Here is a 143,691-nt window from a genome sequence, read left to right on the forward strand (position 1 = left end):
ACCACAGAAAGAGAATGGACTCCATACAGATGCTGAAAACCATAAGCTGCCCAGTTTCTGAGCAAAGAAATCATATTGTCATTTACCTGGAGAAAAAATAGTGAGGGGGCAGTGTACTTTCTTGCAGAAGGTCTAATTCCAACCATCCAACTGAGATAGGTTAATTGCTAGTTCCTCAGAGGTGGTCCTGTGGGGTTTGGATCATGCACCCACAGAAACAGAGGTTGGACATTACACCAGTCCTGATACTGAAGCCTTCTCAGACATGGCCTTGGAAGAGCTCTGTGGGCATACAGTGCAGTAGGAAATTGTCAGCAGGTGCAGATATGGCATATCTGGCCAAAATACTCAGCTTTACTGTAAAACAGGCAGCTGAGAGCCATACATGGTTCTTGAGCCAGGGTATGGTTTCAGACCAGATCTGAAAGGGTTAGCAGAGTTGAAAAATCAGGTTTTCCCCACTACAGCCTAATTCTCAGCTCATCTCTGCAATGACACTGAGGGCTAGGGAGACATCTCTATGGCCTTCTGCATCTCCTCCTTGGAGATTGCTTAATCATCACCCCAGATATTGTATTTTTCTCTTATGAAGTTGCAGGGGTGAGTTGGCCTCACATTTTTGCCATCTCACTGAGATGCTCAGTTTGCTTTCCCAATATTGGCAAAACCTTTCTAACAATGGGTGGATCCTTAACTGTTAATAACCTTATTTTAGTTATGTAGTTTAATTTGGACGAGGCAAATCTTGGCCTTGGTTTGTTCATTGTTAAGGAATGCTTGCAGTGTGTGTAGAGTGCAAAAACATCTACAAACTCTACTAGTGGTTGTATCCTTAATGCACAAGTTACTACACTATGGTTGCTAAAAAGGCTGTGTTGTTTTGCATAACATTGGCTACTCAGCACTAAAATCTCATTCCTGTAGAGGGGTAACTTGGTTGAGTGAAACAACTAAACTTCAACTAATGATTCTTCTAATTACTTCATATGCCACAGAATTAAAAATTTGATGATTATCTGGCTCATAAAGGATTAGACTTGCAGGAGGGAAAAATTTTATATCTGATCTTTGTTAATAGCTACGTAACATTTGATTTTGTTTTCCAGAGGAAACAAAGTAAGAAGTTGCAAAGGATAAAAAGATCTGGGCAAAAGACAGTTGAGGGGAAAGACAAGAGTGTAATAAACTAAAGCTTAATGAAAAAGCATTCTTAGAGGGTAGACAGAAAAAACACTTGAATAGTAGATTATGAAAGTTTGGGGAAGATGATCAGCCCAGCAAAACACTGCTACAAGGTGGTTTTTCTGAATTACAGCTGTTTAAGTGCTTTCATCCATCCTCAAAGTAAGAATAATGTAAACCTCTTTCATACTCTCAGGGCAAAATGTACTGCTTTATTTTTTCCTTCAATGGAGACATTATGGAAGGTTATGAAGCAGAAAACCTTGCCATGTTACTGCAGGAGAATTGAGTTTCTCTCCCTCTAATGACAGTTTTGTGCTGTAATACATCTATGTTTTTATACTAGCCTAGTGCTTTTTTTATTTAGCTTGTGACATAAGGCAGGATACAGATTGTGTATTTCAATGACTGTAGTACTATTTAAGGGGGTAACAAAAGCCAAAGTAGTTGAGAGTAAAATACTCAACCTTATTTTTAAGGGAAAACTTGCAAAGCAAGCGTGCTACAAGGAAAGGCAGTTGTATAGTCTCAGAAAGTAGGTTAGGGTACCCCAGAGACAATTTAAATGAGCTAGTAAGGAAAAACAGATCTGGGACTATTTTGAGATATTCCTCCGATAATATTGTAGAAATGAGTAAATCCAAGGGAAAAAAAATCACATTTCTTATATACTGTTTCATGTTGTGCTGATTTCTCAAGACCTCAGTGAATTATTGGGATGTGAACTGTGGGAAGAGAGGATGCCAGGAGCAGACTAACATCTGTGACCCAGTGTAACAATGTTATAGCAAAATTTACAAGGAAAGACCAGGGTTTGTTTCTTATGATTGAATGTAGGAGAACATTTTGGGGTCTTTTTCTTGCCGTGCACAGTGTGTATCCGTGCTAAACAGTTATTGTTTTATCAAGGTTCAAGAATAAAAGCCTGCCCTGACTGGGATGTCACAGTTTAGCAAGATACACAAGAGGACTTAATACAATTTCTTGGGAGGGTGCTGGAGAAGGAATGAATCATGGCACAACTGAGATGAGGAACATGAATTGTGGCATGTGGGCTGGGAGAGGCTCTTGCTAAGGCTGCTCTGAGCACTGTACCTGCAGCTTCAGCAGCAGCATCTTGATATAGAAACTCACATGGTTCAAATAGCAGGGGAAAAGTGAAGCACTGCAAAATACAAGCCATCAGTTTAGGGTCTTGCTAGCCAAAGGCAAGCCTTTATGCCTGAGGCTGCTAATGGAGGGGGCTGTAAGCGGTCCCTGCTGCAGTCTCTATGGCTCTGGGCACCTCTGGGGGTCTGGTGCTCTGGATGCTCTCATTTGGCCAGCACAGGAGAAGTTCACAGTACAGCCAAGCCTCAAATCTTTCAGCTTGGCAAGCTGGTAATCTTTTCTCTTAATGTAGAACAGATCCTTCATTTCAAGCACACCAAATTATTGACAGGCAGAATATCCAGTGGTCCTGGAGCAGCTTTTATGCCTTTGTTCAGTTATGCTCTAGTTGTTCCATCAGCTGAGAACCTGCCACAGGGGAAAACATCACTTACGCCCTGTCCTTATTCCTTTGTAGCATCCCTAGGTGAACAACACAGTTTAAAAAAGCCCTCAGTATGACCTTCTATCTTCTTTATGACGCGGCTCACTCACCTGAAAAAAATATTGTATCTCTTGGTAAAATTAGAAACCTTTGTGTGAAGTCAATTTTATTTCTACAACAGTTTGTAACAACATTTATTTCATTTGGAATTAAATTCTTTGATTTACAAATCAGTAACTGTGAATACTGCTGTACCTTATATAGCAGAACTGCAATTCTAAGTCCATTACAGACTATGATAAAATTTCCAAATCAGCTGGAGCTAGGTTTACAACATGGGAACAGGAAAAACATACAGATTTTCATCCAGATGTTACTGGTTTTAACCATTTGGTCACATAACTATAGCAAAAAAAAGGGTGTGTGTATGCAAGTTTGCTTGCAAATGTTGATACTGATACAGGAAACAGAATTCAAAAATTTGAATAAAAATCTTGAGGAAAAGCAGGGGTTAAAAACAGAGGAGAAACTCTGTCCAGCAGTATGTGACAATCAGACTGATCTTTCATCTCTCAGGATTTCCAGAATCAAGTACTATTTATATTTCTACCTACTGGATGATAAGAAGGAACAAGCAATTTTGTGTGCACAGGTACTGATGAAGCCTAGTTTCCAGTGTACTTGTTTGCCAGTTGCCTGCTGGCCCAGTGGATGTCTTGTACTTAGGGAGCAGACGGACCTCATAAAAAGGCTCATGCAGCTGTCATTGAGTTGTGGGCTTTGACTGCAGCTTTTCCATTTGTCAAGGCACTTACAGCATGCTTTCTCTCTCCACTACTTGCTCAGCCCTGGTGCTTATGATACTTGAGAAAATCTGCATTTTTTCTCTTTTTCTGTCAACTTCTGGCTGGGATGTGCCAAAGGGTTCAGAAGTTATTAGAAAGAGACAAGAAGAAAGTGTGGAAGCATTAAGCCTTGTTCCCATAGAAACCTGTTTAAAAAGCATTTTTATAATCAGATGGCAGGCAGGGAGATCTGGCTTGCTGCTCCTGAGAGCTCGGCCACAGGCAGGGGAATATGCAGGTGCTCTCTGATTTGTATCTTTATGTGCTCAATTCTGTGTGCTGTCAGCAGGGCAAAAATAGACACCAGAAATATTCCCCCCGGTTGCCTTCTTCTGGCTGCTGATCCTGGGTGGGGTGGGGACCTTACTTTGAAAAAGGACTGCATGCCTGCAGCCAGGGAAAGAAAGCTTATTTTCAGTACAGAGAGAGCCAGGAGTGGCCAATGAGAGCAGGTAACTACTGAGATAAGCATGCTTCCAACTGGATTCAGAGAAGAGAGACAGAGTTTTCCTTAGGGCTCAGAGGGACTGCACAGGATGTGCTGCAAATTAAGAGCCTTGCCGAGGAGACCAAAGTTTAGCCCAGAGGCTGGGATAGAATCACAGAAACAAAGAATGGCCTGGATTGGAAGATCACCCATTTTCAACCCCCCTACCATGGACAAGGACACCTTTCACTAGACAAGGTTGCTCTAAGCCCCATCCAACCTGGTCTTGAACTTGTCCAGGAATGGGGCATCCACAACTTTTCTGGGCAACCTGTTCCAGTGAATCATCACCCTCACAGTAAAAATTTCTTCCCAACATCCAACCTAAACCTATTCTCTTTCAGCCTGAAGCTGTTCCCTCTTGTCCTATCACCGCATGCCCTTGTAAAAAGACCTTCTCCAATTCTCTCGTAGGCCCCCTTTGAGTTCTGGAAGGCTGCAATAAGTTTACACCAGGAACTTCTCTCCAGGCTGAACAATCACAATTTTTTCAGTCTTTCTTTATAGGAGAGGTACTCCATTCCTCTAATCATCTGCCCTGCAAGGTCATGGATGGCAAGGAAAATACTGCCTGACATCTTACCTGAAAGTTGATTTTTGCTACATACAGTCTTACATAGCATGTGAAACAAAGTCTCAGAGCTGACACTCTCATTTGTTTTGAGATCCACCTTATAGTTTGTACTGTTTTGTGGTGAACCAGAGCTTTGCCACTGCAGGGTTTCACTCCACGTGCCACTTAGCTGCAGCATAAACACGCACAACAGCAGAGCATGGCTCCTTTGAGCTGAGAGAGGGAATGGTTTCACTGTGCTTTGGTGAAAAGGACTCTGTTCCTAGTGTACACATTCTGCATGAGTGCCCTGTGGTCATCATGCTCTGTGGCTGGGAATGTGGCACATTTTTCACTGTTAATTGGGGTACACCAAGTGGAAGTTGGCCAGAATGAACAGTTTCTAAAAATTCAGGCCAAATTCATATATTTTGTCATTGTGTCTTTTAGAAAATTATATTCCAGTGTCCAACTTTTCATGTTGTATCAGGCAGCATGCAATGGCATTATGGAGAAACATTTTCCCTCTAGGTCCTTCCACATTATTTCTCTATGCCAGGTACAATATGCCCTAAAGTGTCTCAAGTTGTTCAGCACACTAAGGGTATCCTTTGCACTCCTGACCACTGTATGTGCTGGGTCACTAAGCAGGGCAAAAAGGATTATCTATCGAAGATGCAGGTTGTCAGCTCAGTGGACAAGATTCTACTTAGGTCTGCATGAAGGGTGTTTTCTGAAAAATCTATGTAGGGTCTTCTCTGAACCATTTAATAATGAGGAAAGAAACGGAAACAAAGCCCAGACAAAATCTCCCAGAGGAACACCACATTTTGGGCTCTCTCCACTTCTTTTGCTGAATATCCATTTCCATATATTACTAAAACCTTCTGGGACCACATCTTGCTCAGTAAAGCTCCTCGTTTTGCCATCTTCAGCAGGATTTCAGCTCTTAAATGTACTGCACTTAATATAAGTTGGCATTCTTGTACAAATCTGAGCTGACATTCCTGTATATGAGTGGTTACTGTGGTCATCTGGGCTCCTTTTGAAAACATTGTTCTTAAAGAACAGAGCAGCTGCTGTCTTGGAAATACGGAAAAGAGATGTGGAAGAATAATTAAAATGGTAATTGGAAATCGTAACAAACCCAGTTCATGGCTTGAGGTGACTCCTGTTTCAATTTTGACAGTGTGTTTCTGTTATAAATGTTCCTTTCTCTTTCCTTGCTGGGATGATGTTACAGTCTGGTGCTGATCTGAGCTGGCAGGGTTGAAATGCCAGGCATTTCTGTCTTCCTTGCTTGCAATACTGCATCAAAGAAGATGAAAAGTCTTCTGTATATGTATATGTAGCTGTGGCTGAGGGGTGAGCAGTTAGCATTCTGCTAAAGGCCCCAAAATGCTGAGCCAATTAAAGATAATTCAGGATATCTAGGTTTTGATTCAGTTACTGCAGGCCGACTACAGTTTTTGCAGAAAAGAAATAAATTTTCTTTCTTAACTATTTGAAGTTGTTGAGGAATTTGAAATTATTTTTAAAACAAGTTCTTTAAGCATTGATAATTTTTTCCATCCATGTCAGTTGAATATGATAGCTGCAGATCTATGTCAGACAAACTCTTGCTTCTTTACATTAAAGTTCTTGTAATATGTTCTCTTGGTCTCTTTGAAATCCTGAGGTTTTTTGTAACCTGCCTAAACTTGAGACACTGATGAAGACAGCGAATTTAAATTTGCTTAGAAAAAAACTGGGTCAAAAGTTTTCATCTAAAATATGCTGCTCCTTTTTAAACTAATTTTTCCTTCATTAAATTTTCTGAAGCAGTGAAATGGAAATCTTCAGACTTCCAGAATGACATTTTAAAGGCACAAATCTTTCTTAATGTCAACAGTTGTTTGTGGGTGTAGCTTGCAGGTTTTGGAAAACTAGTTCACTCTCTTCCACAAGAAAATGTCTTCAATTTCCTCATGTAATGAAATGTGAGGCAAATACTGGAGAGGAAAGTCTTGCGCAAAGAGATGAAGTGAGTCACTTGTGGTTGTGCTGTCAGTCGGTTGCAGAGCTGGCATGGGTGCTCAGCTCTGGAGGGTCCCACCAGTGCAGCTCATTCAGTTCCCAGCTTGAATGGATGGATTTAAACTATAACTTCCAGCTGGAAAAAAGATGATCAGCTGTATCCTGTTGTGCCTCTGCGGATGCTTTGGCTGGTGGCCACTGGGCAGGGCTGAGGGCAGTGTTGCTCTAATGCAAACTTTGGGGTGTCATCCTTTGGAGGTTTACAATTGTTTTCCTGTTAAGGGATATGCTGTGACTGAATATTGCTGCAGAGACCCGTCTTATCAACATTTCTACCCACCTCATCTTTATTCTTTACTCAGAAATGGGAGCTATTTTAAAAACAGCCTATGAATACAGATTCAATGATGTTGTTGTAATTACTGTACTAGACAAGATGGCTCATTTCAGGAAGGGGAAAGTAGTTACAAATGCAGCATTTCATAAAAAAAGACTTTAATTAAGTTGAGAGGCAAAATATAATAACAGTTTTCTTAATGTAGACATGCTGTTTCAAAGATCCTCCGACTCACAGGAAGATTAAACTGGTTAAGGTTTCTACATCAGTATAACTCTTGAATTCAACAATTGCCAAAATAAATAGGATCATAAAACAGGCAGGTTCTTATATAGCAAACTATGGAATGTTTATAGATTTTTTTTTTTTTAATTTGTAATTTGGATGAAAAAGGTTTTATTCACAGTGAATGGTTTACTAGTGCATGCATCAGTATAATGAGAGATAGCAGATCCCTGAATTAATGACAGTTACCCAGGTTCTATCTCACTTCTTCCCAATAGAGCTAAATCCTGGCCATAACTTTTCATTTATACAGTGCTATTCATACATGCACTGTTCCCACTAAAGCTCTGCCAGTCATGATAGCAACTTCAATGGCCTTTCCCATGTCCAGTGGGAGTTCTTCAGTGGTGGTCCTGTGATGTTCCACACTAAAAATCTCACTCAACTTTCCAAAGTTCTCCAGCTCTTGTGCCTCCCTGGAGGTGTCTTTACATCCTACCCCAGCTTATACATGTTGAGCTCTTTCCTCTATCTATCTGTTTTTATTTATTCTATATCCTTGCAAAGTGACAGGGCTTCTCTTTGGGACTTGGGATACAGAAATAATCTCAGTGGAAACAAATAAATTTTTTTCCAAATTTTTATTCCACATAAGCAACAGATTCCTTGTGTTATTTAGAAAGCCAGGCTGTGTTGGCTTGATCCCTAGGACTGCCTTTGGAATGAATGGTCAACCTGGGCCAGCTCCTGGGTGTCCCTTCTGCTTCTATGATATTGTTAAAGCCCCTGGGCTTGGCTGCTTTAGCAGCAGATGGAAACATCTGGGACTAATACAGGAGCTTCTACCCCAGGAAGGAAAGAGTGACCTTTTCTGATCAAATAAGCACCGTCTCTTGCACTGTGGACTTGTGCTGCCAAGTCCTTAAAACCTTGGACTTGAATCAGAGACGTCAGTTCCTATCTCTGACACAGACTTCTTTTTGTAAGTCAGGTAGGTCTATGTCACTAAAGATAACTTTATATGCCTGACTCCACTTGCAATGATAATTTCCGGTTAACTTTAGTGTGATTTAGTCATTTGGATCTAAATTTTCTCTGTTTATGAGATGTGGATCCTTTGTTTCCTATTCGCCAAAGCTGGTGAGTGTGTTATTCTGTGCATGTGAAATAATTTGTATAATAGGACACTGCTGCAGTAATATTATTAATTATTAGTGAAATTCTGGCACAGATTAGTAAATGAGGGTTGTGAATCACTATTTCCTTCAGGAACTTCATTGGGGCTTTAAAGTGAGGAGGAAACCCACTAGCTAGTCTATAGGCTAGACTGTAATTTCATGATAATTTTAATTACAATGGCCTTTTTTGATGAAAAATATTTTGTGAATCAAAATATCATTTGTAATCATTCAATATTTCAAAGCTACCCTGCTATTGCTGACTGTTACATTACTGGGAAGAAGCAGACCTTTTGGAATTCAAATTATATACAGAGAGCATCATTCGCTGGGATGACTCCACTTTTGTTGGCAGTCTATCAAATACACTGTCAGTGGGAGTCCAATTCTGCAAGATGAAGAACAGTCAAATCCGCTGGCTCCACTGCATCTCACGCTGGTTTTCAGACAGGTATGAAGATGGGTTCCCAAACATCCATTCTCAGCCACGGCTGGTGGTGGGGTTGATCATGGCTGCTTGAAATTCTTTCAAAGGTGGGAATGTTTCTGGCAACAGGAAAGATGTTGAAGACTCCCAGACAAGGGTCTTGTTGCTACAGCATCAACATTTTCAAAAGTATCCACAGAAAAGCCTTTTCTCTACCTGTAATGTTTTCGTTGTTTTTTTGCTCATGATGTTTGTTGATAATGATCAGGTTTTTAATAATAATGTAAATAGCACCTGTTTTCACTATAGTATGTGCACAGCACTCTTGGAAGATAAGTGAATTTTGTCTGGTTAGGGGTTTGGTTTGATGGATTCTGCCATCTACATTTAACTAAGAAATTATAGGGGGCATTGTCTTGGTCTGGAGCCAGGAAGCAGTTTCCCTGGGCTGGGGTTACCCGTCTGCATGTTTGGATCACCACCTCTGGCATGGTCACAGATGGGTTTCATGCAAAGGCTTCTCTAAATGACTCTTTGCTGGGCTACCTGGGAAATCCCTCCTCAATCTGGCTGCTCTGCAGCTTTCAGAGGTATCATTCAGCTGCTTGACTTCTGTTCTGGGACTGGGTATGCCATGAACATCCCTTTTCTACTCTCCTTGCAGGGCCACATACACCAGCTCAATCACATCCCAACTGTCAAAGGGTCCCCTTTCCCAAACTGCCAGGGAAACGAGGTCATGACAAAGAAGGGAGAGGAAATGTTTTTCTTCCCATCTGTCAACCCCCACATTATTAACATCTGAACTGTGTCCAGTGGTGGACAGTCTAGTTCATCTGAATTGGTTTCAGGCAAATGCTTCTAGTTTTTCAGACCAAAGTGCAGAGATCAGTGCTCAGTTGTCTGTTTCCCTGACAGCAAAACACTAATTTTGTGGGGAGGGAAATGCTTGGGAAGTTTTAAATTGGGAACCTTTTGACTCTTGAAACCTGCTGGATAAACACTGGTTTTGTTCCCGGCAGATGTTCTTAGCACAAGTCTTTAAGAAAACGAAGTTGGGCTGTCACTGAATGCCTGGGTGGTGCAGGGTGGTGCAATGCACTGGCAGAAAATGGGCTGGAGGAGACGTGGCTCTGCCTCTCTACACAAAATGCTTGAGAATTGATGAAGCAAAAGGCTAAATATGAGCCTGCTGATATAGTTAACATTGTGAATGAGATGTAGTACCAGAAAGAATTGAGACACCGGGGCACTCTTTTTTGTCCCTTACTCTCTTTCTTTGCCATCTTTAGCTGGCCTCTGTTGATCATGCCCTCCTGTCACATCCTGCCTGTGGCAGGCTTCCCAGCCCTCCTCCACAGTCCAGGCAGTGCAGCTGGAGACAGCAAGGGCTGCTGCTGGCCACACTACCCCAAGAGGCTGGATGAAGACACTTTCATCAGTCAAGACTAGGTCTTAACATTCTTTAAAAATAATGAGACCTAGATATGAAAGATCTTCTTGTGTCTCCAGCTGCACTTACACCTCTACAAATCCTTAAGCAGCAAAGTGTCTCAGTGCTTGCTGTGGTAAGGTGTAGAAATAGCTCACTAATTTGAAAATGCAAACCCATGGTAATATTTCTGGGTTATGTTTCTATGGCTAAAATCTCTTCTTATACACTGCTGTTGTCCATTTGGTTAATATTAATGCCTGAGTAGGTGAAAGGCAGTGTTGGGTTTCTGTTGTTTTAAGTTCCTTCTAAGTTGCTGTCAGTTTGGAAATTTAAATACCATATGTGGGTAGAGTTCCAGTCAAGCTGTAGAGGCCCCATTTGGATGATAAGTATCAGGGTTATTTTCTGTTCCATGGAGATACTAAAATGTGCTTTGTGCGAGGGAGGCAGCCAGTGGTCAAGGATACTTGAATCTTTTATGACTTATTTGATAACAGAATCTTTTCTTCCTATTGCAGCCATCAGAATAATATATTCAGTTTTCTGATTACTTTCTGAAACCATTAAGCAATTGCAAATGCTTAAGCACCTTCACAGATTTTGTTATGTGCAATACCAGAATTAAACATATTAAATACAAATGAAAATTAAACATTGCTTGCTTCTCCATTAGAAGTATTTCCTATTTAATTTCTGGTATGTCACCAGTATCTGCATGATGCTCGTATCAAACTTAAAGAATGGATTTGCCTGGTAAAACTTGACAAATAATAGCCCAATATAGGTTACAGTTTCAAGCACAAGGAATTGCTCAAGTGCATAAACCTACCTAGGTGATGATCCATCCCTTCCCAGAAATGTGGTTATTTTCTAAGTTATAGAAGAGTGAAGCAAGAGAGTGAGCATGTGGTAACATGTTCACACCTTCTTTCCATCTGCACCTCCCATCTGTTTAGAGATACAAGGTGGTATTTCTCCAGGTTGATACTCTTCAGTGGGCTCCTGTCCTCCTCCAGATTTGTGTAACTGTTTTTTGCACCCACAAGCTTTTTGTAACCTGTGGCAAGGAGCTCTAGAGATGTTGTGTAATCAGGTACTTTCTGCACTCTCAAAATTTTGTCCACTTGGAGAGCATTAAATAAAACTGATAGGAGACAGGTTGAGAAATTATCATCCTGCTTGTCTTCTCTGTCCCACCTGAACTTTGGAGCTCTCTGTGGTGCCTTTGATCTATTGTCTCACTGACTGGAAGATGACTGGGGTCTTGAACCTTCCTTGCCCTGCCCTGTGTCCCTCCCAGCTCATCAATGCTCCTGGAGGTGGATTCATATGGTCATTCATACCTGACCCATAGACCATGACCTGGAGATGTTCTCTGCACAGCTCCAGCCCCACTAGGACAATTTCTTTACTGTTCTTTGTTTCTCTCCTTATTTTTATGATCACTACTTCTAACTGCAACTGTGCTGCATTTTTCAAAAGCTATCTCATCTGTTAACTACATGGAAAAAATAATTTAAAATTCATCTTAGGCAGGATTAGAATTTTTCCATGTGTGTCACTATGTATTTTTTCATTAATTACCTGCCAGCTTGCTGCCCAAGTACAGCTCAATGAGGTCCTTCTTCTGAAATTCTTCTTCTTCTTTTTTTTTTTTTCTTTTTTTTTATTTTAAAAGAACTCTGTGTCAGCTGCAACATTTTTTGATATCATTATTCAAGCTCTTTACAGCTCATTACATCTATTATAACTTCAGCATCCTTATCCTAGTAGTAATGGATTGTTCAGGAACCACTATCATGGAAGCAAGGCAAGAGCTGTTCTTCTCTTGTCTATTTATCTACCGTGTATTTAATTTGCCATTATAGAAAATTGTGTTGATTTAAAAAAACAGAAAATAGTTATTTAAACCAGATGTTTTAAAGAAGCGAATAATGAAACAAGTCTGTTTTGAGATATGAAATTATGACAAATTATGTATTAGGGCAGAACTTGTATAACAGCTGAGAAATTAAGTTGATGTAAATTAAATAGGTTATTTAAGAATGACATTGCTGATTTTCAAAGCTAGAAAAAGAAAGATCATAAAGCTCATAAAAGTCATCACACAAGCATCTAAAACAAGGGTATTTTTTTGTCAAAATAAGATAGTTTTACAGCTATTTCATCTCAGCTGGAATTCAGTGGGGTTTTTGTTTCAGCATGTTCATCTAGTTGAACTCAAAGACAAATAAATTGAAAGTTGAAAACTGTTTCAAAATAGGAAAAAAACAAGTGTGATTTTTCTGCATTCTTATAGAAGTGGGATGTGAGGAGAGCAGTTTTAATGGTTTCAATGTCTTGACAGACCCTGTGGTTACTGATGGCCAGTTCAACTAATTTACCATAGAAAATACCCATGTTAATAAATAAGAAACTTTTTCAAAAGCGATCATGTTTCGTTAAGGATTTAAGGAGTGTACTACCAACGTAATTGTTGTTTGTTTTTTAGTTTCTATTGTGCTTTGGATCTGTATTTTTAGACAAAAAAAAATTGATCCCAATTATCTAAGGAAAAAAGTCACATCCAAAGAGCGAATCTTCAGCTTATATTTTAAAATAGGAAATTATGAGCTACAATAAAATTTTGGAAGCCAGATGTACAGAAAAAATTTATCCACCAGTCCTTAGATAGTACCTCATGTATCACAATCTTTAATTAAGTTTTAAAATGTTGTATCCTGGTGAGTGCTAGAAAAGAAGAATGATTTTTTAAAAGTAACTTATACAAGATATGAATAAAATTAATTGGTTTCAATCTTTAGTTGTCAGATCCTATTGAAACCGATGAAAATGGCAAGTGGTCAGAATCCACCCTTTAGGAGAGAGCTGCCACTGTAGGTGTCCTAATCTCGTAATTTTGCTTCTGTGAGCAAGATACCACTAGAGCCAGAGTATCGGTTTATGGCAATAGGTTAAAATAAAGGCAAATGGCTGGGGACTTGGGTATGTTCTGGCTAAATCTTGATGCAATTTAGCAGCTATTCCAGCCAAACTTTGTCATTGATGACAGAGGTCTCCTGATTTGGAACAAACCAGATAGTCCCTCCTTGGTAATGCCTCTGACACCCTGAACTTGGGCAAGTTTTGATTTTTAGGGACCTTGGTAGTGACATGCAAATGGCCATCAAATGCTGCAGCTTCTGCCAGGTGAGGTCTGGCACTAAGAGCTTCCTTTAATTTCCATGGGCTCCTCCTGGACTCTTTCAGCACTGATCTGATTCTCAGCCAGCACAAATCCACATAATCCCATTGACTGCAAAGGAGGCCCATTGACGACAGCCATGGACTGAGCCTTGTTTATACGTGTGTGTTTTACCTCTAATATAAAAGAAACGTGGTAATTGTTCATGTTGGTAATTGTTCATGTTGGTAATTGTTCGTTTTGGTAATGGCTGCCCTTTTTCATCTACCCCCTCTGAGGTATTAATTAGCTTTCTTGCTTCTTCTCTGATGAGCTAAACAGGGTGGCCTTCCTGGAGGAGGATTCAATTAACATGCAAATATCAGATTGTATGGAGAATAGATGACACCTCTGTCTCAACCTTTGTGAACTTAATTCATAAAGCATTGTAAGCAAAATAATTGCTTCTTTTCTGAGTCTGTAATTGCCAAGTACACTATATTTGGTGTTCAGGAAGAAATTATCACTGTGCTATCAGATAAAAATCTGGAACTAATAGGAAACACAAAAATTCATGTCAGGGAAATACAAAACAAGGTCATGTAATTTCTGCACATAATTGTGATAATGTAAAGACTAATTCTGCGAGACCATGAAATTCATCCACTGAACAAAATCCTGATCAGACAGACAATTCTAGGAGTGGGTTCCTATTAAAATAACAATTGTGAATAACATTCCTAACTAGATTTAAGTTGAGATAACAAGGCACTGTGGTAAGCATTCAGATAAGATGCGTTAGGTTTGATTACAAGATGAGTATGTAGATAATAATTTAAAAGTTTCAGGGAGTCAGCTGACTTGTTTTTGTCACATATAGCTTTTTGAAGCAAAATATAACAGACTGCCTGATTAGGGAGATAGTATCTCAGCTGCTGATTTGAGGCAGAACTTCAGATGTTCAGAGAGCAGATGTTCTCGCCCCAAATCAGTGATGTAGTACAATCAGGCAGATTTCTTTTGACTGTGGTATTTTTGTGGATGGACCAGATCAAGGAGATGGAGCTTCTCTTAAAAAGCAGATTAAACATGTAAAAGCAAAACAAAAAAGCCCCAACAAAAACCACCTTTTAAGCAAACAAAATATGACTAGAACTACAATGTAGGGAGAGGTGTTAAATGCTGAAATTTCATGCAATAAACTTGCCAAAGCAAAATACCTGTAATGGTGTTACCAGCTTCAAAACAAACCTTGTGTTGGTAGCATTGCTCCCTGAGTTAATGCAGTGCTCCTGCAATAGCTCAGGCAGCAGAACACTGACAAAGCTGATTTTTAAAAAATATGAAATAAGGAGGGGAAAAAAAAATCTCTTAATGCAAAACAGGAACAGGTAGTGGCATGGGATAAAATGAGAGGTAAGGACTAAACTTCTGCCTAGGTTCTGCCAGGCTGGGTGGCCTGGAGCAGTTCAGAAAGGACCATGCCCCTCCCTGGAGGCAACCCCCACCAGATAAGAGGAAGGAATAATTACAAGTGCATGAGGATGTGTGAATGAATGTGGCTGCAGAAGGAATCAGCTGTGGTGGGAGCACTTCTGGAAACACTTCTCATGCCCAGCTCTCCCAGCCCTGGCTGTTGGTGGTAGGGAGGGGACAGCTGCAAGCAAAGAGACCAGGCTGGGGACATTGCACATGGCTTGGCCCTTCGGGATGACAAGTTGAAGTGCTTAGCAAGGGTGGATAAAGGCCTCAGGTGTTTGTCCACACCAAAGGAGACAGTCTGACACAGCAGCTGGGAGCCAGTAACTAAGGCAACTTGGTGCCCAGTACTGAGTTCACCTGTCTCAGTGCAGAAACATGCTCTGTCTTTCCACGTATGATGCCCTGATGTGCCATAGTTGCAGTCCTTTTGACAGGAGGCAGAAGCAGCTAATTTACTCTGCTTTTATTGCCACTTGATACAGTTCATGGAAATGAGCATGATTTTGCTTTGGACTAGGTGAGGGAGTAAGCAAGCTCTGCCACAAATCCTACCAATTGAGAGGTAAGATTATCCCTTGGAGAGAGATAAATCTAGTTAGGTTTCCTTGTGCTTGCATTTATGAGTATCTTTGAATGAAGAAAAGACATGCTCCTTTTTCAGGATTCTCTTTCTGCCTAGGTGCTGTGTGTCTCTGCCTGCCCTTCACCCACATGTTGGTACCTGCTGGGAGCAGTCACAGCCTTTGCCGGCTGAACCTGCAGCTTCTCACACAACAGGACCCCAAGTCAGGGCAGCTGGGTGCCACCATAGGGTCAACAGCACCATATGGGTGGAATTGCATACACAATATAAAATTTGAGAAGAAGAGATGTTAATATGGGACATCTACTATTGCACTCCTGAATTTCAGAAACCGGTACCTTCTATATACACACGCTCCTCTGTAACTGGGATTATTGACAGGATTGACAATGCTCTCATGGTATTGCAGTGACATTGCAGTAATCTTCATCTCTTTCATTACCAACTCCAGAAAAAAAGGATATCTTATGTTGGCATCTGCATTATTTGTAAGATGTTCTCACTATTCATCACAATAATTTTGTTTCTTTCCTTCCTCTTCTCTCCTGTTTTATAAATGCAGCATATTAGCTGGGTTCCCTGATTTTTTTTTTCTCTTACTGTTTCTCAGAATTGTATTTCTCTTCCACATAAGACTGACCATGCAGTCTGATATTGCTTCCTTTCTGAGAGTATTAGATTTCTCAACAGATGAAATATGGACACTATTAGATGGCATTGACTTTTTTAAAGCTGTAAGTAGTGGCTGATAAAATCAGTAACACAGATCATTTTAAGTGACCTTTCATCCTAATAATTCTTCGGCTTTGTCTGATACGGAAATTAATTTTACATAATGTGGGAAGATATATGTATGGAGTCTTGAAAGAGCATATTTTCTTCCAAGTTACTGAAACCTGCAGCTGTATTTTCTCTTTGAAGTTTGTGTCATTCTTTGTGGTAAATGACTGAAGATGCTCTCTGGCTCTCTGTGTTAAAATTTTGTGCAGTGGAAGATGTGGCTAATGTGCTGTACAGGTATTGCAGTCACGCTGTGTGTTTTATAACTCTGTGAGGGTCTGCGAGAGGCCACGTGTAGCTGACCCTGCTTGGCTGTTTGAAGGTGGGTGTTCACAAGGGTTTATTGTCAGAGACAGTAACTCCTCCACTCGCCACATTGATGTCAGTAAGGATGAAGTCGTGAAGGCAAAGGTGCCTCTGCAGTGCTGGAGTCCTCTCCAAGGCTGTGACAGGAGCTGGAGAAAGCTGAGGATGTGGCTGAGGATGAGGGTGGTGGGATGAAGCCGCTTGCCCAGGGGCTGTGCTGTGCAAAGAGGTTCAGAGCAAACTCAGGCACATTTGGGGATGGTCCAGCAACTTGTGATCTGCAAAGAGAATGGTTTTCATACAGAGCTGAAACACGGTCCAGCAGATCCCTAACCCAGAGATGTTGGGTTTTCTTCATTCACCATAGCCAGGTGGGTAGAGTAGATCTGCAATTCCAGAAAAGCCAGCTTCATGCCCCAGCCTCCTTTGGAAAGGAGCTGCAGGATCTCACCAAGTGGATGACAGAGCTCCCACTCTTGTTCAGAGATCCTTGTCCATGTGAATGAGGACTGGGTTGGGAAAAGCATCTTGCACCATTGGGGTGGGAATGGAGCCAGACAGTGCAGCTATTGCTGCTGCTGGAGAGACACTAATGGCACCTGCTTTATATGAACCATGGAGATGGAAAGGGTGAGCTGGGGGAAAGCTGTGCTGGTGACAGAGCATTGATACTGTTTATTCATACTGTTGTAACAACCAGAGGGCAACTTTTGGATGTCTGCCGTTGAATGCTGGGTAAACATGCAATGGCCATTAACAAATGAGAACAAACATCAGCTTTGCTTTGAGGTGAGAACTCCCTTCTAAATGAGAGTAAACCAAAGCCATGAAAGACCCAAATTACTTGAAAATGTCATGCTCTGCAGTATGGTGCAGGGTAATACAGAGAAGCACCTTTTGTGGGTAACTGAGCATGGGATCCTGGAATTCTAACACATGACCATGGAAGGTCTTCCATCAGCTACTAACTCAATCTTGCAGTTTTTGTCTTTCAGAAACTGTAACTGGGCATTAAGGAGGGGCTAAAGGTGAGTGCTGCCACCAAAATTTTACTTTTTTTATGGCAACTGAGATAAACCTTGTTTATTTTACTAAATCTTTTATTTTACTAAATATAAAGATTATTACTAGTAACTTGTGTTTCAGTACCTTTTCCCTGTGCTTCCAAACTCTTGGAGGAGGAAAACATTTAAATTTTCATAGCTGTGTGAATTTAGAATTACTAAACTATTTCCATTCTCAAATCCTGTTGATTCTGCCTTGATTTCAGTTGAATCTGCCTGGTCAAATAAGATTGAATCCAAATGAATTACATATTATACTACCTATCCCAGAGTGTGATGGCTTTGCAAGCTTCAGCAAATTTGATCCATCAAATTTGGAAAAAGTCTGACACAAACCAGTTTAATTTCCTTAAGTCAGAATTCTTGGAGCTCTTTAGCCTGAACTGCAGTGCCTCATTTTGAAGCAGGAAATGAAGCTCAGTAGGAGGGTTTGATTTGCAACTGGATCAGTTTTCATTTTTCCCTCTCCTCAAACCTGGCCAAGACATAAACCTCTGAAAAAAAAAAAATCACTATTTCATTTGCACTTTAGATATATGGTGCTGCAGGTAAGTTCTCAGATGATTTCATCTCTGGACTTAAGGCTCCAGCCCAACATAGTCTCAGGAACTCTTCCTCTGTAACTGGGAACTGGAGCCAAGGATGAAAGATTGCCACACTTGCAGTTCAAGCATATGGATGCATAAGGCAAAGCTGTGAAAAGCAGGTGGGGACAGACTAGTGAGTGGAGAACAGATGTAGAGATAGACAGGGTAATCTGGATGGTAGGAATAGGAGCAGGGCAAAAAAGCACAGTAAGGAGCTGGGATACAAAGCAAGACAGGATGGTGGGGAGGCAGGTGGGTTTGTAATCAGTGGAATATATGATCCTGCTAAGATCAAATTCAGGGTAGGTGAGTTTCTTCAGCATCTTCCCCAACAAACGAACTGGAAATAACATCAAGTAAAATGTGAATGTCCTTCTACATAGGAGGCAAGGGTTTGCTGTCAGCTCCATGAGCTGAGTTTGGAGGGATTCACAGATCAAAGCAGCCCAGTGGGGTAAGGACTGCTTTGGGGTGGAGCACATAGGCGAGTGAGGTACCTCATACACATAAGAGATGATGGGCTAGTGCATTGGAGGGAGGCAGAAGAACACTGAGACATTTCAGTACAAGGCCTCCTCAGTCATTGTATGGGACAAGTCACCACAGAGGAACGCTGCTGCCACATTAAGCAGACTCATCTCTAGTGATAGCATTTGAACAATACCATCAAAATGCTGGCAGACATGTTTCAGAACACTCTAATATCTTGTATAATATCAGCTAAGGAATGAATTGCTTTCCCAAGCTTCATCAAGAGAACTGGGACAGATTGGCAGAGCACATCATACTGCAGGATGTGTGACACTTTGAAGGAGAGAACTACAGGAGACAGGATATACTGAATTTAATACCTTTTGTATTAACCTTAATAGCAGAAGATGGAGCTCTGTGCGTTTCTAAGCTAAACCTGAAGTGATCTGTTCACCATGTATGGTGAACTCAAGCACTTATTGCCATCTGGGTTAGGGGTCTGCTTTTCTCCTTGAGGAAAGGACTGTGAAAGGTTGACAGCATTTGAGCAAGGTTGATGCAGAGACATAATTAAAGGACAAGGCAGGTATTAAAATTAGTGGGTAGCCACAGGGCATTGATCACAGGAAAGCGATAGTCTTGCAGCTGGAGCACAGACTGAGTGTGATACCTTGGCTGGGAGAAGAAGTGAAAAGCTAGCAAAGAAATGAGAGATATAGCTGACTCATGAAGGAAGGAGGATGGAGGGAGGGTGTGTGTGTGGGGAGTGCTTTGTGCTTCCATTCAGTGTCAGGGAGATGTGAGCAGCAGTATTTCAGTTGTGAATGATCGATGCAGCCTTGGTTTGAAGAAGTAGCCTTGAATCTCTACAAAGTATTTTCTGGAGGTAACATTTGCACAAGCAATATGTTTCCAATACAAGATCAGTGCTCTCGAATCCAATTGAGGAGATTTTTGTGGAAGATGATTCACCTTGCAGGGGGACCAGGTGCACCCTTGTTGGGGAATGAGGGCCAGGAGACCACTGGACAGTGTCAGCAGGCCCCCAGAGCATTAGCTGAGGGGCTGTTGGCTCTCAGACCTTTTCTTGAGTGCAGTTATGACATTTGTTCAGGGAAGGAACCTCCACTGTGCTGCCAGTTGCATCCTGAGTTTGACCACATTGATGGGATGCAATACGAACCATCCAAGAGTCACTGAATGGTTGTTTGTAGACTGATATAAAAATAATAAAAAAAAGGATTTGGAAGAACAAACTCAGTTAATTGAACTTACTCATTTGGAAATTTTTCCTGAAGCCTTGTTTGAGATCTGCATGCATTTAGCATATGCATGTTTTCTAAGTGCCAGAAGAGATTGAATATGCAGGTCATGAAACAGACCTTTGGATGGCCTCTCAGGGAAATTAAGAGATATTTCAAGCAAGACTGAAAATTTTCTCTCCAGGGCAAAGCTTTTCTGGAAGAGATGGCCTAAACTGCCCTTTTTGATCACCATATCAATACAAAGTTATGTTGTGTTGGGGGTCTTACTTTTAAAAGTGGGCAGGCTTCAAACACCTCAAATACTGGATTAACAGAAATGTATAATTTAGCAATTTAATGTTAACGATATATCAATGTAAATTTCATATTGAGTGCTGCCTCACCTGCACTTGGACTGAGACTAAAATGGAGTAGTTCCTGGGCCCTGTCCTCTTCAGTCTCAGTCCCAGGCTGGGACCAGGCTCAGGGTTTCCTTCCTGCAGAGTGAAAGGAGAAGTTGGCATGAACCTGAGTTCTAACATGGACCTGGGCAATGTCTTGGTCCCTCTACACCCAACAGAGCCTTACAGATATTGTGCATAGCACAATAGACTTTATCTTGCCTTGCCGAGGTCCGCACTAGAGAAACCAGCCTCAAGACACATTTTCAGTGGAGAAATAATGTGTTTAACATACCCAAAGAACTTGGGGTTCATCCCTAAGTAACACTTTCCTGAAGATAGTTTCCATGGGACAGACTTTTCTTTGAGTACTAATGATCTACCTTGGAAATATGATTCTACAACTTTACTCATGTTCTTCATATAAGAATGTAAGTTATGAGCTTCAGAGTCTGAGTCAGGGCAGATAGGTAACACTTAACCACTTGCAAACTGTTCTCCTGGGGGCTGCATCATATTCCTATAAATGCTAGTTTCAGTGCATACCATCAACATAGGCCTAATGAAGCAACATCGCGTCTAGAGAAGAGAAAAAAAGCTAGAAGGAAAAAAAGCCTCAGTTTGGAGATGAAATTTACTTTTCTTTCTTCTTCTAGACTCATTGTTTTTGTATTACTCATTTAATTCTGTGGTCACTTTTCAAGACCTCCTGCAGGGGATTTTGCCTCCTCCTCTTCCCTGGGAAGAAGGTTATGCAGGAATTTTCCAGCTGTGTTCAAGTGCTGAGCAAATATGAAATTTAAAAATGAAAAATCTGTCTTTTTAAAAGGCGAGAGCCAGACATCTTTGCATGGGGTTGCAGGAAATGATGGATGAAGTTTGGAAGGTTGTTATGAATATGAGTGGTGCTGCTGCCTGATCTATTTGTTGTGTGCTTAATTTGTGGCTTAGCTTTAAATGAAGCTAAATGCCAGAGCTGTCAATCTAGCTCAGAAATGGTACAAAATCTGAGATTCTGGCTGCAAAACTTGTGTTGCTCAAGGCAACCTGCCTTAGCAGGTTTAATAGTCTAAGGTAGCCCATCTTGCTTTTCCTACAACACACAGTCAGCCATTTGGGTGATGTATATGCTACTGTCTACTGTAAGTGTTGGTGATACTTTCCATGTAGAAAATGCCATCAGTGTGACAGATATTCACTGCCAACACATCAAAATGGAAAGCCTGCTGCAATTCAAATAGAAATATCCTGGGAGGTTCTCAGCTATGTTGAATTAAGGCAGGAAGAATAGATCAAATGTTTTTTTCTAAGCTCAGTTAACTCCATGAGAACAGGACACAGCTGTGAGTCCCTTCAAGGCAGTACAATTGTCTGCCAAGTTAGAAGGCAATTATTCTTCATAAATCTGTCTTTTTAAATTCAAGCAGATCGATTATCTCGTCCATCCTTTGCCTATGCAAGCACCCGGAGAGGCTCTTTTAGCACCACCTACGACCAAGCACCCCTCTTTTCAGGGGAGCACACCATGGAGGCGATGGAAGCCCTGGCAGCCCTGCATATTCCTTTACAATGGTGGATGTAAAGGTATGTTCATTTCCCTCACATTTTTAGTGCTTTAACCAAGAAGTCTCTGTGCCGGTTTTAAACATTATCTTGGCTTTAGATATCTGACCTCTGTGCAAAGAAATAAAATATTTCTAAAAATTTATTGCTTAGCTAATAGGCAGAAAACTGTTGCAAGAAGACAGTGGTTTCCTTACATATACTGTCATGGTTGCATCAGTGTAGAGCTTCCAGAGCTGCAATAAAATTGGCTTGGTTACAAGACAATCATCTCCTAATAGCCCTATTTTGCCAAATCACCCAGGCTCTGAAAGTCAAAATGGCTTCTGCCCTTCCTGGTGACCTGTAATGATGGGTAGACATCCAGTAGATCTAGTGAAAGGAAAAAGTCTTTGGTGCAGTTGTAAGCAAAGGCTACATAAAAATATGTGCTCATTTTGATCTGAGTAACACACTGGTGATTTTCTTTTTTTTTTTTTTTTTCTTCTTTCAGATAGGGAGAATGCTTTTCAGTATTTGCAAAGTGCATTATGAGATTGTTCTGATTACAGTCATTGCTGCTATGGTGTGTCTTCTCTGGCTGACATTTGGCCCTAAAACCCCAACAAATACTATGAGAAAGTGAGAGTAGTTGGCATAAATTGTTCTCTCCCATGCTGCAGTGGTGCAGCAATGGAAGAAAGGATGTTCATTTTTCTTTTCTTTAAATTTTATTTTAAAGAACATAATGATATATGTATCTATTTTGTTATCATTAAACACAGCAAGGAAATGAGATGTTTGTCCTTATTAACAAGCTTCCAGACAGAATCCAGCAGGAGAAGTGAGCCAAGGAGAGATGAGGGGTGGGATGTGGTGTGGAACAGATTCAGCAGCAAGCCCTAGGCCAGCTGCTCAGTGGCACTGGGTACAACTGAGGCAGCCTGGAGACACACCCTAACAATTTGCAATCTAAATACAGGAGAAAAGTATGTTCTAGGTATGAAAAAGGATGGGAAATTCTGCTGGTGCTTAGGAAGTTTCTGGTTTAACTCAGTTGGCATCATAGAACAGTCTTCTGGGGTCTTAGTCCCACCTCTGATCACAGTATGACCAACTTAAAAGTTAGTTGATGTTGTCCACACCCTCAATCCACTGAACTTTGAAACTCTAGGATCTGGAAAACACTGATTTCCTGGGTAACATGTCCCATGCTGGACTATTCACCCTCGTGATGAAAAGATCTTGCTTGATTCCCATGCTGCATGTCTGACTGCTCTCCCTTGTCCTTTTGAGGTGTGTATCTGTGAAGAGGTGAAGACCTTTTGAGATGCTTTGTCCTTCCCTGTAACCCATCACACTATTAAGCAGCAGGAGGCTGCTTCCCTCCAAAAAAGCAAATGAAGAAATTAGATCTGAGCCAATATAATCATAATAGCTTCTGGGAGACTGAAAGACCACATGAATCTCAATTTGTGAATCATTTCTGCTGCAAAAGTAGAACAAATTCACAAAGGTGAAAGCTTGGCATTGGTACTTTCACAACAGGAATTTGAGGGGGTTTTCTTTAATCTTGCCTTTGAAGAGACTTAGAGATTGACAAGGAATGATGGAAGAAAGAAGAGTTAAACAATCTGGAAGCTGAACAGAAACACTACTCTTATTTTGACCTATCTGTAATTTGTTGTTTATATTTTGGCTCTGCAAAAAAACAGAGAAAAGCTATGAGCATTACTTTCTCATCTCCAGAGGAGACCAGAGCAAAGCCTGCTGGTGACTTCATGGGGACTTTGCTCCAAAAGTGGTGAGGTGTCCTTGGGCTTACACAAGAGGGCTTCCACTTTCTCTTGGCATCTCCACTGTGGTGTTGGACAGTGGAACTACATTTTTAAACCATGAAAATGTGGAATCCTATGATAAGCCACAGAAAAATAGGGCTAGAAAAAAAATCACAAGGGCTGATTTAATTTTTTCTCCAGCCTCAAGGCAGGTTTATCATTTCTAACCATCTCTTGTCTGACCTGTATGTAGGATGATGGAAATTTCAATCTCCCTAACTGCTGTCCTCACCTGCAGGATTTTTTTCCCCATGCATGCTCTGAATTTTTGCTTGCTTTAATTCAAGCTCCTTGCTCCTGCGTATGGTAGACATCCGTTTATGGCAACATTTTAGGTAGATGGAGGATTATGTTTCCCTTCAGGCATCACATAATTAGGCTAAACCCTATTCACTCAGCCTCTGCTCCAGGGGTGTTTTCCCTTCCTGCTTGGCAGCTGGGCTCTCTACAAACTCCATTCCTCAAGACACAGCACATCACTCTATCTTGTGTGGAAGGGTAATTTCCCATTGTAAGGGCTCTTCTCCTACTATATCCACAGTAGAACATCTATGTTCTGCACAACAACATAACATTGTTAAATCATGTTCACTCTGCAATCTACAACCACTCTCTCATCTCTTTTTGGCAGCTGAACCTAGGCTGTGTTTGCACAGCTGATTGTTCCTGCCTACCTCACACGCGTCTCTAGTGAACCGCATCCTTTTCCCAGGCCTTTTCCCATCTTTTTGTCTTTGTCTTGAATTTTCATTCTGCCCTTTTCCTGTCCACAGCTCCCACTAGCTTTGCTTTATCCATAAGCTGACAGGCATATTCTCCATTTCTCCATTATCTGAATCCTCAGCAGATGCTCTTTTCTTCAATTGACCCTAATATTTTTGGACACAAGGGAGAAATATGTGATGCTTTACCTGCCACCCACTTTAGAGCTCTAAAAAGCTGAGTGTCAGAGAAATTGATTTTGTTCTCTTTGGAGCAGGAACTCCACAGCAGGGCTGTATATATTTTTGACTGATACAGTAATTCTTGCTTCCTCTCTCCAGTTGTTTCATGTCGTGTCAAGTAATTCCTGCACTTGCAAACGAAGGAGAGGATATCTGCTTATAATACATACCCCTCTCGTGCACATTGAATGGCAATAGAATATAGGAGAGCCTTTTGCTTTGGAACACACCAGCACTCTTAGTAAATGAAGTCTTCTCTAGAAAATCATAGCTCAGCACTATGAAAAGAGCCCTTGTTTGGTGTGCTAAGGCAGTGCCCAGTAACTTCATGCTGGTAATGAATAATGCTGTAACAGGCAACTTGTGAAAACAGGAGCTGACACAGGACAGACCCCTCTGCCAATTCACATATGTCTTCAGTCAGGAGGTAAGACTGGAAGTGCCTGGTCCTGTGCCAAACGGGACACTGGACATTGAAACTACTCCTCTGAAGCAGTGATAATCTCATTGTTGGTCTGTGAGTAGCCTGCCACTTCTGGCTTGAATAAAACTGAATTCTCAGGTTATATGCTGCTGTTACTAAGAAAAAGCAATAAACTCCTGCCTCTCTGTGGATATGCTCTTTTAGCCAGAAAACAACATGTAAAGGCAGAGTTGGTCTGGGGGATCCTGTGCAGAGTCTTCTGGAGCCCTCTGAGATGCTGAGGACTCTGGGATTGCATGATGTCAGCCATAAACCAGTCACCCAACACTGCCTCCTCCAGCATTTAATTAGAACATGCCCAGTACACAGCCTGACTACATGTGTTAGCACATAAACCATAAAAGTCCCACATCTCCCTACCTGAGAGGGGTGAATGGGCAGTCCCAAAGGTTCAACATCTAACTGGGCACAGTAATGACTGGCTTTAAACTTAGGAAAATGAAAAGAAACTTCTGTGTTTGCTTCCTGGTGGCTCAAGGCTCAGGGTTAATATTTTCAAACTTGCCATGAAAAATATGGACTAGAAATATAACTGGTTAGGAAATTGAAGGTCTGTGTCTGCAAGCAACACATGAATTCCAGCATCTAGGGCTTTGAAAAAAGCCTATATGTGATACGGTCTGCAAACAAACTGGGATTTTATGAACCAATGATAACACAGTAGACATGGCAGTGGAAGCAATGTAGAAGTGAAACAGGTTAAGCTAGCATATAACAAAATAGTTTGGTAAATATCACTCCCTGTTTACACCTGGGGTATGAATACTAACCTGAAACAATTGCACTCCTTTCTTTTATGCCTTCCCTAACACTATCCCATAACACTAAGAAGTGTTATTTTAAATTTCTACTCACTTCATCAAGTTATCTGTAGGGGCTACTTTCTCTCCCTGGGCTGAATCCACCCCAGGAGGAGCTGTCTATAAGACTATACAATTCTGCCGAGTCTGAATTTGATCCACTGTGCTCTGTTGTCCTACTAATGCATCTGTCTTGGGTCCAACTGCTCTCCTGGTTTGAACTATAATTATCCTAAAACTAGATTTTTCTAAATTCCATTCCCTTGCAGCTTTTTATAGTTCTGTGAATTAATTATTCAGAGCTGTAGAAGTTCTCAGCAGTGCTTTTCCATAGCTTTTATGGACGTGGATGCATTTCACTCATGTAGAGCAGAGCATGCACCAGAACTTCAGATGGGGACACGGGAAAGACTTTGTCCAAATGTTAAACAAGCTGAGTTCAGCATGTCCTCCTCTGACACTTCTTGAATTTTTTGAGGCATAGATAATCTCTGAGGTTAAAGTGTCTATATTTCTTCCCTGGGTTTTTTTTAGGCTTTAAAGTCTCCCTTTTCCTGTTACAGGTTGATGCCACCTGTAGCACGGTGAGGCAGGTGGGGCTGCTGTGAGCATGAGGACCAGTGTGGCTGCAGAGCTGAGCACTGCCAAAAATACCACCACATTTGGGCTGGGATGGGAGTGAGGTGCAGCTGGGGTGCAGTGGAGACTGGCAGACACAGACTTCTAGCCTGGAACCAGAAGCTGAGAAGTCAGCGATATCATTTTCCTGCTGAGAGTGAGTGGATGTGTGTTTGGAGATGGCTGGGCTCTTGGGGACATGTGAGAGGGGTGTCTCTGGGATGCAGGCTGGGGAAGATGTGTCCAAATAAAGCATAAAGCTTTGTTTGAATTTCACTTGAGCAGGAAGTTAGCATGAATATTTGAAGGTCATGGAAGCATCAAATCACAGACCTATGGGGCTGCTACTGGCACAGTTCTTCTGGCTTGCTCAGCGAGCCCTGAACAGTCCCCAAAGTAGGTGTGTGGGGAGATGTGCCCACATTGAGGTGTTGCTCCTGCCCTCACCAGGCTCACCCCATCTTCCCAGAGATTCACAACCCCTTCTTTCACTGGGCCCTTTTCCCTGGAAGGGCCACTTGCACACTGGGGATTTCCATTACACAGAGCAGCGAAGGGAAAGATTTGTGCTGCAGCTGCCAGGCTCTGAGCAGGACCCTGGTTTCCCTGCATTTGGCTCTGCAGAGACAATACAGCAGCACCAGCAAATGAGATTGAGCCTCTTCTGCCTCCCACATCCTCCTTTGGGTAAATGCAGAGTGTGTACTTTAATTAGTGATGATACATGAGGGAGACAGGAGATGAAGCAACATTCAAATTAAGTATCTGCAGAGATGGTAAGAAGGTAAATATGAGCTCCAGACTTGGAGAATTTATTTTTTAGTCCCTTCTTTTGCTGTAAAAGTTTGAGTTTTAATTCAAAAAGCAAATGAACTGATGTTGCAACATTTTTCCCACCAAACCCCACCTTTGAGGTCCACCTTCACAGGCCTCTGAGCTTTATGGCACTGCAAAGCCCAGGGTGGGTTAGTGGGGCTCTCACTGCAGCTGGGGGCCAGGACACTCCCAAGCACAGCATTCCATCAGGCAAAGGGCTTTTGCTTCCATGCTGCAAACCCGCAGTGAGGGTGGTGGATTGACACCTGAACAATACCACCAACCCTCCTGCAGCAGATCACCCTTTGGGCAGAGGCAAACCACAGCGGGTTTGGAGCTTTTCCTCAGGAGTAGAGGCTTCAGTGACCCTCTAACTAGCCTGACTCCTGTCTCCCATCCCTTTGTTCTGTCGGGGAGGGGGCTGTAAGGACACCTCTGCCCCCATCTCTGCATGTATTTCTGCTCTCATGATCAGGAATCACTGCTCACAGTTGTGTACTTCGTACCACTGCTTATCCTGGGACATTTGAACAGCTCATACTCCATACTGAGCATCCTCTTTCTTGCTGTCATGGATGGGCCTTCAGACTGAAAGCGGATGGGATGCTGAACACAAATATTACACAGGTACCAGAAGGATAAATGAAGGTTTATTGAAGAATAAATTAACCTTACATTATTTTTTTTAAAGTGCTAAACTTCCTCTGTGTATTGTATGACAGATTTTTGTTTTCTTTTGTAAGTAACACTGTATTTAATTTTTGGACAAAGCATGTTTCATAGCAAAATATGTTTTTAAAGCACTTTGAACTGATAAAAACCGAGTATTCACACCCCCTTTGCTATGATTTCACCTTAATAATGATTTTGGTGTTTCAGTATGAGTCAGGCAACAACAGAGGAATTGCTGTAGAAATTTTGCTAAAACCTCTCTGAAAAAAACAGTTATGAGTCAGAGGAAATTCAACTGAATTTTACTGGTTCAGGACTGGCTTGATTGGATCTGTAATTTCTGAAACCAAATTCCACACCTGGAGTTGTCTACAGCTGAGCTAATAATAGGATGTCTGTGTTTTTATTTTGATACCACCACTGGGAGATAGGACCTGCCCTGAGGAAGGGGTGGCTGCCAGTGGCCACTGATGCCAGGCACAGAGAACCCCACTAAAACAGGAGATTTCCTGCAGTGATGACTCCAAAGAAGCAGCCTTTTTTTCAAATGGAAAATTGCATTTTCAGGGTGGAAGAAAAACGTAATTAGCAGAGGCCAGAAAAGGAAGACACTGGAAGACCCCAAAAGCTTCAGAGTCCCTACTTTTACTTTCTGCCCCTGCCAGTGTAATTTGTTTACCTATCTTTTTGTTACCAAAAATTAAATTTCATGTGCCACTAAAGGCCGGTTGTTTCTGACAGGAGCCCAAATAAAAGAGGCAGTTGTGTTCATTCTTGGGAGTTCACATGTGGAAGAGCAGAAACATGCTCTTTTCCTACTTGAAGCCAAACTGTACATTAATTAATCAGTGCTGAAACCCTTACAGGAAAGGTGACCCTGTCCAGCCCTTTTAGAAATACATCTGGTTTAGGAACTTATCAAGTTCTCTTTATTATTTCTCAGTCTCTGTCAGCATAAAGGCATGCCTCTAAAACCTGTCAGAATAATTTTTTCTCAGATACCACCAGCATGGAGTAAATAACTGAATTTCTCTTACTTACCTGGATATAGTTTGATATGAAACATGACACCTGGTATCATGATAATATAAAAAATCTGGTGGTATTTGCATGGCAATCAGAGCTCAGGGGAGCTGCTGTGGCTCCAATAAGCTGTGCCTTTGAATGCTGTCAGGAGGATCAGCTGAATGTGGCTGTACCTTGCCAGAACACCAATGGGATGCTGATAATAACATAGTGTCACACATTGTCCAGGATCCTGCTAGTGGGCTCTTTTATTGGATTATTGTCTGTTTGGAGAGGGGAAAATATTCTCTGCTTGAAGCAGATTGCCTCACGGTTTGTGTTGAGATAAAAGGTGATCAAACATCCATGGAAACTGTGAGCCTTTTTAGTCACAAAGTTGCTGCCTCTCTCTCTGTTGATTTTATATATTTTTAAAAAGCGCATGTTTGGTAGTGCTGTGGTAAAGGTAGTGCAGGATGCTTGGCAAGGCTAGAAAGCAGCCTGCCCTGGGGAGAAATTCTGCCATTCCACATCTGCTCCTGCCACAAACTGGCCACTGTGGCTTTGCGGGATCACATGTTGGGCACTCCAGTTGATGGGAAACACACATGAATTTTTCAGGCCAGTGAGTGAATGTGGTTGTCTGTGTGCTTGGAATTAAGTGTGTCTTCCACTACTCAAAGTCAAGGCTTGAGGCAGGAGAGCTGGGACATGCCTGCAAGAGCATGGAGGATCTGGTGATTATCTAAATGCATAATCAATATCCCCATTTACTTACTACTGTGCATTTGTCAAATGCCCAACAGTGTGATTACCCTATTTAAGTATTTTCTTCAGGCATAAAGCAACCTTTCCAAAATTACTAACTTTTTTTCTCATTGAAAGTGTTGTTAATTAATACTTTTAGTGTCCTCCCCTGTGATTTGCTTTTTCTTAATTACCAACAGGAGCAATACAAGAGTGCTCCACTGCCAGTGCCAAAATTAAACTGACTTTCTCCAAATTGCACTGAATGATCCACATGGCCGTGCCTTCAGGTACTAAGCAGGAGACCTCAATCCCATGGGAAGTGCTGCTTTATGAGGCACTCTGTTTTCACAGAACCACAGATTGATTTGAGTTGGAAGGGACCTTTAAAAGTCATCTAGTCAAACCCCCTGAAATAAGCAGAGACATCTTCAACTAGATGAGATTGCTCAGAGCCCCAGTCAACCTGCCTCCCTGAAAGTTTACAGGGATAGGGCATCCACCACCTCTCTGGTGGATGTGCCAGTGTCTCACCATCCTCGTTGTAAAACATTTTTCCTTCTATCTAGCTGAACATGCCCTCTTTTAGTTTAAAACCATTACCCCAAGTCCTACTGTAACACGTCCTGCAAAAAATCTGTCCCCGTCTTTCTATAAGCCCACCTTAAGGATAGAAATTAATTTCAATAATAAGTATTTCAGAGTGGTTTCATGCAGATGGGAGCAGCATGAGGACGTGAGTGTCCCAGCAGTAAGGTTTGAGCCCTGGATGAGAAGTGCAAACACAGTACAAAGTCCCTTAACCCCAGGGTGCTGGGGAAGCAGCATCCTGATGCCAGTCTGCAGAATGCCCTGGCTTTTACAGGGCTCTGGAAGGCATCCCAGAGCATGCAGGCTGGAAGAGCACTACAGTATCATCTTGTTGGCTCCAGCATCCCACAAAGTGATGTCAGATTTCTTTATCTTTCTCTTTTGTTCAGCCAAAAAAAAAAAAAAAAAAAAAAAAAAAGTGGTCTCAGCAAGACTGGCAAGACTGAAAGCTGTTGTGGGGAAATACCAGAACAGTATTTTTCATTGCTCTGACTGAACAAAAATCCTTGGCATTACAAAAGCTTTGCAAAGCAAAAACTAATTTTCATTTAGACAGGCCAGTATTTTTTTCATACTTATTTTCTGACTTTTGCATTCTCCTGTTGTGTTTCAGAATAGAAACAAGTAACAATATTGATACTTTCTGCTGCACTGAAACACTTGAGTCTTTTTGCTCTATTCCCCCTTTCTCAGCATAAATTTGCCATGTTGAACAACAAAACCAGAGTTGACTCTATTACTCTCACAGAGTTTTTCAATGGCTACTTCTCTCTGTGGGAACTCATCCATTTCAAGGGCTCTCTGTTATTTTCTGCTCAGTCAAATTAGACATGTCATTTTGTGTTTAGAAATTGCTGCTGCTGCTGCCAGCATGAGGAAATAGCCTGGGTGGGAATGCCAAGCCCAGGTGGGAATGCAACAGGATCACGGGCAGACACCCAAGGCCCCACTGCTCTGCCCTGCTGGTGGATATCCTCATGCAGAGACACTGTGGGACAACAGGATTGTTGGCAGAAGCAACTGGAAATAATCCTGAGCAGGCTATGGAGTGTAGGAAATTCTAGGTTTTTTGCTAATAGATACAGCTAAAGTGCCCCAGCCCCAAATTTTGTTTGATGATGAATCCCAGCAAACATTGTGGCAAACCCCACAGTCAAAGACTCTAGCAAAGCACCATAGTGAGAAATGGGGCTTTAAAATTTTCCTTATCTAGCAAAGTCTTTCTCTTTTTACGTAAGAAAATTTAATATTAAAATCTTGTCTAAACCACCTAACTTTAGTGTCTGACATAGCAACTGCAGCCTGGGAGGCAAAATCAGGTCCTTTTTAGGTTTCCATGTAATAAATGGGTAGACAACAGTAAATTAAATGAAAATGTGTCAGTTTAATTCATAAATTCTTCACCTCTGTCAAGCCTAATTTTTTTAATATCTCCACCCTCACTCTTTCTATTATAGGAGAGAAAAACCACGCAGCCAATTTTCCTTTATGTTGGTTTAATTGTTGCTCTTTTTTTGACTTTGAAAAGGATACCAAGTGTTCTCATATATGTAAATGTGCCTGATGGCTTTGGCTGTTCAAATACTAAGGCCCCCGTAGGCACTGGGGTGTCCCTGGGGAAAACTTAATATAAATGTAGGTAGAAAGTGCATTTTTGTATTTGTCCAGCTGTGCAGGCTCACATCTGCTGTTCTCAGGCTTGCTGCCAATCATTGCAGCTCTTACCGTTTATTTTTCCTTGCAGGGGAAGAAAACACCCGAGATAATCCTGCTAAGAGAAAGAAGTACAATCATGCAAAGGTGGACTATTGACACTATTTTTGTTACTTTCTTTTTTCATCTGTCTGATGTTACTGGCATAATGGTAGGCATAGCAAGTAGGTTGGAGATGAAAAACTATGCAAAAATTACATTAAATACTGTGTTGTAGCTACATTCTGTGAACACTCATTTTCCCTTGCTCTATGTTCTATTATTCAAACAAGACGAAGAACCTATGGAGGCAACTATCAGATTCCCTTCTCCTGCCTCTCCACATCCTACAAGGTCATCTAAAATAGGCCAGGGAAGTACACTAGAAAATACTGCAGAGAACAATCTTGCTTTGGCAGGAAAATGCATTGTAAATTCTACCAGCTCTTTTTCACTTCCAGTTTCTGTGATCCAGATGACTGGCAAAACCCCTTGGTGTATTTGTTTTGGAAGTACATTAAATACTACATCTGCCTGTTCAGGTGATGCTGCTTGCCCATACAGAAGGGAAGAACCATGGATGCAGCTGGCATTTCTCAAGTTATGTTTGCCTGGTTAGTCTGACTTGGAAATGAAAAGGAGCACAAAGAGGGTTAAACCTCTTCAGCAAAGAGGGGGCAAAGATTCAAGCCCCAGCATCCAGTACCAAAAATAGGAGGCTTTATAGATGAGCATCTAGAGGTTTATCACTGGAATTCAAAATTTCTCAAAGAAAATAGTTCTTATAAACTATTTCCCCTCTTATTTCCCCAGGCACCTTCCAACCAGCTTGGTTTTATTTCAGGTAAATAACAGTGGCTCCTGTTTCCATTACTGTTCTCACTTGAATTTCTCTAAAGTGATCTGCCATTGAGAGATTTCCAAAAACAAGATTAAAAGAGGATTAAAAAAAAAACAAACAACGTTGTCTTTTGAAACATTGCTTTCTTCTTCATGAAACGCACATTGTGAGGAAGCTCAGTGATGGAGGGGGTCTCAGGGTTGCTCCTCCAACCTCTCCTGGAAGGTTGTTCTGCAAATGGCCTAGCCAGACAGGAGCTCCTTCCCAGGAAAAGTTGCTGGCCAGAAGGTTCCCTTGGGGAAGTGCCATGTGCCTCCAGGACCAGGGTGTGTGGATGACCATGTCCCCAGCTCAAAGCCAGAAGACCTGCTTTTGCTGTCACTGTTTGCAGAGAAGGCAAGTCCTGGCTCTTCTGGGAGAGGCAGATCAGAGCCAGCCTGACCCACAGTAATCTTCCTTGTCAGACACCTGGCTGCCTCTGGAGCAATTTGTCACCTTCAGGGACACCACTAGCACTTTCCATCCCATTAATCATGACAGATATCAGAAGACCAGTGGGAAAAGAGGACTTCAATCCTTAATCCTTGCCATCATTTTCTTCCTTTGCTTTTTGGTGTTGGGCTGGCCAGGTCAAGTCGATAAACTGCTCAAAAAAGGTAAATACCACTTTAATCTCTTCCTCCAGTTAATCATGGCAAACCACAGGAAGGCAGATAGTAATTCAAGATTAGCAATAGCCTTATGAAGCTCACATTATTACCAAAGAAATTTAAAAAGCCACACACCTCAAATACCTTAGTTTCCATCTAATCCCCTGATGATTAAACCCCAGACAGCAAAAAAATCCTTCACACATTATCTTCAAATTCAGCATAATTGGAATGAGGCAAATGAATCTAATTTAATCTCTCTTTGTTTCTCACTCCTGACTGCGGAAACAGAATGAAAAGCAGAAAGGAAAATCAAACAAAAGGTGAGATGCCAGAACAGTTGTGGATTTAAGTTTGCTAAAGTCTGTGCTGGGTCATCATGGGATTATTACAGATTGGCTTAACAAACATACACCATCAAAAGAAGAACATCAAATAAGCCAAATATACCCAGTGGGACAAATTTTCACAGAATCAGAGAATCATTTAGGTTGGAAAAGACCTCTATGATTATCAAGTCCAGCCATTAACCTAACAATGCCAAGTCCACCACTAAACCATGTCCCTCAGTGCTACATCTACATGTTTCTTAAATACCTCCAGGAATTGTGGCTATACCACTCCACCCAGGGCAGCCCATTCCAATGCTTGACAATGCTTTCTATGAAGAAATTTTTCCTAACATCCAATCTAAACCTTCCCTAGCACAGCTTGAGGCCACTTTCTCTTACTCTACCACTTACTACCTGAAGAAGAGATCAACCTCCATCTAGCTACCACCTCCTTTCAGGTCATTGCAGGAAGTGAAAAGGTCCTCTGTGAGTCTCATTTTTTTCAGGCTAAACACCCCAGCTCCCTCAGCTGCTCCTGATAAGATATGTTTTCTAGATCCTTCACCAGCTCCATTGTTCTTCTGGGAGGGGAGAAGCAGCCCTCACAAACTCATTGCAGGAATGGATCTGCAGCCTCTTTTCCTCTCAGATTGTTTGTGAGCAATTGTCAGCTTTCTATGGCCACTTTTCTCCATTTCCTCAGGGATTTCTGTAACTCAGGAATTGATCATTAGCAAGCATTAGGGCTCTAAATCATCTGACATCTTGGTGGCATTTCTCTGGTTGGTTGTCTATCTGGATTGAACCATCTCGCATGCTGGAAAGCTGCAATTCTTGAAGAAAGAAGTTGGACGTAAATGATGGCAACACCTCATTTGGATCTTATTGTGTGTTCCCCAATAGTTATTGAACACAGAATTATTTTCATTGTTTATGCAATTTCTTGTGGGATAATACACAGAACATTAGAGGGCTCAAAGAGAGCAGCAGCTGCAGGCACTTCTCAAGTACCCACCAACCATGGACTGTCCCTGTGCCTCTCAACACAAGCAGTTCCTGACAGACACACACATTCAGAGCTGTGCTGAGCCGGGGGCAGAGCAGCACAGAGACTCATCTGAGGATCTCCCCAAACAGAACACAGTACTCACAGCTGCCAGTCCCCATTGAACCCGAGAAACCTAGAGCCTAGAGAAGAGCCACTGCAGCCTCAGAAATAGCTGCAGGTCTCATCTCAAAACTGGTCCACTGCAGGTCACTGGGCAGTGCCACACAGAGGGAAACCTGCTGCTGTTGGGGCAAAGGGTGACAACCACATTAATAAGGAAAGTGGGGTTGAGCACCATAAACTTTTTTTTTTTTTTTCACGGCAGACGTGACCCCTGAGGGCTGTAAATCTTGGAGGAGGCCTCAAGTAGGTACTTGCTCTGTTGCCACCTATTCCTGGGCGGAGTGGTGTGGTGTCGTCACCTGTGCCACCGCCCTGGCTGGCAGAGCAGCCGGAGAGGCACGGCCCCATCCCTGAGCCCAGCCGCGCTGACGTTGGCACTGCTGGCACAGGGAAGGTTTGCTGGGAAATCAATCCAACACTCACATCTCCTGTGAGGAGAATCCAGCCTCAAACAGGTGAAGTTGGCAGCGCTGGTGGTTAGATAGAGTTTTCCATTATATGTTCCTGGTTAAGTTGCTTCTAGTTTAAACTGTTCTTTCATTTCCAAGTCTGTTTTTTTCCTTGGGCTCACATTTTTATTATTTTCTTTTTAAACTGGCAGAATGGTTCAAATATTTTGAAGGGCCTTGGAGAAAGTGGTTATTGTTAAGTAACATTTTAATCTCTGTAACATTTTCTTCTCTTTGCATCAATGTATCCAGTTTCAAGGTATTCCAGCTTTGGAGTACATGTGAAAGGTTTGGTTTCTTTGTGTGTTTTTTTCCCCCTGTCCCTATGAAAATCTGTTGGACTTAATGCAAAGATAAGCTCTGAAAAACTTCTTTGGTGGCGGTGATTTTTTTCTGTGTGTTTCCCCCCCGTTTTGTCGCTTAGATCTTTTAGTATCTTTTTTTCCCAGTGCGGCCTTGATTTCAGCTCTATTCAGTTCTTATCTCAAGACAGCACTGAATGTGCTCATGGAGTCTCCTAAAAGGGGAGGCAGAGTGAAAGCTACCGATAAGGCACAGTGACAACTACATTAAATTCTCCATATATTTTTGACTTAAAAATGTGTTGGGCAGGAGCTGGGAAGGGGTGGGTGGGGAGGAATATCCTAACAGGAAGACTCATTTCTTTGTGCTGCATGCCGTATTTCTGAGCAATGCTTCCAATCACCTCCCTCAGGAAGGAGATTAGCATCAATCCCTAAACCCCCTCCATTTTGTGATGGGGTACGCAGAGGGGCTCTGCGAGTTCATGTTTTGCAGGGAGCAGTGAGCGAAGGGTGGGCGCCTGTCTCCAGCGAGGGGCGTCCAGACTCAGCCGACGGCACCAAGTTCACCTGTGCCGCTGAGGCCCCGCTGAGGGCCCTGCCGGCACGGCCGGGGGCACGGTGTGCCACGGGGCTTGTCCCATTGCCCTGTTCAGAGCAAGCCTGGGCTCCGTGTGCGGGGGGCGGCCGCGCTCGTTTCCAGCGGCCGCTGCTGCCGATGTCCTGCCCGCCCCGAGCACCCAGCGCTGAGCACCCTCAGCCGGCTGTGGGATGTGTGCAGGGCGAGCGAGGGCCGCGGGAGAGCTCCCTGTCCGGCGTTCCCTTAGTAGTTTTGGGGGTAAAAACAAAACAAAACAAAACAAAAAACCAACCAACCAACCAAAAAATCCCCAAACAAACAAACAAAAAAAGGGACCCCCCAATATAAAAAAATCAGAACTTTTCCCGCCCCGCTGCCCGTGCCCGCGGTGCCGGTGGGGCCGGCAGGGAGCGCCGGCGGGGCGGGGGCAGCTCCCCGCGGGCGCGCAGCCCCGCGGAGCCGCCTGTCCGCGCTGCCCCCCCGGCCCCGCACTTCCTGCCCGCGGCGGGGCCCCGGCGGGGCCGGGCAGGGCGATACCAAGTGTCCGGCGCGGCGGGAGCGGCGGCGGCGGGCGGCCCCAGCGCGGGGCTCGGGGCTGCGCAGGGCGCGGGGCGGCCGCGGAGCGGCGGTGCGGTGCGGTGCGGAGCGCTCCGCCCCCCGGCGCGCCCGCTGCCCCGCCGGGGAAGTTGCGCTCTGTCCCTCGCTCTCCCCGGTCCCTCGGCGACCGCTCCTTCCTCCCCCTCCCTCCCTCCAATGCGCCTCCCGCTCATTTCCTCTTTTCCTCCCCGCTCGCCGCCGCTCCGCAGGCGCGCGGCTCGCCCGGGCGCCGCCGCGGAGTTGTAGCTCCCAGGAAGCCGCCGCGCCCCCGCGCAGCCGCCGCCGCCGCTTCCAGGCCGCCCCGGGACCCCGCTCCGCCAGCCGGGTAAGGAGCCGGAGCCGCTCCGCCGCCGCCCGCGGAGCGCCGCGGAAACTTCGGTGGGGCTGCGGGGGGACTGCGCGCTCTCTCCCGCCGCGGGGACTGTCGGAGAGCGGAGCTGGAGGGAGCGGGGAGATTTCTGGCTTTTGGCGTGGGTATTTTCGGGGAGAGAGGGCTTAAAAGGTCCTGCCTGGATGGCGGGCGCGGGGCGCTCCGCGCATCTCTTACATCCCCGTGGGGCGCGGAGCGGGCGGCTGCTCCCTTCGCCGCCAGGAGACGCGGAGCGGACCCGGGCGCCCTCTTCCCGTCCGGGGGATGCGAGCGGGTCCCCCTCCGCCGCCGCGGGGCTGCGGTGTCAGCGCTCGCCTCGCCCCGAGCGGAGGGAATTGCCAGCGTTTCCCCTGCCCTCAAAAAACCCCAAGCCGTGTGTATCTGTGTCCTTGCCTGTCTGTAGCTGTGCGGATATCGGGACGTCCGTGTGTGCACATCCCCGTGCAGCCCGCGCGTGTGTTCGGCTCCGTGTGAGCCTCCCGATGGGAAGGGGCCTTTCGCAGCTCTGCTTTATGGTGGTTAATGGTTTACCCGGAGAAGTTCCCGACGCATGAATGTTGCAGGGCCCTTTGAGTCAACTCCTACAGATCCGGACTTCCTATTGCCAACCTTCCCAAACGACCTTTACAAAATGCTGGCGTTTGCCTCTGGTGAGTTGGCTTTTTTGTCTGTCTCCTCACTGGGAGATGTCTGGGGTTGTGCTGGAGGCCGGAGGCTGCAGCCAAGGTCACCCCAGTTCCCTGAAAGCCGGGCAAGGGGGGACACCCCACTCTTGTGAGGTTGTGGCAGCAAAGGCATCTGCCAGCCGTGGTTTGCATCAGGCTGCTGGGGGACCTGCTGGAGCACATGGCTCCAGTGCACATTAGCTGCTGAAGTAGGGAGAATTACAAGAAATAAGAAATAAAACAAGGCAAGTGTGTTTACAGGTAAATTTCTATATAAATAAGTTCCTCCTCGGTTTGGGAAAAGGTCATCTGATGCATTGTCGGGACGAAAGGTTTGCTGAGAAAAACAGCTGGTGCTCAGTAGGTCTGTGTCCCCTACTCATTGCGGGGTGATTTATACCTATGTGACAAAATCCTGGGCTTTTTCACAGGAATACTTGTAGGCAAGCACTGTAGCTGAGCATTGTCCTGTAATCCCATTCACAAGTAAAAATCTGGTAGGAAGATCAAATTTTCTCTGTGGGAGGAAGAAAGGAGGAAACAATCACTCCCTCCCCAAAATATTTCCCGTTTTTCCTAATGGGAGCCATTTGCTGTAATTTCAGGTTCAAAAGCTCTTCTTGCCTGAGGTGAAATTTGACCAAAGGCTGAGGGACTGTTTCAGCAGCCACTGATATCCCCTGATATCATGCTGTCTTGCATGGGGTCCACCAGCATTGCTGGGTACTTTTGGCCAGGGAGCAGAGCCAGGAGGAACCTCATTGCTTGTTCCAGGGCCGAGTGTCGACCTCACTTCTGACCCCTCGACTCTTCTCAGATGCTTGGATTGAGAACCCTTGGATTCAGGTGAATGGATCTTAGAGCTGAGTGTGTCTGACTTCATGTAGTGTGGTGGGGCTTGGGGAAGAAGGCAGATCATTTCACATTTTCCTTAGATTCAGGGAAGAGGTGCTGGCCAGCCAGCAGTACATGCATCACCTCGTCCTCACACCTATTCTCTGCATTCCTTTGTTGCTTGCCTTTCTCTATGAAGAGGTGGAAGTGTAGGAAACTGTGAGGGGAAAAAATGGGTGCCACTATAGAGTGGCTGTTGCAACACTGTCAGAAGCTCTGCTGAGGAGTCAGCTCTGCTGGCAGAGAAAGTGCTTTTGTTGGCATAGCTTAGTCTGTTCAGGGAATTGCTATGGTGCTGGAGCGGGGTTTGCTCTTGCAGCTGGCTGCTTGCACCAGCAGGAACTTGTGTAGACAAACCTTTCTAGCTCTCAGATGAGGCTGCCACTCTGTGGGTGCAGGTGATGCTCTGCTCGCTGCGTGTCGCAGCTGTGGTGCCCCTGCTCTTCCACCCAACCTCATGGGCATGGCAGTAACATGGGACAGTTGTTAGGAGCTGAAGATAGAGATTAATTTGTAGCCTAAACAACATTAAACTTGGATTATGACTCCACAAAAGAAAAAAACAAAACAAAACAAAACAAAACAAAACAAAAAAAAAAAAAAAAAAAAAAAAAAAAAAAAAAAAAACCCACCGTAATCTGGGTTTAGAAATGTTGCAATTAAAAATACGCATGCAACGTAATTTTTTTTTTTTTTTTTTACAAGCAAGGCAACATTCTTTTGAGTGTTGGTTACTTTGACAGGGAGGAGACAAGAATACTGGTCTACCAAGGGGGCAGTGTGAATAAAAATTCTATATCATTGGATTTTTTACTTCATTTTAGTGATGCGAAACTGTAAGCAATGATGTTGCACTGTTTGCATGTGCAAGATGCACTGATACTCATGGGAAGAGGATCTCACACGTTTCCAAAGAACTGCTGGAATTTCCTTCAAGCATGACTTTTAGGTCAGATTCAGGAAAAAAAGCAGTGTGTTTTCCAGTTAATGGAAAAAAATACGGACTTTTTTTTTTTTTTAATGTGTTTTCCATCATGTTCTTAGGATGCTTTCCATAATGTCTATATGTGGGATCAGTTTCTTTGTTCATTTTCTGTATTAGAAAACTTTTTGTGTCCAACATATGCATCTGCATTGAGCTTAACTTGGACAGAAGTTAAATTTCCTTTGGCAAGAGGTTTATCTTACATTGTTTAACTGTGCTACTGTATTGTGTGTGATGCTACCCATGGATAATGAAGGGATTTGCTTTTGCAAAATTGTTGAAGTTTAGCTTTAATGGACAGAACTTGGTTTTGACCAGTGCGTAAAATTTCCATTTTTCCAATAATCCTCTACCTCCTATCCAGGAGAGGATGACAAATGTGAGCAGTTATCTTCACTTCGTCAGTCTTTTGCTGTATAAAAGATTCCACTAGTCGGTTTTGTTTTGCTAACCTGCTAATTAACCCATTGATTTCTACATTTCTCGACTTACCCAGATAAATATCCTCTGCCTGTTGTCATGCTCTGCTAGCAAAGTAATTGTGAATCCTTGAGCAGTGGGGTAAATACTCCGTGAGGAGCTCCTTACTTTACCTCTCTGACTCTTTCCGTGGATAGGAGAGAATTTTCAGCTGAATCTCCTGGAAATGTGACCTTTCTGGAAGTCTGGTGTTGCTTAATAACTGGGAGACCCACAGGACTGACCGCAGGATGAATTATGCATTCTCCTGCTCTGACTGTGTTGGAATTAGAAAGCAGGAGCTAAGGGGGGGGGGGGGGGGGGGGGGGGGGGAGGGCAGATCAGTATTGTAATCTAAGAAATATTGCAGTTCTTCTGGATTGCACTGCATGAAAGATGCCTTTATTATTATTATTGTTAACAAATGCTGCTTATCATTTGCACAGTAGGTTTGTAGACACCCGTGAGTAACCAGTGTGAAAGAAATATCAGTGGTACTTGGGTTGTCTCAATATTTCTTGTCCTGTAGGTGTACATCTTTTTAAAATCAAAGAAAGCAGCAGGTAGTTTAAGGAATTCTCCCTGGTGATCAATGTTAGTTGAGATACTAGGGAACCCATGCCAAGCAGCATTCCCTTCAAAAGATGCCACCAGCTACAACCTGGCCAGCCTTTTCCTTCCCTTGCATGCAAGATATTTCCCAGTGATTGAGCTGCCTGTCTGAAGTGGCATAATCTACTTCGAAAACAGCAAGAAAACTTAGGCATAGCTGTAGTTGTATACACTTCAGGCTTCAGCCTTTGAGACCTTCTGGCAGGTTTTTTGTTTGTTTGTTTGTTTGTTTGTTTGTTTGTTTTTGGGGTTTTTTTGGTGACTCCTTCAAATATGTTTTAATCTTTTTTTTTTCTTTTTCTGCCCTCCGTTTTTAAAGGAAGTCAGACTGCATGATGGGAAAGAATGCAGCTGCATAACTGCACGTTTAACAGCTGAGGAAAAAAGGATGCTTGCTAGTATTTCAGTTGCTGTAATCTTAATGTATTCAGAGAGGTGTTTAGGCTGATTCTATCCCTTTAAATATCCACTTGGGTTGGAAAACACTTGATTGGTGACAGGGACACTTGGAGACTTCAAGGGTGGAAGGCACGGCTCGCACCTACAGAGATACTTGCTGAAAAACAGGCGTACTGAGATCCTGAAATGTTTGCCAAGAGCAACAGCTAAACTTGGGCAGCTGGTTTAGCAATTAAATAATGTTTTTGTTTTGGACAATGGGTTTATCGTAATGAATTAGCCGGTGGACTAGTCAGAGTGGCAGAGGGGTTTGTTTTTGATTCCCCAACCATGCAGCATACCGGCATCGGGCACGTACCTCCCAGCAATGGAAGTGCAAGTGACATTTCACACGAATTGTCTGGGAGTGGGAGCATGTACACTTGTGTGTCCCTTGTGTGTAAGCCCCAGATTCTTGTAACCTCTTGAAAATAGAAACGTGATGGATGGGCATGGAATAAGGAAATACATGGTGCCTTGTGCTTAGAAGTTGGCGTGTGGCTCATGCAAAGTCGTTTTAGAATAGTCGGGGGCGGCGGTGGGAGGAGGGAGGAAAAGAAATGCCTTCAGGGGGCTGGGAGCCAGCGCGTGGGCCGCTGCAAGCCGTGCTCGCCAGCCTTCCGAGCTTCTCATTCACCTCTGCTCCGCACAGCCTGGCCTGGCTCTGCAGAAAGGAGCTTTTCCTTGCTCGGAGATAGCAGGATTTTTTTTTCAGGTTTCTTTTTTGCTTTCAAAAGGGCATTATGCGCAGGATGCTCTGTTCTTGGCAGCTCGCCCACTGTGTGAGGGGAGAAAGCTTGCTGGTTTGGTCACAATGCAGATAGCCAGTGTCAAAGCCAGTTAGCATTTGCAGGGCATCCTTTCCTTTTTCTCTTAAATAAAGCTTTTTTTATTTAGCAGGCAAATTTTGTTTCTTCAAACACAATCACTTTCTTAAAACTTATCTGGGGAGCGGCAGACTTTTCTTTCTAGAGCAGTTTGGGGCTGCTGGATGAAAGCTGCTTGTATGTCAGAGTGGGAGTTACATGGGAACATGTTGTGGATGCATAACCATCAGCATCAACTTTGATTATGAAATGTGTGTTCAAAAAATAAAAGCAGGTGCTTTGCAGTGCTTAGGAAAGGGTCTAGAAGCAACATCTGTTCAATATGTTAGAAGACGCTTGAAAACCCTGTGTCTCCCTTGCCAGAGCTGAAGGGAAGGCAGCAGCTTGAGACCTAGGTTTGGGAGCAGGTTGTGCAGGAGCTGCCTGGCCAGTGGGTATCACAGGCAGCTGCCTTTCATCATCATCTGCAGAGTGATCAAAGCACTGTCCTGGAACAAGCTGGGGGTTCTGCTTTTCCATCTAATTTCCAACTCAAGATTATTTTTCAACAGTCAATACCCCTGTGTCTTGTATCATCTCTCTGATCTCCCCTCCGTGGTGTCCACCCTCCTAAAGCTCTTGTGCTGAGACAGCTGGAGTCACTGTACAGGGCAGGGGGTAAGAAATTTGGGTCAGCATAGAAGGCCATCAATGGTTAGTCACCATGATTTTTGCTGGGCTGGGTTTTATTGTTCTTAAGCTCATGTAAGTCAGCATTGCTTCAGAGGGGTTCTGGGAGGCTTTCCAGAAAATGGGTGCTTCTGTGTGTGAATTTATTAAAGGAGGCACTTAGGCCAAATAAAATGTGGGTTGGAAACAGGTATTTGACAGTTGTGGAATCACATGTGTTTCTGAAAGTCAGAACCATTTAAATGGGAATGAGCATGTGCTTGTGTCCAGCCTCTCTAGTGGCTTTGTACAGTGAACACTGGATGGTTGCATCCAGGTGGAGGATGGCAGACCAAGATCAACCCTGATGTAAGAAGCTAGATTTCCCCAAATCCCATGATTTCCCTTGGCTTAGTCTTGATGTGAAGCAAACTGGCTGAAATCAGTTGTAGGAGACCTTTTCATTTCAGGTGGTTCCCCTGCTCATTGGCATGGGATGGTTCACTGGGTGCTGCACCCTCAGTGATGGCTGAAGCCCCTTCTCTGGGTGTCAAGAGTTTGGTCACTGCACATGCCTGTCCCCCCAAGGGACACAGTGTGAACCTGAGGTGCTATCCTCGTCCATGCCAGGCTTGTCCCAGGAGCAGCAGCTCTGCCAGGACCAGTCAGGGTTTCTTCTAGGGTTATCAGAAGATGCATCAAAAGATAATTTTCTAAAATGAAAATTAGATTTCATTCCAGTTGAGAGTAATTGAAGTGGTTGTAATGGTCTGAAAGCAAATGAGATTCAGCTCTGTAGACTACAGCCGCAACTTTCTGTTCTGCTTGTGTCACGCTTCTTAAAATGGCATTCATTCCTAAATCTGGCCCTAAAGCTCTGTTACAAAGAGCTGTGTTTGTCTCAGGAGATAGGAAAAGATCACACTTTAATTTTAATTCATTGTCTAGCCCTCATCTCCCATCTCCTTGAGGATTCCCTGAACCTGCAGGCTGAATTTCCCAGCGAGGTTTGTCCCCGTGGGAAGCCTCCTGACCCCAGTGGGATTTGCAAGAGAGCAAAGAGTCTGTCTCATCCCGTTCAGATGGAACAGCCCTCCAAAGCAGCTTGCAGTTTCAGGCTAAATAATCTGTCACTCCAGCAATGCTCCTGTACCAGTCACAAAGAAGAGAGGAATCTCTGCAGGGGAAAATTCCATTGCTGACACCTGCCGAGGTACCACTGGACTGTCCACAGTGGAGGACAGATGCAATTGCTGAGTCTGTCACAGAGGGAGATCTCCCTGTCTCTCTTCTGACAAAATGTCTTGGTATACATGGGGTTTGCCAGATCTGATCTGCTCAGTTGCACCAACTGTGATTTCCCTTCTCCCAGATCTCCTGGTGTTTGTCTTTCGTGGCCCCTGCTGGAGGCTGTTGGCAGGCTGTTCACATGGTGTGCTCTGTAGCTTCCCAGAAGTCCTGTCCCTTAACTGAGGCAAGCTGTTCTGAACTGATAGCACCAGAAACAGCTGAATTTACTGAGTGCTTGCTTTTTTGGGTGTAATTCAGGAGGCACAGTTTGGAAATGAAGGTGCATTGCTGTCCATTTCCAGAGCTCTGATCTGTTGCAGGACACATTCAAAGATGATCTTCCTCAGCATTTGGCTGAGCCATCACCTTCTGAGCACCAAGGGCTTCACAGCCAAGCACTGGTTAGTCCCATTTATGTTGGGACATTTTGAATTAGCTGTGCCAAGCTTTGTTTTCAGATGCTTGATGCCCACTGCTGGTGCTGAGGTCTTCTATGTATCACTAATGGCTTTGACAGCTTTTTATGCTTGGTAAGGAGACATGTTTCTAACAAAAATGCTCTGCACTCCTTGCTCAGTTTCAGGAAAGCTTTGCAAAAACATTTTGGTGGAAGTTTTGATATTCTTAAGCCGTATGCACGCAAAAGTCCAGGCTGACTATTGAATATTAATGACTCCTCAGGGGGTTGTGAGAAGTGTGCCTAAAGATGGAGTAGCCTTAGACAGAAAGACAAACTGTGAGTGGCATGTGAGTACCACAAGGGGTTTAATGCTGTGCCTGCTGCTTGCCATAAGAGCACAACCCCTGTGTCGTGCCCAGGGTTCAATACAGTGGGCCTGAGGAAGATGTGCAGGTGCTGGGGCAGAGCAGTGCTGCAGGCTGAGCTACTCAAGGCCAGCCACCACTGCCATCTCTTTCTGTGACTGTGACATTCCTGTGCCAGGTTCTGTGTCTCTGGCTGCAGTCTATGGCTGGTGTGCTCTGGGGCTTGCAGGATGCCAGTTTGTCACTGCTTGTCTCCTGTCTTCTCCCATTTCACCCTGCTGCCCACATCAAGCCATGGAGATGCCAAGCTCCTGCTCATGATATCAGCCTCCATTTAAACCCATTTCTTAACTGGTAGTCAGAAGTGGATGAAAGGACATGGAAAAATCCCCAACTGGAGTAGCAATGGTGACAAGTCGCAAAGATGTCAAGGTGGTCACTGTCAGACTTCTCCAGAAGCTTGGCTTCTCACAGGTCATGGCTCCCACCAAGTAAAAAGACAAGGGGACTGATAGCATTGTCACTCAGGTGTCCCTGTGGAGGAGGAGGAGTTTGCCCAGCTGTGTTCCAGAGAGCCCTGCTGCTGGCTGAACCCATCTGCACGTGCCCTGCTTGTACCAGGACAGACTGTGCCAAGGTAACTGTGGGCTGCAGGAGGGCTGCCTGTGAGGAAGTGGCAGCCTGTCCTGGCAGAGCAGGGAAGACCCTTCAGCTTAGAAAAATCTTTGTCACCTGAGGTTAATATTTTACAGCCTCTGAAAAACTGATTGATGTGTGCTGGAAGTTTTGCACATAATGTTGCTTTTCCAGCTCTTGAGAGGTTAAAAGACACTGGTGCATCTGGTTTTTGCTTCACTTCCAAGGTGGTTTTCCCCTTATAAAGATGAGAGTGTGTAGATTTTTTTTTAATGAATGAATGATCTGCCTAGGAGCACTAGTTTGTGATAAACTTTATTTAAATGCAGCTGCATTTTCTGTAGCTGGAGTGTGGGTTTATGTAGCATAAAAGAGCCTCAATATGCAGAGAGGATTAAGTTTATGTGAGGCACCTTGGCTCTGCCATAACAGCTTATATCACTATAATTTGGGTTTTGAATTAATTTAGGCTTCATTCAGTCCTTGGAAAGTTTTTGAACTATTTCAACTATTGATCTCTTATGCCTCTCCATCTGGTATCTTAGCTAATTTAAGTTATACTCTCCTGTAATAAAAGGCAGTTGACACTAGGTCCTGTGTCATTGCTTAGCAAATCTTATCTTAGCAGATACCTCCCTTCCCGTGACCTTCCTCATTCATTATATCACTCCCAAATCTTTATTGTGTAACTTGAATGTAATGTTTAGTTTAGAGCATCCTGTGAAGCAGGGAAATGCAACTGAAAAGGAGGCTAAAAAGGGGAAGAGAGAAACTTCCTGCCCAATGAATGTGTAATTGCACAATTTAGTTAATTGTATTGGAAAAATGTTCAAGAGGAAATAGGGTAAATAACTGGCACTGTTCTGTCCCCAACTGCTTGTACCCTGTTTAGCTGTAGGCTGAGTCCAAGTCAGACCAGGCAGTATGTGGCATTTGTCAATAGTCTTCTTGGGAAAAAACCCCAACATCTAAACAGCTCTGTGATTCAGTAAGGGAAGTCAGGAGGGACGGGAGCCAAGACTGACATACAATGCAGAAATGCAATCTGGAAATTCGTGTTGCAGGGAATTGCTTCTGCCTCCACCGAGATGAATCTGTGGCTGAGTAGCCCATGATGTATTTAATGAAAGGCCTGATTGGCATGCAGGTTTCTCCTTTGCACCAGCTTCTTCTGACTTCTGTTGATTTCCATGCTGTTTCCCTGAATCTGGCAGGGATCACTGCTTGCTATGATAACATCAGTCAGAGATAAGATTCTTGTACAGAAGGCTTCAGGCTGTCAGTGGTTTAACTACCTCTTTGCAGCTGCGTTCAATAAATAAACCTTTGGAAATTCTCAGAATGAGGTTTTTGGAGATGTGGAACAACAGTTAGTCACTGCAGACCTAAGCTACCAGTGCAGGTCCTACCTTTCCAGAGTCTGCTCCAAGTGTTTCTGCGCTATAAGGAAAGCTCCAGCACAGCAGATATGCAGTGAACATGTATAGGTCAGCATGGAGCATTTTCTAAAATCCCACAGGAAAAATCTAAGGCAATAAATGTGTTCATTTGATAGGATTTCTGTGGCTTCTGTGAGCTCTGATGTCTCACAGCTGAGGCGTGATGTTCCTGCTTGGGCAGGAGCATAAGTCACAGCCTTCCATACAAAGATGTTGGTCTCTTAGTCACTTGGAGAGTTTAATTTAAGCTCCCAGGTGAATATCTTGTTGTGCTCTCAAGGACTTGTTGACTTACCTGATAGACTGATTGCCAAGGGAAACTGAGAGAAAACAGGGCAGAGATTATACCGCCATCCCAGCAACACCCAGCAGACCCACTCTCCTTTGTTTTAAGCTGTTGATTTTTTTTTTTTTTGGGGGGGGTGGTTTGTTTGGTTGGTTTGGTTTTTTGTGTTGGTGAGGTTTTTTTTTGTTTGTTTGTTTTTTGTTGCTGTTGTTATTGTTTTTCAGGATTTAAATTTTTTTGTTGCTTGTTTGGTTTTTTAATGGTACAATATGGGGTAATGGTTTTAAACTTGAAGGAAGGTTGTTTTAGACTAGATGTAAGGAATAAGATTTTTACTATGGGAGTGATGAATTATAGACACAGGTTGCTCAGAGAGGTGATAGATGCCCCATCCCTAGCAACATTCAAGGTGAGTCTGGAAGGCATTCTGAGCAACCTGATCTAGTTGAAGATATCCCTGCTTGTTGCAGGGATACACTGGACTGTATCACCTTTAAAGGTGTCTTCCAACCCAAACTATTCTTTGATTTTACATCCACAATTCTTTGTTCTTTCTTCCCTGCTGATGGGTGGACCTGACTTTGCATTTCACTTCACTGTTACAGGTTAAATTCACCAAGCAGTGTCAGGGTGGCTTTGTGAACAGATGTTAAGTACCAGTGATGCAGCAACAGCCTTCAGGTTGCAAAAATTTATGTTGGAAGGTTGTCTAAGTAAACTGCAGAAGGGAAACCCTGGAGGCAGAGAGCTGGCAGGAGTTGGACACCTACTAAAAATGCAGGCTGCTTTACAGCATGTGAAATCAAAGCAGCCTGGGAGCCTGTTGAAGTTGTTCAGTCAATAGATGTAGAAGGTGTTCCAAATCAGCAATACATGGCCTCCGAGGAATGTTTTGAACTCCTCCCTGTTGCTGATACTGTCAGTGCTTGGTGTTTCCTCCATGCTCTGGCATTATTACTATTCTCATAGTTACTGGAGGTGTTGCAAGCACATTGCTTCGGTGAAATGGTAATGGGAAAGGTGCCACTAGAGGAATCTGAGGCAGAAAAAGGAGGGCAGCAGTTTATGCTGTGGACACAGCATCAGTCTCTCTCAGCAGTACCAGCCTCTCAGGTGATGCAGAGTCTGAGGTGTTTCTGCACTGCAGCTACAGCAGGGTATTGAGAAGAACACTTGAAATTAGCTTTTACATTAGCCAGTGTCAAATTTCCTAATTGTAGCACCCTGGAGGTCAGGAAGGGCTGGAAAACCTGCCCAGAAGCCTGCACTGGGCTGTGATGGTACCTGGGCTCTCCTCAGTCAGATTGGCAGTGCTCTTGGGTAGTGACTGTCCTTTGATGGCCACAGTGGACTGACCAACAATTCTGCTGGAATGTAGGGGCCTAGAAGCCTCTGTTTCTGCCAGGGAATTGGCTTCCTGGCATTGTGGGTTGAATCATATGTCGAGGTGCACTCCAGGCATGGTGGCATATGGGACTGGTGTGAAAGATGGAGAGGAGAAGGAGATGTGGGAAGAGGCTGTGCATTAGGGGAAGGGGTGAGTGGACACAGTCCAGAGCAGTTGGGCAGCCAGCACAAGTGCTGGCATGGCTGCATGTGCTGTCTAGATGCATCCACAAGCATGTGCAGAAGTGAACAGCCAAAGCTGAGATGCAGTGGTGGGTGATGAGTGAGCTGGCTGGGGGGGACTGGAGGAAAGTTAGAGTAGAATACAACAGTTCAGTTGTAAAGATCCTACAATGATCATTGAGCCCAACTGCAAAGAAGTGACAGGACAATTAGTTCTTGGCTGTCCATGGAGTATTGCTACCCACATGTGAAGGGAATGGCAAAGTTGTGTGTCCTACAAGCCTTCATCAGTTTGCATTTGCAAGAAAAAGATAAAAAACGTCCACACTATATTTATAAAATAGCAGAGTCTACTTGAAAAAGAAATTGGAAATAAGGGAGTGCAGAGACTTAATATGGTCCTGGGAATATCTCCACTGCTTCACACGGCATTTGCAGGCAGGTCACGCCATCCACAAACGTGGCAATGTTAATAACAGTATTGATTTGTTGTAATGCAGTTAGGAAAGCTGAACCTCGGAGGTGTGGGAGGGCCTTATTTGTAATTGGCATCAAGATTGATGAAGGGTAATATCAGCCAAAGGGGAGCAACTGGAAGCTAGAACAGAGCATGGTAAAATAGTGACCAATATAGGAAGAAAAGTGCCCCCAGCCCTCGAGGTTTCTCCACTGAGTAGGAAGAAATCTGCTTAAAATGTAATGCCTATGACTCAAAGTAAAGGAATGGGGTTAAAATCACTTTGAAAAACAAGACAAAAGCAAAGGTGTCTGCAGTGTCTTTGGTGCAAGCCAAGGCCTGTCTGAGGATTCTGCAGGAAGTGGCAGAGCTGCAGTGCCTGTGGGGCAGGCAGGAGTGGGTGACATCTGACCCCTCAAGAAGGAGTTTTACCCCTGTCAGATTAAAATGTGTTCTGAAAAAATAATTTGTCGCCTTGGTTTCACAGGTCTCCCAGTTAAGCTCTTTTTGTAAGGAGGATCTTTACACATGATTATTTGGAGCAGTCTTCTTAAGCTTTTTGCTAGCAGCTCTGAAAATAGTAGACTGATGCACTCATGTCTTCCTGCTCAGCCTCCAAAAGTTTCTGACATCTCTTCCTTTAATTCTGCTTTGTAATTGAATTTCTGCCATGAGTTTCTTCTGCTAATTAATTTATAGCATACTTTTAATTCTCAGTGAATTTGAATACTGCATGGGCTGTAAACAAAAAATTAATGTATGCTATCCAGTTACCCTGTACTCCTGCAGGTTGGAACAAACCTATATATGATTTTGGACATCCATCCCTGAAAGTCTTTTGGGATGCCAAAATCCAGTATCTGGACTGTGAAATTCCATTCACTTTGAGTATATACACATGGCCAAATAATATTGCACTATTTGGCTTGTTGAATGGGGAAAGTATAACAATTTTGTAGTAGCAACACAGAATAGAAATTAAAAGCGTTTGTGGGTTGTGTTTCTTATTTTGCCATTTTCCATGTTCAGTCCTTATCTTGTTTTTCCATTGGGATTCATTTGTTTTGCAGCTTGGAGAAATAACATCCATCACTCTGTAAGATAAGGATACTAAGTTTTTATCATAACAAGATGTTGAATCTAAAATGATTAGCTTAAATGTTTTTTGTTGCTGCGAGGTTGCAACTTTTATGAGTGCCCGCCCAGGGTTCTCAAGAGTAACAGAAAATTTATTGGAATTTACTTCCTGGGAGCAGAAGACTGGTGTAATTAAAACTTGCACTGATGAAGGAAGCTACCAGGATAAAATAAGAACACAGTAATTTAGGGGGCACACACTTAAGGAGTTTTCTCTTTATGTTTCCTTCCAGGCTCTTTGGGCTTTAGGGAAGTTTGTTTGAAACTGCTCCCCAGATAATGGGAAGATACATGTGGGAAGGTTGGTCTTCAGTACAAGCCATTCAACCAGCATCACTCTCCAGTAACTGGGGAGAGGTCACCTTCAGGGGTTGCCTGGTGACCCCATGTCAGGGCAGGATACCCTGACCCTCACTACTGCGACACTTGTGTTGTTCCTGTGATTTGTAGAAGGAGCTGCACTTGGCTGCTTGACTTCTTTTCAATTTCTTCTTGGTGTTTACTTCTGAAAACCTATGGAGAGTTTGTGAGGTTACCATAACAATCAAAAAGCAAAATATATACTGCTAAATTTTTTAAAAGGAGGAGATAGAATTGCAGTGCAGTCATTCTGACTTTTATTACAGTGTTTTTCTGGAAGTTGATAAATTATTTCCCACCTAGTCATCTTCTGGGTGCTTATGAGTAACAGTCAGCATGGGTTAGTTTGGAACAAATAATGTCAGACATCCTAATTACTCTCTGGAGCAGGCTAACAGGCACTGTAGATAGAAAAAGATCAGATGATATGGTTTACTCCAATGCTATTAAAATTTTTGGTAATGTTTTGATATTCATAGAAAAAAGCTAAGGAAAAGAAATTTTGTTGAAACTTTTGGATAGTGCAAAGTAGGTGTGCTGACCATGACCCATACTTAGCTCCTGTGTGTGATCAAACTTAGAAGTAGTGTTGGGTGAGAATTTCCAAAAGTGGACCTTGTGGCATGGGTTGTTGTTATTGATGCATTTGATAAAATGCTGGTTTAGACTCAACAAGAAGCACCAAACTAGGGGATGTTACAAGTACTTGAGGGGAGAAAGTTATTTGATTTTCAAGTAGCTTTAGACAGAAACAGAAGATGACCTTGGAGGGTCCATCATTCTCACCAAAAGGCTTTAGTGTGGGCTTGCATTTATCTCTGGTGAATGGCTTGGCTGTACAGAAACTCAGAGGTGGTTGGAGGGCCTGAAAACACTGAAAAGTGTTGTGGGGTCATGGTGGGTCATACATTGCTTTTCCAGTGTCATCCTGCCCCAAGAGCAGCAGACATGTGCTTCCTTATAAACAGGGAGATGGACTTCGTGTCCAGTGTTGAGATCTCCTGGTGCTTTGGCATTGCTGGAGTACTAAATCCTGCATGGGACACTGCACCTGATGGAGGATGTAAAAAAAAAAAAAAAAGAAAAAGTCTGGTGAGGATCTGAATAAGAGGACTCAAGAGGACAGATAGGAAGGAATAAGTGTGTTTGGTCTAGAGAGAAAGGTGTAGGATTGGCATGAGGAGTTTACAGTGTCAGCAAACAGCAGCAGCTTGCTGTAAGGGGAGAAATATGAAACCATGTCTGTAGGAGTTAGGGCCAGTGGAAATGAATGTGAGTGGTATCATGAAAAACAGGAACTCCTGCTTCTAGGGATAGTGAAGTATCGAAGGAGACTTGTTGGGAGGCGTTGTCTGGGATGTCTGTGGCTAGGGTTTGACATTGGGCAGACCACATGTGTGTGTTAGGTGTGGGCTGGAGGCACCTGGGAGCTAAACACAGTGGGATTTTATTTGCAGAAGTTATAGGGTCAGACAGGGATCTGGTAGAAAAGTTGGTGTATTGGGTTGAAGAAGATGAATTCTTCCCAGCTGAGCTTGGCTTTGGTGGTGAAGGAAAATCATGTTCAGCTCTGTGAGAGAGGGAATCAGAGCAAGTCACTTGCTTTCGATTTTCTAATCCACAGATTTTGAGAGATTAGGAATCACGGGAGAAGGTGAACCTTGCTCCTGGTGCTCTTATCTGTGACTCCTTAAAGGCTGATAAACCCTCAGCATTCACAGCTGACAGATGCTGATGGGATGCAAATTATTATATTCTTTTTCCTTGAGAAACATGCTCAGTGAAAGAAAAAATTATTTTTAACCTTTCAGAGCTTAACGGCTGCAGTAAACTTTGAACTGGCTCTCATATTTTTTGTTTATTTTGTTCCTGTTTTTACATTTTGGTGTAGTAATATTCTTTGGTTTGAGCCAAGCAAACCTTCTGAATCTGAACTTGATACATGCTTATTTTGAAAGATGACTTTTTACAAAAAAAAAATTAAAGTAAGAAGAGTGATTTCAACAGATTATTGAACATCAGAAGAATTTGCTATCTGAATTCAAGACAAATCTGTGCATTTTACAACATGGAATTGTTTCTTACTTCAGGACAAATAATAAAATGCAAACACACAACAAAGCTGTTTCCCACTGTAGGGTAAGAACTGGAGCAGGGTTTTTGCATGTTTAGACTATTTCTGGTTGGTGGTGTTTTTTTTTTTTTTTTTTTTTTTTTTTTTTAAACTAGGAATGGTAGCTTTTACTGGAGAGGCCAAGAGTCTGAAGATTGACACTTAGAGAAAAGCTGTAATGTAAAGCATATTTGGTTTGTGTCTTTTCTTCCAGGTAATCGAGCCCTGTGGACTTTCTCTGAAGAGATTCCAAAATAGGTGGTGAGTACTTTGCAGAGCCTGCTCCTTTCAAGGCACTCTTTAATTTAGTAATTGTAAAACTAAATGAGAAATAGAAAATACCAGCTTTGTTTTTTGTTCTGCATTGAGTGCAGAAGTTTGCACTTGCTGAATTAATGGTATGCTTTAATTTTAAAGCAGACAGGGCTAATCTTTGAGCAGGAGTTTGTTGTCAAAATGTTAAGCTTTGCACTTAATAATAACCTTTGCACTAAAAATAATTTCCTGAGAAAGGAGAAGTGAATTGTTACATTAAAAAATACTTGACTTTAGGGAAAATCTGCACAAATTATGCATTTTTTGCTAAAAGCCTACACATCCCACTGGGGCAGTGTTTTCTGTGTCAGAAAGCAACCTTAGAATTTTTTTCCCCTTCTGTTCTGTCCAAGGTGTTAATCTAAAGGAATGCAACTTCCAGAGAGTTAAATGAGCTGCATAACCCATGCTAATCTCTGCCACATGTGACTGATTTTGTTCTGCCTGCACCCAAGTCTTCCATGTATTTAATTCGTATGCACTTCATTAGGTTCTTATTTGTGAGTAAGTGAAACATTAAATCAGTCAAGAGCTGCAAGAGGATGAGATCGCTAAGAGCTGCCAATGTGGTGCCATTGCAGGTGCAAAGCCACCTCCTCTGCTGATGTCAATCAGTGAAATTTCTTTTCCTCTGCTAGAGCTGGTCTCTCCAATGGTGCCAGCTGAGAGTCTGCTCTGTAACACCCTTTGCTGTTTGTTTTTGTTGTTTCTAGAGAAATACATACTCTGTTTCCTTTTTCAATTCTAGATTTCTTTCCCATGAGATTTACCAAATTATATAATTACCCATTAATTCCTCAGGAAGTTCATTCTTTCGTTGCATTTCCCTAGTGCACAGGATACAAGCTATTAGAGCTCTTGTGTGTTCAGACTGACTAATGAACTATGGCAGAATGCCCCAAATGTCTAATGGACTTTTCTGTCTTCCAAACCTGTGTATTTCCCATAGATCAGATGCATTTGATACATATGGTCCCAGGTTGAAGTGTCCATACAGGTGAAATGTTGCCATCTGCACTGGCAATTTCTCAGGGCAGGAGAGGATGATGGAGTTTGATGTGTCTGTGAACCTAAATATGTGTCCATTGTGATAGAAAATGGTTACCTTGTATTTATAAGGGGCTTACTTAACACCCCTTAAATGTATATGTTATCAACTACATCTTTCATCAATGAAAACATCCCTTACTTAGTAAGCTGTCTTATCATTATTTTCTGTATTGAGGCATATGTTCCTAAGTATTCAGTGGTGATATTCAGTGGATCTTTTTTGAGAGACTGGAAAATGAAACAAAACTCTCCTTCTGAGGACAGAAGAGTATGAGATGGATGACAATAGTACCATGTGTGTGAAATCCCTATAATTTTAAACTGTCTCTTTAAATTGTACTTAAAATTGGATTTTCTTGTTTTCTTGTTTCAGGTAACACTGAACAGGGTATGAGTAAAAAGCCACTTGTTGATACTTTAGACTGTTAGTATGTCTATCTCCTGGGTAGTCTTTTTGGGTAGTGCTTTGAAAAGCTCCCGTGGTCTTTCAGTGGAGTTTGGGCTCCTGATGCACTTTTGCTAACAGAGATTAGAGTTCTTGGGGGTTTGTCCATCACATTTTTTGATGTTTTAGTGGTCTATATTCCTCACCTTTTCAAGTTCAGGTGCATCCGTGATTTCAGTTTGGGAATTTATATGATCCATACTAGAAGAAGGTACATCTCCATAGGTAACAGCTCCTCTATGAAGCCTTACAGTGGTCTGGCTGCATCAGTTCATGTTTAACATGTAGTAAGAGACAGACTTGAAGGCAGACCAGTGCTGAGCCTGATGGGCGTTTTTCCAAATGTAATGTGCGGTGAGTGGCACATGGATGGCTTTAGAACAAAGTATGAAACTAAGATGTGTATGAACGCACCTGAATGTAGCTTGAATTTTACCCCAGCTAAGCACATCTGGAAGTGAGGGTGCTTGCCATGGAAGGGGGGAATTGGCATTTGGATGCTCTCCTGCTGGGATACCACAGGGTCTGATGAAGCAAGCTGCTTACCTGTGTTTCTGCCTGTAAGCACATAAGCAGCTCTGGGCAGGGAAGACCAGGGAGCCAGACACATGATGGGAGAAGCACCCACCCTGTGCAGGACACCTGAATGGACAGCTGGGTCAGGGCCCCATGCCTTGACATGTTCAGGATGCTGCTGGGAGGTTGGAGTTGAGATGTGGTCAGGAGGGCTGTCTCTGTCTTGGGGGCAATGCAGGGGGGCTGTGGTGGTGGCATTGTTGTAACTTCCTTGCTGTTCTGGAGAAGCACATAAGTGGCTGTGACCCAAGGCCAGGGAAGGCGGAGGATGGGACACAAGATGGTGTGAATATCATTTCAGAAACTGCCTGTTGCTTGCATGGACATGGGGCTCTGAGTCTGGAACAGAGCTCCTCACTTTCCTGGTCCAGAGCTGGTGTGTTTGATGCAACATGAAACTTTTTGCAGCCAGACTGACAGGTCTGTCCTACCAAACTGGCTTTGGGAAACATTCTATTTTTAAACTGAAAGCTGAGTTGAAACCTCCGCAGCCTTTGTGTTGGGGGGGGTGGGCCTTGAATGGGAGGTTGCACGAAGTACTGGAGGGCTGAGCTTCTGAACATATCTCAGGATCACCTGTGGCAAGACATGGAAATCAGGGAATGTTCTTGCCATTGGTGCTGGGAAATTTGTTGGAAATATGCTGTATGTTCTGTGCACAGAGCAAGGCCATGGGCATCTCCCCATGACCTGGCTCTGTCCATCAATAGAACATGCCCCTCACCAGGATTTCCTCATTCTTGAGTCCTGGTGCCTTTCAGTTTGGCTCTGCCTCTACTGCTCTTGTTAGCATTTCCCTGCCTTCTCTATAACCCACCTGTGTCCCCATATCCAGGGTCCCCTGGGATCACCCTTCCTCTGAACATTCAGGCTCTGCAGAAAGAAAAAACCCAACAGCAGTGCCAGCCTGAGCACCAGGGCAGAGGAGAAGGGAGCAGGCAAGATAAGTGGGAATTTGAGGCTGTTTTCTCCTTCCCCAGGGCATCATCTGCTCTACAGTCTTGAAAATCTTCTTTGTTTCAGAACTAAATCTCAAGTCCTCTTGGGGAAAGGGAGACCTTTCTGTTAACTTTTCATGTTACCGTCCCCTGTTGTCTGGAGGGAGCTCTGAGAGCCACATATCTGCCATACATAAAATTATACTGTGGGTACAGGGAGGGGAGATGGAAGTGCAATTAACTGGAAAATGTGTCTTAAAAAAGAACAAATGGGGAGCACAATAGCAAATGAAGTACCTTTTGTGGGTAGCTTATGTAACAAAGTAATTGAAAATAATACATTATGGTTTAACTTGTCTTTAATCAAAGCTTCCAATTTTTTCCTTAACCACCCTTAAAAATTGCTATTTGAATATTTAGCTTTTACATTCTTATTATAAATAGGTTTTATTGATATCTCCTCTGTTGAGACTTTTCTATGTTTTACTGCACATTTGCTTTCCATGTACACTGTTTGCTCATTCAAGGATGTTAAGAAAAAAACCCAGAATGACTGTGCAGCACTGCTGTTTGGCTGTGTTTGTTTTCATGAATGAATCTTCCGCTTGAGTGCTCACAGGCTTTGGGATTGCTCACTTTTCAAAGATTCGAATTTCTAAAATTCAGACTTTTCCTTAATTCTTTACTGTGATGGGGAAAAACTAAAACAGGCTTTCCTTTTAAAAAGTAAACTCTTAGCCAAGATTTAAAGGCTGGAAGATAGTGGGGCTCTAAAATTGCCCTGTTTTCCCCACTGTGCACTGTGCTCCCCCAAACAGCACCTGCCTTCTCCATTTTGTAGAGATGTTGCTATATAGCATGAAAAAGGAATGGCTCCTAAGGCAAGTATCTCGTGTTGATTCACTGCTATACAACTGTTCATCCCCTAAGAGTGTGGGATTACAAAGCATTATCATGCTCAGATTGACTCAGGTAGTACTATTTTTATTTAAGCTGTATTAAGGTATCGTTGTGAATCTTTGGTCTTGAAGCATGGGTGTAATACGATTTACTATTTTTATAAAAAATCAACATGTCTGTACAAATCCTGTCCATGGCAAGAGCTGCAAAGATTAGTCATGAACTCAACACTTTTTTTTCCCTCTCTCCTCTACAGTGAGTTGTTACATTTTTAATTTTCCTCTGACCTCCATCATGTTGGCCAGGCTGAGAAATAAAATAACACAATGCCTTGGCTTATGGTGTCAGGGACTTGGTACTTGCTGGGAGAAGCTTTAGTGTAAGTTGGAGGACTTTGGTATAAGAGGGAGCAAGGTTTGGGGATGCTCAGGGGAGTTACTTGGGCAGTCACCAAAGAAGTACAAGTGGGTTTACCTACCTGAAGCCTTGAGGACCCTTCTAATTCAAGCAAATGAGACCTGTCATGAGCAGCAGTCCTGTCCATCCACCTTGCTGGCTTTTATATCAGGCCCCACCAGTCTTAATTTTAAAAAATGGTAATTTGGAGTGAATCCTCACCTTGATCAGCTCCTTCTCATTATGCTGCAGCCACTTGGTACCCTCATAATGCAAAGATAAACATGTGTCCCAGGGTTGAGGCTGGCTAAGGGATGCAGTCAGAAATATCTACAGACAGCACATCTGTCCAGTTGCATGTCTGCAGGCTGGATAGACTGCCAAACACTGTGTTTCCAGAGGGGAAGGGAAAAAATCATGGCCTTTCTTGAAAACGGAATGCAATGAGATTAGGTGTCATTTTCCTCAACTGGAACAAATATGAAGGTGATCAAAATAAGTTCTTTTGCAATGGGTCTGAGTGGAGTTGCCATTTAAAAGTCAGCATGGTTTGCAAAGATTATGGGTGCAAAAACTGCTTCTCCACATTGCTTTGGTGATCTAGGAATTGCATAGCAGAATTACAGTAGCCCAGGGAATATTTCCTGTAAGATGCTTGGATGCAGCTCCCTTTCTGGGGAACTCAGTAGAATGAACATTGCCACTCCTAGACTTCCCACCTCCAGGATTCACTGGGATGGAGGGCTGCTCCAGGGCAGGGAATGCAGCCCTGTTTCCTGAATAGGAATTTCTAGGAGTCTTTCTGGTCTTCATCAGTATTTGGGAGGAGAGGTGATGGAGAGAGAGGCTGAATGTGGGCATCCTCCTGGGCTCTGTATCCTGAGACAGCCTGGCTGATGAGCAGCTTAATTGCTGTAACTGGCTCATGGCACCCAAAAGCAGCAGGAAGCAGCCATGGTTGTCTGGAGGGTGGTCTGCAGTTGTGTGAGTATGAACATAAAGAGAGATGGAAGGAACATTTCCATCCCCATCAACCCTTCATTTGAAATGAAGGAGACATTTAATATGGGTTTTTTTACAGCCTTCTCCTTAATTACCAGGAATGTAGAATAAGATTCAATAACTGTTGACTGCTATCTTAAATAGCAAAAACCCCTGTGGTAGTGGCTGGATGCTCCACGGTTCAGTGTGGGCAGCACAGCATGTCCAGTGAATGGGGGAGAAGGTGCTGTGGGTTTGCCAGAGCAGGTTCACAGCCAGGTTCTTGCGCAGTCCTGTTCCCTGCTGACCAGGAGCTGTTGCAGTAAGTTATGGAAATCAGCAGTAAAGTCTGGTCTCTGTTACATCGTTTAGGGTAGAGGAACATAGAGTACCAATTTTGCCGTAACAAAATATATGGATAATTTGGACATAGGATGCACATTGCTGTTGTTAATGGTTTTGTTTGGCAGTCTTTGTTTGAGACTTTTTTGGGAGGAGGGTGTTCCCCCAACACCACCAAGTGTTGCATGTATCTCTGCTGTCATGTCCAGACATTCCCCTCCTCCTGCATGGTGTTCTTGTGAAGTTCCAGCAGAACATCACTGGGGTTGGTGGGGTGCAAACTTTTTTGTGTGAACAAAGAGAGTCTCAGGCAGTTTTGTTTCCTTCTCCCTATGCATTTGGTATTTATAAATATCTCCCTTGGGCTACCATAAAATCTGGTCTCTTAGCAGTCATAATCTCAGTTGTTCCTTTCCAGAGCTGACAGGAACTCCCAGGAAAAGCAGACATGGCTATTGGTCCCTTGTTTAGATTTTGTTGTTTGGAAAGAAGCATTGGGATCTGCAGCTGAACTAGATCACTCTGGTTCTTTTTCCAATTAAACTACTTTGTTCTATTCAAGTGCAGACAGAACTGGAGAGCTGAAAGAAGACTGGGCTGTAGATCCCAGCTCTAGGTGTGTTCCTGCTTTCATGCAGGAGTGGCGGTGCTTGTAGGTGCTTGCTGGCTGGCTATCTTACACCCTAAAGCCTGAGAATTCATTATCTCAATATTGAATTCATCAGTCAATTGAGTATAGTAAATCTGTTACAGTAAAAATGAAGTGGATTAAACAAAAAATTTTTTCATTCCATCAAAAAAAAAAAAAAAAAGTATTTCACCTTAATTGAATTTCCAAAGAAATATAATTTGCCATTTTATTCAATTAAATGCCAGGGGAAAAATAATTAAAGAAAAATGTAACTTTTTGTAATTTGGGGAGGAAACCTCATTTTAGATATTTACCAGCAAGAAATTATTTTGTGGCACATCAGTATTAAGACATATGTCCTTATGAGTGTATATCATGTCTCATTGCTTGTTATTTGCCATTACTGCATATTTGTCAGAATAGTTAATTATCTAGTTCAGATAATTTATATTGGAATCACTAAGGCAGGTTGTTTCTAGGTAAAAATACCTTCTTTATGAATGATAATTAAGTATTTTAACACTGCAACAAGGAGCACAATAGAGAGGTATATTAATACAAGTGCCTGAATAATTTCAGTTAAATGTATGTTAATACATACATTTGTATGTTAATACAAGTGCCTGAATTCTCCAAACTTGAGAATGTAAAATCTGTGCTCACTGGTTTCAAAATATGCCAGGAATACCTTCCCTGAGTTTTCATGTGCTTTCTAACTGTTTTGAATCTGAAGAAAACAGCTTTTTTCTTTTGTTTTGATTGGTAATTTGTTTTAAGTTTGACCAATTAAAGTTCATAGACTCAACTCCTCAGTCACAGAGTGAGGTAAGAGGATTGAATGGTCTCTGTTCTCCACTATAAAAATGGTGGGAGGTGAATGTACCTGCAAAGTGGCAGCTGAGTGGAAGACTGATAAAAGATAGCAGGTGCAAAAGGAATTTCACAGTAGGCAGCTACTAAATAATGTATTTTGTGTGGTACGTGGGAAATGACTTCCGAGTGTCCTCCTGAATCATTGTGTTTTAAAGATCATAGCCTGGGACTCTAGGAAAAAGGGTTTGGTCTTGCCAGTTATCTGATTCTTCAATTGTTTCCAGATGTTTAACAACTTTGTGGTAGTGTTCCACTCCAGCCACGTTTTCTCTGCACCCTGGATAAAGTGTGACTTAGTAGGAGAGTGGGCCTTGTGCTTTCCACCCCCTCTGAATCCTTCCCATGTTGATAAAGAATATCTAAACAAATGAAAAAGTTTTATTTTATTTCTCATTTCATCTCAAGCATCCTTCTCCCAAGCTCTGCAAGATGCCCCAGCTGGGGATGCTGATGTCTGTGCCTGGGCAGCCAGGCATCCCGGGGGGATTGAGCAGCCTCCACCTCCATGGCAGCACCGACGCAGAACACAGGATTTGTTACGCCTAAACACAAGTCAAAACTTGTAAGAAGTGGTTTAATAATGGGAATATCAGCAGACCCCTGAGTATAATGCTGCTGCTGTGTGCTTTCATAAATCTAAGGTTTAGGGATGACAGTTATGATGCATGGCATTGGGAGTATGTGGAACAGCAGTCATTAAACAAAAATGGGCTTTTAAACTAATGACAGCTGCCTAAATGGCTTTGCAGTGAAACAGATTCCCTGAGGCTACCATTCTTCAAATAATACAGGTTCTATTGACTTTAAAAAAAGCAGGAAAATATTTTGTTTTGGTTCTGTAGTACTGCTTTTACATCCATCCCAAAGGTCAAGCTGTGAATCATTCAAAGCTAGGCTTTAAACTGGAGGTGCTAGAAAACAATGAATGGCAATATTTCCAGTAATTCATTCACTCTTATTCTCCTGAATTAAGCCACGTGCAATACCAGGGATTCACACCTGTTCCAAGATGGGTTTAGAAGTGAGTATGGGGACACTTTTCTCCATCTAAATTCAGCTTAGTGTTTAAGCCAGTAGGTAGTTCTATACAATATCTCTGTTATACAGAATTTTATCCAAATGTCTTTATCAAAACCTCTTCCAACTCCTGCTGGTTTAAAATTACACACAATAAAGCAATATGTTGCTTTGTCTCCTTTGAGGACATCATTCCCAGCCTAAAGCCAAAGGTTTAAAGATGCATGTTTTGCCTTTTCCTTTATGCCAGATGTCCTGATGGACAATGGCTACCCGTATCTAAAATGCATTGGCCAGTTTCCTTGCAGACAGATTTTAAGCAGATTGATGGTTGCAGAAGACCAGCCTGTTCTCAGTCAATCACTTGTACATCTTTTTACCTTTTACTTTTCCCCTGCCCAAGTTTGGTTTCTTCCTGAAAGTGCTTGTTTGGCTTCTGTCTTCCTGTCCTCCTCATTCTTCACCTTTCTCAGAGCTCATTTTTGTTCCTCCTTGTATTATCAGGAACAGAGGAGAAGACAGAATAACCCAGACTGTGAATGGATGTAAAAAGGCAGAATTTGTTTGTTTTTCATCATATCTCTTCATACCATACATAACTTGGAGCCCACTTCTTGCTCTATGAACCCAGCTTCAGCCTGGGGCTGGCTGTGCTTGCTGAATAACTCCAGATAATTCCAATTTTTTATAAAGTAAGCAGTTTCACTACAAATGTATGTGAAATTTGTTGAGAGCAGTCATATTTAACTTTCTCTCTGTCATGAGATGGCAGTTTAAAGCTGAATGCTGAAGTGCTCTCTGATGTTTCTTGGAGCCTTGCAAGACTGAGCAGAAGTTGGAAATGATGGGATGGAGGGTGGGCCAGAGGTCCAGAGGTCTCCTGACAAGCCAGGGATGTTGAGTGCAGCTTTCAGAACCTGACAAATTCTCTTGCAGACATCACCAGAAATCTTGGCTCTCTGCAGGCTTTGGTGCTCCTGGGAGACATGGATAATACACTATTCTTTGCACCACTTGTTTGCCTTCACAGCCTGTCCTAACCACAAACGTGCTTTCTGTGGGCAGTTCCTTGTGGAAGAGGTTGGCTGTCTTGCTGTGGTGACTTCAGTGATATTCTCCTCTTCCTAGGGAGTCATACTCTCCTCTTCCTAGGGAGTATGCTTGAGTCAGGAGAGAAGAGTGGAAGAAGAATATTAACTAAAACATGAACATTTGAACAGATGGCTGACCTCTGTAACACCAAGAGCTGTTTAATTTTAGAAATTTGCAGGCTGTTTCAAATTTGTCATGCTCCTTACAATCATCTGACACACAATGATTTATCAGCTTACTGCAAAGCTTTGTTGTTTAATTTTCCTGCTGTTTGAAACACTGAGCTTTAGGTTGAATACTCAAGATCCTGGATCATCAGTGGGATTGGTTCCCTTTATGCCAACTTCCTTTAAACCACTGAAGGCTGAGAGAGAAGAGATGCTCCTGGTCATGGTGGAAGGAGTTCAGCTCCTCTGTTTTTCTCACTTCCCCAGCATGCTTAGGCCTAGCGCAAGACAGGGGCCATGGAACAGTTAATTGTGGGCAGGGAGGAGACAGATGATCATCCTGCCCCAAATCACTTAAACGCCTTAGGAGTCTACCCTTGCCTGTCTGAACGAGCCAACTAATCTTTCAGTGAGCTGCACAAGTGGGCACTGAGTTATATATGGTACAAAGAGAGAGATGACACAAAATGATCAAATTCCCCTATCCTACCTCTACCACAGCAAAAACTGTGCATCCTTTGCTTGCTTAATTATAGAAGAACATCAGGGTTTGAGGAAAATTATTTCTGGCTATTGTGATTCTCACCCTTTGGAGTCTTTTAGGTCAGGGTTGCATATCTTTTGAAATAGGTGGCATAGGCCAACTGGGTGGTGGCTGGGTGCCAGGATTCTTGGAGAAATTATTTGAATGAAAAGGTATTGGACTAGATCAGTGCTTCTCAATGCTTTTTGTGAGATTGAAGTGAATTCCCAAGAACTGTGCTTCAGGCACTTGTGTGGCAATTTGAAAGAGCAGTATCTGCATGGTGACCACTTACAAAGTCTTCGGTGCTGTACTGGAGACCTGCTGGGATGAGTGATGCCAAGGGTCCCATCTGGGATTCAATGAGTCAGTGTTGGAGGAATAACTGTGAAGGACTTGAAAAATGTCTTTATAAGGAGTGTACCATGTTAGTCCACCAAAAAGAAGTGAAAGAAAAAATAAATCTGTATCAGTGCAGCATGTATTTTTTTATAGACATCTGGCTTATCACTATGGTTGGCTCTTCTTAATTACTGCTAATGCTTCTGAGGGCTGTGGGGTTGGAGATGGAATGTGACTGGCCCAGAGTCAGGGCACAGCAGCTTTTATTGGGGCCACTCAGAGACAGACCATCTGCAAAATGTATTTATTTTTTTCCTTGGTTGTCTTCTCTAAATAAAAATGTGATGCTGTGAGAATGTCCATCCCATCCTATTCCTACACTTCACCAAAGTTGCCATTTTCTGACAAATTATTTTTGAAAGTTAAATTTTGCAAATGTCCATTTACTTAATTCCTCTCCTGTTGTTGCTGCTTGTCCATGAAATCCAAATCTCTTTGCATGCAAGCTCAGCTGTAGCTCAGTTCAGAGTATTTTTTAAAGTGTAGTTGCTTTATGCTCATTTGGGGTTTTTTTTAAGCTCCCTTCTTTGTCAATGGAGGAACTGCAGGTACTTCACATCTGATGGAGGCAAACCCCACACCTGCAGAGCCCAGGGCTGTTAGAGAAGGTGTGACAGTTGTATGGTCAGGGTTCTTTGCTCACTCCAGGTGCTGGAGCTTCAGCATATAGCTATAATACAGGAGTTTAACAGGGATTAGCTTTGCAGGAGTGAGTGTCTTCTGCCTGCAAAAGAGCAGGTGAAGGTCCTGCTGGCTTAGGTCTGTAGCCAACAAAGGAGACTTCATCATTACCTTCAACAAAATTGTCTTGTCAGGAAAAGACTTGGAAGAAGTAGCTCCTTTTCCTTTTTCCTGGCCTTGGTGCCCTCTCTGAAGTGAATTTAGCTGCTTGGGACACTGGGTTTTATTCTTCATCACAGAGCTCTATGCAATACTGTGGTGTTCAAATCAGTGGGGGAAAAGGGATAGTCTGTCTGTGACACTGATTTTATAGGTTTTTTTTTTTAACTGATAAACTCAAGGCTTTCCCTGAAAAAAGTGAGCTTAAGCAAATCATAACATGTTTTCCCCATAGTTACAGTGATGTAATCAAACTTTGGCCATCCTTGCCTAGCAGTGGGTGTTTCTGGAGGAAGGTAGAGAATAGGGACTGTAGTTAGAAAGGCAAATGCAATTACAAGAGCAAACAGTTGTTTATATTCTATAAAATTGGTACTCATTGCTCTCAGGTTCACCTTCCTTGCCTTAAGGTTTTCTCATTAGAAGTAGTTTCTGTAAATACCATCTCTTCCTTTCCCCTTGGAAAGATCTCAAAGAGCTGGGCTGTAATTAGTGTCTGGGTAATCAATAAACTCCAATCTACATGATGGATTTTTTTTCATTTAAGTTGGTTTTTTTCTGTACTGGAGAAAACATGTCTAAAGCAAATGTAAAATGAAGAAGGGCTAGATTCAACTTGACTCACTGTTACTATATGTGCTTACAATTTTGCAATATGAATGTCTTCCAAAACAATTATAATTATTGCAAGGTTGACAACTAAATGATTAATCTACTACCAGACAGCCAGTGCAGTAGTGTCTTTGAAACAATTTTGAGCCTCTTCCCTGCTGTTCTTTCCCTGCAAGTCTGATTTAAAGATAAGACCATAAAATAAATTGTGATGTGTGGCCTGCCTCTTTTCCAGTCTTCTTTGCTTCAGCATTGTGCTTCTGTCTTCCATTGAAAAGTGTGTAATGAAAGGATCTGAAGTCTGCCCTGAGGCAGAACATCCAGTCTTGTATTTCATTTGAGGCATATGCTTAAATTATTTTGGGGTTGGCTGGATTTCTTTGTGCACTTAAGTGCAAGTGCATCCTTAATCCGGGTGAATAATGATACTTGAAAGTTTTTGTTGATGAGAGGTCACAAGTGTTTTGCTTTATGTTAGTGGCATAGGTGCAGAGCATGTGAAAATATTCATTGGTTATCTCATTGTCTGGAGCAGTCCTTGTAATGGGAATACCTGCTCATATTCTGGTTTTCTTCTCAGAAGGTCTCTGCTTTTGGCTACGCAGTGTAGAGGGAGAACTTTTCATGCTTAGTTATGTATCTGCAGCTGAATTTAGGGAGGTGACTAAACACTGTAAAATCCAATAGTTTGTGAGAGAAAAGGCAAGATGACAGAAAAGATTCCAGGTTGGTTCTTCATGGTTTCTACAAACTTGTACATTTTTAACATTTTTACAGCTACAAGTCTTAACACTGTGTAGTATCCTGCACTGAGACAACTGACTCAGAGGAACCCTCCAACACCTGTTGATGCTGTGGACCTGCCTATGTGCTAGTTCTGGTTTTAATTGTCTTGCTGTTTAAAGAAATGTCCTCAGATGTGACCTGAGGTTAGAAGTTAAGCTGTTCCTCTTTACTCTGAATAGCAATGATACATTTGGTTGGGTGCCCCGTTGAGCCGGCTTGGAGCCGATGAGCAGTAGTGGAGCTGGGCATAAGTCATGGAGTTACTCACAGTTTCTTAACCTTTTCCTTAAGTTGTTTTGGTTAATAATACAATGTAATAATAATTCTGGACAATAATAGGTTTGCTTCTCTGGCTTGTGTGATGCCAGTTCTGCTGTTGCACAGGTTTTGCATTTAGCTCTCAATAAACATCAGGCACAAAGCCAGTTGCTGTGTGCATGGTTGACCATGACTTGAGGAAGCTATAGCACATTTTGTCTGCACTTGGAAATATTTTCTTGTCCCTTAAAGGCAATTTTGTGCTCTGAGAGTGACACTTTCATTGGAGAATGAGAAAACTTTGACACTGGCTCCTACTGCCCACTTTTACAATCCCAGCTTTTTCAGGTATGTGAATCACCTTTCTTTAATTCCGTATAGTGGAAGAAACAGTCCTGAGGTGCTTATAAATTATGTAAGTTTGCACTTGCTGAAGTTTGGGAGTGAGCTCCAGAAGATATCTGTGCTATGTTTAGGTTATTCAGAGCAAAGCTTGGTTTTGATCTTAATCCCTTGGCTATCAAATTTTAGTAGGTAAAGGTGAGACAGACTACTCCAACCCAGCAACAGATTATTATTGTTTTGGTGGGACGGCTTTGATGCCTCTTCAGAAATGACTCAAATGACCAGTGCTTATAAACACAGTGCTTATAAATAAACAGTCTCCCTTCCTCTCAACCTCCAAGTGTGGGAGACCTGTGCTGAAGTCAGAGCATCAAGGGCACCCTTTCCTCTGGGTGCTGTGGGATTAGGCTACAAGTGGCAATTGATCCCATTTAACCTTATTTTTAAGATATTTTCCTACACACTCATCATCACACATCATCACACCCTTATTCTCTTGTTTAGGTTTCTCTGTGAGCTGTTTGTGGTCAGCATGTTTCAAAACAGCAGATTTCATGAGGCTGCGTTGATTGCAAAGCCCAGTCTCATGTTGTTGCAGGAGCAGGGAGTAGACTCCAGCCCAAACAAATTGCTCCCCTCTTGTTTGCTTGCGCTGGGGAATAGGCTGTTCACCTCCACCCTGACTAGAAACACTTTCAGTTTCAGCTTGATCATGGACTGTTTAATAGTTTGAAGGAGTTTTTTGTCACTGCTGTGAGTTTATTTTTTTCCATCTGCTGTTCCCCATCCTGATGCAGTAACAACAAAAGCTCCTCTCCCTTCTTGTGTTTTTGTTTTAAGATACATCAGCCAAGTGCTGCTAGTTTCCACTTTCTGCACTTTTTTTAAAAAAAAATGTATCATCAAAGAATATTTTGATCTTTGCTCTTTATTTTTATTTGCATGACCTAATTCAGTTTGACTTTGGTAATTTCTCTCCCTTTGTTTCCTGACCTCTGACACAGCTGTCTTTGATGAGCAGCCCTTCTTTTCCATTCCTCTGCTTTGCCCTAAAAATCCCTTTTTGGTGATTTTTTTTTTTCTCTATTTAGATTGGGACTCATTCCCATAGATTATCTCCCCTACTTTGTTTGGGGTTGCTCAGTACCAACTTTTTTTTTCCATCTTTGCCAAACAGACATTCTAAGCTTCTTACAAGTGTGTTCTTGAGCACTTCTGTCCAGTTGACTTCTATGCTGAATTCCTTAGATTCCTCAAAGCTTATGGGAAATTGAAAATATGAATTTTTGTGTTTCCCTAAATCACCTCTCCATGATTACAATTGTCTCCAGAGTTGCTTTCATTGAGGACTTTCAGCTACTCACAGTGTCTAAATTAGAACTGTCCTTTTCTAGTTCAGCAGCTGGAGGATTACAGTTGTTGTCTTCTGCTTCCAGGAATATCTGTGGTCGGCTCTTTACGTTAGTAGTGGGTTCTTCAGTTGGGTATTTTGGGAAGTTGCATTCCCACAGCAAGATAAGCCCTGTTGGCACTTCTGTCTTGCTGTGAACCTTGCAATCTGCACTGCACTGCCATGCAGGCACTGTAGGGTGTAGAATAACTTGTGATGTGTCCCCTCCTTCTTCCAAGCAGTGTTGACCCCATACCACTGCAGTCCTTTGGACTTTCTTATTCTGCTACCTGAGTTTTCTCTTGCAATGCCCTTTCTCCTGGTATCCGTATGTTAATCTGTGTTCTTGTTTCTTATTCATCATCTGTGAATTCTGGCTAATTATCTAACATCCTATCTGACTGCTACTATTAATGTTCATATGTTCTTTGCTCTCCTAAGTTTGGATATTATGTGCTTTTTGGTCCACGTTTACCAATCCCCTCATCTGTTTATAAAACCAGATGTAGGAGTTAACTGATTTTCCTGATTATCCTGTCTCTAGAGGTGTTTTTTTCTGTAGTTTAAAACTCCTGGCTGTGCCTGCTGTGTTCACAGAAGGACATATCTCATACACAGAGAGAACGTCCTTTTTTTCCATTAATGCCTTCTGCTGGTGGAACACCCTAAAACTTCCCTTCCAGTGTCAGCTCTTAGACCATATGGATGACATTAACTTGTAATAGCTTTTCCTTCCTTTTGTAGCATCAAAAGGTCCTCAGGGATGATGCTCAGAGTCTAAGGCTGGTCTCCCCAGACTCTCTCTATAGCCTAGAGGGAGGCAGACACCAGCAGAGAGCATTTAAAATAGGCTCCTGCTCCAAATTGCCTTCCTGGTCTACCAACAGAAAGACTATCCTCTTCTGGGCTAAATTTAGTCCTGAGCCTGGTTCATGCCTGTGGTTGAGTTCTCCATCTGCACACTGAGACCAAGAGCCCTTCTCTTACTGGAAGGCCAGAGATAAACCTCTGGGGGAAAAAGGAGCCAGAATACTCTTAGTAGGAAGAATCAAGTGAAGTGGTATAAATAAACAGGGAGCTGAGGACAGTACAGTGGAGCAGCCAGGGGACACAGAATGGAAAAGGAGACAGGGAAGCAGAATATGATGGAGAAGATTCAGGCCTCCAACACATGAGCTATGGCTTTGCAATCAGAAGCAGCTGAAAGGCTTTCCTGGTGCAAAGATGTCTTGCATCATCTCTCCAAGCAGGAAAAATGAGTCCAGATTGCTGTGTCTAAAGAATGATTGTTTTATTTCCCATTAAGAGGGTAGACACAAAATCAGATTTCCACTCCGAGTTGTCTTATATTTTTAGCCTGTTATTGGATTGCAAATGCACACTGGATATTTACATTTCTGGAAGCAGACTCTGGTGCTGTTGTCTTAACCAGGATCCAAGTTAATTTGCTGAGCTTCCAGATGGGAGCCATTTGTTTCTCTATTACACATTTGCAGGAATGCTTGATTTAATCTAGATTTTCTAGCTCAGTAATTTGCCTATTTTAGCATTCAAGCATTTTCCCTACCTCCCTCTCTGCTTTTTTTTTTTTTTCCTTATCCTTGAGCTGAATTATCCACTGTGCAGAAGGAAGGAAATGGGTTTTGCAAAGGGAGCCACCTGTCCATCATCCATCCAGTGCAGAAGCTCTTGGGGAATTGATTGTCCTTCCACCTCCTACAAAAGGTTTCCTAAGAGGTGCCTAAGTGCAAGACATAGCTGCTAGAGCCTCTTAGCCCTGAATCACTTAGTTTGTTGAGGCTCATTACATTTTGCTATCTCCTTTGTTTTAAGCTATTTAATGATCACCTTATTCTGGTCTAGTCCTTGTGCTGAATATAGATGTTGCTACACTATTGGCTCTTTCTCTGTTGTGGTTAGATAAGAATATTTGCAGGAGGAGGTTCATAATTTTCCTTAGCAACATTCAGCCTCCAGTGCATTGAGTGGCTTGTGATTGTATTAGACCCATTTCTTTAATGAAATTTTGAACTACATGTATCTCTTGCAATCACTTCTGCCTGGGGTTCTTAGATAGACATGCATGCACTATATGTATCAGTGCTGTGGTGTACAGAGCATACTGATGGAGTAGAAGAGGTGTAGACAGGTAATGTTAGCTCATGAGCCAGCTCTTTTCTTCATTGCTGCATTTTCCATAACAGCTAAAACTGTGGTAGGAAAAAATGATGCACCATGTTCTAGCTACTTTAGTTTCAGGATGAGTGTATTGAACCAGCTTGAGGTCAACTTTATTATTTCTTCTTCTTGTGTTACAAATTCCCAGTGCTCCAAATAGCCAAATGTCATTCCAGAAAAACACAGAAGTGCTGCACAGAGTTTTAATCCCTAGGCCCTGGAGACACAGCATGCCTAGGGCTACAGGCACGATTGAGAGCTCATCTTGAGCAGATTGGGTCAGCACTGTGCAGTACTCAGCATGTGGATGGATGTGTACAATTGCCTTGCATGGTTTCTGTGTTGCTTTGTGGTGGTGGAGCAGATGAAGGAAGCTGGGGCTGTCAGGGAATATGCAATAGGCAACTGTCCTACATCATTCCTTGCTGAGGTACGTTGTATGTGAGGCAATGGTGATGGGAATGACATGAGGTACCAGAAAACATCTTTTTATTCTTCATCTGTAAAACATAAAGTCTTGCTGCCTCCTGGTTTGGGACTCAGGCACCAAAATGCTGGGGTGATGTTTTCAGCCAGGTGGTGCCCAGCCCTTGCAGCTATGGTGCAAAGTGAGGTACCTGGCTATGCTGGCAGGTACTTATAGGCAGGCCCTTGGTACTTGTACCTTTTGGGCATGAAAGGGTCAATATTAGCTTTCTCCACAGCACATGAGCAGACAGGTTTTGGAGTGCTTTTTCAGGTGATGGAAGAAATGAGGCAGGGCAGGTGAAGCAATACTGTGGCTGTACCTGGGAAGGCGGGCACAGGCTCAGCAGCGTGGCTCATCCTCAGGACTGAGGGCAGGGGATAAATCTGGTACATGCTCAGAGTGTCAGGGCAAAACTTGGACATGATTCCCAGCACCACTGGTGGGCTGTTAAGCACCACAAAGGCAAAGGTGGAAATGTTACATGTAACGCACCTAATGTAAAAGATGATTTGGTTAACAGTTCTCGGGTCAGTCTGTCAGGTTAACAGACAGTAACTCAAACAGGGTGAGATTTCTTTAGAAGGAATAAAGCAGTATAAGAGATGTTTAAATTCTTGTCTTACATATTTGAAGGCAATAATGAGCCATTAGTGGGAGAACTGGTTTAATTTACTTACAGGAACTGAAATGACATGATATATTTGAATAGGAAAATAATATTTTACAGTATTTGATATAAAAATTATATATTTTATTAGAACATTGTTTCTTATCTTTCTCTACCACTGCAAAGAGGATGAATATAAAAAAGAAAAAAATTGCATTTGTAGTAAGTTCTAATGTAGCTGGGACATAAGTTTGTTGCATCGAAAAACTTCCATCCTGGAAGTTTTCTCCCTCTTATACTGCGCATGCAAACTTATTACAACCCTCTGAGAAGGAGTTTCTCAGAGTCTTTTCCTGCCTTAGTGTGATCAGGACACTGAAAACACGATTATCCCCTATGGTCCCCCCAGTCACAGCAGTATGCATGTGTTGTGAAAATGGCTCAGCAAGGCTGCCCTGCAGCAGCCCAAGCTGGTTCAGGCTACCTAGAAAATCCTATTAAGTCAGAAGTGTCAATACAGTATGCACAACTTTGGTGCAGAGGGGACTATTTATAGCTTTAGTAAGAGCATTGTGTGCACAGGGCTTTTCTTTCACACCTAATCAGGGACCTTGACAGATTCACCGTCCCTTTTACCTGCTCAAGCAGCTCGGGTGCCAGACCTTTGAGAGCACCAGTGTTTTAGCTGGAAATCCTGCTCATCTTCTAAGAGCAGCTGAGGGCCGTTGTGGAGGAGGAGGCCATGATTTTCCACCTGCCTCTCTGCACATCATCTCCTCCTCTCCTGACTCACTGGGCTCAGCTGTTTGGCTCCTGAGACATGCAGTGCCCTGCTGTCACCACAGCCTCGCTGTGGGAAGAGGAGGGGTGCCATGTATATGTCACTGATGTCACTGCATTTCTGAAGCTCTTTTCAGTGATGAGTGAGCTTTGTGGGGTAAAGAGTGTAGGATCAGGAGGTTGGAGGGAGAGAACGTGGCAGAGCTGCAGGGTTGGTAACAAGGCAAGGTGCCTGGCCTTCATGAGAAAAATGATTTTTGCACCCCACTGGCAATGTCAGTTCATGATTTTTTTCAGGTCTGCCTAGGCAGATAGAAAGGACTCACCTATAAGAAGTTTCCAGGCTGGGATAATCCAGTGGTGGAGCAAGAACCTCCTTTGTGAATGTGCGTTCACACTCCAGTTTTAAGCTTTGGCATACGCCAAGCACACAAAAGCACGTGGTAATTCCTTGACGTGGTATGTCAAGGAATTACCATGAATTAGTTTCAAAATAACATAGCATTGAGTGAAGCACAAAAAACAAAGAGGAACACATTCCTTCCAGCAGCTGGGCTGGGCTGGGGTCCCCCCACTGCTGCCAGCCCCCTGAGATCCTTCCACAAAGTGCAATCCAATGTGTTAACAAAGTGTCTGAGCTTTCTGCAGGCTTACTGCATTGCATCAAGTGAGTTGATTAGAGAGACTCTTGATTTTACTGGGGTTTTATGTTCTTATTGGGAGCCATTTGTCAGTCTGCACAGAAATCTGATTAGCTGAGAATTGCTGGCTCTCTGCTTTATGTTGACCTATAAAGTGAAGGATGCAGCAATAAGCACAGTCAGCCGGGCTGCTGGAGGATTCTGTAGGATTCCTTGGAGGCTGGGAAGGAGAGTTCCTGACACTTCAATGCTTTTCCTTTGGGAACTTGATTGTGTATGGCCTGAGGGTTCTGTGCCAGCATTCCTTAAGGGGGCTGGTAGCATGTTTCAGCCCTCTGGTGCTGCTCTGTGGGGTGTCTGTGTCCAGCCCTGTGGTGAGACAAGAGGGAGCTGCCTTGTTAAGGGTGGTCTTGTGTGGGAGGGGAGCAGGAGTCTGGTGTTACTGCGGTTTCAAATCTACCCCTTTGGTGGAGAGGTGAAGCAGAGCCTCGGGCAGTGGGAAAGGGAATATGCTGCTTCTGCAGAGCAAGGAAATTGTAGCTGACTGTGGTGTTTCTGTGATGCTTCCTAACAATAAGCACACTGCTCCTTGCACAGTGTGGTAGTTAGTTAAGTAGGTTTAAATTCAAGTCTCCTTCAGGAAATGAGGCACAGTGTAAGGCTTTCCCTTCACCCAGCAAGTACACCTCTCCATTGCTTCACATAAAATAACCTGCAGTTCTTAAGCAAGGGGATAATTAAACTTGGCACAAGCACCTTGGTGCATTTTCAGAGGATGCTGGTTGGGCACTGTAAATAATTGGATAAAGCATGGACAAGGTGGCTAATGACACCTACAACAACCAACAGTGAGCTGTTTTGAAAACCCAGTTTGGCTGGTTGAGATGGGCAAAGGGGCTGAGCAAGAGTGAAGCAAGGGATGGTTATTAGCTGACATAATCTGCTGTCCTGAAGCCAACAGCTTACCATGTGGTTGTTAGGTTGGACTGGGAGAATATGTTCCACTTCAGCTCTGCTTCCTAAAATATACAAAAATGGTTGCCAGCTTTCCCAACAGATTTTTGAATTAATTAAGGTATCTGCAGGGCTGCACTGAATCTACTTTTTATCCTAGTGTAGAGGAACACAGTGGTTGGAATGATCCAACCATCTTAGCTGCCACCTTTTTCTATTCACGAACATCTTATTATTGTTGAGGTTATGGAGCAAAGCTTATGTCTTCAAGTCTTGTAGTGCTTGAAGCTGCCCAGACCATCCTTAAGCAGCTGTGCAAACTCACAAAATTCTTCTTGTCTTGAAGGTAAAAGTCAGTAGGGAGATATTAAAATTGAGGCAGATGCTTTCTTATGATTTCAAGTGCCTAGTTTTATCTCTCAAATTTGCTTTCATCAAAACTGATGGCTTACACTTGCTGTCCAAGCAGTACGGTATTCAGCAAGCAGTGAGGACATTTTTCTGCTTAGGATGAGGCATTGCCAGCAATCTCAGGGTGGTGCAGAGCTGGCGTGGCATTTGTAAATGATCACTCATAAAGCCAGTGCTGTGATTAATTAGTGTTTTCAGAGCTCTGAATCAGGCGTTTCTGTATTAACGTTCATGCCTAAGTAGCACTCTGCTGGTTTGGAGTTTCTCTTTGAACAGAAGTTGAAAACAGGTAATTTTGTCATTAGAGCCTGAATGTAGCCACATCAGACTGTGGGCACAAACTGGGTCTCGTGTTAATGTATTTGCACCTTGGAAGTTTTTGTCACTTTGATTCAGAAGTCTTGCTGCTCATAGTGTAGATACGTGCGTACTGACCTAGCGCCTCCATTCCTTTTAAAGAAGGTTCAGTAGACATTTTGGAAAAAACAGGGTCTTTCAACTTTTTATTTTAACTTTGAGGGAAGCTTAGTTCTGTACCAAAAGTTCCCATGGTGAATGGGTGGTCTCCTCCTAGCTCCAAAAATTCAACCTGTGGACTGCAAAACTATCTGCTGCTGGGAAACCCTTTAACACTTTTCACCTGCCTGCACCTCTGAAACTAAAGTTTGAGGAGTCACCTAAGGTCCTGTAATTTGTTTTTCTGAAACTCAAAGACGTTGCAAGTAATTATGTCTGAGGAGCTGCAGAAGAGAAGCAAGAGCCAGCTTCTGGTTAGTAGGGATTCGAAGCTGTGGTTGAACTCATGGGAAGGGACTCATAATCCCACACTAACTTCTTTCTCTGAAGAGTCTGCAGCAAAGCTTTGGAAGTGTGAGCTGCAACTTCTGCCAGTGCTCTTGGATGTCCTGGATGGTTTTTGGGAAGAAGGGAAAGGGAGAGACAAGCTGAAAGCAGAGTCACCTTCACTGATCTCTCTCTTCATGCTTTGCCTGCTTCGTAGAGAGAGTTAATTCAGTGTTAAAGAAACTCTTATTTTGCCGGTGTAGGAACAGGGATACTGAGGTGCATAATGGAAATCTGTGGGGTGATGTTTGCTCTACGTCACTGCCCAGGAATTTTTGAGCGTTGGAAAGATACAAAATGTAAAACCCGTCACTGGGTGGAGTGAGTGCGAACATGTGGTTTGTGCATGTGGTTTTGCTTTTTACTTAAGGGAGAGGGGAAAAAAAAAGTTAAAAATAAACTGCTGGCTTGCCTCCACTTCCTGGTTCACACAGGGCTGTGAAGGAGCAGCCAGAGGGTTGGGGTGGCCAGTCCAGCCTGGAGACCCTCCTGCCTGAGTGCAGGGCATCTGGAGGTGTGGGCTGAGGGGATGAGTACAGGGCAGCCAGCACTGTCTTGGGCAGCCAGTGAGGAGTGGGGCTGGTGGTGTGCAGCTGTTCCTTCTCTGGGTGCCAGGGGGTGACACTGCAGTCAGTGGGTGTCTGCCCCACTTGGGATGGCTGTGCCAAGTTCCTCTACACCCATAAATATTTGTTATGGCATGAATGTTTAGGTCCTCCATCAGTCCCTAGTGTATGTTTTTGCGGGGGGGGGGGGGGGGGGGGGGGCGGTGTTGGCTCTAAACCCTCAATCCCAGAGACTAGCTTAGGGGTCTGGAATGGCTTAGAGGTCTAATTGAAATGGGTGAGCAAGCAGAGAAATGGTGAAGCCATCAAATATGTGTACTGTAATGGCAGCCCCTTGTGCTGACACAGCAGTGTGGCCATAGAGTAGTGTGACTGGTGCCAAAACTGGGCCTGAGAGCCACTGGGCACTGTGTGACACCAGCTGTGCCAGCTGCACAGGGCTTTGCCCTCTAGCCAGGGAGGAGTTGTGAGTGCTGGGGTGCTTTGCTGAGCCGGTTTTGGAAGAGCTGCAGGGAAGGAAGAAAGGCATCTCCTGGCTGAAGGGATGGTGCAGCTGTGTTTGTCAAGTGTTGCCCTAGGAATTTATTTTTACATGAAGGATATTACATTTTTTTGTTTGTTTGTTCTGAAAGAAAACCTAATGACACTATGTATGCAATGCACAGGTGATTAAAAGGTTCATAATACTAAGATGTTTATTAATAAGTTGACAAAAGCAATAGGAAGTTGCATCGTGTTCTCTGCTCTTTACAAGCAGGATTGAAATTCTCCAAGGTTGTTGTCAGTAAGGTGTTGTGGAGCCTGGTTCTGGCCCAAGCAACCAGCAGGAACATTTATGTTATCCATGTGATCTAAATTTGTTTTATTCTACCTTCTTTGAACCTCCATGAACCTGCCTCACTTGTCTTAAATCCAGAAGCTAATGATTTGGAAAGATTTGTCTGAAAATCCTCCTATATTTTATCTGTGATTTTATGTCATTAGCCCTAGCAACATCTATTATACATTGCATATTTTTACTTTGCAGCTTGGTAGTTCTCAGAAGTTTAGAAACCTCCTGGAAAAATTTGTATCAAGCAGTGAAGCAACCTAATGGGGTAATCAGTGGCTTTGGTCCTTTGTGATCTCAGTTTTCTGGCCTATATTAATGTATTTTTTCCACAGCTTGGAGAAGATAGTGATGGCAGGTTCAGCTGTGGGCTGGTGGAGTGGCACCAGGAAGGTGTGGGCTTGCTGAGCAGTGGGTTGCATGTCTGGGATGGCTAATGAGAAGCATTTTTAAAGCATTAGAGAATAATGGATATTACATCTGTATGTAAAAGGTACTTTAAACAATGTCTGGAGGGGTTGCAGGTTGCCCATCTAGCTGGCAAAGCATCTGAATATCAGAGCTGCATGGAGAAGCACCTTATCATACTTGGGACTTTTCTGAAAAAGAATAAAATTGATGGATGTAACTTTGTGGAAAGACAAACGTGGCTGGTGTGGCACAATTGGGCAATCTGGGTTTCTTTCCACCCATTTTTTTCCCCTAAAGCGAGTCCCAGCCCCGGTGGCTCTGCCTCTGTTGCATGGCCCCATGGGGATGCTCTGGGCTGTGGCCACTGAGCACCAAAGCACCCAAGGAAGAGATGCTCCAAGGGAAGAGGTGCTCTGCATTGACTGGAGTGGTGGCACAAGGGCTGGAAGTTTGTTAGGTGAGGGCTGCCATCACCTCGTCCTTGCTGCTGTTGCAGCCCAGGAATGACTTTTTGTGGCTTTTTATCAGCTGCAGGTTGTCCATCTGCTTGGTTTGCCTCTGTGGGGGAAGAATTGATTCTAGCACAGGGATGCTCTTGGTGTATCTGGAAGTTTCAGCACACCTTGAATTTTGTGACTAATTGCTGCAGCAATTCAATTTGGTGTCTGAAGGCAGCACTCCAGTCATGCATGATGGGAGGGGACAAAACTAATTTTTCTGTTTAGCTTCTTTGAACACTTCTTTTAATCCAGCTAGTTTGGCCAGTTTAGTAGTTGGATGTTTGGTTGAGCTTTTGTTATTTTGAGGTGTGTATGTGTTTGTGGTTTTTTTGTTCTTAAGAAAAATAATAATCTTTATTCCTCTTTAATGTAATTAGATGACAGAGCAAACTATTGAATGGCCCTGGGTAAAACTGTGAAAGAGTATTTTTAACTTCATGCTATTGTATGAAGGGTTTTCCTTTTTCTGCCTTTATGATGCTGACTGCCCTTTTATTTTTTAGCATCTGCTCCTGTAAGAATGTGGAAGGAAATGAGCTGGCTCAGCAGAAACTGAAACCCAATCTAATCTCATGCTGTAGTAAATGCTCAATAGTCTCATTGTCTGTGGGCACTTCAGCAGCGAATCCGGGGGTGGGAGGGAAGCAAAACCAATGTTAAAACCTGAAATAGATGTCAGAGAAAGCACCAAAGCCAGCATCCCACAGGCTCTACTCTTGTGGCCCATGAGCACAAGGCCCAGCAGCAAAGCACCTGTGTCTGTGTCTGGGGCTGCTGGGCTGGGTCCTGGTGCCCGGGTGCTGGAGCCAGGCTTGTGTCACCTGCGCCAGCAGCGGGGCCGCCGGCTCCTGCCAAAGCTCCTTATGAGCTTTCCGAGGCTGGCTGCCACGCGTCCCGCAGCGTCCTCCTGTCCTTTCACCCCGTGCTTCCCCGCTTACATAACTGGCTTAGGTATTACACTGCCTGCCCTCCTTGCCGTGCCTCCAGCACTCCTGCAGCGCTCGGCCTCTTTGTTCCAATAGCTAGCTTTCCAGCCAAGTCACTCCTTAGGTGAGGCTGGAAGTGTTTAGAGGCAGAGGCACCAAGTTTACATTCTTGCCTATTTTGTTTTGCAGATCTGTTTCATACCTAAATTCACTGGGATTATTTCCTGGAAGTATATGGAGAATAACATTTTTCATTTAAAAAGAAAAAAAAATAAATCCTGGTAACTTGTGAATCCACGGTGCTTTCTCTGATCATAAACTGAAAGTGAAATAGACTTTTTTAATTGCTTTATCAGACTGAGAGAAGTGTAGAGATTAGTGGAGCATACACAGAAGGAAGGAAAGCATCTCTTGAGTGTTTTAATGATCTGAGTGGCTATTTTGTTTAGTGTGAGTTGTCACTGAACTTTCAGTTTGGCATTTAGGGTTTTAGTTTGTTAAATACAAATAAATGAAGCATGGAAATGGAGTTTCTAACTATTCTGGTCCAGTGCAGCTGTGCATATATTCTTCAGTCTGTCGGGGGGCGGAGAGGGTTACTCAATCCATGTTGATATTCCCCAGCTGGGCTTTTCTGTGTGAGGTGTTGACAGGTGTAAGGGGGGTGTTCCTGACCCTCTGGTGAGACCTCTCCTGGAACCTTCAGCACAGGCAGGCACATGGACTTGTTGGAGCAAGTCCAGAGGAGGGTCATGAAGATGGTCAGGGGGATGGAGCTCCTCTCCTATGAGGAAAGGAAGAGAGAGTTGGAGTTGTTCAGCCTGGAGAAGGCTCCAAGGAGACTTCATTACAGTCTTTTAATATGGAGGGGCTTATAAAAAAAGATGGAGAAAGGTGAGGTATTTTCAGGGGCCTGTAATGACAGGACAAGGAGCAATAGTTTTAGACTGAAAGAGGGTAAGTTTAGATTAGGCATAAGGAACAAACTTACTGTGAGGGTGGGAGAACTTGGGACAGGCTGCCCAGAATTGTGGATGCCCCATGTCTTGAAGTGCTCAAGGCCAGGTTGGATGGAGCTTTGAGCAACCTCGTCTGGTGTAAGGTGTCTTCCTGGACCATGGCAGGGGGTTGAACTGGATGATATTTAAAGGTCTCTTCTGACTCAAACCATCCTGTGATTATGTGATTATTTCAGTCTGATCGGGTGCCAAAATTTGCGTTTGTTTACTGGCAAGGGCTAATATTTATACTGTACTTTAACAACTGTTGGCACTACTGCTTGATGAAGGTAAGCAAAATTCCATTCTGAGTTGAAAAAATCTTCTTCAAGTTTAAGACATGAGACCTGTATTATTTTCCGTCAGGGTAAATTTGATGATATTTAATGGACTGGGAGGGAGCAGTAGTAAAAAAGGACCATAATCTTTGGAGGAGAGGAAGCCTATAGTGAGGTTTTTTTGTGGGTTTTTTTGTGGAGTTTTTTTGCTTGCCAAGCATTGCCATTTATCAGGCAGCTCCTCTATCTCTAGCCCATCTTTAGACCTGCTAAGGACTGACTTGAAAGGACTCTCCACCTCATCAGTGCAGGGTGATGTTTGCTGCTGTAAAATGTGTTTCTGCAGCCAGCTGCCTGGCAAAGATGTGAAGTCCCATCAGCTGCCTTTCAGCTTGAATTACTCACTTTTTGGCACAGCAACAGGCTCTTTTTGGCCCATTGCATGGTGCCTGGCACAGCAGAAGCAAGATCTTAGCTGCTACTTCTCTGCATCACAGCAGGAGCCCTTCAGCATCTTTTGTGTTGGGGCAGCCACTGGCAGGTGTTCCCCCTTGCAGAGCTGGAGCAGTAGGCTTTGCCACTGGTTAATTTTAACTTGTACATGCCTAAGATGTTCTCTTAGTGAAAAAATGGGAGCTCCCACTGCTTGTATGGATGCTTGAAACCAGGCTACTAGTATCAAATGTAGCACTGTCTGGAGAGTGTGCATGTCACAGATTTCTCTTGGAAAGCTGCAGGCTTGGAAATCCTGGCAGTAAAAGCAGCTTCAAGAAATTGGATGTGTTTTAGTGGGGTTATTTGTGGGCAGAGAGTGGTGCTGGTTTTGAGGAGCTCTGTGAGCTTTGCCTGAGGTGCTCCCAGCAGGCCCTGTGATTTCGTGGCGCAGCCTGGAGAAATGTGCTGCTGCAGCTTCCTGCTGAAAAGTGCAGTGCTGCTGGTGGAGAAGCAGTCACTTTCCGTAGGAAAAGTCAATATGGGGGGTTATGCACACACAAATTTTATTCAGTGGCATGCTGCGACATTTGTCATGACTCACATGTCAGCAGTGATGGACCATTGGAGTGAGTGCCCAGCTGAGCAGAGCTGTGCCTGGCCAAAGATCCCTGCATGCCCCAGTGTACCTCCAAATGCCTTTATGGCATAGCCCAAAGTTCTGGCAAACTTGGGATATTTTTGCACCATTTCTCCCCATCCATTGGCTTGCACAGTGATCCAGTCCAGAGGGACTTTCTGGTTTGCAGAAGGTCATGTTGTGTTGCTCTGGTGTGAACGCTGCTTAGAGCTAGGGGAAGAGTTGTACTAACCTGTGGGCCCACCCATGGGTTAGAGCAGCAAAACCACACTTCTTTTGATGTAAAATTTCTTTAAAAAGAGAAAAAAAGTGTTTACTCAGCAGCAAATCTCTCATTGACTACAAGAACCATATTTGCTGAACTGCTTCAGCTGCCCCTACAGCAGATCCTAAGCCCCCTCACGGTCCAAGGGGGTTACAGCCTGCTTGTAGCATTCAAGGGTATTTTCAGTCACCTTTTTCACTGCTCAGTAATGAGGGATTTTTTTTTACTGTGTTTTCAAAGCAAACTGCCTGATGGTCTTTCTGTTTGTTTTGGCTGTTCCTCTAAAGTGTCAGAACTGAATCTCACCCTTTCTGAGGAGAAAAAAAAGACCTTTATTTTGAATAAAATGGAAATATATGTGTGTAGTACACAGATCCTACTGAATAGCAAATAGAGTGGTTGTGGTCTCCCTTAGTTGAGGGTGTGGTTACATTTGGTTGGTTGGTTGGCTTTGTACAACTCTGTACAGCCTTTGTACAACCCTACTGTTTTGTTTTTAAAACAAACAGGCTATTATTCCCTGTTCATGCACTGGATGAGTGATAAAAGTGGTCCTCCTCATTCACCTGACACTGAGAGCTAGAGAAGAAACTGGAAAAATCTTTGTATGACTTGCACTACTAGGTTTTACATGTGGAGATGTTCCAGTAATGTACTGGATCACTTACTTCTTGGCATTATTTTTCCTCTGAGCTTTACATCTCATGCATTAGACCTTCTCAGCAAATGGGTTTTGAAGCTCCAGATTCAGGGGTCACATATCCATGTCATGACACTGCTATTTGCCATCAGCTTGGAGAAGGATCAGGATGTCACTCTGAGAAAGCAGGGTGCCCCTGAGGATGGCAGGAACAGAAAAGGCATGAAACACGGGGTAGTCTGTCCCAGAACAGGGGAGAAGCTGCTCACTGGAGGTGTGGAGGAGAGCCCAGGCAGAGCTGAACACAGATTGACCCAAGGCACTAAGGTCAAAAGGCAAATCCGCTTCTTGGAAGAGTTCCCAGTGCAGATAAGGAAACTTGGTGTTGAGATGGTGCGTGCAGTGCCAGGGGTCAGGAGGCTGTCACTGCCCTAAGTGCAGGAGAGGATTGCTATGATACAAAGAACACTCTGTGTCTGAGAGGAAGCAAGAAGAACCTGATCAGTTAAACTAAGAAAGCCAAGGCTGATGTGGGGGTGATGGCTCTCTACTCCTGTGCATAGCAGAGGAGAAGGTCCAGAGAAGATCATGCTGGGACCAGAGCAAATGTGGTTACCAGCACTGAATACATTTGAGCTCAAGTTAGAAGATGATTTTTTAGCCAGTAGAGGAAAGAGGCCTTGACTGGGGTGGTGGGAGCAAAGCCTGGCTGGCTTTTGGGATAAAGCTCCGGAAGAAAGTCGGTGACTGATGCTACATCTGCTATACCAAGGCCTGAACATAGTTTTACCAAGAGGAGCAGCTTGACCTCAGGAATATTGAAAATAATGAGTATTGACTGTAGTAAAGTACAAGTATATTAAGATACATCCACTCTGACATAGGTCTGTACAGAAGCCATTAGGACAAAACTGAGTAACAGCAGCTAATAGGACATTAGGACAGCTTGGAAACAAGAAATAGAGAAATAACCTATAATAGCCATGTTGAATTTGCAGAAACAGTGGCATTAAGCATCTTTGTTTCAGTGCATGCCAGTGGTGGATATGCCTTTCCAGGGCTGGCACTTGAGCAGGTCTGCCTCTCTCACTCTTGGCTGGAAATTTAGTGCTGTCATGAGCTGCTTCTTATTGCACTTTCCCTTATTTCAGCCCAACAGAGTGACCTCCCCAGCAGAGTGCTCACCAGATTGCCATGGGGTGTGAATTAGTAGAGAAAATATGGGAATTTTATAAGAACAGCACATTTATTGAGAGCAGTTTGCTGTCCAGTGAAGCCAGAGCTTAGCAGATAATTGCTACAAGAAGCAGTTTTTTTGACTCTTTTGCTCCTTTGTAAAGCAGGACAGGAGTTGAGAACTTTCTCTTCCAAATTTGAACCAAGTGCAGTTTCAATAGCTGTCTTGGCAGGTCAATATGTCTGTTCTAAACTGGGGAGTAATTGCTTTGTGCAAAGCCATTCATGAAATAATTTTTTTCTTCCAGGAATGTGAAATTTGTGTATTTGATCCCATTGCAGAGCAAAGCCATTTCTTACTGTAACAGAAATGTGTGCACAACTCAGTTCTTTCTGACCTGCCTATAGCTTTGTTTTTGTTGTGAGAATATAATTTGGAGTACTTTTTTTCCACATTGTTTCTTAATCTGTCTAACTTAATATTTTCCAAACCTGTGGTTTCCTTCCTTCTCTCTCTTATTTTCTGTTATTAAGTCTTCCAGACCACTGAAAGTATCCGAGATGTAAATTTTAGCAATTTTGGCACAGCACAAGTCTTCTTTTGGGTTGTAAACAATGGGTGCTCTAGCAGAGTAAGGACAGGCTGAAGAACAACAGACAGGCTTCTTGCTGTGGGCTGATGCTCAGGGTGGAGAACAGGGAAGATGAGGGTTATTACAACTGAATATGTACACTAAAATGGATGGGTAAGATAACTGGCGTGTTACTGTACAGAGGAAAGATCTGGATTGTTTCCAAGTATGTATTACTGTGTTTAGAGTCTGATTCTATTACATCCAAGCAAGGCAAATATTCCATTGGTATTTCTTAGGAGAGGGATGTTTTATTGTCAATGCCAGTCATTTTCTCATCAGTATTGTTGCCCAACCCTGGTACCCATGTTCATGGGCTGGGCTGTGTGTGGGACCATGTGAGAGGAAGGAGGGAGGCAAGGGGGAAGATCCCATGTGGCTGCAGAGATGGGGAGTGTGGAAAGGAGCTGAGGGGGATGGAGCAAATTGAATATCTCTGTCCATCAGAATAAACGTGCTGCTGCAGCCTCATAGGCCATACAAGAAAGGGCTAAAAGGTAAACGGGTTTGAGAAATGACATGATGTTGAAATGGCATTACAAACTGTAAATGTACGCTTTGATTTACCTTTTTCATCAAAAGATGTGCTTGATGGGGAAGTCTGGCTCTGCACCTTTGGTGGCAAAGCTGAGAGCCTTGTCTTGAGGTTTTACAGAATTTTTGTTTAGTAGATGTCAGTCATAATGGGACTGTGGGCAGCACAGCCCATTCCCCCACTTCCCACCAGCATGCTGGAAACTGCAGCAGAGCAGCAGAATTCCCTAGGAAAGCCCCATCAGCCTTCAGCTGGGTCCCAGTCAGACAGAACTTTGTTCCAGCAGCAACCCTTTTGGTCTTCAGCAGAGCTCAGGAGGAGGTTTATTTAAAGCCCTGGTCCTTTCTGTGGCGGAAGTAGGAAGCGCTTCCTCCCTGTAGATCTCTATCCAAAGCTTTTGTCCACTTTCTTACAGTCCCACCCTGCTTGGAGTCACTCCAAAACCCATCACGCCAGGGCTGTGTGCTGCTGTTCATCAAGGTCATCCTTTAGCTGCATCTCCTCCCCTTTTCTAAAATACAGTATTTGGGCACCAAAATGCTGAAGAGCTCTGTCCTGGGCTAAGGGATGTATAAATGCCCATCTCTCTACCCTGCCCCACCATCCTCCTGCAGCTGGAAATGTCAGTTGCAGAGGAAATACGAGGGTCAGCCTTCCTTTGGGAGGCTATTTGATTCTTGCCCCTGAGTTTTAGTTCTGAAACTTAAAGGTCTCAAAATAGGTCTGACAAATCATGATCTCTGCAATAGAGGATCAAGAAGTTAAAAAGTAGTGTTAACCACAAGAATGTGAGGGCCAAAAATGCTTTTAAGGTACTACTGCTTATTCTCTTCAGAGCATGGGTAGGGAAATGTGGGATTATTTCTGACACGCTTCATTTATCTCAGAGCAGTCCAGCAGCAGGATTGTGCCTGTGTTTGCAGGGGGGTAAGAAGAGTCTGAATGACAGGCTCAGTCAGGGGAGAGTGTCAGCTGGAGGATTTATGTGGTTCTTCCATGGTCCAGACTTGCTTCAGCTGAGCAAATAAAACTTCATCTTCCTCTGGCAGGAACCTCTCCCCCAATGCCAATGTGACTCTGAACATCTATGTCAGTTGTGGTGCTGACTCCTCTGACCCTGAGGGTGATGCATTTGCTGGCCTTCCCTTTTCAACATATGTAGTGCCAACAAAGAGCTGTTAGCAGGCTTGAAGGTAAAGGGAAGCGGCCTTGCTGTTGTGTGCTGAAAGATGATGTGTGCACACCCCAGGAGAAGGCATCACTTCAGAAACTTTAGGTTCCTGCACCATCCTCCACCATCAGAGCCCTCCTTTTAACCACTGCTGCAGCCTTTAAACACTTTTTTCCTGTTCCTTTCAAGAGGAAAAAATAAATGATAAATTATTGTGTTGATCTTACGCAAATGTTGCATTTACGGAAAGATCTTGTTGACATGGTTTCTCACACAGGATACCTTCTCCTCCTGCAGAAAAGTTGCTGAAAGCTTCCAGGGAAATAGATAATATTATTCTTGGGGAAGGAAAATAAAAATAAAAAACCCACAAAAACAAAGACCCCCAAGCAAACAAAAAACCAAACAAACCCCCCAAAACCAAACAAAAACACTGAAAACAAGCAAACAAACAAACAAAACCAACAAACCAGCCTGGTGTGGATCTAATGTGGATCCATTTTGCTGTGCAAAAGATGCAGAATTTGGTTTAGTAGGATTTGTTTAGTCCTGCTAGAAGTGGAGCAGACTAGTAGTTGATACCAGGTGTAGCTTAGGGTCTTTTCAGAGACCAGAGTGATACATTAAGAGGTTACAAAATGCCTGAGGTCAGTATCCTGACCGCCTGGTGTGGCCATACCCAGGAAAGCTTATCTCTCCATGGCCTGATGTGGTAAAACCTTACGGAATAGGTGCTCTTTTTACCTTTGCTAAAATGAAGTTCATGAAGATCCTTCCACCTGACAGAGCAGTTTTAAGGGGATATCAGGAGTAGATTTTCTCCATCATCCTCTTCTCTTCATGTGAACATGAAAGTCCATCTTCAGCCTCACTGCTGAGAGAAGGCACATTTCCTGTTTTTGCAACGAGACCTTCACCGATGCGGCACCAAGGCGGTGGGACAGGATGTGCCCCATATGTGGTCTCAGGTGGAGGTCAGCTCTTCTCATCCCACGCCTGTTGGGATGCTTCCTGCTCCAAAACCATCACATCTCCTTCCTGTTACTATACCCAGTTAGGGAAGAAAATGCACCCAATTTGGCCACTACTGCCATCAATTAGATATAAATATAAAATTCAGCATGACTTGATTTTCCATTTGGTTCTTGCCCAGCCTACTAACAGAGGCTCAGCTCCAGGCAGCCCTCACCCACAGCGCTCAGAAAAGCACATTTGGTGTGGGTATTGCTGGGGATGGAGCCCTGTGGTGGAGGTTAATGAGAAAAGTGATGTCTTGAGTGCAGATTGCATGATTTGCTTCCAAGTTGATTTGCATTGAAGTGTTAAATGCTACACAGAAATGCCAGAAGAAAGGATAGGGCTTTTCATAGGGCTGTTCTTGGTGCCCCTAAAATTACCACTGTCTCTTCTTTCTGCTCTGATATGGAGCACTCCTTTTCTTGGAGACAGACAGTCACGTTGTTCTTCTGCATAATTTATAGTGCATGCACTTAAGAGCAAATCAAACTCTTGAGTGCTCAGGATTAATGGAAGTTGCAACTACTAAATGTGTGGGCTGGGTCTGGAGGTGTCCTGCTGTGCTGCTGCACCAGCCTCCTCTTGCCTTGATCTTGAGTGCTGGGAGAGTCCAGTCAGTGGACTGTGCTGTCCCTGACAGCTCAGTGAAGGGGTGGTGCCCATTTTTGTAGGGATTTTAGAGGAGCTAGTCACAAAAATCATATGGTTTGCTGTTTTCTGGAGATAACTCTCCCATTTTTAGTGATGGAAGCTGAAGTGAGAGGTGAGAGAAGGTATTACTGTATCCCTGAGCATCATTCATGGCCAGAGAAATGGATCTGTTATATCACTGCTGGTCAAGAGGGCCCATTGTGTTCAGGATGCACCTCACAGGAACACCAGTGCTCTGGGACATCATCCCTGTGGTCATTTGGTCTGGAGTTCACACCATCAAGGTACTGCCTTGGGCAAAAGCCCATGAGTGCTCCTGCAGGTGGTTGCCTGTGGGGAGCCACCAGCCTCCTGCAAGCCTGCTGCCTTGGTTTGGGCAGTCCTTGCCACCCAGGGAGGACAGCAGGACATTGCAGCACCGCTGGGTGTCCACATGCCAGCATAAATGCTGCCATAATCCAACACAAGGTGCTTGCCATTGTGTTCTCAAGGCCTGAAGACTGCCCTGATAATAACCTGAACACAAACCTTGCATCATGTTCCTGATGTGATAACTTTGGTCCAGGGTGTGTCCTGGATCCACAGCTTTTCTGCACAGGATAGTAGTTGCTGTAATTTTGGCTCCTTGGTTATAAAAATGATTTTAAAAAAAACAAACCAAACAACCCTGTGAGACTGGTACAGTCACATGCACCAGCTTGAGTAATATCCTTAGATATTCTAGAGCTTGGGCTGATTCCTACCAGCAGATTTGGTCTTCTGCTCCTTGAATTGCTGCATCCAGCAGAATCAGATTCCTTCCTTATGGATGGGATGCTGTTCTCATGTAGTTATTTCACTTTCAGTTTTTAATTCATATCTCTGTCAGGAAAAAAATCCAGGGAAGTTAAACTCTAGGTTTGCTATTAGATTTGAAGTTTGCTATTAGATTTCAGTAGGTTTTTTTCCATTCAACAAACAGGAAAATAAAGGTGTGAAACAATTTGATTACTGCTATTAGTGTTTACCACTGAAGGGGAAATAGAACACTGTTTTTGTGAAAAATTTTGGTTTAGTGGAGTGTATTTTTACAAGTAATTTAACTAGTGGCTTTTGTGCTATTTTGAAGTGATGACCAATTTTTAAAAAAAGATACTTTAGAAATCTAGAATAATAAAATAAATGAGTGCATATATATTAGATTTAATATTTTTGGAACTAAAACGACTTGTGTATTAGTAGTAGAAGTTGTTATCAATAGTTGTGTATTTGGAGGTCAAACATGTTGGTAACAAAAAATCTTTCTCTTTTGTTTGCTTTTATTTTCCCCAGTATATCTTACTACTTTTAGTTAATGTTGAATTTTTGTTAGATATAGCTGGTTGGCATTTCTCCAAAGCCATATTTTGGAGCATCTTTTTGATGCCTGAAGTTTTAGCTTTCATATTATCCAGATTCTGTACTGTACTAGTATATAACTCTGAACTTCATATAAAGTGTTAGCAAGTTCTCCTCACAGCTTAGTTAGACAGAACATTCCTTTTCCAGCCCAAGAACCAAGGACATCATTGCTGCTTCAGGCCCAAAAAGTATAAACAACAACAAATTGAGGAAAGCAATCTGGGAGGATGGGACTTCATAATCTGTAATTGGACAATTGACCCCAATATGGAAATGGACCAAAACTTATAAAAGTGTGAAAACTCATTGTCCATCTTGGGTGTAGCATGGCCAGGCTCTTGTACTGCCCAAGGTGTATCTTTCAAAGGCCATTTAATAAACATCTACTTTATTCCTTTAACTCTGTCTAGCCTCTGTTCTAGGTAGCCTCTCAAGCCACCATTTTCACTAAGGATACACCTGCTAAAAAATGTCTTTTTAGTTAAATAAAAGGAGGTTTTTTCACTCTTTGAAAGCAAACCCGACTCTCTTCCCTGCTCTGTTTCAAAATAGCTACCCTGAAATCCCCTTGATTCCTCCAAGCCCCCTATCTCAGCTCAGTGCCTGCAGCTGGGGAAGGGAAGGATGTCAAATATTTTCCTTTTTTTTTTTTTTTTATTTAGGCATCATTAGCAGTGAGAATGGTCTTGCAGGCTATGCCTGAGGGCTGGATATCATCTATCATTGTTTGGTTAGCTGGTGTCATTGTCCCCAAACTCTCCATCTTCTCCACAGCAGTGGTTCTAATGCTGCAGAATTTACTCAGGTGCCATTGGCTGATTCTTGTTACTGCTCGAGTTTGACTAATTCTTCTGATATTTAATCTGGGCTCCTTTCTCCCAGGGCTGTGATTATTCTGTAGAGAATTTTTCTGTGATTTACCTTCATCAATCAAATAAATGCATCATAGGAAATTTCTAAAATCTAATGACAGACCAGCCCAACCGTGCTACTTCTGTGATTTTAATTATATTAACAACACAGTGCCTGGTGCTAATTTTTGTCACTTTTCTTCCCTTTTTCTAAGAATACTCTCTCTGATTTCCCAGTTCCCATCAGGAACCTTCCCCTATTCTACAGGCCAGAACTCAGTGAGTTTTATTAAAAATTATGTATTACAATATTATATTCAGTGAACATGACGTGGGGCTTTCCTCATGCAACCCAACCTTCTCAGAAAAAGACATTGTGCAGACATGCTTTCCTTGATCTTCAATATTGTGTAAACAAACTAATTTTTTTAAGCCTTGCCAACTTTACACAGTGTCTGAAAAAAATAGGACTGGCTGCTTCTCCCTTGGTTTTGTTTAAAAAAAAAGGACAAAGGGAGGAGATGAGGAAAATCCACTCATGATTTTCTTTTCCTGTCTGCAATTACAAGCTGCATTACTGCCCAAACTGCTCCCACCCAAATTAACCCAATATCCTAATTTACTTGAAATATTTCTGTGCTTTTCTTACTGCTTTGGGAATATTTGCCCTTTACAGTAATAAGCTGTCCTCCCTGAGCTGGAGAACATCATGGGAGCTCCCCAAAGAACTGCCACATTTCTGGTCCCAACTAATTTATTACTCATTATCAACAATTCATGAATGTTTGGGGGTAGTTTGTGTTTCTTTTGCTTCTTTTCAGTAGGTTGTAGCCATACCATCCATGGCAAACTGTCCTCTGCTGGTGTGGGTCAATGATGGTGGGCACAGTGGGTAGCAATGGGTGCGGCAGGTGCCAGCATCCCCTGGCTCCTTGCTGTGACTCCAGCAGCTGGAAATATCCTGCCACTGTGATCTACAAATGTCTCTTCACCACACATTTGTACTCCAAATGTAAAATGGTATTCAGGTTAATGTACTGATGCTCCATGTCAGTGACTAAATGATTTTCCCCTGTAAATCAGGAATATAATCCTGAATAAAGTGACTTCAGTAGATGGGAGCAATCTAGGCACCTGTAAGTGAATTTATTCTGTTTTAGCCTTTGCAGCTGACTCCATGAAATGAACGTGCCAGCCTGGAAATATTTGTCTCACATAGCCATTTGCAGGATTGGAGTATTTGTAATTATATCCTTCTTTGGCAAGGTGGGGGGTAGGTGGTTATTTATAATGGGTTTTCATCCCAGATGTGGAATCAGGTTTTCAAGACCACACAGTTCCTGAGTATGTGTTTATGGATAAACTTACACAGTGAGGTGGCTTGAGGTGTCTTTACCAATTCATTCCACCTTTTGAAGGACGTTCAATGAGCATATGTGAAATGTTAGACTTTTTGAAGCTGAAATATGGGTGGTACACAGAGTGGTCCTTCCCCTTCACCCACTGTTTTTAATAAACTTCTGAAAAGGATTGAACTTGAAAGTAAGTTGCAAATAAGCAATGTTTCTTATATAAATAAAAGCAGAATTAGTCACTGAAAGTGAAACATTTAAAAAGACCATTTATTTATTTAGAGTGGTCTTTTCTTCACTTGTCAGGTTTCGTTTTTCTTTCTGTTTCCCCGAAGGCAGCAGCAGAAGCAGTTTCAGCCCCTCTTGACATGAGCCTTTCACATCTCAAACCCTGCAGGGTTAGAATTTTTTGCAGCATTATTGATTAAGGTTTTGCCTTTGTCTCACTGCTTCTATTGTTAGATTTTTCAAGAGGTGAAGATACTCCCTTTTGCATTTCAGCCTTTATCAAAAGGTGTTACTTTTGGCCCCGCGTCTGCAGCCTGGGAAAATGCCACAGGTGCTGCAGTGGCTGCTATGTGGGTGTCGGCTTTTGCCGCAGGGCAGGAAAGAAGTTCACATGAGTTTACCAGGCAGGACCAGATATCTATAGCAACGTATTTGTATATCCTGTGCCTTGTCTGTTGCAACGCTCGTTGCTTAGGATACTGACATTATAACATGTAACAAAATCTGCTCTTCAGTCTGGAGTTCATTATCTGTCCCAGCCCATGTAACTGCGCATTTCCCCCGCAACCAGCTCAGATCAGAACCCTCGGCAAAGCATGGTCCAGAGGGTGTTGTTATAATCCTGGTTTGCAGCCCGTTGCTGCATCATCATTTTTCACCTAAACATTTGTGACTAGCTGAGCTGTCTGGGAACCCATCTCCCTCCTGCATCTCGGCCCACGGGAGGCTTCCTAAACACATCTGTGTGTTGGCTGAGTTGGTGTGAGCTGGTGCTACTGGTGCATGGAAAGTATTCTCAAGGGTGTGTTCCTGAACTGTGGCAACACAGATCTTTAGTGGCTGAGGCTTGTGTTTGGACTACCTGTGGGGAGTTTCTTGTGGGGTTTTGTTTGTTTGTTTTGGTTTGTTGTTTGTTTGCGGGGGGTTTGTTTGGGGTTTTGTTTGTGTTTTTTGTTTGTGTTTTTAGTTTTTTTAATATAAGGATCAAACTTTTAAAAATAGAGCTTCAGTGAGAGATCTGATGCTTTAGGTGTTTTAATAAAAAAAATCTTCCACACCTGGTGAAATGGCTCTTGCAATTCAGACCAACCCAGAGCAGTATTTGATGCCTGGGTTATGCTGTTCACTTTCTTTGGGCTTCTGCAGTCCTGGAGGCATGTGCTAAAGCTTCATGACTGTAACAGATTTGACACACTTATTCTGCTTTATAAGTGAGCACTGCAAGAGAAATGGTGCTGCACTTCTCCCCCGCAAAGCAGATAGCTCAGATAATATGAAGAGTATTTGTTCTGTTTCTCTGTGCACTGTCTTTCTCAGCTGGAGAGCACCTCTGTCCTGCAGACAGGCATTTCATCAATTTTCCTCTTTTTATTAGCACTAAATTAGTATCCAAGGGGGTTTGCACAAGGAAATACATCTCTAAGGAGTTATTCCTCCTTTTGCAGCCATAACTGATTCTCTGAGAGGGTCCCATCACAAGCTTGTTTCAAGGCGGTTTTGCTTTCACAAGCTTTGCAGTAAAAGGCTGGTTTGGTGTCTGGCTCTCTGGGTTACATGGTCAAAGCACGCTTCTACCAGCTGTAACTGGTGGTTGACAGAGAGTTCTTGTGAAAGTGAGATGCACTGAGCTTCGTTAGGAGTATTTCAAATACTTCAGTGCGTGGATGCTGACAGCCAGTCCATCTGTTGGTAAAAACACAGAATTGCTACTTTAGCTGTTTCAGACTTTGCTGCAGTTACTCACACCTCATAACCCAATGTTGTGGTTTAAACCCAGCCCTCAGTGGGACCAGGAAGAGAACTGGGGAGGGGGGGGGGGGGGGGAAGATAAATCTGTGGGTTGTGATAAGAATAGTTTAATAACTGAAATAAAAGAAAATATTATAATAATAATGATGATAAAAATTGTAATGAAAATGGAGATAATAAAAAGAGAGAAAGAGGTAACATCCAAGAGAAACAAGAGATGCACAGTACAAATGCTCATCATCTGTGTGTCCCTGAGTGTCCTGTGTGTCCCTGAGTGATGATCAGCCCCCTGCCCCAACAATCCCCCCCAATTTATATTCTGAGCATGATAGCATGGAATATCCCTTTGTTCTGTTCAGGTCACCTGTCCTGGCTGTGCTCCCTCCAAATTTCTTGTGCACCTCCTCATTGGCAGAGCATGGGAAACGGAAAAGTCTTTGACTCGAGTGAGCACAGCTCAGCAGCAACTAAAACTTCAGTGTGTTATCAACATTATTCTCATTTTCTCATTCAAAACACAGCCCTGTTCCAGCTACTAAAACGAAAATGAACACTGGCCCAGCTGAAACCAGGACACCAGTGTGTGTCTTAGCTTTATTAAAAGATCTTTTTGCTCATTTCTAGGCTTGTGCCATGAGATTATTGCTGATTTTTTATAAGCCTACAAGGACAGAGGTTACATTCAGGTGGGAGTTCTCTGGCAGCACAGTTTTGAGCCTGGCTAGAATTAATTAGAATTAGAACAGGCAGAAGCACCACATAATATTAAAAAAAATGTTGGTGTGAAACTGTAACAAAAGTGCACCTGCATTTCCCCCTGTTTAAGCCTTATGTGGCCCAGCGTCTTTCATGAGCAGTGATTGACTTGCTAAGCCCTCAGCTCTGCATTTAGACTACCAAGCTGTTTCTTGTCTGATCACCTCAAGGGCATTCCTGCAATTGTTTTTCTTACTGCTATGATAGTGCTAGATGCTCTGAGGGCTTTTGCTCATCAAGGTAAGCAGGGACAGACCTTGCTGCAGTGTATGTAGCATTGCTTCCATGGGTTTCACCCTGGCGTGATGGGAAATGAGGGAAAGGCAGGCTGTGCTGGAGTTAGGTCTCTGCTAACTACCCAGGGCAGTGTTGGGTGCAGGGATGTCTCTCCTGCCTTGCCTTCTGCACCCACTGCAACAAGTGATTTAACTGGCATCTCGTAAAAAAAAAAAGCAACAAAACACAGCCCTAACCACAGGACTGACCAGAGCATCCCAGCCTTTCTTTCTCCCTGTGATTTCCATTAGCAGCCATCCTCTGAGTGGTCTTGTGGCTAAATCAGCTTCTGAGCCTCTGGAAAGTGATTTGATGAAAGCATTTTATAGCAATCGAATGAAATGTCAGTTGGATGCCAGCAGCAGGGGTTGCTGTCATGATTAATGAGATATTTAGGCATTTCATTTTGAAGGAGCTACCTGCAACACAATTTACATCAAAGCTATTTTTTTCAGATGGGCTTTAATAAATTAATGTTAATGTTGCTTATTTAATTATTCACATCAAATTGGTTACAACTGCAGGATTGCATTTGGGCTGAACATGTTAAAAAGCCTTTCAGAAAGCTCATATGCAAAACAAGGTTGTGTTCAGAGCATTGCACATCTGATATAAAGTGATGTGGAAGAGGAGGAGGGTTGAAAAGGCTTATAATATTTTGAATGCAAAGATTGCTTGAATATAAAGCTTTTGAAGCTGATATTTAATGAGCATCTCTTCAAATAACAGGATGTATCTATGACTAGGACAAGTAGTGAAATCTAGTAAGTGGAATTATTACCTTACCTCTCTGTTGTCTAGGGGTCTACATTTTTAAGGGAACAAGAATAATAAAGATATTATAGAAGGAGGGAGAAATTATATTAAACCTTTTAAAACATCTTTTGAGTTGAAAGTTTTGCAATCCTTAACCCTGCAAGTCAATAAAGCTGAGGTAATTTCTGCTTAAAGCCCAGCTTCTGTGTTAAGTGGGCTTTACTGTTCCTCCTGCCCCTCTCCCAGGGAATTCTGAGGCAGTGGTTGATCAGGTAGGGGCTGCTATTTGACCCAGACACTAGTTCTTACAAAGCACTTGGGAATCATGAAGTGAAGGGGCTCACTGCAGGCTGGAAACTGCAGGCCCCTCCTAACCCAAGGACAGGAACATACTCTTACAATTTCTGCTCTTTAAAAATAAGGACCACATCTGATCCATTATTTGCTCCAAGCTGCTCTTTTCTGCAATTTGACTTCAACAGACTAAAATATTGTGTTTTCTGCCCTGGGCACTGCAAGGATGACTATCTGGAGCAGAGGAGATTCAAGATGGAAAGCCAGTGGCAGTAGCTGAGAGTTAGTACTTTGACTGGAGGGCAGCCTGGTGCTCTCCTAAGGGTGATGCTGGCAGGGACCAGGAGCTGTAGCATCCCTTCATATTGGGAGCAGGCAGAGGTACGTCAGGTGTGTCGAGAAAACTCTGCAATATAATGGACAAAAATAAAGCTTTGGAGTTGAAATATTGGCAACTTTTCTGGAAAACAGGAGTGCCAATGATAACACAGTTGTCTGTTAAGCCCGATGCACGGAACTAACGAGCAGCTGGCTGGGTTTTGTCTCTGAGCATTAAGCCACAGAGCAGGATGTGGATTTTTTACATTGCTGAGGCAGTGCACAGACTAAGTAGAATACAAATAAAACAAGCTTACATTCTGCTGTAGAGCAACTCATTTTTTGCTGACCTTTAGCATTTTAAAATTTTTTTGGGTTCTTATGCATGCTTGGAATTTTTACTCTCTGGGAAGTGCTTAGCTCCTGTTTTTCCTGGTCTCTGCATGCTTTGCAGCTCAGCTCTTGCAGTTTCCAGGTAGTCTGCAGTGTTGGCCTATTACTCACCTGTCTTCTGCATTAGCTCTGAGCAAACCCAACAGGCACCACAGTCTGTGCAGAGAAATATCATCTATGCAAACCATAGTCACAAGGGTTTCGATGTGACTTTGTGTACACCTGCAAATAAACCTCTTGAATTTGGGGAAAGACATGCAGCTCAGCCTCTAGCTTGGCAGCACAGTTTGATATTGCTAGGTAGCCATGGAAGACTGCAAGGGATAAAAGCCACAAATCATCAAGGTTTTTTTTTTTTCCTGTTGTTGCCTAAGTGCAGATTGACCATCTTTCATTTTGCTGAAGGAGCTCTCCTATTGCTGGGCAGTCTCACTTTGTGTGGCGCAACATGGGCATTGTCAAGAGAGAGGACAGACCCAGCTCTCTCCTGATATCCTGATGAAATCCTGAATTTAAATGTGCTTTGGCCCTTGTGGGGGAATATTGAACCTACTGAATAAGCTTCTCTAAAAGTATAAATCCCAGTAAACCTGAAAAGAGTTGCTTTGCCAAACATTTGGCCTTAAAAAGCCTTATTCTCTGATTCTCTGGGAGGGCTAGAAAGGATGAAATCCCTTGTGCTGGTGCTGCTGTCGCAGTGATCCATCTGCTCATGCTGCCTCCACGGCTGCGAAAAAGAGAGAGAAGTCTTTTGGGGTGCTGCTGTTGAGCATAGGCTGTGCTGAGCTTACCCTTGCTGCAGCCTCTTGTGACCCTCGAGTGCCACAAAGAGCACCAACCAAGCCCACCACACAGGGGGAAGCCCCTACTGCTGTGGGGCAAGGGATGCAGGGAGGGAGGAGAAGCTGTGTAAGCCAAAGGGTTTCAAAGAGCATCTGGACAATGCAAACGTGACTGGCACAGAGCCACCTGCCCTTCCTGCCTCTTGTTCAGCTGCATTTACTTTCACTTTTGAATAGATGAATTTTTCTTTTCATCACTGCTGCTGTCTCTGCCCGCTCCATCATCTCAGCAGATCAGCCTGTGTAGGAATCCAGAGCTGGGCATCACAAGCCTTGTGATGGAGGAGTGGGATTGCAGCAGAGAACTAAAATACTGAGCTTTATTATTTCCCATATAATAAGGATTAATAATAAGAATTAATATTTCCCAAATACTTCCTCCCAAACTACCTTCCCTTCACCAGCATATTAGTCACTGGGAGAGCCCAGAGGAGAGGAAAGGAAGCCAAATTAAATGAGGTCTTTTCCTGGTGATTTATAGCATCCTTTTTCTTCTCTTTCCCCCTTGCCCCAGGGGGACCCTCTGTTTATCACAGGGTTCTACCTCTCCCCAGCCCCTCTCTGCCCAATGTAGCTGGAGCTCAGGCAGATTTTCTCTTGCTTTGCAGCTGCTGAACCCGGACCCAGAAGAGGATGGGGAAGCAGAACAGCAAGCTGCGCCCCGAGGTGCTCCAGGACCTGCGCGAGAACACCGAGTTCACAGACCATGAGCTGCAGGAGTGGTACAAGGGCTTCCTAAAAGATTGCCCCACGGGCCATTTGACTGTAGAAGAGTTTAAAAAAATATATGCAAATTTTTTTCCCTATGGTGACGCGTCGAAGTTTGCGGAGCACGTCTTCCGCACCTTTGACACAAACGGCGACGGGACGATTGACTTTAGGGAATTCATCATCGCCCTGAGCGTCACCTCCCGGGGCAAGCTGGAACAGAAGCTGAAGTGGGCATTCAGTATGTACGACCTGGATGGCAACGGGTACATCAGCCGTGGGGAAATGCTAGAAATAGTGCAGGTGAGGCATTGGACATCTCATTTGTGTTGCTGTAACCTCTTCACCATGAGACAGCTGGAGATGAGGGATGTGCTGAGCTGGGCCACTCCTGCCTCAGGGAGGTTCCTGAGCCCACGGTCCCCAAAGGGACTCATGGTGGGACCTACAAGATGCAGATGAGGAAAGGGCCTGAGATATGAGCAAGGCACTTGTGCAGCTGGCCTGCAGCCAAAATTCTGCAGCTCTCCCTGGGGGTTTCTTACTGTGATGTTCATGAGATCAAAAAACCCTAAATGCAAATTCTATTGACCTGATTAACCTCAGAATTAATGCTTTGAATCTTCAAATCTGAGTCAATGTGAACTCTGGATGAAAGACTGTAGCATGCCTATGTCTCCCAAAGGCAGAGGACACGTAGACCACAGGCTGTAGCGGGGCCAGGCAGCGCAGTCCCCTGTGCCCCTACCTCACATGCTGGCAAGGGTTTGGTCTGGGCAGTGGCTGCTTGTCACCCACTGTGCAGCTGAGATGTGTGTCTTGTGCAGTGCAAGACAGTCATGCATCAGCCAGTGCCCTGACACTTGGCCCTCATGGCTGAGGTGGGATAATTTAGGTGGAAGGCTAGGCCTGCAGACACTCTAAAGCAGTCTTGTCATTATTCATGTTCTTGTAAGTCTGACGATGCATTTCCTTACCCATCCACAAAGAAAATCAACCCCCATTGCTGTATATTTATATTTACCATAATCCATGCAGCACCCCACAGGCATACCTGTAACTGGGTGGAGGGTGAGAGCCAGACAAAGAGAAGATGTGGAAGAGAGGGTTGCACACCATTGTCTCCTGTATTTTAGCTCAGTCTTGCTGATACATTGATCCAGACTGACTTTCAGTTGAACTGACCCAACACTTCTTTTGACTATGAATGAATACAGGAAAGAAAAATAAAATAGCTGCAGTCAGACATTCTCATTCATTTCAGTTTATGAAGTCCTGCAGCTGCCTGCCAGGGTCAAGTGCCTTTTTTTGTTGCTACAGGCTTAAATTCTTTTTCTCTGTCCCCTGCTTTATCATTTGGATTGTGTTTTTCTTATATCTCTTATTCTTAATTTTTTTTAATACTCAGGCAATTTACAAAATGGTTTCATCAGTAATGAAAATGCCAGAGGATGAATCCACTCCTGAGAAGCGAACAGACAAGATCTTCAGACAGATGGACACAAACAATGATGGTAGGATTCCCACTGGTACCCCTTCCTAAGCTTTAGAAATAGAGGTTTTCTAGCCCAGCCTTGGTAGAATTTGGAGGGAGGGGAGAGAGGGTAAGGATGTCCCCACTGGTGCCTCTGGTCTCTGCCTGGCCTCATTGAGCATCTTTGGTCCATGATAAATAGAGTGAATAAATGAGCAGAGAACAGAGGGTGAATTCTCCTGCTGGGGGGCTGGTCTGGGAGCAGTCCTTCGCTGACATTTCATGGGTGAATCCCCTTCTGCAAAGGCTCCTCTGAAATTCCCCTGTCCATAGTCTTTGGGTTATTTTCTCTGGGCATAGCACAAACTTAGCACAGGGTTTTGGCATGTATACATACATGGTCACACACCTTTGTTGCACTGTGAGCATCAGGGGGATGTAGCACCTCCCAAGCCAGGTTGTGGAGCTCCTTGATAAATTAACTGACAGTGTACCCATCACAACCTCTCCATCTGTGCTGGCTCATTTCCTTAGGTTTGAAAAACACAAGCAAGAAATGATCAATTTCCTCTTCTCATCAGCCTGATGACATGTTTCCTTTATTCCCAGTTGAGGTGGAGCTTTTCCCTGGGAATTACCCTGTCAGAGTCTGAGATGGCAACTGCCTACATCAAAGTCAGGAGCTGTGTCCTACTAATGTGCTCAGTGGGAGCAAAGACTTGATTCTAGCACTGAGATATGGAGACCTGAAAAAATGCCATCTTATGTACAGAAAGGGTTTTATTTAAGAGAATTTTATGGCTGCATTTTGGTGTCTGCTGCTGCAGTCCCTAGGGCAAATTCCTGGCCTTGCTGAAGTCCTCAAGTATTTTACCTTTGGCTTCATCAAAACTAGCACTTCATCCTCTGGCTTGACATGTGTAGGGCCCTAAAATAACATGATTAAAATATTTTTGGTCTGCAGGAAGTAGCAGTGCATGCAGATGTGTAACAGAGTAGTGGTCCCTACTGCTATACTGCTAAATCTGCTATATAAATATATATATGCATCTTCTATCTTTTGCACTTTTTTGCTGAAATAAAATAATCCTATTCCCAGTAAAATATCATCCCTGAAAGCCATGCAGTGCCAAGGAATAACACCTACATGTGTGTGTCTGGTGGCTGAAGATGTTTCTTCCCCATCTGACTGCTGGGCATTGCAAATAGATTTTGATTTGGACTTTGCTTTTAAGTAATACAAGACAAGGGGCAAATTAATAAATATTCTGATAATTAGGAGACATCTGGTTTTGTTAAAAACACTTTAGGAAGATTTGCTTAAAAGCCAGAAATTTGTGTGCCACAGGTTTTTGAGCTTCTGTAATTTTGACAAGAGGAAGGCTTGCTCATTCATGGAAACACAGAACTAGTCACTGGGAGTGTCCCTAAGTGCCCCATCTACACATCTTTTAAATGCTCTGGGCATTCTGTTCCAGTGCTTGACAACCCTTTTGGGGAAGAAATTTTTCCCAATATCCAATCTAAACCTTCCTTGGTGCAACTTGAGGCCATTTCCTCTTGCCCTATTTCTTGTTACTTGGGGGAGGAGTTCTCCCTGTTGTTCAGCCTGTTTTGGGTGGTGGCCAGCAGGGTCATTCTTCTTCCATCCCCACAGCTGGCTGGTAATGTCCTGGGGCTGGTGTAAACTGGCACAGTGAGCTGGTGCCTCTCTCTCTTTGGGTGCCTGTGGCCAAAAGTGACAGCAGGCACCTCCCAAGTGCAAGATGTTTGTGTGTGGGTCCTGTCTTGAGCACAGCAGTTTGGGGTAAGGATAGCCCTGGGGTGTTGTGTGAGGGTAGGGTAGGTGAATGCACGAGCTAAATGGGAGATTACTAAACATGATGTCTGGGATGGAGCAAATGCTTGTCTTCTCCTTTTCATAGAGAAAAGGGGCCTTTGAAGGTCATCTAGCCCAACATCCCTGCAATGAGCAGGGACATCTTGAACTAGATCAGGTTGCTCAAACCCTGGGCCAGCCATGTAGGTGCCAGAGAAGCCATGACTGCTCAGCCCTATGTGTCACAAGAAACAAGAAGACAAAGTGGGGGTATTTGGAATATTTAGGTTTAAAGTGTTGTAGTAATACAAGCATCATGTCAAAGCATACATGTGTTCAGGTACCATACCTTGTGTTCATGTGTTACGTTATTTGTACAGTCTGGTTCTGAGCAAAAAGCTGCCAAATGGTAATAGAACAGTTGTTTTTAGATTTGAGACTGTCTTTTTAAATAAAAAAATAGCAATTATTATGCTGGATTGTTTTGCAGAAGAAAAATGCATTTGGGCTTAAAGGCTTGAGTGGGATTTAGCTTCTGTGCATTGCACTAAATTCCCCTCAATGCCTTTGCAATAGATTAAATAGATATTATGTTGTCTCGGTGAGGAGGGATTCTTTGCTACCGCAGTGGTGGCAGGAGCAACTGACTTTTAAAAAATGATTTTCATTATGGTTTTCCTCCCTCTCAGGTAAACTGTCGCTGGAAGAGTTCATCAAAGGTGCCAAGAGCGATCCCTCCATCGTGCGGTTGTTACAGTGCGACCCCAGCAGCGCGAGTCAATTCTGATAAAAGCGGACAGTGTGCTCAGAGAATCTCGGCTTGTGTCCTTCAAGCTTTGCTCGCAAACGGATGCCTTCTCAACCATCCCTCCACACTCCGCGGATAAGATCCCGTTGCCAGATCGTGTGTGTGTGTGTGTGTCCGAGCGAACCAGCCCTCGCTCCCCCCACTAACACCAGTGCAGTTCTCCTGCGGCAGCTCCGTTTCTGCTTCCCTGTAATGTTACGATTCACTCTGCACATTTTAAACATTAATCGAAAGGTTTGTTTACATGCAGCTACAAGAGAGTCCAATGGCTGGTGAGATACCACTTCACTTAGTCCATGAGAAAGGTGATGTTCCCATAGTTCCCGAGAAGATGCTAGGTAGGACTTTTACCCAAAATAGCAGATGGTAGATAATTTATTTTGCTTCAGAAATTACTATGTTGAAAAAAAAAAAAAAAAAAAAGAAAAAACAAGTGGACTGAATGAAGTAGAAAGTTTAAAAAAAAAAAAAAAAAAAAAGAGAAAAAGAAAAAGAAAAAGAAAAAATGAAAAAAAAAAAAAAAAGCAGCTTTCCTGGGCATGGTTCCAATTTTCTTTTTGAGGAAAATTGCTTGCACTTATCTAATGGTCTTTACTTTCTTTTAATATATATATAAATTATATATATATGGTGAAGTAAAATTTTAAATATTTAGGTCATCTATTTAAGGCATAAAATAGAATTCAAGCTTTGTTTCTTCTAGTCGTCTGTGATTTATTCAAATCTTGGAGATTGTTTTTTTGTGATATTTATGCATTAGCAAATTGCTGTTCCAAAAGAAATGCATGACTAGCAGTTTGTGGATATTTCACTCTGTTTAATTCCTGAATGCAAATATTTGTTCATTTTTACTGTCAGTCATTCCAGCATTACTGTATTAACAAAAGACCTGAAAGGAGTTCATCCTCATTTTGTATTTCTCAGTGGAGTCCTACTTTCTGGTGGTTGCTGCGTTAAATGGCTTTTGAGTGCCCTGAGGTGACGTGACTGGCACTGCTGTTCTCAACTTGGCTACACCTCCTCCCTTTTGCTGTCAATATGTTAATAGTCTTGTGCATTCCAGTGTTATTTAATATCTGCCTAATGCCAAGAAATATTAATTGAAATAAAAGACTACTTTTCTTGTCACTGCCTGTTTTGGTCTAAGCCATGCACCAAGTTCCTAGTATAAGGTATTTGGGGAAGGGCAAGGATGGCTCCCTGCATGTCTCCCAGTCTTGTCTGAGACATGTTGCTTTTTAAGTACATAGGGGTTTTGGGAGCTGGCTGTTGTGGCTGGGTTAACACAGTAGTGTTGGTGCCTGTGGGATCCAGCTGCATCCCAGCTGCATCCAGGGTAAAGATTGGAGGAAGGAATTTCTGCTGGATGCAGAGCAGCACAAGGCAATGAAGGAAAAGCTGCTGGACCTGCTGCAACCACAGCTTTACAAAATAAAACTCCTGTCAGGTACCAGGTACTTGCTGTTGGACTAACACTTGACATTAGTAGCATGGGAAGCAGTTTTCTCCACATTCATCAGGTCTGCAAGTAGCTGCATAAGCCTACCCTCTCTGCAAATTAAAGTATCAAAAATTATTTGGCCTGAAGTTAATGTTGAACATGTAATAAAAGGATTTTTGCTGTGTAGAATGTTCTAGCAGTGGTCACCTGATAATACTTTAATATTAAAGAAAGAGAGAGAAATGTTTGCAATATCCAAGTGGAAATGCATTTAGCCAGACTTGGTCTACGATACAAACTTGTGTCAGTGCTGCCAAGCAAAAGAGTATGGTTTTTTTTCCCCTGGAAATTCAAATTTGAGCAATTAAACCAAAGTCCTTTCAACCACAACACCCTGCTGATGAGGCAACCCTGAAAGGGATGTTAATCAGAAGCCTGCCTGCTTTCCCAGGGCAAGCCCAGCAAAAAAGCCCAACTATTAAAAAAATGTAATTCCATGGTTGCTGATAGCCTGTCTCCAGCCTGCTTGTGTTCATGTTGTCAGTCTGTCTGCAGGAAGATGCTGGGGTGTTAGATATGCTGCAGATGTTCTTACACTAATGACTCTTCTTGCATGGGCTGGGTCCAAAAGCAGCTGTTTAGATGTGAATTGGCCACCACAGGCTTTATCATTTCTGTATCATTTTGAGAGTGTGAAGAAATGTCTTTTACCTTGTCCTGGAATTGTACCTCTGAGGTGGACTGCAACATTTGAATCTTGTTTGTGCATTCTTAAAATGAGTCAGGCATATCTTCAGTCAAGCATTGCATGATATCTTGGGTACCAAAGATGTAAAAACTGTTTTGCTGTAGCATTCATAAATGCAGCAGCTCTTCTGTCATCATTCATTGGCTCCTCTAAGTGGAAATATTTTGCCTTTTCCTGGCATCTTACTTCTGATTTACTTTGTTGTCTGCAGTGAACAGCAAGTTTAAGTAGTTTAACAAAGCCCAAACTCTTCTCATTTGGGGAGAAAAATCTCCTTACAGAAGCTTATTTTGACCTTGTTTTTGCATAAAGAAAATTTTAGAGGTTAGAGAGTTCCCATTTCTTTGATGTTACAATTTTTTCTCTGAAGTTGGCCAAGGTATCCATGATGGAGTTTGCTGCCTGCCATGGTCTGATAAGCCCCTGCACAGCCCTGTGCAGACCCTGGGATTGTGTTCTGCTTCATCAGACTGAATTTCTTCTGTCTTTCCCTTTGCCTCTTTAAAATTTCCAATCCCAGATTTGGGGGTTTTTCAGTTATCCCTCACTGTTTTCATAGCCTTTAAGGAGTTTCATCTTTTCAGGGCAAGATGATTTCATTTCAGACTGGGACTGGCACAAATTATGTAAGATGCCCCCAGCTTGTCTTTTGGGAAGAAGTGAAGGAAGATGCCCAGGAAAGGTGGTCGTGCATGGCATCTCGGGAAAAATAAGAGATGCTCTGAAGCCCAACCAGGCTGAGCTTTTCAAAGGTGGCTTCTGATATGGGGAACCTTTTAATTAAAAGGCCAGCTAAGTACTGGAAAGGGTTTTATCTGCTGCTGCCAAGCAGCTCTCTTAAAATCAGACCTGCTTCAGAGGCTGAGGTTGTGGATCCACAGTTACTGGGTAACTTTGATCATCTTGGCTGTGCTTGAGCAGCTCCTCGGAGGATGTCTCTACTTTCCTGACTGGTAATGAGGACTCAGAGGGGAGAACAATTTCCAGGCTCCTTCTCCAGGATGATCATTTGCGTGTTGATACAGGCAGAGTTCAAAACCAATGAAGAAATCAATGAAAAGTTAAGAGAGCTTTATTGCTTGCTGAGCCCTCAGGAATGTCTTTCATAGAAGGACTATTGTGTAGAGGGGTTAATCATTTGGAAAATGAAGTCCAGGTGATGAATAGAAAACTTCAACTTGTTAAGTGGTTTAAGTGTTTTTGTGAATTGTATTTTTAGTCAAAAATGGAGTCATACTTAGCAAAAGTAGTCTAGCACAAAAAAATCTCACCACTGTGTCCATTGTCCATTTTTACCTCACTTTAATAACCTACGTGATTATTTTCTTGCCATGGAGTTATCTAACACTCTGAAAACTCTGGCTAATTACTACATAAATTCAGGCTTTTTTTGTGTGAATTGGAAGTCTTGTTAAGCTAATTCAGAATTGTCATTGCCTTTCAGATAAAGTCTGTCTGGTTGCAGCCTAACTCCAGCGTGGTTGACAGAGGTGCTTGGGTTCAATCTTAGGTATCTCCCTTGCCAAGTTTGAATTGGCCCTTTGTTTTTAAATCAGGCCCTTTGCAATGTATTTTTAGCATTAGCCTCTGAGTAATAAACTCCTGTGAAGAACAACGTGAACGTTTCTGCAAGCACGGGGCAGATGGTCTCCATGGATAGTCCTCTATCCATTATGCAGGGCTCTATTCATATTTAAAGGTTAGAAACAGCCATTGACTTTAATGGTCCAGTGGGCAGACTGGCATTTTGAGCTCTCTGTGCTGCACCATGCACTGTGCTGATGAACCTGATAATTGCTCTTATCTCTTTTGGGAGGAGAGATGCTTTATTGAAAAGAAGGAAAAGGGTGGGAGAGGAAAGCGGAGCATCTCCCTGTGTAGGAGCTTTGGAGACGTGCCTGCATTGCTGGGAGCAGTGTGCCTGCAAGCAGACCTTACCTGCTGCCCACGTGTACCCAGTGTGGTGGTTTGGATGCAGACATACTTCTGAACATGTTCATGTTCACTGTGGCTAGAGGGCAACCAGTGCATCACCAGAGGGTCAGGTTAATCCCAGGCTTTCAGCCAAGTCACATGAGTCAGAAACCACTGCCAGGAGGAGGCAAGGAACTGTCATGGTTGTTGCCTGATGTCTTCAGGGACAGACGGGCAAGGTCATGACCACCAATTGGGTGGGTTATTTTAAGAGCTAGCTGGCTCTTCCTGATGGAGGAACAATTTATCACAAACAAAATCTGTATTGATTGGGCTGTCACTAGAGGGAATTGTCTCTCACATGAAGGTGAGAAACAGGATCCCCTCCTTGCTCCTCTCCACGCATTCCCACACTTTTGTTTTTGGTATTGCTAGGGCTTGGGTGGGTCATGCTCAGCTCCCTCAAACCCTCCCTGCCTGTGGACTGTAGCTTTGAACACATCTTAAGTGTCTTCTCTGCCCTGTACCTGGCACTGGGAGCTGCATCACTAAAACTCTGGGCACTGCCAGCTCACAGCTGTGCTCACAGGGCACCCACTCCAGCATTTTTTTTATCTTTCCAAAACAGTGCAACTCTTTTGCCCAGCACTTTGGCAGCTTCCTTTGCCTTAACTTTATTTTTCCTTTGCATAAATTGTTCCATGCAGTAGTATGGGAACTTCGTGCAGAACGCAGGTCACACTCTAAAATCCAAGTTGGCCACAGATATATTACAGCAAATATGACAAATTACACGCTGGGTGAAATTTGCCTCTGCAGTGTTACCCAGGCCATTCTGCAGGAAATGAGGTGAAAGCAAGGGAGCCTGTTTTCCCCTGGCACTTGGCTGTGCCTTCTCTTTGCCAGCACTGGGGATGGACTGCACTGCAGCAGAGAACAGGAGCAGGGACAAGTCTTGCCCAAGGGTCCCATTGTGTCAAAGTCATGCACAACGTAAACTTTCATTGTTTTTCCCAGGTCAGGACACAGACAGCTTTACAGTCACTATTTGCACTTTGCTTTTTAGTTTTTGAGTAAGTACTATCCTTAAAGCCTAATATGGGTATATATATATTGAGACAGGATTAAATAGAGATTTTCTTCAGCAACATGTGGAGAAAAGTAGCCTGAGAGGAGACCTTATTGTTTTCTACAAATACCTGAAAGGAAGTTGTAGCCAGGTGGGGATGACTAACAAGTAACAGGATGAGATGAAATGGCCTCAAATTGCACCAGGGGAGGCTTAGGAATATTAGGAAAAATTTCTTCACTGGAAAGGTAATCAAGCATTGGAACAGGCTGCCCAGGGAAGTTATAATCCCTGGATGTATTTAAAGATATGTAGATGTGGCTGTGGCTTAGTGGTGGACTCTATGACCTCACATGTCTTTTCCAACCTAAATGATTGCATAATTCTGTGACTCTGCTGTGGCTGTGCGTGGTTCTGCTTCAGCCATTCCTTGCTCACAAGAGCAGCCATGTGTTTCTTCTGGGAATTAAAACACCTATAATCCCTCCTTGACTCATTTGCATGAGAGGAAGATGCAAACTGTTACGTCCCACTTGTATCTCCACTGTGGGTACATGAAAGAAGAAACACTTTGTTCCTCCCATGTGGGGTTTGGGTTGTAACCAGTACTGTGCTGAGCCTGCACCAGCTGTCATGAACTCCAAAGGAGATATCTGCCTGGCATCCTCTCTTTCATCTCTGTTGGACCTTTGTTCCTGCTTCTAGGAAGTGTTCTACTGCATCTTTGAACTTTCCTACTGCATCTCCAGCATGGCAGTGCCTGCAGGGACAGCTCACCCCACACTTTCTGCACGTAGCCATGAGACTCTGTGCTGGAGATCTGTAGAGCAGGGCTGGGGTGTTCCTTGCCCAGGTCTGAGACTAAACATGAATAATGGGCAATAAGAGAAGTCAGGCTTGTTTGAAGAAACACTGAAGATTATTTGTTTGAAGATGCCCAGGCTCAGAGGAGAGTGCCAGCCAAGTCACTAGGACATTGGCCCATCCCCTCTTAGGGAGAAACAGAACTGGTTTAGGGAGAAACAGAGCTGGTACAGATAATCCTCTGCCTGAAGCTGGAATTTGTCTTCCATTCGTGTTGTTTGAGACCAAGACGTCTTTGTGGATGGTTTTTAAAGTGTTTTGGGAGCAGCCAGGGGAAGTGCCATGTGCTGAGCATCACAGCATGGAGCTGGGAGTGTTATCCTCTTGGGGACGCTGAGCCCTCATTTGCTGCAGCTTGTAAGAGCAGCAGGCTTCCCATCTCCAGCTCCCTCTGGATTGCTGTGGGGGAGCTTTGGCCTCCCTGCTCTGGTGCAATGGTTCAGCTGCAAAGTGGGGGTGGGAGAAGAGACCCCTCCTCCCACCAGACCCAGCTGGTGTGGGCAAACACCCTGCTCCTGGAGCAGCAGCAATGACTGAACGCATGTGTTTTCCCTCTTTATTTTTTTCTTTAATATTTTCCTGGACCCTTTTCAGGGCAAATTCCACTGCTGAGCAGATGCCATGGGCAGCAGGCGCAGTTCCTGCGCTGGCAGCTGGTTCCTCAGGGAAAAGGTGAGTGCACCGACTGTGCCTTAATATGCCATTAATGATCAGGAACAAAACACAAACATTACAGACACTTTCCTTGGAGAAAATAAAATAAACTCAGCTAATTTAGATGTTAGTGTTGCACAGACATGGTTATTCCTTTGCTGCTTTCCTTATGAATTATTAATACATGTGAGGCTCATGACAAGCAGGTTTGATGCCTGCTAAAGGACACAGGCAGTGTCATTTCATGTGTGTGGTGACACCAAGGAGCAGGGCTGCCTGCATGCTGTGGACAGTGCTGGTGCTTGAAATGGGCTTCAGGTGCCAGGGTTTACCTCACTCTGCACCATCCTCCATCTCACCAGCATTGTGTGTAGTGATGCCCGAGGGAGCTGCTGCTGTCAGACACTATGACCATTCTGGAGAAATGTGATCTTTGGGGAAACTGCCTTCCATAGCCTTGCTATGCCCCACCTGGGTAACCTTGGGGGATAAAGTTAATCGTGTGTAAAAGAAGAACTTGACTTTTAAGCAGGAGTGGCTTAAGTCAGCTTTAAAAGCAGCTGTTGAACCCTTCTGAGTTATTTGGCAGGGAATTCCATATCCACTTCTCATTGAGCTGCTAGTGCTTCAGGCATGTCACCACCAGTCCCCTGTGGGACCTGCTGACAGCTGCAGCATTTAGCAGGGCTCCTCAAGCAGCCCCCTGTGGGACTCCAGCTGTCCCATGAGGATCCCAATGTCTTTTGGCATCATGGGCCAAGGCATCATGGGCCACATTGGTGAAACCTTCTGCTCACTTGATGAAACTCATCAACTCCAAGTCTGCTCAGACTTTTAACAACTGCCAGCTAGAAACGGTGTGGGAGAAAAAAAAAAAAAAAGTCTTTTCCATTTTTTTTCCTTTGAGTGTGATGCTTTTCTGGGGTGCCTGTGAGGGGGATGCTGGCCACCCTGGCTGCACCTCCATGAGGCCCCTCCTGTGCTCACCACATGGTATCCAGATGATACTCTCTGTACAGCAGAGGCCAAGGCTACCTCAGTTGCTATGGCGACACAAAAAAGAAGCCAGCAGTTTAATTTTTTTTCTTTCAAAGTAAAGCAACTTGTTTGAAACCCCACTTTATATTTTGGGTGACTTTGCAGCCCCCCATGTTCACCTCTGCACAGTTCACAACATCCACACTGGGCAGGATGCTTGAAAGCCACAAAACATCCCTGCCCAGCAGATGAGTGCAGCCATTCATGGGATGGTCTGGCAACCAAGACAGTGGAAGGAATCCTAGTCTTCTCCTTCTCTTCTCCATTCTAGCAGTTGTCTGGCAAAGTTACTCTCAAGACACTTGTGCTTTGCACTCCCCTGCATTTTTTTGTTGGAATTTGGCATCACCTAGAATCAAGGAAAGGGACAAAGAGGACTGTGAAGGAGAATTATGATGAATTTCCATATTCTGGTAGCTGATTCTCAAAACAAAGCTCACAGCACCAAGCCTGACAGTTCAAAAAGCATTCTGACAACGCTGTCAAGCACATGGTGTAAGTCTTGGGAATGGTCCTGTGCAAGGCCAGGAGTTGGACTCGAGGATCCATGTGGGTCTCTTCCAACTCAGGATATTCTGTGATTCTACCATCAACCAGCAAGATTTGTGCTGTTTCTTGCATTTACACCATCATTTTTCTAATTTTACTTCCTTCTGTGCCAACTGCCTTTGTTAGGCTTCTTCCACCCAGCTACAAGTTTCAATGCTCTTATGTGGCATGTGTTTTTAAACTTCCTTTTCATGCTTGAGCTGGCACCAATTAGTGGTAACTCCCCCAGCAGCCCATGCTTGCTTGCTTTGGGTGTCCCACAAGTCCCAGCAAGCCACCTTGCAGCTGAACTTGTGGGCAGGCAGCAGGCACCAGTGGCAAAGGGACTTTCTTGAAAATGTCCATCATCTGATGCCACCAGCAGTGCACAAAGCTGATGGCAGTGACAGTGGGGTTTCTTACTGTGCTGCTTTGTACTTAAAAACACTTTCCTAAGGATAAAGCTAAATGTTCTGCCTCTGGGCTTGCCTTGTTCTTCCCTAGAATGAGCAATTCCCACCTCTGTCCTGAAGTCTGAGTCAGTTCAAAATTTTCACCTCCATCAGCAGCACAACTCTGTCTTAAAGACTTTTTCTGAAGCTAGACTGCTGAAGTTGGATTCCTTCCTCAGTAATGTGATTTAAATCACCCTTCAATCACTAGTCATTTCCTCACCTTGCAGCAATAAGGACAAATTAGCCACTTAAATAAGAGAAACATGCTTCTAGGAAATTGGTTTAATTTGGAGTGGGTTTTTGAGAAGCGACTGCCAAGCTTGGATCTGTTGGCTTCTCTGCTGTGGGTGTATGAAGGAAAAGGGCACAAGCAGGAAAAATGGCATATCCTCATGTTGTGCATGACAACGATGCAGAAGGAAAGAGTTTGTGAGTGCTGTAGGGGGGTGCTACCAGAGCACTGTAGTCATCCCTGCCTGCATCCTCTTTTCACCTACACGAGAAGTCAATAGCCACAGTGGGTAGATTTTTCTGGATGGACAGCCCAGCACCCTCTTTTTCAGTGCCTAAGCAAGCCCTGGAAGGTGAGGGGGTGTGTCACACTGATGGTATGTAGCCGCCCATATTGTTAAACAGCAATGAGATCTACCCTCCAGCTTGCCTCCAGGTCATGGCTTTTTCTTAAAAATAGGGGAAAATTATTTTAAATATGAAAAAGAGTGATATTGGGAGATGTTATGACCCAGCTGCAGGGGTTGGCATGGTGGGCTTGTCTCTGGAAACAAAGCTCGAAGTTCACTTGCTCTATCCATGGGATTGAGAGGATTATTGGTACTTCAGAGAATGGACCACAGCCTTACCAGGCTGGGTGGCCACCTTGGATGACTCATTAGTGATTTGCAATGAGTTGGAGCCCACAGGCATGCCCTGTTGTGTCCTGGAAGAGAGGATGGAATTGCACAGTGAGTACCTGGGTAAGCTGAGGTTTCATACAGATGCGAAGAGCTAAAGTGAATGTATTTGACCCAGGCAGGTTTTTACTTTTATCCATGTATCTTAAAGTAGCGAGCATTTTTATTTTTTTTTCGTCCCAGAATAGTGATATTTTACTCTATATGCCACCAGTATGGTGGTGAGAAGCCAAGCTATTTAATTTCTTTTCCTCAACCAAAATTTCAACCACTGCTATGGGTGACAGAGACCTAGGCTGAGGAGCTGCTGCCACCTAAAATGCCACAGGAAAGGCTTTCCAGCAGCCTGCTAAAATGAACAGAAAGAAATTGCTTGGATCAGGTGGTAGCCACCTGAGTGCACTCAAAGAACAGAAGGATGAGAGTGTAACCTTTTTCTTAAATCAGCCTCCAGCAAACAAGATACCAAATTATTAGCTGGGGTTTTTTAATCACTTCAGGGCATGGTCGAAAAACTCCAAATCAGTGAGCCTCATGTCTGGAAGAGAAAAAATCTGTAGAAACTATAGCAAAGTACAGGCATCGAAGATGCTAGGATAAATGTGATGTAGAAAAGGAAGAGATAAAATGATCTCCTACAAATGGAAGTTGTGCTTGATAAATCTGTGATCTCTGCAGGAATGAAGAGGTAACATGCTCTTAAATGGTCTGAAAAGGGAAGAATGGATGGATGGACAGCTGGATGGATGGAGAGATAAATATAAAAAAATTTACTGGTAATACAGGTTCATTAGAGATTAGGGAAAATAATACAGAAGATTTCCTCCATATCGATTTTGAGACAGCCAAGCTACTACCTATTAATTAAAACTTAGTTATCTAATATTAACTGAAAAACAGGAGTGTAAAAACCAGTAGTTTTAACCATTCATATACTTTGAGGTAAAAATTTAAATGGTATTGGGATCACTTTGGGTAGAGGTGTGAAAATATCACTTAGTGTTCACCTTATAAGAAAAAGAAGCTTTTGGAGAGCCTCACAGTTTAGGATGTTACTGACCTGGGTAAAATGGTTCCCTGGGCATCACATTCATCATATTACACTGGCCTCTAGGACCCACCACCCCTGCTCTGGAACAGCATGTCCCCCCTGTGCAGCCTGTATGCTCATGTCTCTGTGCCCCTAGCTCTTTGCTTGACAATTTAAACTCCCTACATGACAGCTGGTACCTGGCTAAATCACGTACAGTGTCAGCCATACCCGTGCAGAGCAGTGGCAAGAGGCTTCCCAGCTGCCTAATGCAAGCAGGGAGCATTTTGATGAGCCCCTCTTGACCCTGCAGCTAATGCAGCCCAGCAAATCTGCCTCGGTAATTTGCGTACTAGGCTCGTACCTTTGGCCTGAGGCTGGAGACGATGTTAAACATCTGCTGCTGGACTCCTGAGGGTGACGTCAATACTCTTTTGTCCTAAGTCTGGTACTGGCTCAGCTGCACCCATTTCTCCCAAAGATAAATCGTACTTTACTCTGCTCAGGACAGAAAAAACTCATTAGGTACCAGCAATTCAGCACTTTACACTCATAGTAATAAATAATGACCAGGGTAGCTTTTTTTTTTCTCTTTTCACTTTTTCTTTCCTTTCTTGGTTTCTGCCGGTGTGCAGGCTCTCAGGAAGAGCAGAGGATGTCAGAGGATGGTTGCAGAGTGTCCCTGTGCATTGCTGGGGACAGTATCAATAAGCCAGGGCAGCAGAGATGTGCTCTGGTATCCTCTGCCCAAGCAGGCTGGTTGTCTACAGGACACAGCAGTGGGAGAAACTGAGGGCCTCTCCCAGGGCATGTCTGGGGGTGCATCCAAGGGCACACCCAGATTAAGCTGTCCAGCCCTGGGTAAGGGGTGACCTGCACCTCCCACAAGCAATAGGCACTCTAAGACATCTGTCTCCAGCCTTTCTTGAGCCATGAGTCTTCCCTGAGTCTGGTCAGGAGTGCAGGGAGCTGGGCACAGCTGGACTTATCTCCTACGGAGGTTTTTAGGGAATCCTCACTCTGCCAGCCTGCCCTTATCTCTCATCAGCTGCAGACACTTCAGGGAGTCTCTGTTGTGTCCCACAAACCCCTGGACTTGGTGGCATTGGGCAGAAGAATGCTGGGAGCTGCTGGCAACCCACCTGGAGGGATGCACCCTGGGCAGGGTGTACTGGGCCCCTCTGCTCTGACCTCTTCCCACCATCTTTCCTCGAGCCCAAAAGCCAAAGACTTGAGTTATGTTTTACCTACAAGCCCTATTTCTCTCTCAGCTTGCCTCAGTGTCAGTCGGTTTATTTGCTGGTAAAAAAGAAATTTCCTCTCTTCTCCCAAAAATATAGTGTGCGGGCAGTAACCACAGCCTTGGGAAAGTCCCGGAGCTGAAGGCTGGTGCTGCTGAGGAGCAGGTGGCACAGGCAGACTCGCAGTTTTGGGATGGATAGCGCGGGCTGCTGCTGCCATCTAGCCATGGTGCCGCTCAGCCCTCACCCACGCCCTCCTTTGGCTGCGTTCTGCCCACATTACCGCTTTTCTGCAGCTTTCCTCTTCTGAGCCACCAAGAGAAGGTATCTTTTAAGGTCTCTTCGTTTAGCCCACCCTTTCCAAGAGTGAAGCCGTAGCAGCTACAGGGCCACCTCTCCCCACGGGCTCTGTACACCGCGTCCTTCCTCTGAGATTCACCTGGGGGAGGACCCAGCCTGTGCCCTGGCGCTGGCACGGTTATTGCATCCCCCTGCTCCCCCACTACCATGTCCTAAGGACACCATCGGTGTCCTAAACTTGAGGCTGGGAATGGGTCTCAGCTTTTGAAGCCATTTGCTCCCTCCAGTGTCTGTAGCTCTCCCAGGAGAAGCTAACAGCAATCAGCACATTCAGGAAAACTGCTTTAGGAAGATGAGAGGCCACTTTATAAGGGTCAGGGCTCCTGGGTGAGGAATCTTCTTCACGTGATGGAGCAGGATGAGACTCCTCCATTTATTCCAACAGTGACATTGTGTCTTTAGTTTAACATCCATTACCAGTTCTTCCCCAGCCCTTTTGTTTGGTTTGGTTTGGTTTGGTTTGGTTTGGTTTGGTTTGGTTTGGTTTGGTTGGGCTTTTTTTGAGGCAGCAGTGTGTCCTCTCCCTGCAGCAGCTCCTCAGGCTGCTGCCCAGTTTAGATCCATTTTAGCACTGCACCACAAGCCCTCACTAAGCAGAGCCCCACTTAGGGCCAGGCAGCCAAGGAGCTGGTAGTGTTGGCAAACCCCATTGTTGAATTGAGGGAACTGTGCTGCAGGGCTCATCCCCATGGCACTGCCAGACCCACTAGGGAGCAGGGTGATGACAAGCATACTGGGATTGGAAAGAGACTTCAGGATGTCTCTAGCCCAGGCTCCTGCTCCAGGCAGGATCAATTGCAAGATCAGCTCTGGGCTGCTCAAGACCTTGATCTGTCAGATCTCAAAATCCTCCAGAGATGGAACCTGGCAAACCCCACTAGTCCTGGCTGTCCCTGTGAATCAAATTTCTCCTTGCATCCAGCCTGACTCTCAGGTTTCAGCTTGTGTCCACTGGCATTTCATACTGGATCAACAATCCTGCAAAGCTGCTCTACAGAAGGCAACATAAATCAGTTCCATGCACTTACTCAAAAAACACCCCAAAGACTCTGACAACAGCAAACCTAAATTAACCCCAGCAAGAGAGAAGAATAAAAAACATCACAGAAATAGCTACTGAAAGAACCAACCTCAGACTGTGCTCCAAGGAGGAAACTGGAAGCTGACAGGACATTTGAGGTAATAGCCTTAATAATTAAAGAAACCCCAGCTCTTTTTGAAGTTTTCTATGTATTAAAACCCTCACATCCTCTGTTTCCCATCTCTGAATGGATGGGATGAGAACTTTTCTTGGTTTTAACTGTGCAATAGCTTAATTATTACTTTGTATGTACTTTTCCCCTGTGCTTTCTTATTTGCATTTGTTCACTCTAATAACATCTCACTCATGCTGTGGTCTAACATCGAGAGTGAGGGATTCATTTGGAAGCTTCCCATTTCACTCCTTTCCTCCTCCTTCCCTGGCTCTCACCGACAAAGTTTCTTGGATGCATTTTTTTTGAGCTGAGCTCCATCTTGTGGACTTTTGCTTGGCTAATTAGTCACCACATCCTTATCTCTGGGAGGATTGCCCTTGACTCCAGTCAGAGGAACACCTCCCTTCTTTGCTTGCAGTCAGGTATAATCATGAATCGATTACAGAGTTAGAGAATGGCTTGGGTTGGAAGGGACCCTTAAAAACCAACCAGTTCCCACACCCTGCCCCGGAAAGGACACCTTTCCACTAGACCAGGCTGCCCAAATACTCCACTGGGAAATTAAACCTAGATGGCAGAAGAAGGTGAGTTCCATAGTACCTGACTCATGAGGAGTTTGGGAGCCATTCCAGTGGGGGGCAGGAGAAATCTCCCTCCCCTGAATCAGCAGTCTCTGGCAAGTTGGATTTTCTTTTGCTTTTCACTTCAGTCAGATGCTTTAATTGTTTAATGCAGGCTTTGACTGCAGAAAAGTGGGATAATCACTGCTGAGAAATATTTGTTGAGCTGTTACAGTGAAATGCTGTTGCTACTGATGAACTATAGGTAACAGCAAGTATATGGAGTTCTTAAGCAGGATTTTTTTTTTTAATTTAACAATGCAATAGATTGTTTTCTTCTTATCCTCATAGTAAGGACAGCAGCACTTCTGTTCTTACTGAAAACTGCATCCATGTTATCCTGTTCCAAGCATTGCAATCCCATACTTTGCAAGATTGCCAGTATCTTCTTTTCCAGCTAGTGAGCTTAGTAGCCAAATATAAAAGGTGATGCTTAAGCCAACTGAATGTCCAAATCCTGTTCTCACATGGTAGAGAATTGCTGTCTTAGTGTAGGTTAAATAATACCTGTAAAGTATTTTGGGAGTTCTTTGTACTGAGCTTCTACAGTTGCCCTTTCTCAGCTCCTGGCTGAAAAACTCAGTGCTTGCTGAGTTCTCAAGGTACTCCTCATCCCTAGCAATGGTAAGGTGTTGGTAGCAATTGGCCTCTGCATCATTGCTCTGAAAGTGTCTCTGCCTTTCTCTCCCTTCCTGAATTGCTGCACAGCCTTGCTGTCTTCTGGCTGCTCTCTGGACTGGAACATGGCAGTTGGGTCTGTACCACAAAGGCAGGGTGAACCAATTAGTCCTTTGCAAAGCACTTCAAGAGCACGAACTGAAGAGACTCTAACTGGAAGGCACTTCTTTTTTGTGGGAATATTGTGGGTAAGACTGGGACCAGCTCCCTAAAATGAGTGAGAAAAAGAATGGTTGGATTCAGCACGCTAATGCTTTTGTCTTCAGGCAAAGACTAACATAGAGGAAAATTGTTGCTGCAGTGAAAGAAACACATGCAAATAAAGGTCTAATATTTATTGGACTTTAGCAATACTTGCAAGACTACACAGACACACAAGACTGCAGTGTGCTCCCTTGAGGGAGCTCCCTTCATTTGCCAGTGATTTCCCTGTAATGCTTGTGGCTTCTCCATGCTGAAGTGGAGGGGATCAAGGGGCCATTGTTGTTCCCAAAGGCCCAAAGCACTCACCTTCACCCTCACACTCACCATGCAAACAGCATCATCTTGATGGCTGTGCCCCTCTGGGTGCTCATTATCAGTTTTCCAAAAGTGACACCACCGTGGCTGAGTTGCTCTAAATACCTCCTGTACTAAGAACTACAAAACCAACTGAAGAGCAAGACCAAAGCCTGCCAAAACCAAAGTCCCAGCTCCAATATATGCTCCCTACTCTCAATGCATTTTTAGGGTTGTCAAATACAGTGCTTTAATGAGATTAAGACAAATTTGAATTGCAGGCATTTGTGAAATGGGTACTGAAAACAGACCATGGCCATGGAGATACCAACTGCCTTCAAACTGTAAAGAAAATGAGGTGATAGAATCAAAACCAGGGACTCTCCAAAGCAAGACTCACTTCTTTTGGTACTGATTGGTGCTTCTTTCAAGAGAAAATGAAAAAAATAATTATTGCAATGATTGATATTTTTCTTTTTGTCAATTTGTCAAATAATATTAATCTAAGCTCTTCTTGCAACACTTGTGGATAACGATTTTTTTTGATTTTTTTTGATTTTTTTTTTTTTTTTTTTTTTTTTTTTTGTGGAAGAGGGTTAGTTTTGATCTGGAAATCTTACTGCAAATTGATGCTGTGTTTAGCTATATAACACCTATTTAAAGGACAGTAGTTTCTGGGGTTGAGGTCTGTGACAGAAGAGCTCCCATCATCTCCAGGTTTGTTTCTGCTCATGCAGGTGGAATCATGGGGTTCCAGCTCAGTGCTGCTCCCAGCTCTGGGTTTCTCTGCTAGTGAAAGTGAGATGGCAGAAGTGACTCTGCCACGGCAAATGGTGCACTGACACTTTGTCTGCAAAGCCTATGTGGTAGCCTAGATGACAACAGCTTAGAAAGTAAAACATGAGTTAAATGGTTATGTAGTAAGACAAAGGGTCTCTGCCCCACAGTACACTGCCATCAGTAACTTCCCCTTGTCCCTTACTTCCTCTCACTCTCTGTCAGTATTCTCCAATCTCTCCTAAAACATTTCCACCTTTGATTTTCCATCCTCTGCAGGTAATTCCAAAGGAAAAGTGTTTCTCAGCTCTTTTTGGTAAATGAAACAACCTTTGCACCAAAGAATGTCAGCTGAACTCCAGTACACGACATGTATGGCTACATGGGGACTAAACCTAAGGTCTCAGCTAAGACCTCAAGTTAGATCTCAAGTGTCTTCACTATTCAGAAAAGAGAAATGAGGTGATGAGAAGCCATCTCAGGCAGATGTCTTGGTATTTTCCTCAGATATTACTTTCTTTTTACATGTGTGATCCCAAGAGAATTGATATCACCATACTGGTGTCAGCGGGTGGAGTGAGTACCTACAAATGTCCCTACATTTGGAGCAGGGATGCCACAGCCCCTGCTAATGCACCAACAAAGCCCACAGTGAGACAGAGCACCATACAGAGGCAAGGCTAGCAAGGAGCAAGCTGAAAGGCACAGGCTATTCTTGGCTCCAAGTTTAATATTTGTTAGGCTAATTACATCAGACAGATGCAGCTGATCTCAATTTTTCTGGCATGCAGCTCCTCCCTTCCTCCTATATCAGACAAGCTTGCCCCAGGGAGGAATAATTAAGATGTGCATTTAGAACAACTGGATTTGATCAATAAACGGAGCAAAGGATTTAATGTCCCAAAAGGCCATCAAGGGGAGGCCAAACTAAACCATATGAGCTCACTGCTTACTTTGTTGCATCTCTGCTGTCCTACATGGTCCTCACTCCAGATACCAGTAATAAACAAATTTCCCTACTGTGGATTGTAGGGAATACCCACAGTCACCCTATGGCCAAATGCTGGCACTTGGGCTATTTTAAAATCAATTAACTAAAGGGCAACTAAGATTCCGTGGAAGCCAGGAGCCAGGCAGCTGTGAGATGAAGTATCCCAAAGCACAGAACATCTGTTCAGCATAACCTGAGAAAGTTATGTCTTGCTTAAAGACACACCAGCATTACTGTCAACACTTATTACTCCCAGGAAGTACTAAAAGTCCCTTGGCAAAATCTATTGGGATTTCTTTACACAGAAGATGCTTCAGATTAGCTGTTTTTAAACACTTGACACACTTGTTAGACATAGATTAGAGAGCATCAGCCAAGTCTATGACATACCTGCCATAGGAGAGAAAGGTAAAGAACTACAATCAGCTACATTTCTTTTAGGGAGCATCATATTGATCAAAATGCTGGTTAGCATGTTTCACAGTCCTGGCCTCCACTAGAGATGTAAATTTAGGATTTTTGACACAAAACCCAGTGAAATAGCTAAAATAACCAGTTAAGTTAAATGCAGATGAAGAAATTAATTGGCACCCTGCCAACTTCCTCTCAGTGAAGCTCACTAGTCTCCATAAGTGATTGCCTTCAAACTACCTGCTGGAGATGGAGGCGCAAACATGCACTTTGAAAAAGTAGCTACATCTCTTTTAGACAACTGGAGCTTCCCAAAATATATTTTCTGCATACCTGTTCAAATGTACTTAGCTCTGGCAGAGCAAGATTTAGATGTGAAATTGTTATAGTATTAACATTTGGTCACCATTTACTACCTGTTTACATGTCAGAGTCATTACATTTCCAGTTCAATTTGGAGAAGCTAAAGGAACCCTGGTTTGGATGCAGTGAGTTTCTGTGAGATTAAGGCTATGGCTGCACTATGTGTAGGTACTGAAGTTTGTCATATGCATAAGAATAAAGGCAAGTTGCTATTTCAATCACTAGCTTAAAGGTGGGAATAAAGCAAATTTTAAAAGTCATTTGGGATGCTTCAAGACACTCAGGACTGAGTTACCATCCCTCTTGTTTACCCTACTAGTTCAGCTAATGGAGAGTTTCTGCTGGAAGCACAGAATGGAGGTTAATCATTGCCTTTCAGAGCTGCTTGTACAAAACCAATATTATTTCTCATCTTGCTAGAGCCACTCTTTCTATCAGCAATGCCAACCTTTGGACAACCCTCCAAATTTCAACACTTACTCCAGGTAAGTTGAAATAGATAAAGCTAAAGCTTAATCTATTTACTTAATACATTTAGATCTTTCTCTTTACACATCAGGCATTTGCTATGGCATGCTTGCAAGTCCAGGACCTTGTGGCAAACAGATCAAATCCAGCTCTAGGACCAATTAGTTTGCCAGAGACGTTTTCTAATTTTACTGAAAAAATTAGCAGCAAACTAGCATAGTTTAAACATAAGTCAGAATACTTTGCTTCAGTAAGCAGACTATTTTATCACCAACACCCCCTGTATTAGTATTTACTCCTTAGTGTCATTTATCCCATTTAATCCAAAGTCAGAAGGGTAGCATGTCCTTTCATAACATTAAGTAAGAGCTTCTAATAAGCCCTTTGATTTTGCACATACAAAAGATGTTCTTTCATACTTTTATACTAAAGCCCCAGGCAACACAGGCCAGAGAGCCTGTCAGCCACACAGTTTCAGCTTCCTGGATTTTCCTGTAACATATTTTAGTTCTCACACACATAACAAGCAGAGTGCCAGTCACAGAGCCTGTGTTGTATTCTCTCATTAATGACCAAATATGTTTATAAACAGCCACCAGTACTGGCCACGGCACTTGTAGACTAACTTGCAGAAAACCAGCACTGCACTGAACTTGCAATATGCAACTTGTTACACACATGATCAGTAGTGAAAAACAAATGAGAATTCACAAGAATTCACACAGTATTCAATTTGTTGACAGTCAACCTTCTTCTAATTACACATGGAGAAAGACAATTCAGTTTCTCTACCCACTGAGGGTTTCTTTCACTTCAGTTGGGAGGGCAAGGGTAGGGGAGATCCATTTATTAGTAAGTTCTGGGCTTGCAGCATTTGATCTGCCCTCATATATGCTGTAAGAGCCACCCATGACACATTAATTTTCTACAGACTAATGAAACACAGGACCAGTTATTTCAATATACTTTATTTTAAAACAGGGAGGTCACAAAGCACTAAGCTTAGCCCGTTCTGCCATACACAAGCTACAAATACTTGTTTGACAGTTAAGGGTCAGTCTTTAGTAGCATACATGAAAAGTGAATAAAAATCCATATAAAACAATATTCAAATAGTTTCCATAGGAACACAGATAATTGTGACCCATCTCCTAGTAATTTTTCTTGCATTTATGCCAAACCTAAATGTTAAAAAAACACTTAAAAATTCTACCAGGAATTAAGTTAACAGTCCCCCAAATGCCCTAAATTCAATGACTAATCTTGCACTTAGTTACTAAATATTACCTATACATTAATACTAGCTGAAGCACAAGTTGCTGGATGTTCAATTCCACTTTCCCAGGCACAAGAGACTGGCAGACTAGCAACATCCTGCTCCTCCACCTCAGCTAGGAACCCTTGCTCCTTGATCTGCTGCATTAGTTGCCTAGAAAGAAAAAAAATAAAGAGTGAGTCAAAAACCGTTTCACTGCAATCTACCTAAAAATGTAACGTAAAACATTTTTTTTAATTGCCAGTGAGTATGAAATGAACTCTTTATGCATCACCTGCAATCCAGATATTATTATCATGGGGGAAAAAATAAAATAAAAGCAGAATCCATGCAGGTCACTTGTGGCTGGCCAGGCTTTAGGGTAAGTGCCAATACCAAGCTGATTTTACCGTTTCTGTGTAGGATTTAGGTCTGCAAAGATGCACCTACATACACATATGTATACCTCATGCTATACAGATTTACTCACTTAGTGCTCACTAGTTCAGAATTTCACATGTGAAAATCCCTGACAAGTTGACTGTCACTTATCCCACACCCTCGCATTACTGGGTAACTTAAAAAAAAAAAAAAAAAGTATGGATAACAGACCAGGAATATAAGAGAGCTGACCAGACCAGTAAGAACCACGAAACTCCTTCCATACTCTGACAAGAGTTGTACTAAAACACAACCTCAGAAGAACTTCAGTTGACTGAGTTTTTGGACCTAGTTCATAGATGCATAGAATGGTTTGGGTTGGAAAGGGACCTTAAAGTTTTAGTTCTAGCCTCCACCCCACCCCAACATGGGTAGGGACACCTTCAACTACACCACGTGGCTCAGAGACACATCCAGCCTGACCTTGAACACTTCCAGGGATGGGCCATCCATTTCAATTGGAAGCCATTACTCCTTATCCTGTTATCACTACATGCTTTTGCAAACAATCTTGCCCCAGCTTTCCTCTAAGTCCCTCTCAGGTATGGGAAGGCTGCCATAAAGGTCACCCCAAGGCCTTCTCCAGGCTGATCAAATCCAGTTCTCTCAGTCTTTCCCCACAGCAGAGGTGCCCCATCCCTCTGATCAACTTGGTGCCTCCTCTGAACTCGCTCCAACACGTCCATATCCTTCCTGTGCTGGGACCCCAGAGCTGATGCAGCCCTGCAGGTGGGGTCTCAGCAGAGCAGAGGGGCAGAATCCCCTCCCTCACCTGCTGCCCACACTGCCTTTGATGCCGCCCAGGACACCTTTGGCTTTCTGGGGTGTGAGGGCACATGGCTGGGTCATGTCCAGCCTCTCACCCACCAGCACCCCAAGTCCTTCTGAGCAGGGCTGCTCTGGATCTGTTCATCCCTCAGCCAGGATTCATACCAGGGGTTACACTGATCCAGGTGCAGTTGGTCTTGTTAAACCTCATGAGATTCCTACAGTCCCACTTCTCAAGCCTGTCCAGGTCCCTCAGGTGTGGGGTGGCATCCCATCCCTCAGGTGTGTCAACAACAACACTCAACTTAGTGTTATTTTATAGTTCTAGTTATCTTAGGTATACAAGGCAAACAGTTGGGCCACTACATGGCTCCTCATGTATTACTAGTTTTTATTTAAGACACACATAATCATCTTGTCCTTTATCTTTCACAATTTCGAGACACAAATTTAATTGTTCACCTTTACAATATGTGGATGACATTCAAAAGACTTTTGCCTGTCCTAGAAAGATTTGCACCACAATCTCATTGATGTATACCTCTCAGTTAAAGGCCAGCCTTTATCACAGAATTCTCTTGCCAAAACAGAAAACACAAATAGGGCTGAAAGAGGGCTGTTCTGTGGCCTTGGATGACAGTTATGTTTGCATAATTAAGCTCAGCATGCCTCAGACCAAGTATTAAATTTTAACAGCAACCTAGTGATACAGTGAAAAAGCCTAATTATTCTCCTGCAGAGTCATATTTAGTTCAATTAGACACAGTTTTGGAATGTTAAGGGAAGTCTAAAAGCTTCACGTGTTTTGAAAAATATGTCAATCGACCCGAGGTTTCACCAAGGCAAAGAAACAATAAAAGCCCTGCTTATACTGGCAGGGTTAGTAGAAAAATAGAGGAAACTTCCTCTTACTTTCATGTCACGAATTCCTTAAAAGATTTTCAATAAATTCAAACAACCCAATAGCAGAGCTAATCATGCTTTAGATTAACACTTCTGCCAAAAGCCCTCTGCCAGCACAGCAGGCACATACCAGTAGAGAGGTAAGCGCTTCCTCTTACAGGAAGCCCCACTTTTATAGAAAGTGCAATCTGCAGAGCACCCAGGTTACTTTAAACTGTTGTTTAAGTTGCAGATTCACAGTATCCTTGCACTTAAAATGTAGTCCTGCTTTCTTTTCTTACCTGTTTAATAACTTCCCATGGAGATCTAGCACTCTGCACTGAGCACTGAGCCAGAGCTCAACCTAAACCAAGGAATAGTTCTCAAACAAACAGAGATCATACTGTGAGGCAATACTGTTGAATGTCCCTGCATCAGGATTTAGTAAGCTACTAATTTAGAAGACAATATACTATAACTGTGATTAACTGGTCTCTCATCACTAGTCGCAGAAGCTAAATGTAAAGAATTCATAATGATTCTGTATGTTGTGCAATAGTGAAAACACTAGCTAGAATCCAGATTAATGAAGACTCCAAACATTACATCCCTTTAAAAACATCTCTCCTATAACTGTGTAAAACAGAGAAAGGTAATTAGTAGCATCAGGATTTTTCTAACCACACAGCAAAAACCTTCAGAGGCACTGCCTTCTTCCACACTAGGAGGTTTTACAAGAGCTGCAGGACCAAAATTACCCCTGCTTGTTAAGGGGTAGCCAACGGATATGAGCTATTTATTACAGTGATCTCAGAAGTAAAGATGTATCAAGTTATTTAGTTACTAACCATGCTGGTCTTGACATCACATAGTGTATTGTTGGCCTCTGGAATCCATTGAAAGTAGAAGCTGCTGCAACAGTATAGGCACCCATGTTTTCAAATAGGATCCAGTCACCAACTTGCAGCTCTGGCATATTAAAGCGCTCAACAATCCGATCTAAGCCATCACAGGTTGGTCCCCAAATGCTGCAGGAGTAGGAGCTGTCATCTGGCTTAGGCCGCTAAAGAAGAGAGTGGAGTTTAATTATTTGACTATCAAACCAGAGCTTCCAGCAGCAATACCACAGTGTAACACTTCCACTTCTGAAGAACAGGAAGTGCTGCTTGCAGGCACTTCTTCACCTCTGGCTTTGAGTTAATTCCACTGCATGCTTCTTAAGTTAAATGCCAAAGTCTGGCAACATGAAGGGAGCAGTGAACTGACTGCTATGACAAGGATTCTCCTACACCCATGATATGTGACTAGTACATGATACTTCTGAACAGGAATACCTTTTGCAGGACTGGCTTAACATGTGCGTGATCATACAAGATGCAGTTGAATGATCCATAGACCCCATCATTCACATAGTACATAAGAGTTTTGTCATTTGCATCATCTTCATCTGGAAGAAATTGAGACATCAGTGAGAAAAAGTCTTGGAAAGAAACACACAGTTGGGCTAGATCTAAGACTAGGTTTTGATTTACATACCATCAGAACCTGTTTGCTCCTTTAACACAATTTTCTTTGCAATGATGTTGACTGCCAATGTGAATGCTGATGCAACATAGTATCTTCCTGGTTCTGCAATAATATTTATTCCAGAATCTGAAGGAAAGTATTTATCCAGCGCTGGGTTGATTACACTTGTGATCTAGGAAAAAATCAGATGCTAGTGTTACAATTTCAGCATACTCAGGTGCCACTTTAGAAGTAAGACCCTCAAATTCAAAATTATATACAAGTGAAACATGTAACAACTATTAACCATCTATTGTAATTTATATTGACTGCTTTTGCTTTTTTCCCCCCCTCATTCAAAATCTTGTTTGCAATTAAATTTATACAAAACAACAAAAGCAGATGCCACTTGCAGCTAAAGTTTAAGTAACAAAACAGGTCATGTTTGAGGCTGAAGGAAATCACCCCTCCTAGGCTCATTAAACCATCCTCAATGCCCTGCAAGTCTCCACAGTTCAAATTTGATTTGTAGTCCACCTGTAGTGCTGCTACTTATGCACTACTCCACAGCTTACTAAACCCTAAAGATGTCTCATGGGATCATAAAGCAAACAAAGGGCTTTACTATCGTACTTGCAATTCAGTTGCCTTCATGAACAGTTATTTCCAGGTTCTGAAGTTACCATGAAGCTGGCTCCAACCCCAGCATGACTGTATCATGTCCTGGAGTCCAATGACATAATTTGCTTTTGATGCCTCACCTATGCCCATACTACACTATAAGAGGTACTAGAAGTGCTACAATGTTAGCTCACACTATTATAAGGAATCTCTTTTTATGTAACTTACTGTATCCTTGTGTTAATATGTAACATTTATTTACATTATAACATTTATATCTTCCTTGGGTTATAAGGCAAGGTGACAACACTGCTTTAAGTGGAAGTCCTATCAATATTCAGCCCCCTAGTCTCTTCTGAATGTAGACCTTTACTGAGGTAAAGCAGACTGGAAAACACTGAACAACTTAAAAATTATTCAAAAGCTAGATCTAAATCAAATTGGACACCGATCTCATATGCTGCCACCCCTAAGGACAGTACAGATTCAGCACTACCCTTTCACCCTATTTTGGAGCAGCGCCCATCTATTCAGTCTGAATTACAGCACCAACTTGAAGAAGTCTATGTCAGTAAGAATCAAGCCTGTAGTTAAAACCAGCCTTACTTTTTTGAGGTTTTTGCTTGTTTGTGCAGTCATTTAGCTATGTATCTAATGAGCTCATCTAATTTTTAGTTCAGATATGCTCCTCTTTTCCTCTTAATTACATTTCTGACCAAGCAGACAAATTTTTGCAAATGTGTCTGCATACAAACAGAAAAATCAAGATTTTATTTATTCCAGATCAACACTCAAGCAGACCCCACAACCTGAGAACTTCTTAGCAAAGCCATACCTCTTCAAATTTAAGCTTGACATCTTCAGAGCCAGGGAAGCCACCACCAATATCAAGCAGATACATATTGAAGCCAAGTTCAGCCTAAAATGAGATTAACAGGAACACTGTCAAGAAAAGTTTATAACTTATATCAGTTCATAATTTATTGTTTTAGCTTAAAAAGTAATGTAAATTAATTTCATTAACACTTGAAACAGAGCTAACACATGTTCAAGTAACAGTTATTTGAGTTTGAGCTGCCAATTTTAGTGCATCTGTAGATGAGTTTTGCCAAGCTGGTCAAAGTAAGCTACCAGAACCTAAAAAATCCCAACAACATGAAGTCAGTGACTTAGCTTTTAACCCCGTAACAGTTGTACACTTCATTCAGTTTTGCCACAACAGCTGAGAAGTAGTTCCAGATAAAGTAGAACTAGACTTACTCCCATATCAAACACACAGCGGGCATCAGAAATGGCTTGAACAAAGGTCTCTGGGTCTGTACATCCACTTCCAACATGGAAACTACAAAAAGATACAAAATATCAGTTGATACTTGGCAAATTAATCAAGAAGTTTTATATAAACTCATGTCATCACAAGCAAAGCCATCTCTATTGTCAGGTAAAGCATTTAAAGAAAGCTTATTTAATACAACTGTATTTTGATACTGTCAGCAGCTCACCTAACTCCAATGATGGCAAGGTCAAGTTCTTTTGCACGCTCCAGAAGAAGCCTGCTAGTCTTAAGTGTAGCTCCAAATTTAACACTCAGACGACAGACTGCTTTGGAGTCATCAGTGGTAATGCGCAAGACTAACCTAGAAACAGGAAAAAACGAGGAGTTAAGTTTCAGTATAACAGACATCGTCATCAGGTAGGTATGATCTCAGAATAAGTCTGAGCTTAAAGATACAAGCTGCTCTGTGTATCTCTTACTAAAGTGCCAGTGAACTCTACAAGATTGGATTTCACTGGTTAAAAGTATGTTTATTATTTCACAGTTTTGCAGACCACCTTAAACTAATGAAGAAAAAGTTTCAGATAAAGCAGATATTTCTGTATCCTGGGAACCCAAGGAAGAATTACGGAACAATTAGCATTACTTACTTGGCTTTTGGATGGGCCCTTGCAACTTTCATTAGTTCTACTTCACTATCAAATGTCATCATCTGCACACCACTGCTGGCAGCATGTTTGATTTGAGATACTTGTTTGCAGGGATTTGCATATATTATTCTCTCAGGAGGCACGCCAATGCTCTGTACCAGCTGTATTTCCGTCTGAAGAAAGAACAGATTACACTTGTAGAAGATATTTCTAGATGGATGATTAATGTAATCAGAACAACAAAAGCAACACTACTGGCTTATGCTTAATTTTATACAAACATGTGTTGTAAGGCTGAACAGATACTAACGTCACAGATCAGGAGACAGTCGAAATCTCACCTTACTGGCACAATCAAATCCTGCCCCAAGAACAGCAAGTGTCTTCACAACAGCCTTGCTGTCATTACATTTTACAGCATAGAAAGGGGTCACCCGAGGAAGGGCCTTATGCCACCGCATGTGCTTCTTCACAATGTCCCCGAGGTCAGCAACATAGAAGGCATCTTTATCATCCTAGAGCAAACACACATCTTAACGTTACAAACAACAGATAACAGGATAAGCCTAGAGGTCAGCATTTGAGGGGGCTGTCTTGCAGATCATTTGCAAGGACAACTTGTTCTATTAGTTTATAAGTTTCTAGCATTGTGAAATGCAGTGGTTTTCCCATCATACTTACAGAAGATGACACTTCATTTATTTTTTGGTCAAGGATATCCTTGGCAGTAAAGCCTTCATCAAGGAAGGTCAACTCAAATTCTTCTTTGCTGAAGTTACTCATGACTTCCAAGATTTCAGGTTTATGTGGAAGGACTTGGGTATGAACTGCTGGGAAAAAAAAAATTACTTAACTGAATTTATATAGTTTCCATTCAATAATTCACTTAGATTCATACAGTCGTTATAGGACCACTAATTTGTGCTCATATCATTTACAATTATACAGCTCCTACAATGATCACTGATAGCTGCAGAAATTAGACACTTCCATAATGACAGATGTAATCAGAACCAAGGAGGCAGGCCAAAATAATCTTGCTAGCTGGAAGGCAAGTTCTCCTCTGTTCAAGAACTTTATGATGTTCTGAATCTACTCAAAGGAAAAAACTAATCAAACAAATACTGTCAGACATTATTGGTCTGGCTCTCTAGAAGTTTCTGCTGTCTTTTCCTTCACCTCCACATCAGAGCTACTAATACTATGGCTAGTGTCTACTTTTTTTTTTTTTTAAACTCATAACTCTATGAGTTTTTTTAAAATCATAACTCAACTCATAAGCACTATTTTAGCTCACCAGCTTCAGAAGAAAGGGTTTACCAACAGAATCCAAGAATGTTACTGACTCCTGAGTAGTAACAACTCTCATTAGGTCCAAGCCAGGTAAAGATCCAGATTCTCAATACAGTTCAAACTATGCATTAACAGACATGAAAACAGGGCTTTCCTTGAAGTTGCTCTGTTGGTAGTTACAGCTTCCCTGTTGTACTCATGACCTCCAAGCTACATGGAAACCTCAGCTGTCATGAGTGGCAGATACACATCCTGAGACTGGTTCGTAACTCTGACCTGCAGACAAAGTCTTAACAGTGATCTCAATTACTGCTTTAGAACAGGATTTTACTGCAGTCTGTTCCAAGTCTTCACTGCTAACACAAATCTGTCAAGTAGAAAGTCCCTTGAGTACTAGAACTTAAGAGCAAAAGCACACTCCTCTGGCATCCATGATCAATGAAGTCCATGGGCCACCCTTTTACTGGGAAGTCTAAATATGAAACAACAGCCTTCTGCATCAAGCGGTTTAACCAAGTGTGTGCTACCTTTCAAAGACCTCAGCACTGCAAGTCACTCATACAGAAGACGCAATTTCATGTAACAGGGTCCAGCCCTCTTCCTTTCCTCAGCAATTTTTACACTCAAACTAGTCATGCAGGCTAGGATTGAAAATTATGCAAACTCTGAATTTTTCACTAATTTTAAGTTATGCTACTGTTCCCTCTATTTTCAAAAAGTCTGGCTATAAACCAATTGAAAAAGGATGTTTTATAGCTGGTACAGATTAACAAGGTTCTAAAACCAACAAAATCATTCATTCCATATATGTCTGTAACAAAATTCATTTAATTTTATTGAATGACTTTGAAATATCAGCAATTATACCTCTTTTCGACCTTCAGAAACATATGGCAACAAGAACTACTTCACATCTTTTGATCACTTCTCACTTATCAGAGACAAATCAAATGTGAGATTCAAACTAGATTAAGCTTTGATGCTAATAGACCAAATAATCCTTTGAACCTCATTCTCCCTCTGCTCTCATTCACGTGCCGTGGTAATTCTACCACAAGCTGGATTAAAGTATTCTCTTAAAAGCCTCTTTGAAAGGACGATAAGAAACAGCAAATTAAACACTTCTCAGGAAGGTGCTCGTTACTAAGGAGAAGTAGCTTTGCAGCAGACTTGCAGCTTTGCAGAAAGCAGTTCAGGGACTTCAGCTGTGGTTAATAGAAGTGAACACCATCAGGAAGAATTTAGTTTAACCTCCCCTCTGCAGAGCACTGCATGAAAAGCACTTTTTCTTTTAACATGTAAAAGGAAAATTACTTTTACTGGCCACGACAGATTTTGTTAAAAAGTTCTTGCAAGCTTTCCATCTCCACCTCATTGTGCAACTTTAACTACAGTGTAATTACACGGCATATAGACAGAACACAATCATGTAGGTGCGAACTGCAGCCTCCCAAAGTATGTTTCTATTTGGACTGTGTGCAAAGTGTCTGCAGCTCCCCAGAAGAAAGGCAATTTACGCTCATTTAGATTTTGTTCTCCAGAACATTCTCCTGTTCAGCAGCTGTATTTGGCCAGAGCTGAGTCATGCCTGCAGGCTCCGTATTCCAGCAGCCAAGCTGCGGCTGGAAAAGCTGCCCGAGGCCCCTGACCCCGGAGCCGGCAGAGGCTGCGCAGGGACGGGCCCGGCTGCCCGGCGCCCTCCCCTCTCCCCGCACGGCCCGCAGCACAGCCCGGCCCGGCAGCGGGGCACTGCACGCCCAGCCGGGCACCGCGGCCTCCGAGAGGCGCCTGTCCTGTCAGCCCCGGGGCGCTTCATCACAGCGCACATCGCCCCGCGGCCGGGCCCCCACCCCAGACCCCGGGGCTCCGCGGGAGAAAGGCTCGCTCCTCATCCCTCGGGGTATTCAAGGCCAGGATGGATGGGGCTCTGAGCAGCCGGGTCTAGTGGAACACGTCCCTGCCGTAGGCAGAGCTGGAACTAGACGGTCTTTAAGGTCCCTTCCAACCCAAACTACCCTGTGACTCTCCGATTCGCTCCCGGCCCAGGCCAGTGCCCGCTGTCTGTGCAGGGGGCAGCGCCGCTCGGCCCAAGGGCGAGCCCGGGGCCCCAAGCCCAGGTTCCTGCCACGCACCTGCCTTTCCCCACCCCGGAAACAGCCCGGCGGCCACGGCGGGGCCGTCCCTTCCCCCGCTGCCGGGAAACGCCGCCAATACTCCCCAGGCGAGCCGGGGAGCCGGTCTGGCCCGCTCACAGCCGCCCGAAGCCTCCCCGGGATCCCCGTGCCCGGCGGCAGCACCGGCGCCCAGCCCAGCCCAGGCCGCCCCGCAGACACGTGGCTCCGCGCCGGCCGCTTCCGCCGGGCACATCCCGCCCGCTCCCCTCCGCTCCGCTCCCGGCACATCCCGCCCGCTCTGCTCCCCGGCACATCCCGCCCGCCCCGCTCCGCTCCCCGGCACATCCCGCCCGCCCCGCTCCGCTCCGATCCCCGGCACATCCCGCCGCCCGCCTCGCCTCACCTCCCCTCGGGCAGCGGTGGCGGAGCTGCTGTCAGGCCCCGCGGCAGCCGATCCCCTCGCTCCGAGCCGCCTCCCCCTCCTCCTGCGAGCCGGGCGCGGTGCGCGGAGCCGGGCGGGAGCGCCGGGCCGGCTGAGGAGGAGCGGGGCTGGCGGGACGAGCGAGGCGCCGCGGCTGACAAAGCTTCGCCACGGCCGCCGCGCTCCTATTTATAGCGCCGGGCGTCGCTGTGGCAACGCACCAGCTCAAACCAGCCGCAATCGGCTGGGACCGGGCGCGCTCCCACCGCCGCTATTGTGACGTACGGCCGAACATGCGCACGGCGCCGGGAGCCCCTCGCCGCCCCGCCCGGCCCCGGGCCCTGCCCCTTCCCCTGCGCCTTCCCCTGCCCCTGCTCCGGCCCTTGTCCCTGCCCCTTCCCCTGCCCCGGCCCCTTCCCCTGCCCCTGCTTCGGCCCTTGCTCCGGCCCCGGCCGTGCGGAGCCTCTGCCCGGGCTGTGCCCCTGGGCCCTTCCCCCGCGGGGCCGCCCGGGGCGGGATCCCCGTGCGGGGTGACGGGCGCGCCCCCGCTCCTGCCGGCTGCCAGCAGGTGCACGGCCCGCGCCGTTCCCGCCGCCGGGTCGGTACCCCCGGGTCGGTACCCCCGGGTCGGTACCCCCGGGTCGGTACCCCCGGGTCGGCACCGCAGCCCCAGCGTGAAAAAGCGGCTGCAGGAGGCCGGCGGCCTGCGGCTTCCAGCGATGCCTTCGGCTGATGCCGGAGGAAAGCGCTGCTGAGCCGGGGGACCCGCAGTGTGTCACGCCCGGCGTGTCGGTGGGGCGACAGAACCGTCCAGCTGGCGCGGCTCTCGCAGCCCCTGTGCTCTGCACTGGCTGCTGTCCGCAGCGGTGCTGCCTCTGCCTGCATCCCTGACCACTGAGGGTGTTATCCAAAACACTTCCCGTAACACTGACCACAGTTTTTCCATCCGCTCTTGTTCTGACGCTGGTAGCTGTTTCCACTGTAAGATTATTTTGTTTTGCTGTCTTGTTTTAAAAATGGGCATCAATGGAAGGTGTAAGAAGGCATCAATTGATCCTTCCAATCCATTTTTTTGTTTAGCCCTGAACGACTGTGCTTTCTGCCCTTGTGAGGACAGACATTTTCTGCCCCTCTCCCCCTCTCTTAAAAAAGTTTGAGCCTCACCCCATGGTAGATGGACAGAGTGCCTGCCGTGTGGACTGAGTCTCTGCCCTGTTTGTGGGAGGATGGAGCTGCCCTTGCCATGCTGAAAAAGTGATTTTTACACCTGCTGCCTCTGGAGCATTTGTAAGAGAGGCAAGGAACCTTTCTGCAGCCCATGCTGCAGGACAGAGCTCAGGGTGCTCCTGCTGCCCATGACCAAGTCACTGAAGGCTATTTTTATGGCTTTCTGAAAGTAGATATCCAGACAGCCCCTACCCTCCTGCAGAGCTGGTGAGAGAGCACTGCAAGGTGGAGAAAATCCTCTATCCTACATGGGGAAAATGGTTGGAAATGCTGGCTGCTGTGGGGTGTGGGATGCTCTCGTGGAGGTACCCAAAGCAAAAGGTTGTGCTCACTGGCCTCAGAGGTTCCATCCTCCCACCTCTTCCAAGGTCAGCTGGAAAACCCACTGTATTTCAGGGAGAAACAGATGAGTGGGATGTCCTTGTCCACCCCACAGCCCCTGCATTCTGGAGCTGGGCACCAGGCTGGGGCTGCAAAAGAATCCCTTGAAGGATTGAAATAAAGGAAAATACCAAGATCAAGCAGATAATAAACAAAAGGTGGGTTGGGACACAGCCAAAAGAAATGTCAGGGGACAGAGGTCCTGGTTTTGGTTAAAATAATTTAATGAAGGAAGGAACAAAATATCCTAAAACATTTTAAATATATATGTACTTGGTGTGTTTGTATGTCATCATACATCCAGATGTGAATTCCAGAAGGTTTTCTAAATAACAGCAAGGAGTGGGGAAAACCATCCCAGTGTGCAGCACCTACATCAACTGGTCCTCAGGGCACTACCTGCCCTCAACAGTGATTCTGGTGCAGTGCTCAAGCATTGTCCTTGTTGAGATAACTCATCAAAATCCCTGAGGAATTTTATACCATTTCTCCTGCCAGTTAACAGGGCAAATAACGGGGTCCACATGCCTCTAGATTTGGCTCTGTGGGCAGCGGATATAATTTAATTTTTCTTCTGCTGACTGTGAACAAACAGGAATCTCAGAATCACAGAATGGTCTGAATTGGAATTAAGTATTGGAAAAGCAGACAGAGAGGGAAGGGAATGGATGTGCCACCACTACAGGAGCCAGCTGCTCACTGAGCTGGCTCAAAAGCAAGGGCTGTGGTCTGGATAAGGACAATGGCTATCACCTGGCTCCAGCACTCCAAAACAACTCTGGTACTAGCTATTCCCTCTTCACCTTCTCCCCTCTGGCCAGGGATGGAGCAGAGCCTGTGGCTGTCCCCAGTAGTGTCCTGGTTGACTGACCTTGGCTGGGGCAGGGGGGCAGGGGCCAGTGGGTAGGCACTGCTCTGGTGTGAGACAAAATGGAGCTGTACCCGAGGCTGGGGAGCAAAGGCTGGACTGCTCCAAGGGAAAGAGGTGACAAAAACAACCACAAGATGCAATTACCTGAGGAACTGATGCATTCCTTAGCTGTTTGCAGAATCTAAATAGCAATGTTTTATCAGCTCCTCAAAAGGATGGGATTACCATATATTTTGTCTTCCTCCCAGTTCTTGTCTCTGGAGAATCCTTGAGACTTGGTGGTGACAAGGGCTGGCTTTGAGGAGCACAATGTTTGCAGGAAGTGCTCCAGTTCAGGACCCCTGGGTCCCCATGACAGAGGACAGTCAAGAGCAGCTTTCAGGCATATCAGGTACAAAAAAGGAGGCATGTCCTTTGCTTCCTGCTTCCCGGCTAGTGCCCTGAGGGTCTGGCCAAGCTGCTCTGAAGGGCATGAACAGCTGCCCACCATACCAGTCATAGGGGCAGAGCAGATCCTAGGTATGAAGAACTGGGGGATGCTCCTGCAGCTCTTCACAAGTCACCACCAGTCTCAGGCTACCTTGTATGAAACAGTTTCTTGGGCCAAAAATGTTTTCCAGAAGAGGGCACTGGAAAAGCATTTGTTGGTAGGAGACTGTGGCCATATCTTCCTGATTTTCCTCTTTCTCTCCACACAGGGCCCTTGCTGCTGTGGAGGGACAGGAGATGGGGAAGACTGTCTGACTTCCCTATTAGTTAGTGTCTCGTACATCTTGCAGTACAGCAGCAGCAGCCTGGTGGGCTCTCATCACGCTGAATGGTGGTGAGAGCTCTTGGTGTCCTAGTTCTTACAGACCCCTAAATTTGGGAGGAGCTGGAGCTAAGCCCCAGGTTCCTTGAGCTTTGGTCAGATGGGGAGAGCTGCCCAGTAGGAGAGAGATGAAGTGGCCAGCACCACCACAGCAGCAGGAGGAAACCCCAAGGTAATGCCTGGCATTTCTCAACTCTTTCCTTCCCTCTGAGTCTATCCACGGTCTTCGCACTTCTTAAGAAATTAAGCCCTGTGACAGCTCATGGAGGTTGGTAAATAGTACCTCCACTTTACGGATGAAAAAGTGACTCAGAGGAAGATTCAGGGACTTACCAAGGATTGCAGAGAGTAAATTCCAGATAGGGGTGTGCTGAGATGTGGGCCTGTCTGAGGTGGAGGTACTCTGTGGGCTGTGGGATGCAGGATATGTCCATGGGGGGATCTCACAGGGCTACCTCCATCTCTCTTGGGGCAGCAGCTCTTCATTCCCTTTCAGTTCATTGACACAGAGAAAAGAAAACCTACAAATTGTCCCTGTCATCCAACAAAGACCATTAGAGAAAACAATGTTTCCAGGATACATTTTTTGTTCTCTTTTATTACACATTTTCTAGGCTTTTGAATACAGTTTCTTGCAACTCAGTGCTACAAATGTAATGTTGCATCCTTTTGAGTCAGAGCAACAAACTAAAATAACTCCTTGCAATGGCTAAACTAAAGGAGATAGAGTAACCAAAATTCTTGTGAAGTGACTAGTGAGCTTTGCAGCTCAACTCCAGAAACGTTTATGGATCTGTTTTCTGATTTGCCTTTTTTGGGCCTAGTAGCCCAGTATGGTTAAAAATTAGTTCAAAACCTCACATGCCATGAGGTGAAACACATAACTCTGACATTACAGCACCAGTTTTGTGTCTGAGCATTGTATAATCCTTCACTGATACAGATTTGAGATAGATCTATATGAAAAATAAATTTTAAAAATATGCATGTTGTTAAATATACTTGCCACATCAAGGTATTTGAGTATCATCATCCTCTGTAAGAGCTCAGCACCCACCAGAAGTGAGCCAAATAATGAGATTTGACTCTAGCATTGTTGTAGTTAATTCATAGACTCTCTAGGAAATACACGATAGTATACCAGTTTAAACACTTTGTATTCTAATAGACTCCTTGTCTTGATCTCAGCAAAAACAATGTCAAAATTCTCTGAGAGTCAGAAAGGAAGAGAAGAGCTCTTGCAAGCTGTTGAACATTAGCTTGAAAAGCAGAGGTCAGCCTGTTCTGTGGGATTTCCACTAATCTGTGGGATTAATGCAAAGGGAGCTGTGAAGTGACAGACAGATCCTGTGTGTGCAGCCAGCATCTGGGGAGACAATGGTCAGTCCTGTTGGCATGGCACTGGTGCTCAGCCCATGCACTACATCTCTCTCTCATGTAAAGGACTGCTTCTGCCACAGTGAAGCAGTGCTGGGGCTATGGGGCATTGATGTCACACATAATTCACAGCCAGCTTCTGAGCCCACCCTGGTAAAGACCTTGATTTACTCCCGAAACAGCCTGAACTTTTGAGCAGGTTTGAGTGAAGAAGCACTTGGTGTTTGTATGCCCATTGAGTATCACAATCAAATGATGACCACTGGTGACGTCAGTGCTGGTCTGACCCTTGTATGTGTGTTCTCTGACACATACTGCAATGGCCACTCAGAAAGGAGAGTGCTGTCTGATAAGAGCAGCTGTAGGACATGAATATGCCACAATTTGCATAAATTAACATCTTGCAGATTTAAATCCTAAGACCTCTCCCATGGATCAGATCTTAAGGTGTTGTGTAAACAGACTGCTCCAGCAAACTCACAGTTACTGGTGGGGAATTCCCTGCATGATGTGAATAGACAGGGAACAATAGTGCCCCATGGCATGTGTTGGTGAGCAGAGCCCAGCCCTGTTGGACTTCATTCAACATGTGTGCATTTTGCTCATTTGTGACATTTGCTCACAAAGGTTTGTGTTCTGCATAATGTATGTCCCAGTGCAGAGCTCTGAGTACACACTAATGATTTGCAGTAAAAGTAAGGGCAGATGGAAAGCTCAGTGTCTTGGTTTTCCCCATAGCCTTTGACCAAATTTTGCTGTCTTCAGATAGATGAGTGTCAGTAACATGTAAGACATCTTTTTCTCTTAGGGCAGTGGAAGATTTAAGAAGCACATCAGAAATCACCATGGTTTCCTGGGGTTTGTGATAATATTAGTCTTTGGTTATCACCTTTGATAGGAGCAATTGATGATGCAAATGGCAGAAGTGAATATATTGAATAGTCCGTCAAACCTGTGACAGGGCTCAGAATATTTGGGGTAGAAAAAAAGAGAAAAGTGTAAAATTTAGGAGGTTATAAACTCTGGATATGTTAAACATAACAAGTATTCATTCTCTTCTGTGATAATTCTAGGTATATATCATGTAGCAGACAGCTTCCCAGATCAAGAACTTCTGAAGGTTTTCATGTCAGGAGAGGGGAATAATACATTTCCATATCATACCTTCCACTCCTGGAAAAGCTTTTGACAAAGTCTTTTGACACTACACAACAAATGTTACAAGACTTTGAAGTGGTAGAGTTCCTTACTTTTAGTTCATATTCAGGGAATGAATGAGTTGTAATCTTACCTGCACACTACTCACTGCAAACAGCCAAGAAAAAACATCTTGTGTTGAAAGCTTCACATTTTGGATTATGACTGGAGTTTAATTTGGGATTAGTTTAATCTGGTGAAGATCAGTTTAAGAGGTGATTATCTCAAGGGTAGCTACAAAGATGGTGCAAAATTCTCAGCATTGTCAGACATTATAGGGAAGAACAATGGCTGTAAGTTGTGCCACTGGCAGTTCTGGTTGGATATCAGAAAAACTTCTCCAGGAGAATAGGCAACCCTGAGACAGAGGTGGGCTGGCTGTCCTTGGAGGTTTTCAAGCTTAAGCAAAAGAAAGCCATGGCTGATGTCATCTGGTGCCTGCTGATCATCCTACTTTGGGTGTGAGGTTGGGCAGGAGGCCTCTTATACAGCTGATATTTCTGGCACTGTATTCTGCACTCAGATAAGCCCATGGGTGGTGCAAACAAACCTCATGACATTTTTCTAATTTGGTCCTTCAATGGTGTAAGTTGAGATGTCTGTGTGCCAGAGATGTGGCAAGGAAGGCACAGAGGCATGTTGTGATGGAAAATGGGTGACCACTTCTCCCAGGACACTGCTTCCTGTCTGTTGCACAGTCCCTGTGTTGGACCAGTGCTTCAGACAAGGACATTGACCAGGGTGGTCAAACGCCCTTGCAAGAAGGGATGGGCAACGTGGTGACCCAAGCCTGTGCAAGAGGGAAGGAAAAGCAGAGATCTATCAGACCTGTAAGAGATCTATCAGATCTATCAGATATCTTTGGGAGGGGCTCATGAGTCTGCCAAGCTTGTGCAGCTGTGCCTTTGATCTCTGCAAGGGGTTATCCTTTGGCAACTTGTGCCTGAAAACCTTTGCTTGCAGGGGAAGGGCCAAACAGGCACATCATATGGAATGTGATAAGGAATGACATTCAAGTCTAAATCCATTAGTGGGTAAAAGCCTCCCTTGTTCTCTAACAGTTTAAATAAACCTCTGAAAATCTGAGTTTCAGAAGGGTCTGAATTCAGATCCAGGTCCTTTCATTAATAAGATGGAATAACTACTGACAGCAGTAGTGGTTTTATGGAGTGAAACAGTTGTGTCTCAATGTGAAGCCTGGAGGCACACAACAGTCTTGTCTTATCTTAAACACATTGAATCCTACAATTGTCCCATGGATGGGACCTGCCTGAAATCGAGAGCAGCTCTATGCATGAAGTGGTAGAGCAGTAGGAAGGATCAGTCCTTCAGAGGTACATTTTCATCATAATGTTTAAAGATTTACGTGTATAACTACGTAACTCAGGGTGAGACTGTGCCTCTAAGGCAAAATATATGAGCTCATATAAAGAATTTATCATTATAATAACAATTTGCATTTTTATAGAACCTTTAATCTTAGGATCTCAAAGTGCTTAACAAACACAAATAATTAATCCTCACAACTCTCCTGTAAGGTAGACATGTATTATGGAGAGTCGTTAGCAGCTAGCTTTCCATTATAAGTCTCATTTTAACTACCTCCTAACTTTGCCAAAACGAAACCAATACACAGAAAAATTTCACAAGAATGATCTTGTCCTGGGATAGGATCTTTTTAGAAATTGTGGAGCAAATAGGATAAGATAGTTTAAGATAAGTAGGTTAAATGGGGAAACTAGAAAGACATCTCTGAATGAACTAATGCACAATGCTCCATTAGTTCAGAGGGGAGAGAAGTTCAGAATTTGGGACAGACACATGCTTCTCCATAACTTGCAGGAATTGAGATTCCAAGGTAATAAATGATTATTCATTATCCACTCTATTATTATTATTATTATTATTATTAATAATAATAATAATAGTAATAATAAAACTGGTGAAACTAGGTGAAACTGGTGAACTAGATGAGTTCAGGAGGTGACCTGTTTTTTAATGGAAGGATCCTTTACTAGGAGCATCACTCATCCCCAGCTATGAAGAGAAAATCACTGGGAGCAACATATTACCTCCTTTGGAGAGTTATTCTGTAAAACCTTTCAGAAAAAGCTGGATGAGCAGACCCAGCAGTGGCCTGGTACTGTAGATTGAATATTACTTTTAAGGAGAAGATGCCAAAACCAGCTTGAGAGCCAGTGCCTGGCAGCACGCCCACACATGGATGGAGAGCAAGAACAAATTCTTCCTCTACATGCAAAAAAATCCCAAACAACCTAACAGAAGGAAGAAAATCGTCCTGGGAAAAAACACCTCTGACAACTCAGAGCTGCTCAGACCTGGGGCCCAGGCGTGGAGGAGAGAGTCAAAGTCTTTCCTGTTCCCTTTCTTCCAAAACAGGAGGGTGAAGTGTAGGTGGACAATAGGGTGGAGGCTTGTCCCTTGGCCTCTGATTGAGGTTTGCTCTGGCAGGCTTACACAGATAGCAAATTGCTGCCACTCCCAGGAGGAAGGAGGAGGACAGGAGATTATGACTCAGGTATTTGTAGGGTGGTACAGCCTCCAGGGATGCTTCCTCAGCTGGAGTGCCCTATGCTTGCTCTGGAGCTGCACTGAGCACCTTGTCCCTGCGGAGGCAGTCAGTGCAGCACCGTGCCTTGTACTGCTTCCAGCTGCACCTTTCCCCTCACCTCTGGGCACGCAGGAATGACTCAGACACTCCGTGTCACTCACTCGTACCCACGCCATGCCGCAGCCCTTGGCTGGATCCCACGTGTTGGCCCCAGTGCACAACTGCCTGGCTCAGCAGGTGCTGTGTTTTGATGACTCTTCTTAAGTTGCACTTAAGAAAAATAAAGCAAAGTCTTGACAATAGCTCATATAGATTTTGTAAAATCTGTGATAAGCTGATTGTTGGAGCGTTTTTCACGAGTGTGTGGTTGGAATGTACAGCAGGTAGTTGTACAACCTGTAATAATGAAAATTTTTGATGTAAAGCCACCAGGGAGATGCAGTGACAATTTTTTATTAAAAAATGGGATTTTACTCAAAATGAGGAGTGAGACAGACTCTGCTCCTAGTACAGTCCTTTGGATATAGACAAGAGGAAGAATCCTCTTTGCAAAATCCATCAAAGCAGGGAGAAGAGAGGTGGAAAAGAAAGTACAATCTGCCTTTTGCAGGCAGGTGGGTCCCATGGCCCAAGCAGATCTGGAACACTGCAGGGGCCATGCAAGCAGCCCTCAGCAAAGCCAGCAGCAGGATCTGCTGCCAGAGCAGAGCCCAGGCCCATGGCCAGGGTCAGCCTGGGTCACCCCAGATCAGCACTGCCTCCCTTTTACCACTGGAAGATTGCACAGATTAGCAAATTGATATTGAAAAGAGCTCTGGAGGTGCAGAGATAAGAATTATTTATGACTAAACATAATAGACAAATGGTATTTGTTTTGCAGCAGTTCATAGTCCAATGCCAGGACCTGGCTGTTATCAGGCCACACATTTAGCCAAATTGTGGGCATGTCTTCTTCTACTGTGATCAAATGACCTTGTCCTTGCAAAGGAAGGTAACACTTGGCCTTCATTTCTTTGCATTTGTAGCTGTGCAACAGGTACAGCACGTGACTTGTGGTTATCAGCCTTGTTACAACGCTGTTATCAAGAGAGAGCAGAATTGCACTTCACTACGAGACCAAAGTATTTTGTATTTGAAAAATGAAGATCTTGAGTACTCTGCTCTTACCCATGCCAAACTGTAGCTTGCTCTTCAGACAACTTTTTGAGTTTCAAGAGTGTATTCATTTGGAAAGATAGGTGTCTGCTAAGGAAGGCAGGACACTCCCTGAAAATGGAAAGTATAAATCCCCTCCCTCTGAATTATAATTTTGAAATTAATGGCCTCTTAGGCAAAGAGATGAGAATCGGAATAACAGTTCTTTACTAGGAAAACTAAAATAAAAATGCAGTAATACAAAAAAAACACTGACAGTCAGAAGACAACCTGACACCCTATTGGTGAGGGTGTTTGGTAGCAGTCTAATTAGAATTGTAGCTCCAGTCCTCCTGGAGTGACAGAAGTGGTTCTGTTGAAGCAGTGAAGGGTGTAGTTTTCCTCTGAAGGTCCAGTGGTGGTGTAGATGGGTCCAGTTTTCCTCTGGGAATCCAGTGGAAAACTGGCTGTCTTGGTGTTCTGACTCAGATTTTTATCCTGGTAGGAATGCTTGACTCCTCCCACTGGGTGGAGCATCTCACAATGGGATGATGTAATTTTATCAGTCATGCAGTGAGCCTTAATTGCCCATTAACAGAAGATATTCCCCTGGGCAGAGGATAGGTCACGGAAGAGATAAAGAACACTGCCCCACTTTGTTTTAACAACTGGCACATCAACAGAAGATCCCCCAAAAAGTTATGAAGGATGGGTCATGGAAGAGGTAAAGAACACTGGCCCACCTGGTTTTAACAGATGGTAATAGAATACATAGTTTTGGTTATATCTTGCATTGCAACCTAAGACAAACAGGATGAGAAGATAATCTAAATATTCACTCTTAATAACTTTTAAATATCCTTCAAGAGTTGCTTAATTTTTCAAACACATGTGCTATTTCATATAAAAGGGCATGGAGTGGACAAAAACCAGAATAAAAATGAAACGTGGGTTATTCTCTAGTAGTCCTGGTCAGAATTGTAGTCCCCTGCAAAGCTGCACACATCTGGCCCAGGGCAGTGGCCCTCCCTACATGCTGTTGTTAACAAATGCTGTGAATATAGCCTCAGACAAAGAGTAGCACAGGAGGAGAAAGTTGCCTTGAGTTTTGTCGTGGTTTGAAAGCAAAACGAGTGAGAGGCTCCAAGTCAGAAATATAATTTAATAAGAAAAAAGGTAAAAAGGTAAAAATAAAATAAATGCAATAACACAAAGGACCACTGAAGAGTCAGAATACAACCTGAGCAGGACAGTGGAAGCAGTCCAGATGAGATGGTCTTCCTGAAGCAGTTATCCTGGTGAAAGGTCTGGTAGCTCTGGTCCTCTGGGAATCCAGTGGGTCAGGGCTGCTTGCACTGTCCCACATACCAGCTTATATCCAGGTGAGAATGCTTGGCTCCTCCCCCTGGGCGGAGCATCTCACAATGGGATGATGAGTTGTGAAGTGGGTCCTTGATGGCCCATTAAACAGAGATAACTCCTGGAGGGAGTTACCTGTGAGTCATGGGCCAGGCGTTGATGGGCCATTAGCAGAAGAGGCAGGGGCTTGGGAAAACACTGCCCCACCTGGTTTCAAAAGTTCATGAAGATGGTGATAGAATAAATACTTTGTGTACATCCTACACTGCAAACCAGGACAAGTTTTAATCCATGAATACTAACATACTGAAGCAAGAAGTATGAGAGAATTGATCAGTATAAGCAGCTTGTTCTGTACAGGTAAATCATACTGCAGTTATCTAGTTACTGTTATTTTCTTGAGTCTTTCCATGGGGTGACAACAAATTAAACTGATTATTGTGGTATAGAAAGCCTTGGATTTGCCTTCAACTTTTTCTTTAACCTGAGAGCATTTTGAGAGTTTTCTTCCCAATCCAACTTCCTGCTCAAAGTAGGCTGAGCTATGGTGGTAGAGTATTTTGTTAGAGGTTTAGTTTTCCTTGTCCCCAGACCATCAGATGAATGCCCTGATCACAAGGCCAGAGTCAGGCTTTCTCCTTCCTGCTTTCCCTGCTCTCATGTTTGGTTGCACAGTGACTCAGCCTCATTCAGCAACTGGGTGTTCCCAGGTGAGATAGCAGTAGCAGAGATCTCTCATAGGACAGCATTAAAGTCCTCCTTCACAACTTCTGTTCCACTTGGCTGGTGTGAAGGAGGAGAAAACTGTGCTGTCACTACCCATCTGACTTCTGAGGAGTCTCCAAAATTAACTCATCTTGGCTTCAGGTCCCCTGCACAGATAAACTCTTAGCACTATCAAAAAGTGAGAGTTCTCTAAATTGGATTTGGACATCCAGACAGCTGTCAGACAAAGCATGGATATGACCAGTGAATTTACCTGCATGTAGGGTTACCCAGTCCAGAAACCAGGCAGACAGGATTGCTGGCTACAAGGCAAGTGAGTTTCACAACCCAAGTCCCAACTTTGAGAGCATCTTATTCAGTTGGATGCCTTTCAGTGTGCATAAATGCACAGCAACTTCAATGCACAGCAGCTCTCTGCAGGTGGGTTGTGAGAATCCTTTGTGCATTTTACATTTGCCTACATAAACATTTGTATTAACACATTGACACTAATGCTAGTATGTGTGTGTAGAATTATTGATAATTCCACTATTTTCTCTATTATAACCATCATGTTTCTTATACATTTCCTGTGTGGAAGTTGCAGTATTTAAAAGATACTTGTGATAGATTTTATCAGGAGAATTACAGTATAATGAAGGCTTTGGAAGGAAAACCACATCAGAAACACACAGGGAAAACCACCAGATCAGCCTGTGCTGTGGGTGAAATCAATGGTAATAATGCTGATACTCTCCACTGTGAGGATAAAAAAGGCAATTAGGGAAACTGGTGATTGATGTTAGGATTACTTTCACAATGGAAGACATTAATTCAAGGACATTTCCATGGCCAAAGACAGTCGCACTTCATGATGATTCATGAGCAGCAGCTGATCTGCAGTGTCCTTGGTGGAAGCAGAGCAGGCCATCAGTGGGGTGAATTTCTTGTCATGACTCTGGCTGCTGTGGACCTGCAACAGGAGCATGCTGGTTAGCTCTGCTTCCACCTTACTTCCCCCACAGAGCCATTGCCAGAGGTAACACAGCAGTGGGGAGATCAGGTTTCTCAGATAAAGTACTTCACACAGTTAGGATGTTTAGGAAAGCAGGGCTTCAGAGTATGCTGCGTGCATGTTTCTTTCAGTAATTTATCTACTATATCGTCAGGCATGGGCAGACAAAAAATTCTCTACCACAAACCCAGCATTAAATCTTGTCTACACAAGGACCTGTGTGTTTAACCCCCAACAGCATCCAAGCCCCATGCAGCTCTTCACTCAGTCTCCCATCAGCAGGATCGGGGAGGGAATCAGACGGTAAAAGCTGGAAAATTCCTGGGATGAGATAAATGCAATTAAGTAAGGAAAGCAAAATCTATGCACGGAAGCAAAGTAGCAAGGAATTAAATCACCATCTCCAGCTCACCCAGGGATCTGGGGTTGTTTAGCCTGGAGAAAAGAAGACTCAGAGGTGACCGTATCACTCTCTACAACCTCCTGAAAGGTGGCTGTAGCCAGGTGGGGGTTGGTATCTTTCTCCAGGCAGCAACTGACAGAATGGGAGGACACAGTCTTAAGCTGTGCTATGGGAAATATAGGTTGGATATTAGGAAGAAGTTTTTACAGAAAGGGTAATAAAATACTGGAATGGTTTGCCTGGGGAGGTGGTGGAGGTTCATCCCTGGATGTGTTTAAAAAAACACTGGACATGGCATTCTGTGCCATGGTTTGGGCGAGGTGCTAGGGCTGGGTTGGACTCAATGATCTTGAAGGTCTCTTCCAAACTAGTCATTCTGTGTGATTCTGTGTGTGATTCCCAAGGTCAGGCAGGTGTTCAGCCATCTCCAGGAGAGCAGAGCCCCATAATACATAACAGTAACTTGAGAAGAAAAACACCATCACTTCAAAGATCTCCCCTTTCATTCTTCTTCTCTCTACTTTATACACTGAGCATGATGTCCTAGGGGATCATGCTCAGTGTATATATTCTATGTTCCAAAGGGTATGGAATATCCCTTTGGTCAGTTTGGGTCACCTGTCCTGGATGTCTTTCTGATTAACTTCTCATGCACCCCCACTCCCCTTCCCACTGTGGCAGTATGAAAAGCAGAAAAAGCCTTGCCTCTGTGTAAGCCCTGTTCAGCAAATACAAAACCAAAAACATGTCAGTATTATCTACCCTGTGTTCAGCACAAATCCAAAACATAGCCCCATATCAGC

General features: G+C 43.7%; 2 protein-coding genes across 3 annotated transcripts; one reads left to right on the forward strand and one right to left on the reverse strand.

The window, feature by feature from the left end:
• The first annotated feature begins 37,246 nt into the window (after positions 1 to 37,246).
• On the forward strand, positions 37,247 to 101,482 carry HPCAL1 (hippocalcin like 1). 2 transcript variants are annotated; one of them, XM_083858233.1, is made up of 5 exons: positions 37,247 to 37,296; positions 53,136 to 53,182; positions 96,154 to 96,556; positions 97,662 to 97,767; positions 100,236 to 101,482. In XM_083858233.1, the coding sequence occupies exons 3-5, from the start codon at positions 96,179 to 96,181 to the stop codon at positions 100,331 to 100,333; spliced, it is 582 nt and encodes a 193-aa protein (XP_083714359.1). In that variant the 5' UTR covers positions 37,247 to 37,296; positions 53,136 to 53,182; positions 96,154 to 96,178; the 3' UTR covers positions 100,334 to 101,482. The 2 variants fall into 2 exon arrangements, with proteins under 2 accessions (XP_083714359.1, XP_083714360.1); XM_083858234.1 differs by lacking the exon at positions 37,247 to 37,296 and adding an exon at positions 37,896 to 37,991.
• Positions 101,483 to 119,561: 18,079 nt separating this feature from the next.
• On the reverse strand, positions 119,562 to 129,947 carry ODC1 (ornithine decarboxylase 1). The gene is made up of 11 exons (XM_083857759.1): positions 129,819 to 129,947; positions 126,690 to 126,835; positions 126,350 to 126,523; positions 126,009 to 126,181; positions 125,585 to 125,719; positions 125,343 to 125,424; positions 124,918 to 125,001; positions 123,492 to 123,654; positions 123,290 to 123,402; positions 122,804 to 123,018; positions 119,562 to 120,038 (listed from the first exon to the last, which is right to left on the reverse strand). The coding sequence occupies exons 2-11, from the start codon at positions 126,789 to 126,791 to the stop codon at positions 119,897 to 119,899; spliced, it is 1,383 nt and encodes a 460-aa protein (XP_083713885.1). The 5' UTR covers positions 126,792 to 126,835; positions 129,819 to 129,947; the 3' UTR covers positions 119,562 to 119,896.
• Between the last annotated feature and the right edge of the window lie 13,744 nt (positions 129,948 to 143,691).

This window comes from Zosterops lateralis, assembly GCF_965231275.1.
Source record: "Zosterops lateralis genome assembly, chromosome: 3".
Taxonomy (NCBI): Eukaryota; Metazoa; Chordata; class Aves; order Passeriformes; family Zosteropidae; genus Zosterops; species Zosterops lateralis.

What these genes read in the sequence shown, in the direction of transcription:
- HPCAL1 (XM_083858233.1), top strand. Translation starts at nt 96,179, where the DNA reads ATGGGGAAGCAGAACAGCAAGCTGCGCCCCGAGGTGCTCCAGGACCTG. An exon ending in AAATGCTAGAAATAGTGCAG is followed by an intron (nt 96,557 to 97,661) that starts GTGAGGCATTGG and finishes TTTAATACTCAG; the next exon opens with GCAATTTACAAAATGGTTTC. An exon ending in GATGGACACAAACAATGATG is followed by an intron (nt 97,768 to 100,235) that starts GTAGGATTCCCA and finishes CCTCCCTCTCAG; the next exon opens with GTAAACTGTCGCTGGAAGAG.
- ODC1 (XM_083857759.1), bottom strand. Translation starts at nt 126,791, where the DNA reads ATGAGTAACTTCAGCAAAGAAGAATTTGAGTTGACCTTCCTTGATGAA. An exon ending in CTTGCCATCATTGGAGTTAG is followed by an intron (nt 125,425 to 125,584) that starts GTGAGCTGCTGA and finishes ATCTTTTTGTAG; the next exon opens with TTTCCATGTTGGAAGTGGAT. An exon ending in GGAGCAAACAGGTTCTGATG is followed by an intron (nt 123,403 to 123,491) that starts GTATGTAAATCA and finishes AATTTCTTCCAG; the next exon opens with ATGAAGATGATGCAAATGAC.